The sequence below is a fragment of the Phyllostomus hastatus genome, unplaced genomic scaffold, assembly GCF_019186645.2.
Source record: "Phyllostomus hastatus isolate PE091 unplaced genomic scaffold, TTU_PhHast_1.1 phas_contig_150, whole genome shotgun sequence".
Taxonomy (NCBI): domain Eukaryota; kingdom Metazoa; phylum Chordata; class Mammalia; order Chiroptera; family Phyllostomidae; genus Phyllostomus; species Phyllostomus hastatus.
In genome coordinates, this window is record NW_025333611.1 from 23,458,443 (window position 1) to 23,602,621 (window position 144,179).

A 144,179-nucleotide genomic window follows, 5' to 3' on the forward strand; every position below is an offset into this window, starting at 1 on the left:
GGCAGGTACAAGAGGGTAAAGGGGGATAAATGGTGACAAAAGTGTTGACAGGAAAGACCTGGTTCTTCTTACTGATGCATGTAAAGAATTACAGATCAGCCAATCTATTAGCATGCAACCAGAGTTCATCAGTGACCCGTTCCCATGGATGAGAACAGGCCTAGCTAGGGTGGGGTCGGGGTGCGGTGAAAGGCATGGGTTCAGGGCAAAGCAGGGTGGCGAAAGTGAGGGCAGCTGCAGGCTGGGGTAGCAAGACCCCTGTGGTCTGAGGCTGGGTGGCCAGAGAGCCAGGAGAGCCAAGAGAGCAAGTCCTTTGTCCTGAGGACTTACATACTTGGTGGGATGGGAGGGAAAAAAGTTACATATTGATTAATGGGTAAAGGTGGTACCAGCTTTCCTAGGGGGATGTGACTACCCAAACTTAGGTATGTGTGGGGTCTGTTAGCCCGAATGCTTATCTTGCTCCAGACCCCATTTGTTCATCTTGTAAACAGATAGTGACAGGAGACAGTTAATTAAAGTTGAGGCAGTTACTCAAAGTTGTTTATGGGCTCTTTCTGTAAGCATTAGGGACTCCCTCACAAAACAGATAGTGATCAGAGGTAGACAATTAACCGAATTGTTTTATGGGCTCCTTCTTAGGACACAATGGACCCTCTCCTGCATTCAGGCCTCGGGATGAAAACACCGTTTCAAGGCTCTCTTTCCCAGATAGTGGAAACACTACACAGGATTTCAAGGACTTCCCGTCTTCCTCGCTGACACAGTGTTTCTTGTGACGTTGGACCCCCTGGCAGTGTTATCAGACCAGGCTCAGGACTGCTGAGTTAGCGGGCGAGACGGGTCTCCCTCCTCCTCCCTGCCTCAGTTTACCATTCATTCTACTTTAGTGATAAAAGGCGTTTCCTGGCAACCAGGACGCTGGACGCTGGCTGGTAACAGCAGTGCAGTCTCAGAGTTCTTCCTATGTTGTCTCCTGCCTCAGAAGGAGACTTGACTTTGGATGATGAACACATAATATGATATACAGATAGTGTACTATAGAATTGTACACTTGGAACCTATAGAATTGTATTAACCAATGTCACCCCAGTAAATTCAATAAAAAATTTAAAAAATAAATAGATAGCAATAAAACATGCTCAGAAAAATTTACCTACAAGGATTTTCATGATAGCAATAGTTGTAAAATTAAGAAAATACGAACATAATTTAAAATTATGATTCATTCATATCATGGCAATAATTAATATTAAAATAATATTTTGAACATAATGCTCTCGATTTGTTACAGAACATAATGAAGGGAGATAAAACCATATATACTGCATCTTCCAGTGCTAAAAAAAAAGGAAGAAAAGGCACTGTTTCTTCTGAGGCCGCCTGCCTCGGCTTGCAGATGGCTGTCCTCTCTGTCTTCACAGGGTCTTCCTTCTGTTCACTGGTGCCCCAATCTCCTCTTCTCCCAAGGACGCTGCCCAGCTGGATGAGAGCCCACCCGTATGACCTCACTTTACCTTAATTATCTCTTTAAAGGTCCTATCTCCAAAATATAGCACATTATGAGGTACTGGGGTTGGAACTTGAACGTGTGAATTTTGAGGGGGCATAATTCTGCCCATAAACAGACGAGATCACTTGGGTAGGTCTCACTCAATCCAGTATGGTCAGTGTCCTTATGAAAAGGGGAAGTTTGGACACGGACACAAGCCTGGGCACGTTTGCACCCTGAGTGCCCTGACGTCTTTGGAGTGAGTTGTGGCATTGGTTCTTACACAGGTCACTCAGCCCGCCAGGCCAAGCAGAGCCAACAGGTGCTAAGTCCTTTCATCTTTCAGGACACAACTTTGGCATTTTGTAGCCAGTTAATTAGGAGCTGGCGAGCAGCTACCCAGGGACACATTCTGGAGGAAGTCGGTGGTCACAGTGGAGCAGGGCACAGGGCCCAGCTTGGCAGGGGGCTTCTGTGTCACACTCAGTCTCCAGTAAGTAGTAGAGCCAGGTACAGGAGCCTTACACTCCAGCAACAAAAGTGTCTCTCCTGTACGAGCTGGGGCAGTCCCCAAGGAGAAAAAATGTTTTTTTCTTGTGAGGAGGTGTTGGTGATACAGTAGCATTGCTTTATATAACTGTTCAACATATAATGGCTCTGGATCCTAAACCTCCACCCCAGTCTTTGAAGAAATACTACCCATAGGTTTAATAAGGTGGCGATAAAGAACTAACTACAGCCACGTGCCCATTAACAACGTCCCTGTCAACAATGGGTTGCGTTTACAAGGTGGTCCCATAGATCGTAATGGAGTTCAAAATTCTTATTGCCTAGTGACACCTCAGCCATCAATAACATCCTAGTGCAACACATTACCCACGTGCTTGCGATGATGCTGGTGTAAATGTAACATTTGAAAAATGATAATCAACTATGTTACTGGTTCATGTATTGACTGTACTTTTTATTCTTCTTGTAGAGTGTAGTCTTTCTGGTTATATAAAATAAGTGTCCCATTAGACAGCGTAATCCTGGCAGCAGCCTCTTTCATCTCATGTTTACCACGTCTCTTGATTGCACCATTTTTGCTTGTGCCTGATTTTAATCTCATTTTGTTTTGCATAGTAACGCACTGTGCCAGTTGTGGCCTAGGAGCAATTAGGCTGTGCCATGCAGCCTAGGTGTGCAGTCGGGTATCCCGTCTAGGTTTGTGTATATGAACTCTAGGATGTTTGCACAACAACAAAATTGCTTCAGGACACATTCCTGAGAACATCTCTCTGTCATTAAGTGGCGTATGACGGTACTGGATTTAGCAATTTAGCAATTTAGCAATTTAGCAATTGTTGACCTTGACATCTGTAGTTTCAGTGGAGTGGCAGGGGCTCAGACTTCATAGGCTCAAGAGATTACATGCAACTTTCTTGAGGTGCAAAATGGAGCGGTGATCTGGCTTAGAGCTGGAGGAAGCTGGGAGTTAAGAGCAGATGTTTTTAAGGTGGAAGAAGTCACAGGGTGCTTGTGTGCTGTTTGGAATGATCCTGCAGAGACAAGGCTGATGATATAAGAATGAGGAGCAGATATTACTAGAGAGATGTCCGTGGGTAAGAAAGAGGACAAGGAACTTTGAGTGATGCCATGTTGTCGTGCACGGGAGAAAAACGTTTTCCTTGACCCTCTGAGGGTCCCTGGCTGGGTCTGAAAATTAAACTGATGAAGCCATCTAAAGAGGAGAAAAGCATGAATATTTGCTTGCCCTAAGTTCTATGTGATAGGGAGCCTTCGTAAAGAAAGAAGTCCTGTAGAAATGGTAAAACCTAAGTGTTTGCGGGCTGGGTTTGATGACACGTGGACAGTCGTGTGGCACTATGACAGAACAGAGTGTGAGGGACGTGTTGGGAACTGGGGGACACTTAGCAAGTCCTGTGTGTTCAGATTCTTCCTGGGAGCCCTCCACCCTGGAGTTAAGTGTGCTCCTTTTCTCAGGGTCCTGGGCAGGTGCTGCTCACAGACAGGGATTATGACAGGCTCTAGGGCAGAAGGGAAGGGGAGGTCAGAGAGCACTTCCAGTTTCTGCTGTTTTCTCAAACTCCTTCAGCTTAAAATGTCCCGTTTGCCAAGATGCCATATTTTGGGGTACTGTGTTCTGAACCCTGTCAGCTGGTTGTTAAGTATAGCTCTTATTAAATTTCTCAAATTTACAGTTAGGTAAAGTATACTTTACTTCTATTTTTTAAAAGATTTTATTTATTTATTTTTAGACGGAGGGGTAGGGAGAGAGAAAGAGGGAGAGAAACATCAATGTGTGGTTGCCTCTTGCACACTCCCCTCTGGGGATCTGATCTGCAACTCAGGCTTGTGCCTTGACTGTGAATTGAACCGTGACCCTTTGGTTCACAGGGTAGAGCTCAATCTGCTGAGCCACACCAGCCAGGGCATAGATAAACTATATTTTAAAAGGCAAAAGGTAGTTAAAACTCACCCCTTCCTAATTATGTTACTTGCCTTTACCATGGTCCACGTTCTTGTGGTTATGTCTGTTGCAGGTGGGTGATGGAAATGCCACACAGTGGTGCCCTCCTGCACTTGTCTTCCCAGTGCCACGGTTAGTGGCATCGTGTTGGTGGTTTGAAATTGGTCATAGGGGGAGTGTTTACACCACAGAAGTCGCAAGCATTAGAAATCAGGGCCCCAGAGCTGTTGGTTAACCATTTGCCAGCCCACTCTGGGAATGAATGGGCAAGTGGAGAGACTGGCTCTCAGTTACATGCTGACAGTTCATCCAGAAGCACAGGAGAGAAGGCAGGGCGTTTGGACAGGTGGGTAGATGAGGTGTGGTAGAGAGAGGTTTCCTGCTTACCAAGTGAAAAAGAAAGCTGGGAAGGGAGGTGGTGGTGGTGGGAGGTGGGAGGGTGGGGGGACAGTAAATGGATTAGAGAAATATGATGTTTTTGTCCAGCACTATTAAAAAGCCCGTTGAGGTTAGCGGTTGAGAATTCAAAGGGAGCCTGATCACAGTGGGTGTGTATTTTCCCGCAGTCTAATTCAGCGGCTTGGGCGAGCCGTGAGTGACTGGACAGTTGGATTTATCCAAGGCTAGGCCTTTGCCAGACCACAGTGACCCATGTGAGTCAGGGGCAAGTGAGATTATAAAATTATAAATGTAAAAGCCAGCACCTCACAGACCTTCCGTATTCACTCTAGCTAACAGCATGTCCTGCCCACCCCCTGTGACTTTACTCCATTATTCTGTTTATTTTCCTGTTCTGTTAGTTGGCTGTTAAGTCACGGGGCTTACCCATCCTACTGTTGTCTATTCCTCTGAATCCGGTGCCTTCCACAGTGCTTGGTGCATAATAGGTGTTCGGTAAGTAATGTGAATGAATGCATTCACTTGCTCCTTCTTGTACAGTCTGCTCTGTTCGGGTGAAGAATACTCAAAATGCTTCTTGTACCCCTTTGTTCCTTGCTTCGTGGTGTTGAATCTTTAAGACGCATAGGAATTTTGGGAGCCAGCTACGCTAAGCCCCAGTTCTTTACTTCCTGGACACTTCTAGGTGACACAGGCAATTTTTTACTGTGATTGAGACCCAGCTGCCCGGGTCCTGTGAGTAACGCAGTTGTTGTTGGCCTTTGTCCCACCGTACTTAACACGGAGGGGGTTATGTTACAACTCCTAAACTTGGAGGCGAGTAGATACCATATTTGTCACTTTATCAGGGTCGCCAATAGCAGTTTAAGGTTTACAACGTGGCTCCAGCCAAGTGATAATACAAAAGCACAAGTCCCAAAGTCCAAGGCTGCGCCCGGCGTGGCAGTGCCCGGGCCCAGAAACTTCGGTCCGCAGGCCCTCCTGGTTGCACCCGGCGCCTCCCGGCGGAGACAACTGAGGCCCCCGCACTCTGAGCGCGCCTCCCGCGCCCTGCAGCTCACCCCGGACTCTGGCGGAAGAGGGCGGGGACGTGACTGCCTGTCTGTTTCTCCGAGGGGACAATAAAGTTTCATAAGTTTGAAAAAGGAGGGAAAACCCCACGCCCCCTTGGCCGCTCCTCCGTGGACGCCCGCGGCCAGGGCGAAGCTCGGGTGTCCGGCGCTGGCGGAGGCGTGGCGGGCCGAAGCGTGCGGGAATGGGGGTCACTGTGGACGTGCACCAGGTGTACAAGTACCCCTTCGAGCAGGTGGTCGCCAGCTTCCTCCGAAAGGTACTCACTCCACTCGGGTCCGGCCGGGGCTCGTGTTCTCCCGCGCGCTGTCTGCGCCTGGCCAGCTGTCTGCGCTCTGGACCCCGGCTTCCCGCAGCTGCCCCGTGTCTCCTCCTCTCGTCTGCCCTGTCTGCACCTCTCCTACCCCTCTCGTCCCCCCTCCCCTCCTCTCTTCTCCCCTCTTCCTCTAGTAGTGCCCCCTTGGCCCCCTCCTCTCTCTCCACTCTGGTCCACTCTTGTCCCCCCTCCTTTCCGTCCTATTGTCGCCTCTTGTTCCCTTTCCGCTCTTCTCCCCTCCACCCGCGAAAGGCCGCATTCCCCATCTCCTCCTCCAGCTGCGGTTTCATCTTCTGGATGTGCTGGGCGAGGGTGGAAGTGCAGTTTCCTCGGAGGCTCCCCCCTCTGGCTGAAGGGAAGGCTCCGTGTGTGGCCTCGAGAGGCTTGTGGGGAGAGTCACAGGAAGCCCACGTTCTGGAGCCCTGTTGACTTGTCGATCTTTCTGTACATCTGTGACCCCTTGAAAGCTAGTGGAGGCCGTTGCAGCCACCCTCTTAGTTTACACTGCATTCTTTCTGTCGCCTCCCCACTTGCTCTTTTATTGAACAGCTGTGGGACTTTGGGCAGATGTCTTCGCTCCCTGAGCCTTAGTTCTGTAATCTGTGAAATGGGGAAAATCATAGTATAAATTCAAAGAGTTGGCTGTGAGGAATCGACTGAGGTAAGTCGTGCAAAATGATTATGGCAGTGACTGATGCTTAGTAAGGCCTCTAAATGTTATTGTTGTGTCGACTACTATAACTGAGCACCCTGGCCGGGGTCCTCCGTGGCCCTCTCTATTCCAAAGGCTCTTCCTGGGACTGTGGCCCCTGGGGATGGGAGAATGGGAAACTTCTTTGAAAAACCAAAGGCACCCAGGCTTGGGAGGTGGGGCCCCTGGACTCTAGTCTCGCTTTGCCTTTAATTAGTTCACTTGATGACCTTGGTCAAAGGTCATTTTTTCTGTAGGCCTCAGTATCTGCTTCTGAGCTGAGCGTTGTACCAGAGATCTTTTAGGTTTCCCTTCAGCTTTCACATTCTTAAGCAAGATTTCAAAAATTTGCGTTAAGCAGCAGCCACCAGGCAGTGTGCTCCATGTGCTACTCAGAAGCAAAACTAAGGGGGATGCTGGGGGAGGAAAGCAGGTTTTTTTTGTGATAAGACCTGACTTTTATTAGCAGAGATAACAAAGTTAGGGGCTGGGTCACAAAGGGCTGAGTGGGATGCTGGTGAACGGGATACCATCATGGAGGCCTGCTTGGAGGGAAGGCCAGCTTGTTATTGTTCTTTGACCTCCAGTATCTAGAAGAGTGCCTAGAACCTACTAGGTGCTCAATAAAAAAGTCTGGTGAATGAGGAATGAATAAATGAATGAAGCATGAAATACACATAAGGACTAGTGTAGTCCTTGCCTTAGGCGAGGCTTCTGGGCCCAAAGATAAGCAACCAACACCCATTTCTTGTTAGGACTGGCCCTTAGGGGGTGGACTCTCTAATGCCACTGCTCCTTGGAAAACTTCTGTGGATTGTGCCTGTCAAGAGGTGATCTCTGCCTTGTCAGAACTGGAGGGGCATTTTGGGCCTTACCAACCACCTTCCACAGTGTTGGGCAGTTACTTCTGTGTGTGTTTTTTACCCCCATTAGACACTAAGCTTCTTCAGGGCAGGACTTGTTCACGCAGAAGCATGTAGCACAATGAAAGGCTGTCATTTAAAGTGCTCGGCACATGTCAAGGTCCTGGGCTAAATGCTTTTCCCGCAGCATTCCATAGGAGTTTACAAATACTTTCCTCTGTGTGCTGGGCTCTCTTCTCTTGGAGCCGATGGTCTCTCATGGATGAGAGTGACATTAATAAATGATCAACAAATGCGCACAATTTTAATTCATGATGCGTATTTATGCAGGAAAAGCTCATGGTGCTGTGACTGAATGCAGAGGGAGGTCTCCTGAAGTCCTCGTATCCCTGGGGGATTGGTTTCAAGACCACCCCCCCCTTTCCGTACCAGAATTTACAGATGCTGAAATCCCTTATAAAAATACTGTTGTATTTGCATATAAACTATATTTGCATATAGGCCACAGAAGGGTGTGCGTACACATCACCTCATTTGCTTGGATTCAGCGTAGTGTGTGGCAAATTCAAGTTTTGCTTATTGGAACTTTCTGGGATTCTTTTTTTTTTTTTTTTTGCTATTTTTAATCCGTAGTAGATTGCATACAGAGAACCAATTGTATTGAGGGAGTAAAATGTTTCAGAATCAACTCGCTATCCTCTGTATCCAGTCTCAGTTTCTTTTTGGCCACAGTCTCCTCTCAGGGTTCATTCATCTGGGTGGGCTTTTTGTGCCTGATAGAAGGGCATAGCTTTGCTCTGGGATAGGGCCAGAAGCTACAGTGTTTCGGTTCTCTGTAGCAGTGTAACAAATTACCTTGTAATTTAGTGGCCTAAACCAATGATAAATTTTAATTCTCCTGATTCTGTGGTTGCCTGGGCTCAGCTGGGAGGTTATTGTGTGCCATATGTCGTGTGCTGAGGTCACCTATGTAGCTCCATTCAGTCAGGGTCTGGAAGAATTCTCACAGAATACTTAGCCGCGTCTTTGGCTCATGGTACAGAAAGGCCGAGGAGGACATTTTGGGAGGTGGGGGTGGGGAAGGGGAAGGAGAACATTTGCAGAAAAGGCCTAGTGATGGCACAGTGTTAACGCTGTGGACCACACTACACTTCTATTTTTTTTACTCAGAAGCAGACTTCACAGATCCACAGGAGGGGCTATGAGTGCATTTCTGAAACATCAGTAAATCCAGTGGCAGTGAGAATTTTCACTTTACATTATGGAAAGGCACGCACCGGAAGTCAGTCGACCTGGATTCCAGTCACTGTGCTGTCCCCATCAAAAGCAGTTTTCGGGTGGCCTCAGGAAACTGTGTTCACCAGCCTCTGCAGCGCCCTTGTGTGAATTAGAAAGAGGCATCATCTAGGGCTTCTGTTCCACGAGCTCACAGTAGACAGGGCTGGAGGAGAGCCAATGGGCCTGTTTCTGCAAATTAGAACAAACACTCCTTCCTCTGGGTGGCTGCAGCCCTGGGCCCCAGGGAGCCCTTGTGCACTGAGCAAAATACACAGCTGTGTGAGGGAACAACCTGCCGTCTTAACTTCTCTCCTGTGGATGCCACGGGCCCCACCCATCTCCCAGGAGTGCTGGGAAGATCAAATGTGGAACAGTTTGATGAGCATAAGCTTTTTATAAGCCTGAAGTAGTAAGAATGATCTTTTTGGCAAAATATACTTTTTTTTTAGTCTTTATGTAGTGTTTTCAAAGGAAAGCACTCGGCAGAAGGGCCAGCCATATGAGGATCTCGGGGAAGCATTTAGCCTGGTTTTGCACAGTGGTGTGTTTGAAGCCTCTTCAGCACTGAGGAGGTTCTGTTTTAAATGGAGTCTACTGCTCTGTGGCTTTTGGTGTGTTAGGACTTGCCTTCCAAGTTATAATATACTGCTATTTCTAAAACCTGAGAAATATGTGCTCTTCCTACACCTGCCTGGTGGGTACCACAGGCAAAATATTAGCTGCACGTTTTCAAAGCAAAGTGGCCCCTCTGCAACAAACACCACGGCACTCTTTGTTCATGAAATGTGTGTCGTGTTTCCTGCTGACCTCTTCACGGTAGATGCTGCACAACCTAAAAATGGTTTGTTCCTCAAATGCTCAACTGTGCTTTCCATGAACTGCATGTAGTGTCAATGCACTTGACACTGTATATACTGTTTTCTTTCTTTGTATGGCAGAGTGAGCACAAAGTTGCAGAGATGAATGTAGCGGTTTAGAAGCTCACTGGGCTCTGGAAGCCCGTGTGGGTCTGTTTAATGGGCTTGTCTTTTTTGACCGGGATTCAAAGACTTCATACCTGAAATGTCAAGTCATTAGAAAGGACCCAGAGCCATTGTGCTGACTGGATATTCTTGTTTATTCTCAAATGAGGCCAGAGAAGTTATGGTTTTTCTTACTGTATATTTGTGTGTTTTTTTTTATTTATGTACTTATTTAGTGCTGTAGGCAAAAGGGTCATTGTGAATAGAGTGTAAGCTTCATGGGCTGAGATTTTGTCATTAGTTCCTGATGTATCCCACGTTCCCAAAGAGATCCTGGAACGTAGTAGATACTCAGCAAATCCTTATTGAATGAATGAATGAATGAATGAGTGAATGAAATACACTCTTCTGGGATTTAGCCTTATGTAATTTCAGACCAAGTCAGTGTGGCATTCAGTAACATGTCCTTCCTTTGTGGACTGCAATAAAATGGACAGATTAAAATAATTTCTTTGCTTCAACACCATGGCCTCGGGTTTTATTTATTCTAGCCAAGAGTCTGATGTGCTGAACAAAATGGTTTTAGTGTTTACCCTTAAAATCATAAAGGGGATTTATGAATGGCTATTTCCATTTAGAGTGGAAAGTTGATTGGGTAATTAATAATGTTTCCGTTTCTGATCCTATCTCTCCCACCTTGCAGATCTGACACTGAACTGTCTCTCCCTGCAGAGTTCCTGAAATATTTGGGCTGAACCCACATTTCCAAAATAAATGATTTGACACATGATAAGCCCAGTTTAACCTAATGATTGTTTATCTTTTGGCGTACACTGTAATAGTGTTTCTTCCCTTTTACCTTTCTGTCCTCAGTTCTTCTAGAAGAAGGTTAGGCATGACAGGGAGGACAGCGGTGTGGAGAGGAGAGCTGTGCAGACACCAGAGTGTGGGCTCTCACATCCAGTGGGGTGTGCAGTCCTTCCAGTTCTGTGAGCTCAGGCACGTCGGTTCCTTCTTCTGTGCCTCAGTTTGCAAAATAAGAAGCAGAATAACTGTCTTATGCAGTCAGGGAAAATAAGTTGGATAATGCATGTAGCTGCATATATGTAGCTTAATGTCGGCACACAGTAGGTGCTTTAAAAGTTCTTGTTGAAAATTGTGTTAGTACTACCACTACTACTAATTTGTTACATCTATTTCATGAACCTAAAAATAAAATGCCAAGAAGTAGTCTGCAGAAATGTTTACGAACTTGGAGTAATAAAGGATGGAGTGAGCATGAATAAAGTTGCATATTTGAATTATGACTTATTTTTAAAATGTCATTTAAATAACATAAAAGTATAGTTGCTAACTTATGGAAGTTGTAGCTTAATCAGTGCATAAAAGACAGGAGATTTTTAACTATTCAAGTGCTGGTACACCTTCATTATATGTCTACTAACAGACATTCCTCAGTGTGGCCCCAGCAGGTGAGAGAAGCTACATAGCACAAGGCCCTGGGCTCAAGGAGCTCTCTCTCAAGGGGGACAGAGGGCAGTGCAGTCCTTTGTTGTGGTAAGTGCTTTCTCAGGGACATAACACTGATGTATAGTGTGAGGCAAGGTTTGTATTTTACCCACAAATCTATGAGAACTTTTAGAATACTTACAATCCGATGCCTTTTTTAAAAAGTAAGTCTTCTAGCTAGTACTCTGAGTGGAGCTTTCTCCAGTGCTAGTGGGGAGGGGTGTGTCGGGGGACCTTGTTGTGTCTTATACAAAATCTGAATTGCTAAAGCGTGAGCGTGTGAGGTTTGTCTCGTCTAGGACAATAAGAAATATCTCCCAATAATTTTTAAGTCATCATCTCAATGTATTTGGATTGCAGACGGATGCCAGTAGTATGTTTAATGGCACACAGTGGTAAATTGCAAGATAAAGACAGAGCTTTGAAACCAAGTTTTCAAAAATGTTGATTCATTCTTTAGTAGCAAAACCAGCTACTGCTTAATGAGCACCTGCACGGTGCCAGGTGGTGTACTCTACATAAAACTCTGGCCTTTGGTTCCTATGCCAACTCGTTGAGGCCGGTATCTTTGTCTAATTTTACAGATGAGGAAACTAAGGCAGAGTGGGATTAAATTAATTTGCCCAAGACTCCCACAGCTGGGCTGCAGAAGGAGGTCTCTTGGATTCTAAAATCCATTCTGTTTCAACACTTAGAGCCTTTTATTTCTTAACTTTTAATTCGGAAGTAATTTGACTTGTAAAACGTTATAAAAACAACAAAGATTTCCAGTGTACTCTTTACCCAGCTTCCTCAAACCACTGTACAATTTTTAAATCCATGGAAATAACATTGCTACAATGTTAGCCAGTCTATAGAGCTTATTCAGAATCTGGCAATTGTCCACCGACATTGTTTCTCCAGGGAGGACCCAATCCAAGATCCTGTGTCACGTGTATTGAATAGTTGCCGTGTCTTAGTCTCCTCCAACGAGGGAGAGTTCCTTAGTCCTTCTTTGTCTTTCTGGACTGTGGTTCTTTGGGAGAGTACTGGTCAGTTATTTTGGAGACTTTGATTGTATCTTTAATGTATTGGGTTTATGTATGCATTTAACATTGAGATAAGAGGATTTTCCTCCTTGCCACAATTCTAAGCTATTCCTTTCAAAGAACGTCATTATGTCATTTCCAATTATTAGAACATTTTTAAATTTTATTTTTTTAAGAATTAAAAAAGATTTTATTTATTTTTATTTTTAGAGAGGGGAAGGGAGGGAGAAAGAGAGGAAGAGAAACATCAACGTGTTTGCCTCTTGCACACCCCCTACTGGGGGCCTGGCCTGCAACCCAGGCATGTGCCCTGCCTGGGAATTGAACTGGTGGCCCTTTGATTCTCAGGCTGGCATCCAATACAATGAACCACACCAGTCAGGGTATTAGGACATTTTTGAATGAATGAGGGTGACGTGCTGGCGGTTGGCCTTTGTTCTGCATGATAAGTGCCCAGACAGAGGGCCTTGGAGGCCCATCTGGTGGGCCACCACCCGGCTTAACAGTTGGCAGCATCTTGGTCTGCATGTCTTGGCTCCGAGTCCTTTGTTCTTTCTACTTCATCATCGCACTGGCCCAGAAGGCCAATGCACAGCCATTTAAAATATCTATTGACTTAAACACAGTCCTTTATCATTGAAATTTTGATTAGTCAATGACCCCTTTGACATTGCTATAAAATAAACTTTGCTTTTCCTCTGAGATAGATGCCTGTAGCTGGCTCCTAAAGGGAATTTGGTATCGTCCATGGTGATTTCTTTCTGCAGCGAAACACCGATTCTGTCGTCAGCAGCTGCACGCCTTTGCTCGTACATGTTTGGAAGCAGCCTGGGTAGCAAAGATTCCCTTAGCGCTTATGAAACAGATGTGTTAATATACCAGGCATACTTCAGCCGTCTTTGCAGGACTGATCGTACAGATCTGTCAGCGCAACTGCTTCCTTGTGCTCTCGTGGATCCTGCCCTTTGGAAGCTGGTAAACAATGACTCCCTTTCAGGTCACTGGTTCTCTCTCTCTTTTTTCGAGGGGAGGGTGGGAGTGGGGGGTTTATTGTAAAAGGCAGGCAATGACTTCTGAGCTTTTAGGAAAGTTGATGTTTTACTAACTCCTTACTGTCTTAAGAGACTCATATATACGTTTTCTCCTGTCAATAAGAAAGGTAAATACTGTGTCTTCATGAAGCTCCTCCCACAAATATATGCAGTGTTATTCCTGGAATTAGATGGACTCAGTTTCTTGGCCCCTTGTGTTTCATAGTGATGTGTTTGTTTTTATGTTTATTTTGTTTTTTTTATCAAGTATTTTGCAAGTTTTTGGCCTCTTACCTTTTCATATGTAAAAATAAATAAAAGTAAGGTATACAACAATGTTGGTGAGTCTACATTTTACTCTTGTTAGATTATTACATACATATAATGTACAGTGATGATTTGCAATAGATCGATATCTTGGGGAAAGGAGTTAGTTTATGCATTTTGTGAAGAAAGTAAAAATTATAAGTTCAAAACGTAGGCACATATACCTTAAAAAATCCCGAGTCACCCAGAAAATATGGCTGCATGAAGACTGTGCACAGTGCCCCGCAGTAATTCTTATGCCACTGCAGTTCGTGGTCCATTGAGCCAAGTCCAAGGGTGGCAAGGGTTTTGGAAGGTATCTGGGTCATCAGACCACTTTCACAAGAGTTTCTAGTGCAGAGTGGGGACTGGAAAGTCCCAGCCGGACCTTGCTTGCATGCAGGCTTTACGCCATCATGTTTTTAACACAGGGACCCCTTATCTCGACCCTTGTTAATAGGCTTGCTCATTTGGAGAGGGCTCAGTGGGAGAATACACACGGCAGCCTGTAATGCAGCACCCTGCACGGGCACAGTAGGTGCTCAAGTCCTCAGTGGGCTGCTCCTGACCCAGCTGGATCCATCCCACGGTCACACTTTGGAAAGGTGTCCAGGAAAACCCCGTCACCTGCTTCCTGCTTCTGCAAATCGTCGTTACTGGTGGCGACTGTCTCTGAGCAGCTTTCCCGCACTCCTGATTCTCTGACTTCAGTTTTTGCGAATTAAATCATGAATATTCAGGTTAGCACAAGATGATGTCACATCGTTTCCAGTAATGCCAGGTAGGGGGAGCCTCAGCACAATAAATCCTTACATTTTAAAAACTTCAAACACACTCCTTTTATGTCATGGTATTTAGCTTTTGGAAACAAACCTCTAATTCCTTTTCCCATTCTCCTGTGGAAACTTTCGGCTCATATCCGTCCAACTCCAAAAGTACTTGCATAGGAAAATGACTTGAATCTTGCAGATGACTTTTTTAGAGTGAATTGTTCAGGGTTTTTTGTGTTTGGCTAATACAACTTTCATTTTATTTTATTTTTTATTTCCAAGCATTGTCCAATGGGTGGCCCCTGAGTATTTATTTTACAGTGGTCTCACAATTTTTCATCCCCCTATTATCCCTTAGTGTGATTTATTTTCTCCTGATTATATTAGTTTGGGGAACATACATATAAGACATTTCCCAAACCAACACGTATGCTCTTTAAGTGGCTCCAACTTTGTTTTCTCACTATGTTCTTGGTGCCTGGAACAGTGCCTAGCATGGGAGTTACTGAAAAAAAAAATTGAATGAAAAATAGAGAGTTTTTACTGTTATTTAAACTGACACTGTTTGACTTAATAATAAGTAAATACAACAATTATGTAAAAGTGTGAGTTTCCGAGTTAACTGTACTCTCTAGGAATTTAACAGATAACAAAGTGATAACTGAAAACTTTGATCACTGTCCTTCTCTGGTGATTCTGGGCCCAGCCTCTTTCGGAGGTTAGCTGGGTCATCTTTCTACCACTGACATCGTGTTTACGATATTCAGTCAGGATGTGTTGATGAGTGTGAACTGAGTGAACGAGGACTGTAGTCAAGGAAGTACTCTTATTTTACCTTAGTGTGAAAGTTCTGGTTTATACACAACACACACACAATTCAGGGCATCTGTGTGAGTTTTAAATATTTTTAAAGTTTTTTTAAAAATTGAATTTATTGGGGTGACATTGATTAATAAAATCATATAGGTTTGGGGGGTAGGATTCTGTGATGCATCATTTGTATGTTGTATTGTGTGTTCACCATCTCAAGTCAAGTCTCCTTCCGTCACCCTGTATCCCCCACACCCTCCTCTCCCTCCCCTCACCCCACCTTTCCGTCTGGTAGTCACCCTGCTGCCATCTTTTCTATGAGGACGTACCACCTTTGTTTCATGGGGGATGCAGTTTTTCATCCCTCATGTTTGTGAGGGAGGCCCCTTGCCCAGGAACAGAATAGCCAAACCTGGCTGTCCAGGATGGATATTAACTTCAAGAGATACTGAAGGCTAAACTTGATAAAAGCACTCATCATAGTTTGGAGCATTTCCTTTCTGGGGTAAAAATGAACAAATGAATGCATATTTCAAGAGCCATGTTTTTGGCTGGTCATCAAGACTGCAGTTGCCAGGATGGAAGTGTGAGTGGCAGTTTGTGGCAGGGGGCATGATGAGCTGCGAGGCTGCTGAGGACTAAGGCTGGTCTTTACAGATTGGTCCCAAATAAGAGTAAGGTTTATTTTCCAAACTGTTCCCTGAGTTCAGCGAGGTTTATCTTCCAACTCATTCCTTCACTCAGCGAGTATTTATTGAGGGCCTGCTATGTGCCAGACACTGTGCTCGGTAGTGGAGCTACAGGAGTGACTTAAATAGATGATATTCCTGCTCTCATAGAGCCTCTGGTCTAATCCAGTGTCCTTGGGGGCCTCAGATGTCTTTAGGAATATGTGAAAGTGAAGGACTCCTTTCTCTGACAATCAAACAGTCAGTCAGTCAACCTCAACAGTCAGTCAGTCAGTCAACCTCTTGTGTGTGCACACACACAGGCACGCATGCAGCTGTGCAGGGTTGGGGAGACTCACCGAGTTTTGCATACTGTTTCCTGGGGTTCAGAAAATTTACAGTTCAAGGTGGCTGCTCTCACCTCCCCTTAGCACCTTGGACATGACTTCCTGTAATTTCCAGATTTGATCTCGCGGTCAAGCAGTAAACCTCTGGGGAAAAGATCCCAAGGGGAACTCAGTAGGCCTGAGTCAGCGGCCGCTCTGTCTGGTGGCTTTGGGGAAGTCCCTTCTGTTCTCTCAGTCTCCGTTTTGCATCTGGGCAGTGGAAAGCGTTGGGTCTGAGTAACCTGGTGGTTGGAGTGTGGGCTGGGTGGGCAGGCTTTGACGGCAACAGAGAGTGTCTGTGAGTAAATTACAGTCCCGGCGCTCATTAGCTGGCTGGTTTTGAGCAAATTATTTACTTTATCTGAGCCTTACTTCTCACATGTGAAAGGGAAAAAAACAGCATATAGCTCATGGGATACTTTTGAGAATTAAACTGAAATGATGTATATAAACTGCCTGGGACAAAAATGGAAACTTTCAGCAGCCTTATATCCAAGCTGTCTCTCAGGGGAATTTGGTCAATAAATGGGCTCTTTATTGAGGACCTGGCATAGACTACGAGGGCACTGCCATCATACTCCTGTGATGCTAACCCAGCTGCTGGCAGTGGTTCAGGATAGTAGTGAAGGAACTCCCTCTGCATCAGGCCTGGTTTAATGTCCCGGCTCTCCCACCCCCTAGCTGGGTGAGCCTGAGCTCTCTGAGCTTCGTTCAGGTTCCATTTCTGAAAGGTGGGACAGTGACATCACACAACCCCGTCACAAGGAGGGGCTGTTAAGAGATTTAAACAAGATTGTGCAAGTAAAGCACTGAGCGCAGTGCCTGGCACAAAAGAACACTCTTGGTTGAATTAGGCTGGTTCAATATTAACAATATTATTTATTGACTCGTTTAACTTAACCTCCCCCTCTGTATCATGGGCTAGGTTGGACCTGAGGAAGGTTCTTCCCAGATTTTCTTAAGGCCCAGCTGATGAGAGCACCTCACTTACTGAGGTCGAAACAGTGAACTCAAGACCCTTGGTAAGAAAGTGGACTTAGACATCACTGGGAAAATGTTTCCTGTTCCTCACATCACTGAGGTTACTGTGAAATAACTCGCTGTGGTAAAAGGTGGGTGGTGATTCTTCTTTATGTGCTCCCTTTCAGTACCCCAACCCCATGGATAAAAACGTCATCTCTGTCAGAACTGTGGAGGAAAGACGAGGTAAGTTCTCTGCATCGACCTCCCTTCAGTGGCGATCATTCAGTGACGCTGATTTTTGTAAAGATGTGTGTTTGTGTGTGTGCGGGCTGCTATGTGTTAAGCAGGTGTGTCTCTGTGTTTGAGGTCACTGGTGGAAAAGAGCGCCAGCAGTAACAGCAAGAGAAGACTTGCCTACTATGCTCTTGTCCCTGTCTCAGTTAACCATTGATGACAGTTTTAACAGCTAACATTTTTGAGCACTTACTAAATGGCAGGCACATTTTCTTTTATTAACTCACGTAATCTTCAGAAGAGTGTATGGGGTAGGTATTATTATTACTCCTATTTAATGAACAAAGAAACCAGGACAGAGGCAGAAAGAACTCGCCCAAGGTTGCATGGTTAGATCCTGCTATCATATATCATTTTATAGATGGCAAATGGATATGATTAATAAATAGCATGTATGTGAGATATGATTGTAAAGTGATTAGAGTGTGGAGTCACATCTGTGCTTAATATGGTTCATTATTGACTAGAGCAGGGGTTGATAGATTGGGTTGACAGATTATGCTTGTGTGGCCTGCTACTGTAAATAAAGTTTTATTGGCACTCAGCTATGCCTGTTTGTTTAGATTGTATCGATGGCTGCTTCCTTGTGGCAACAGCAGAGTTGAGTTGTTGCAACAGAGACTACATGGCTCACAAACCCTAAACCATTTACCCTCTGGCCCTTTGCAGAAAATGTTTAGTGACCCCTGGACTAGAGTAAGGGAATCTTAACTGTTCCCTGTCACTCACATTTCCTGCAGAAGCGGTTTCACGTTCTGTATTTGAACTTGAGAACTGGGCCGTGCAGGGCCCTGTAATGACGAACATAATCAATGTCTGAACCTTTGGAGACCCCCAGACTGTGGTCGAACGTGTTCCTGAGTCTCCTGAGGAGACATGTGAGAAGCTACTGTTCATTGTGTGACTCTGAGGCCTTGTCTGTGCTTGGTGAACAGGACACTGTCTTTTGCTTGTGAGGTTATTTACTGCACGTCTATAACTCTTACAAATATATTAAAAAAAACATTTTCTCAGGTACCTGCACTCAGTGTGGGAGGAACTTGTTATTTGGCATCAGAGAAATCTGATTTTGAGTCCTGATTTTGTTACTATTTATATAATCTAACTTCTTGCAGCCTCAATTTCTTCATCAGTTAAATGGGCAGGTAATAAACCTGCTTTTCGATGGTTGTGAAGATCAAATGAGAGAACAGTGGACACATGCCAGAGTGGTATAGGAACGCTAATTAGGATTGCTACCAGTACAAGGGCATCTTGGCTGCCAGGAGCAGCTCGTCCACTTTCAGGACGTGTGCCGCAAACGCTGGATGAGACGGCCAAAGGGGTGCCGGGTGGCAGAGAAGACGAACCAGTTTCTCACCCTGTCAGCAGCTCGGAACAGTCAGAAGCTCGGAACAGTCAGAAGCTCGTTTGCACCGAGACCCAGGGATCCTAGAGCCAGAGCTGCGGGAAACCTCGCAGGGTGTGGCCGAGTCACAGTCACTCCCAGAGCAAACGGAAGCACTTCGAAGTTTGTCTTTTTCTCTTACATGGTCTCCCTTTCTCATAACTCACATTTACTGATTTTTTTACATCCCTGGTGCTATTCTGGAAACTTCCTTCCAAAACAGAGTAATTCCAGTCACAGGGAGCCTGTGAGAAAAATGTATGCTTAATATAATTAATTGTAAGTTTAAATTTTGTATCCAGAAGTCTGGGCTTGAAAACATGTTTGGTTCAGACGGTGGCAGAACCTGGCGCTCGCTCGCTCTCTCTCTCTCTCTCTCTCTCTCTCTCCCTCCCTCTCTCGTTAAAACATTCTCTGTGTGTGAGTTGAGCAGGGGGCTCATTGGCCATTGTCATTGGCATGCATAGCAGTGACCAATTTGTGATTCTTTCATCGTTGACTTGAGAATGTGCACTTGTGAGTGGCTGTCATGCATGTATTCCTTGATCACAGATGAGTGTGTTTGGAGTGAGCTGGCCCAGAAAAGTGGTCAGAGACACTAAGTGTTGAGTTAAACATTTTCTTTAGGATTTCTACCTCTAGAAAATTGAGGTTGACATTAAAAGTTTTATTGGTCTTGAGACTAAGAGTACATTTCCTTAAACGTTTCTTTGAGTGTAAAATTTTTCTGTTTCTAGATGTATCAACAGGAGTCATCTATAGAAAGAGGATAGCAATCTGTCGAAATGTGGTTCCAGAAATTTTAAGGAAGGTAAATTCATTTCAAAATTTTACCAGCTTTGGTGTAACATTGGGTAGTTTTCCAGTAGTCATGGAAAGAGCATTCTCTGATGGAAAGGGGTGCTCCAACTTTCCCGGTTCGCCTACCTCACGGCCCTTCAGAGGAAGAAGGCCCTTCATTTCCACCCTCGGTTCTGGCTGCTGCCCCCAGAGAGAGCTTTTCCCTCAGTTCCCAGGTCTCTCTCTTTTCTGGAAGGCCCTTAGAGGACGTAGAGCTGGTCTGCAATTATTTTAAAGATGCCTTGGACATTTTATGCGAAGTGACCATCTTTCCCTATCTGTCCGTGGTTAGATATGACCCTTAGGTAAGAAGGATCAGATGGTAAATATTTAGTGAGATCTTTAGTAAGGGAGATTAAAGCTCCCTTTTTATTTCCCTGTCAGAGAACCATTATTTCGGAGAGTATAATGTCCTCAGTGCTCTCTGTAAGCCCTTTTGTGTATGTTTTTGCAAAGTGATGGCATTGCTCACTAAATCTTCACAATGGCAAATTGTTTTCTCTCTTTGGAATCCTTCAGCACACCTGGTGATTGTTGAGGAAAAGGTAAGTGGAAATTTTTAATCATGTTGCTCAGAATCATTAGGAAGTAAGAGGAGACCATCCTGATTTACACTTTTAAAAATGTCTCAGATGAGCGTTTCAATCCGGAAGTGATTCTACCTGTGCTGTGGGACCCAGTGGGGCTCCTGCCTATTACCTTGCAAATTACATCGCTGAGCTGTATGTAGAATAAGTGTCAGCTTCTTCTGTCACTTCCTTATCACGAACTAAGATGCTGCCACATGGTTGTGTGGAAAGAAAGGTGATAGGACAGTGGAAAGGAACTTTCTTTTATTGTTCAGATGGTAAAATGTGTTGCAATATGGGCAGCAAATTATTCTGGGCGTTTTCCACGGAGTGTGTACCCTGCCTGCTTTGCTCTATATATATGCCTTGAATCTATTATTTAGAAAGGCATTCCACTTTGTGTTGTATCTCAATTCTTAAATAATTTAAGGACACCTCTGACTTCTACAGTTCTGCCTTTGTTGTTTTCCATGTCTCTTCCACCTAGGAGAGCATACATTTCGAGGTATTGAACAGGGTTTAAAATGAAGAAAATATTTTACCTGCTATCAGCCTGCACGTGAGCCCGTAAGTGGGCCCAATTAGAATCCATCAATTTAAGAAGGCCATAACCGGCCCTAGAGGAGACCTGGAGGAGGCTGTAATTTGCTTAGTGTTTAGCAGCTAGGGAGCTCAGGCTAGGGACTGTGCAGCCTGCATAAATCCTGGGCTGTCTGCACGTCCTCACCAGCATTTAGTAAGGTCGCAGCATGCTTGATTTTGAAGGACTTAGAGCCATTGGTGAACCTTCATCCATGTATCAGGATCACTTGTCCTCTTAATTATCCAAGACCGGAAGTGCTTCTGGGCACAACCCTCACGTAGCCTGCTCTTCCTAAACTGAGAAAGCCCTCCTTCCTCTGTTGGACAGGTGAGCATTTTAAAGGTGCCCGACATCCAGTTAGAAGAGGAGTCGTGGCTCAATCCTCAGGAGAGAAACATGGCTATACAGAGTCACTGCCTTACGTGGGCCCAGTATGCATCCATGAAGGAAGAGTCTGTCTTTCGGGAAAGTGTGGAGAATCCAAATTGGTAAGGTCACCTCTGTGTGTGTGTGTGTGTGTGTGTGTGTGTGTGTGTGTGTGAAGATGTGTGTGTACACGTAGGGGGGGTGCAGGGATGCACAAATGCACACATGTATTAAAAAGCTGTGATTTCATCCTTTTAACCTCTGTTTACAACTCACATAAATTGCACATTATGAATGTTTAATCACACGAGTAACTAATGAATAGATTTCCCTTTGGAGGGAAAATGATAGCACTCAATGCCTTTCTGGCCACCCTATTACATCCTGATGTCTTTTGCCTTCTCCAGAGGCAACGAGGGATATTACCGTGCTCAGTATTGTTCTAGACTTTTAAAAGATACTTTTAGGTACTTACATGTGTACCCACAGAGCCTGTATACTGTGGTTTTGTATATGATTTTATACATACATACTTTCATTCTTTGTGAATCATTGTGCCTTTACCTTTTTTGTTTAATAGAACATTTCTAAACTTTATCCATTATATGTATAAAATATAGCATATTCCTTTGAACTGCTGCATCAACTTCAACCTTTTAATCATACATATTCTATTTAGCTTTTTTCTTTTTGACAAATGTTCTGGTGGTTTTCAGTTTCTTTTTATTACAAACAACTCTGCAGTATTGGTCAGGCATGTGATCCTTGTAAGTGCTGTATGAATGTTTCTCTGAAGTAGAATTTTGAACTCTCAGTTTTATTGAGGTATTATTTACATATAATAAAATTTATTCTTCTTAGTGTATAGTTCTATGAGTTTTGACAAAGATCTATACAGATGTGTAATCACTGCCATAATCAAGCTCATTGGAGGTATATTTTTAAAAGTTATATGTCAAGACAATTCAATGGGGAAAGAATATTTTTTCAACAAATGGTGCTGGCACAATTAAATATTCACAAATGAAAGAATGAAGTTGGACGTCTGCCTCACACCAGATACAAAGTTAAGTCAAAATAGGTCAAAGACCTACATGTAAGAGTTAAGACTGTACAACTCTTAGGAGAAAACATAGGTGTGAATCTTTGTAATCTTAGATTAGACAGTGGTTTCTTAGATATGACACCAAAAAGCCCAAACAACAAAACAAACATAGGTAAAACTGATTGCATCAAATTGAACACTTTTGTGCTTCAAACGATACTGTCAAGAAGATGAAAACAGCAGTCCAGAGAATGGGAGAAAATATTTGCAAAGTTTATATCAGATTAGGGTCTAGTATCTGTCATATCACTGTCACAACTTAATAATAAAAAAGACAACCCAGTGAAAAGATGGGCAAAATTTTGAGTAGGTATTTTCCAAAAACCTATACAGATGGCCAATAAGCGTCTGAAAATATGCTCAACGTCACTAGTCATAGGAAGATGCAAACGAAAACCACAATGAGATACCACTTCAAACGTGCTAGGGTGGCTGTACTGAAAGACACACAGTAACAAGTGATGGAGAGGATGTGGACAAACGAACCCACATATACTGCCAGGAAAGTGCAGCTTCTGTAAGAGAACAGTTTGTCAGTGCCTCAAAAGTTAAACAGAGAGTTATCATTGGCCCAGCCTTTCTACACTGTGTTGAAAACGTGTCCACGGAAAAACTTGGCATAGCACCGTTACTCATCATAGGAAGAATAGGGAAACAAGCCAGATGTCCATCAATTGGTGAAATATGAACAAATGTGGTACGCCCATACAATGGAATGTTATTCAGCCATAAAAGGAAATGGAGCAATGATTCATGTTACAACATGGATGAAACTTGAAAACATCATGCCAAGTAAAAGAAGCCAGTTACAAATGTCCAGATATTTTATGAGTCATTTTGTCTGAAATGTCCAGAACAGGCATAGGGGTAGAAAGTAGATTCCTACTCTGGGCAAGGGGGCAAGGAGAGTAGGGGATGACTTTGAATGGGTATGGAGTTTCTTTTTGGGTGATGAAATGTTCTGGAACTAATGGTGGTGGTTGTACAATTCTGTGAATAAACTAGAACCACTGGGTGAGTTTTATGGTATGTGAGTTACAGCTCAGTAAAAGAAGGCTGTATGGTGTGTCCTCAGGGCACACACATTTTTAGTTGACACAAATTCTGTCAAATTTCCTCCAATGTGTTAATACATTAATTTATACTCTCATCAGTGGTACCTGAGCATTTATCTCCCTACAATATTGCCAGCACTTAATATTAACATATTTTTCAATTTTGCCAATATAATGAATGAGAAGTGATTAGTTATTTTGAGATAGGCTTAAAAATAGAAACAAAATATAACAAGCCCCAAATGTGAATGGTGATTGTTACTGTGAACTGTGACTTCAGAGGGTCATTTACTGCATTTTTTGGTATTGTCCTGTATGGTTTGAAATTTTTTAAAATTGTGTTCCTATCATTTTAATGGAAACATTAAGACCCTCAAATCCAAATAACTAAAACCCAAAAATCTTAAATCCATTCTAAAGCTCTGTCCCTTGTCCAAATCACTACTGCTCCCCACAATTCCAGATATGCCATGATAGTTCCAGAATGCCGTGCACTGAATGGGTGTGAATGGCACGTCTTAATCGCATCTGTTGGGTTTGCTTTGAACAGTGCATTAGTTGTTTTTTTTTTTCTCAGTCTCCCTGCTGACAAGAACCTCACATAGAGCTTAGATATTTGGGAGTAAGCATAGCCAGCGAATAGAGCCTTTTTTTTTTTTGTATATAGAAGTAAAAGGACAGAATTGTCTCATTTTATGAGACACAAAAACACAAAAGTCTTTCATTTCATGTACTTTGTTTCAGCCTCAATTTTGTCAGTTATCCTGGCCATTGGCTAGCCTGAAAAGCTGAACCAAACCTTCATCAGTGAGATATAAAATAATTGGCTCTCAAAGGCTAGGTAGGGAAGACATCCTTCAGGATTCTTTTCCTTCGTATATTTTTTAAAATCTTATTTTTTAAATTGTCACTCTTATTCTGGAAAAAATGATACATGCATCTTGTACAATATATTAAACAGCTCTGGAAAACGAAGAAATAATTGTCATCACCTAGCAATAGTGCGCGTGATTTTCTTGGCTCATTTCTAATAGGCATTTAGGTTTTTGGCTATTACAAGCAATGCTGTGATGAAATCCCCATGATTACACATTTCCCCATGTACTCAATGACCTTTTAAAGTAGATGGAGCAAAATGGGATTTCTGGGTCAAAGGTTATGTGCATTTTATCTTTTCATACATATTTCTAGATTCCTCTATAGAAAGATGTGACCGATTATACTTTCCTTTTTTATTTGGTTTGTTATATTCTTGTCCTCTCCAACACACTCTCTTTCAGATTCCTGACACAGTAGGCCAATATTTATTGACACTTGCTCTGTCAAGGTCAAAGCCAGATTCTTCACCGGCAGTGTTTTGAAGCTTAGGTTGAATAACTTGCTCAAGGTGATAGAGTCAATGAGTTGCCAAGATGTGAATCCGGTTGTCATGGACTTGATACCTGAGCAAAGAGGCTGGTAGCAATAGGGACTTTTCTAAGGAATGGGTTTATAGGAAACTGCAGGGTGCTTTGGATCCCAGGTTACGTATGAATGGTGGGTTTTGTCTTTTTAGCACCATGTAGCTACACGAAGGTTTCTGAGCAAGGGATGATGTGATGCAAGCTGTGAGCCGGACTCTAGGAAACATATTTTCTTAGCTCTTGACATGGATTTAGAAAGGCACTTCAGGCAGGTGTCTGAGTGAGGTAATCTTGGGGGGATGGCAAAGAAAGGACACATGATTATTTTCATTCCCTCCTTTGCCAGGGAACGTGAGAGTAATGGCTAGCCACGGCACCCAGAGATGAAATATGGACAATTTGTTTAAAAGAAAAAAAACAGCTGTCACGGCTGCTGAGTCTAAAATTAGACCTGGACGCTATGTGTTGGTTAGCAGGTGCGGGTGTGATGGGAAACCAGATGTCATCCTGTCCTTGAGCGTGGCCTGTCCCCACTGCCGAGATGAGCTCGCAGTGGTCTTCCCGTGGACTCTGACTGCGCCTCGCCCTGTGTCTCTGTGTGCAGGCCCAGCGTGGGCTTCCTGCTGACGCCATCGAGGTGCCTCCTTACTCAAGAGCCCCTCCGCCTCCCCCCATCTCTGTCACCATGCAACGGTTTTCTAACGTGCTTTCTTCCTGTAATTGACTTCACTGGACATGTTCTTCCTGCGGTTTTTAGGAAGTGGAGTTTATCTCCTTTTTGGGAGACACAGTTGATGTGATGTGTTCCACTTTCATCCCACTTTTCCGGAGCCCAGCTTGGCACTCTGTGCCCCAGAGAAGCCCTCCCGCACTTACTCTGTCCTTTCTGCCCTATCAGTCAGGCTGCCTTTCAGCGCCAGTCACAGAAGTCCTGGCTCAGGCAGTGCCAGCTGGCACTTACATATGTTTACTGTGTGCTAGGCACTGTTTTAAGTGCTTGATATATGTATGTGTGTGTGTTTATACACACAGACACCTGCATGTGTATGGGTATAGATGTATTTAATCTTCACAAGAACCCTATGCTGTTGGAACTGTTACCATCCCCAGGTTACACACTGAAGTAACTTGCACAAGGCCAGATGACCACTCAGTGTCAGAGCCAGATTCAGACCTAGGCAGTTTGGCTCCAGAACCCCTGCTGTTGACAATGACCCTGCCCCTCCTGTCAGAGAGGAACTGTATTATCTCGTAACGAGGTGCCCTGTGGTGCCCGAGCCCCTGTGTATCCGCTGTTTTTCAAGTTGGGTCTCCTCATGACTGCCAGTGGCAACTGGGGTTATCGTACTTCTTTGTCCACCGTTAGTGAGGAAAAGGGACCTGTGAGAGGGAGAGAGCCTGTCTCCCAACCAAGGTCCTGCCTCTAAATCTGTTCAGCTGTGGCCTCTGGACCATTAAAGGGGATCAGAGGACTGCTGGGGGCTGATTGGCCCTGACCAGTCTGGATTGGCCCCCAGAGCTGGGGGTCGTCGGGTCAGTCCCCCTTGAAACCGAAGGCCTGCATGGGGGAGGGATGGGCACTTGTACAAAAGTAATTGGAGGACACTAGCAAGGAGGAAACGCTGCACACCCTTGTCGCCATGGTGCCTCTTGTCTTTGTTATGCTTTGGTACAAGTAACACAAATTTACTCCAGACTGCAAATGAATATGGGGATATCTGTACCTGTAAGCGGGCCTCCCGGGGGAGAGGGAACGGAGCTGGGAAGCCAGTGGGAGCTACAGCAGCCTCGCAGTGTCTTGTCTTCCCACACCTGGCTCGTTTGTCCATCGGTTCCCAGATCTGCTGTACTCCCGCGGCCCACCTGGCTGCTCTCGACTGACCGTACAGGCTCTCCTGTCCTGGGCTCTGGGAACTGACTAGGCCTTGGCTAGGAAGCCCACAATTGATGTTACCTCTCTAAACCTCAGTTTCCTCGTCAGTGTGAAGGGGATAAAATCCCTGCCTCAGAGGGCCGCTGTGACAATCAAGTAGATAGTGCACGTGGGGAGCTTAGAACAGTGCCTGCTCATAGTGGTCAGTAAATGTTCATGCTTAGTATTATTGCCTTTATTATTGTTATCGTCAGAGCCTTGAAAGTCCACACGACTCTAACCTTCAGACTATATTAGCTTAATACAGAAACAGTGTTTATAGCTGTTTGCTTGTAGGTTGCAGGAAGATATCCCGTGCCGTGATTTTGAGTTCATTCAGCACACCATCCCTGGAGATAAGAACTCTTCAGTTCTCGAGCCATGGGAGGAGGATCCCTTCTGTGTTAATTCCCGAGTGAGATTTGGGCACTGGAGAGAAGGCACCTGGGGTCCATACACACATTTGGCAGGGACTGGATTCGCCTGTGTTTGCGTTTTCTCCTTGGTCCGTGCGGGCGGCAGTGGCTGCCGCATACCCAGGTGTCGTGTTCGGCGCTCTGAGGAGCTGCCTGAGTTCCCAGAGTCAGGAGCGCAAGGCTGACGCGTGATGTTCCCTTGGACGCTTGTGCTCTATCAGAACATAGAAATAAAAAAAAATAAAAACGGAAAAGTCAGCTCTTGTGGGAATGGGCCTTATTTAATGTGTCCAGCAGGACACAGGCCTTTTCTTTTGGAGGTTTAGAATGGAGTATATTGTTTTAGAGTTCTCAGAAGGAAAAGTCATGATTTCTGTTCTCCAGAACCTTCCATTCTGAGATAAGTGTATTCATTTCTTATGATCTGGGATTTGCTTCTGTTCTTTAAAATACATTTATTTGTTAGCCTCTGGTTCTCTTCCTTATTTTTCATTGCACTATGTGGGAATATAACTGATATGCATTTGATTTGTTTTTCATAATGGACATTTACCTTATTCAAATAAAGTAAAAGATAAATCATCTTGTAAAAGTATTTTCTTGGGCTTTGCTTTTTCACTATAGTGGTTGGTGTCTCTGTGATAGCTATTAGTGTCTCTGTTATCTTGAAGCAAGGTTTAGGTTATCACCATCAGTGGGCACTCACTCTTTATGATGTTGCAGAGCTGGGTGTTTTTGCTTTTGAGTAACAAGGGCATTCTTCCATTCTTGCATCGAGCACCCTCATGGCCCATGTCTTCACCTTCCTATGTCTGAGACTTTCTACTTAGCCATTGATGCTTACAGGTCAGACTTCTGAGATTTAAAAGTACCCAGGCTAGTAGAGTGTGCATTAATCACATCTGAATATGGCGATTCAACTTCTATAAAATATCGAAAAATTTTCTCCTGGAATGTAGTGAAAGAAACAAGCCAAAGTCAATCTTTACACACAGATTAAATTAATGGGATGAGCAGCTGTTGTTAGTTCTTATAAATGTTCCTTATAATTGAAGCTACTCATCTGAATAGTCTTCATTCTGTGAATAAGGTATACAGTGTTTTAAATTTTTTATTTTTCAACTCCTGGATTAAAACATTTCAAGTCTCAAATTTTCATCTGGTGAATCACAAGTAGGATAATTGCATGTTTCAAGGGACTAATTGTTGGGCATTTTTTCTTCGTGTGTCCGTTTCTTTCCTTACTCTGAAATCTTTTCTTTGTTTCCAGCAGCAAATCTGACGTTTCATTGACTTGCGTGTGTTCAGTACTGGCCTTTGCAGTTGACCTCCAAACTTGCTTCCCCTGCAATATTACAATATTCTGGCTCTGTGAACTTTACTTAGGTATTATTTCTAATCTCCAATCCTGGTGATAAAAAGCTAGAAGGTACAGTGACCTAATAGCCTGAATAAATAATCACTGCATTTGTCCTAAAACATGACTCCCTGTACTGACATTGACCTGGATCTCCCACGTACCAGTGGGTGATCAAACAATTAGACTGCACTGTCAGTGACGGAAAGCCAGGCACCAAGGCCTTCTCCATGTAAATATAACGTCTGGGCAGGAGCCTTCTTTATGGCTCAACAAGACTGCTCTCCCAAAGGTACTCGCTTGCTCTTTATGTTGGTGTTCCCGTCATAGGTCTTCTCTGTTTTCCATTCTGCTGCACCTGTGCCTCTGGCGACTGGCCCTGTGCTTGGCTCGCAGAGGAGGCCTCGTGGCCATTCGTGGAATGGGTGATGAAGGACCATCTCCTCAAGGGGTTGCAGATAGTGCTTTTCATGGGCTGAAATGGGGATGAAGGGAGGGAAGTGCACAGGGGTGGAACTGGCAGGAGGGGCAAGTGAGAATTGGGGAAGTCTGACAGTATTGAGTAAGAAATTCCGTGCAGTGGTCCCCATCTGGGGAAAGCGGAAAGGCTGGCCCAAGCTTCCTCACAGTGTGATGTGAAGGGTTAATAAGAAATGGGGATGCTGTGTACTTGGAGTGTATAAGGCACTAGATAAATGAAAGTTGCTCTTGGAGCTGATGGTGAATATAAATGCTGTGTTCAAAGAGGGGAGAGCCCTTAAAGTACTAACTTTGAAAAATGGAGTAAGCTGTTTTGTTGAAAATGATGGTGATGATTGAACTGGAAACGATGGTGTTTAGCCCAGAGAACATTCTGTGCCGTTTACAAGTAAGGGCTTTTCCAACTAGTTCAGTGAATGCCTGTGGATTTATTTTCCATCCTCGTGTACCCTTGGTTTTGAGTTGTGTGTTAGGGCAGGGGTCAGGGGGGAGGTTAAGCCTGTAGAAGATTCTAGGTTTGTGGGCTTGGGCTATTTTTGGAAATGGATGTTTTAGAAAACTCCTCCAGGTAAATCTGTTGAGCAGCTTGATTTGAATGCCCCTGCTATGCAGCCAGTGTCCCGCAGTCCCAGCGGTGCACACGCATCCAGCTGGCAGCCCTCCGGAGCTCTCCTTTGTGCGGCGTCCCTGCTGCTCTCATGAAGCACGACCGGTCGATCATCTGGCTCCCCAGGAAACAGGGAGCACTTTTCAGCAGCAACACGCTGTTGAAAAGTTTAGCCAAATTCAGATGAGGGCCCTCCAATGTTGAATTTATGCAAGAGAGGAGTTATCCGTGGAAGTAGGATGAGGAAGGGCGATTTGAGTTTGATTAGTGTCAACATTGTGTTGTGTTCCTTCGGTGTGGCAGATGCTAGTTTTTTTTCTTTAGTTTCCAGCATCTGTAGTAAGTAAAATGTTTGGGTGTTAAAAATTGTCATATTTCATCAACCTGGCGTGGATATCATGCAGAACAGCATAAAGGCCATGAGACAACAAGCAGGAGCCCGGTGACAGTCTGCCTTCACTAAGGCTCTGCCTCTTCTATCAGCTGGAGCATCAGCACCTGGGAGCTGGGTGGCCCTCTTTCTAAGCCAGGCTGATGTTAGCAGCTAAGCAAAGAGATGGAAAATAAAACTGACAAGCTGAGTTCGGTTTCCTGGTTTTCATTTACAGCTACATTTGGAGACATTTTCTGTGCTGGAAGGGGAGGCTGCTGTATTTCCCATGCGTCTGACCTCTAGAGGCTTGTAGCGCTGAGAGGAATGGAGGTGTTCATTCCTCGCCGGCTCCGCTCAGTTCTCCCCCCTGGTCTGGCAGCCTCCTGTCTGAAGTTAGGAAAACCTTCCAGCCCTCACATAGGTCGAGTTTGGAGGACTCTTGCTCCAAGTTTTCTTTATGATATTTAAAACTAATGCTTTCTTTTTTTCACACGTATTCCATGTTTGTGGTAGAAGAGTTACAAAATACATGCAAGAAAAAACCCAAAATATGTTCATGCCCTCTGTAGGTATGTCCTCTTTCTAGTTAGGGACCCCAGAGGAAACCAATATTCTGACCTCCATCCTTATCGATTAGTTATGCCTGGGGGTTGATCTTCACATAGGGGGTTGATGGAATCACATAGCCTGTCCTCTGTTATTTCAGTTTTCTTTTGCTCTGCATCATGCCTGTGAGCATCCTCTTATTTATGTGTGTCAATAGTTTGTTCTTTAATTGCTCTGTAGCATTCCACTGTAGAAGCACGCTGCAGTTGCAAGAATTTATTTACTCATTTTTACAAACACGAAATCAGACTGTATGTGGCATTCTGACTTTTACATTATTTGTCATTACACCTGGGACTATCCTTATTAAATGTGTGATGTTTGCAAATGATTTTCATGGCTAATTATATGTATTTATTGTATAAAATTATTTTAGTGTACTTTGTTAATGTCTTAATTTTGGAGCATTTGCATTATTTTCCACGATTTGCTCTTATAAATAAGGATGTGGTGAATATCTTTATAGGCTTGTCTAAGCTCTCATCTAAGATTATTTGCTTAAGCAGTATTATTAGAGGCTGGTGTTGTTTCCAAGGATTCCCATGTGTTTGAGGCTTTTATTGGGCATCGTTAAACCGAAACTTGCATTCTTAAGCATCTCAGAAAACTCCCTAGGGGCGTGGCGGTTGGCAGTGGTATACAGGCCTGTATTTGAAATGGGATCAGGAGCAGCTACACAATTTTAGGGGCAAAATGAAAATGCAGAGTCCCTTGTCCAAAAACGGTTAAGAATTTCAAAACAGTGATAGCAGGGCGTGCAGCTTAGAGTGCAGCCCTTCTGATAGCAGCGCCCGTGGGACCGCCCCCGTCACGCGTCCGTGGAGCCAGCCCTGATTGCGATGTGTGCACGGGGGACCCGTCCCGACACCGCCTGTCAGACCCGTCCACACTCCGTGGGGTATGGTGACGCTTTATGCCAGCAGCCTGCGCTGCAGAGGTACTTCTCTAGGTGCAGGGCTGTGGGAAGGGACAGGGCGTCTGAGGGATCTGAGGGTAACAGGGTGGGTTCAGATAGTGGCCCTGCCACTTATTTTTGTGTGATCTTAGCAAAATCACCTCTTTGAACCTCAGTTTTTCTTTCATCTGTAAGATATTTTTCTCAACCTCACAAGGTGGTTATGAGAATTAACTGATGTGCATATACATATAAAAGAATTGATATAATGCTTTACCAGAACAGGCTATTCAAAGTGTAATCTGTTATCATTGATGATCAATTCTTAAATGCTGTTTTAAGAGACAGCCACTCTGCCCTATAATATATATTCGCAGTGGGCTGCTTCGTTCCTCTGCCATTTGCTGAGTCCTTAGTGTTACAGCACTTCCTGCTGCCACCCATTGTCAGCAGTGTGGGCATCAGCCCACCAGTTCCTGGGATGGGAGAGAGAGAACAGCCCGGAGGGAGAGGGCTCTCTCCAGGAGCGCAGGTTAGAGAGGCTGGCAGGTGATCGGTTTTGCCAGGCCGCTGTGCAGAAGGTGAGTGCGTGATGTGTGACAGCAGGAAGGCAGAGAGGGCTGGAGAGATGGGAGGCTTCCGGAGCTCCTAGGCTCTGATCACCCACAGGGAGAGGGAGGGACCCCTGCTAAGTGGTGTAGGTGATTGAGTCCCGCCTAGGAGTTAATGAAGTACAAAGGTTTTAGAGCTGACTGGAGCTGGATCTGTTCTGTGGGCATTTAACTTCTCAGGCTCTGTGCTTCTCTTTCCGTAAGTGGGAAAAATGATGATGGTGGTAGTAGATGGAATTATTATTGTTACTGATGTTAGTATTATTAACTAATGCTTATTGAGTTCTTGCCCATATTCCCTTGAGTGCATTACACATACTACGTTATTCACTCTTGGAACAATCTATAAAACAGGTTATTAACCCTGTTTGACAGAGGAAACTGAGCTTCACAGCGTTGTATGAACTTGGCTCCATAGGCAGGCCCTCAGTCGGTGACAGAGATGAGGTGGGGAATCTCAGTTGTTGCCCTTCTGTAGTACACAAATGGGCTTGGTAAGGCAGGGTGGGAGAAACCCCGTATTCTGACACGGTGGCGTATACATGCGAGCTAGACAGTCTCTGCAGGAGTGTTCAATGCAGCAGTGAGACAGTGAGCCAGCAGCTGGCCCGCAGGCCCTGCCTTTCCTCTGGGGCACCCGCTGGGTGGCTGTAGGTGACATCAAAACCATCAGGGTTAGAACTGAGATGTCATCACAACAGGAATGTCTGTGGAACCTTTGGTTCCCATCACAGAGACTTTGATTAAATTCTCATCATGAAAACAATTAGACAAGATCTCCCATTCCTAACCAGTCGATACTTCAAGGGCAAGGTCTCATTAAGAGCTTTGCTTTCCTGGAAACTGCTGTCTTTAGGATTCAGAGCTGATGGCCACGTGCTCTGGGGATTAATTCCTGACCCCTATTTCCTCTGAAGTTTTAGTTTCCCCAGTCCAGAAGGAACCAAAATTTTAAATGACCCAAAGAGTAGGAGACTGATGATACAAACTGCCATTCAGTTTCACAGGGGTGCTGTGAAATTTGAGGTGTCGTGATTCCATTATGTTCTTTGCTGAATTATGTCCGCCTGTGGGCAGAGTGATAGGTGTGACTTAGATACAGGCACTGCGTGAGTGAAGGAGCCTCATTTTACATCGTCTTGCAGATACTGTGGTGGCCTCTCTCTCAGCCAGGAGAAGGCTGCCCCCTACTGACTTCAGCAGGTGGAACTCCAGAGACGGTCCAGTTTCAGACAGAAGAGTTGGGATGTATTACCATTTTCTCCCCTTTTTACCTCCTTTCTTCCTCATCCCTACCTTCCTTTTTTCTCTCTGACCTTTCACTCCTAATGCATTATTTATTTCCTACCACGTGCTAGTCACTGCAATTGGGACTGAAACAATGAAGAAAAAAATATAGGTACAATCATTCAGAAAAAAAAACATTTGGCACAATCTATTAAAATTGAAACTGTGCCGGTCCTGTGGCCCAGATATTTAATTGCTAGGTACTCTAGAGACTCTTGTGCACATGTGTACCTGGATATGTTATAAATATTTTCACTATAGCTCTGTTGATAACAGCCCCGAGCAGGGTCCATTTTAAATATCTATCTTCAGTAGGATGAATAAATAATTTGGAGTATTTTCAAACAATAGAATAAACACTATGCAGCAATGAAAATGAATGAACAGTAGCTACATGCAACAATAAGGGTGAATCTTCCCTGAGCATGTGGGCTTTATTCTCTGTGCCTTAGTAAACAGCCAGTGACGAGATCGGTGTGTGACTTTGGGCAGTGTGTAGGGCGGAGTCTATGCTGGAGGCAGGGACCCTGGTGAGAGGCACTTGGGGTGGTCCTGGAGAGGGGTGGTCCTGGAGAGAGGGGTGGTCCTGGAGAGAGGGGTGGTCCTGGAGACCAGTGGTCCTGGAGAGTGGAAATGCTGTGCTCAACCCAGGCTGTAGCGGGAGCAGGGGGGAGAATGGCATCGACTGGTGAGAGGTGTGAGGAACAAAATAAACATAGCCTGGTGACCGATTGACTGGATTGATTGGAGAGGGAACCGTGTGACATGTTGCTGAGAGTTCTCATCTCGGACTGGGAGGATGGTTATATTATTAAGGGAGGCAGGAACAGGACTGGAGTTCTGAGATGGTAGAAAATGAATCTACATAACATGAAGTTATATGATCTTGGGCAAGTTATTTAACTTGTATTTACCATAGTTTTCTCAGTAAAACATAGAAAAAATGTAAGAGTACCAATCTCAGAAGATAATACCATGTCTGATATGAGAATATACACTGTTACTCTGCAGTGTTTTGAAGAATAGGTGTGACCCAGGTATATAACATCGTAAATGAGATGCAGTCTTTCCTTTAGGCGGAACGGTAAAAGACAGGTGTAGGAAAACTTGAATCGTCTCTTGTCTCTCCAGTGAAACCTAGGACACATCAGAGTTGGGCGTGGGAGAAAGGCTAGGACAAAAGGCACAAAGAACCGAGGTTGCATGGTGTGGGAAAGGAACGCCAACAGGTGATTATTAAACAAGACTTTCAGTGAAGGGTCAGTCAGCAGTTACTGTGTTGCTTTGCTGAAAACAGTTCTTGGTAAGAATAATTATTTATATAAAATGATCATCAGGGCCTTACATTAATATTTTTGGTGATTGCCAAGTAATACATATTTGTTATAAAAATTAGTAAAAAGAACACGTAAATAAAGAACACCTATAATTCTAATGTCCAGAGATACTCTTGTTAATATTTCAGCTCTACCCATTTGTCTGTCTGTCCATCTGTCCGTCCATCCATCCATCCATCTTTTCTTTCTTTTTCTTTAAAAAGAGTTGAAATTTAACTGTATATTGGTGTGTGGCCTGCTCAGTTTTGCCCAGGAACTTACACGGTGGCTTGCCGAGCATGAGGGATTTAGGTTAGCCATGTGAAGTAAGAAGAAAAGGTCCAGTGTGCTTTGTCAGTGAGTTGTTTAGGAAAAGTGCAACAATTTCTTCTCTGGCAGTCTTAAAATATAATAGAATAAATTCTGACCTCGTTGATGGCAAGGGCACGACCCTGCTTTCCTGCCCTGTGATTCTCCTGTATGTGGGAGAACCCCGAGTATGCTTCTCTGAGCACTTACTCCTCTCAGAATTGACAGAAAGAAATATTGCTGTGGGTATGATGTAGGAGAGGATTTTATTAGTCCCTCACCTACACTTGCCTGGAGGACTGACGAGTGCCCCTCTCCCAAGAGGATAAGTCTGCTCGACTACTCATTTTTAAATATTAAAATCACTGTTAAATTCTAGTCTGACTAATCAGAAATAAAGACAGGGAAGATTAGTGTCACATGAGCAGATCATTTTAAATAGGCTTAAATCTAAGAGGTGGAAGCTGCTTTGCCCAGGCTATTTGCCTAGACTATTTATGTTGGATTGGCTAGGACAACTCTGTGTGTGTGTGTGTGTGTGTGTGAGAGAGAGAGAGACAGAGAGAGAGAGAGAGAGCACACGGGTGAGATGACAGAAATGTTCTGAAGGCTTTGTTTTTCTGTGTGTATGGTCTAAATGTAGAGGCTACTGATATTAGAGGATTAGACAGAAGATCTAATTAAGTTAGGTAGGCATTTTACCAAAATCACAGCTCTTTGGATCCGTAATTTCCTCAAAATATTTCTCTTTGTGTCAGTGAACGTGCTCATGTACATAGGCGCACGCGCGTGCGCGCGCACACACACACACACACACACACACACACACACAAGAGGAGACATGGTTCCCATCTCTTTTCCATAGAGGTCTAAGAAGGCAGGAAAATATTTCCTCTCTTGAGTCTTTTTGGTTGTAAAGAAATTTAAATTCATCCCTTTAACAAATGCTCATTGAGTTCATGGAGCTCTGGCACTGCGCTGAAAGTTGGGGATGGGAGAGTGTCTAAAAGCAGGAAGTAGTGACGACGAGCCTCTCGTCAGTGATGCACGTGCAGTAACAGGTTCACGTGCACCGGTTACTGGGTGGCCTCCAAAGAGAAGTCCTGTTGTCTCCAGCAGAAAGGCTAAGCTCCTCCCCCTGAGAAGCCCATCCGTGGCGTGGTCTCCATTGGTCTATCCAGCCTTACCTCCTGCCATCTCCCATGCCCACTTTATCCTCCAGTCATTCCTACGGGAAGGATTAAACTTGTTTTCTTTTTTAAATCCTTACTTGAGCATATTTTTTTTTATTGATTTCAGAGAGGGAGGAAGCGGGGTGGGGGGAGGGAGAGAGAGACAGAGAGACAGAGAGACAGAGACCTCAATATGAGAGAAACATCGATTGGCCGCCTCCCTTGCATGCATGTGCCGCCTGACCAGGGAGTGACCTGCAACCTAGGCATGTGCACTGACTGGGGATTGAACCCACAACCCTTTTGGTGTATGGGATGCCGCTGCAACCAATGGAGCCACCCAGCCAGGGCAAGAATTAAATTTCTTTTCAATCAAAAAGGGTGCTCAGCCCTCATGCCTCTGCCCGGGGCCTGTGGTTCCCTGTGGGGGCGTGCTCTGCCTGCACTGGCTGGTGTGACAGTACTCACCCCTGGGGTCTGCTGGCAGGCCCCGCTGCAGTGATGAGTGAGCGGTCGTGCTCTTCTCTGTCCCCAGCAGCCCCCCATCCCATCTTCCGGCATCCGAAGTCTGCTGCCTTTCCCTTCAGCGTTCAGAGTCAAGTGCGACAGAAACTAGCTCCTTGGGCAGCCCCATCTTAAACCAGAATGTCGGTGTGCATTTCACCCTTCTTTCTTTCACCCTCCGAGTGGAGAAGCCAGGTGTCAGGAGTTTTCTCCTGAAGGCGACGGTGCTGCACTGTGCTGGGTGGACGGGGGCTGCTCGAGGGAAACACACAAACGTTCTCATTCACTTGGACGTGGCTCCGCTTGGCCTGGCACTTGCCTGGGCAGCTGCAGCCTCTTAACGTGTCTGTGCAGTCTCTCAAAGGCAATGGAGTTAAAAGTCAGTGTCGCCAAGGGGGAGTGAGGGCCTGGGCTTCCGGGTTTGACATCTATCTGACATCACTCTCGTGTCATCCACACCTCTCTGTTATGAATTGGACATAATATCAGTAGAACTTTAAATAGGGTAGTGGCCCATCTAATCTGTTTTACCTCCCTTTCCAATCAAGGATTAAGGAAGCTGTTCTGGAGCCCTGATCTGGTAGCTCAGTTGGTTAAAGCGTTGTCCCGATATGTCCAGGTTGTGGGTTTGATCCCTGGTTAGGGCACATACAAGAATCAAATGCATAAGTAATGGAACAACAAATTGATGTTTCTCTCTCTCTTCCTCCCTCCCTTTCTCCCTGTCTCCCTCTGGCTCCCTTTCTCTCTCTAAAATCAGTCAATTAAAAAATGTAAAAAAGAGTCATTCTAAGCTTCTGGCTGTCCTGTCTCTGTCTCTCTCTAGTAATGGGGCTAACATTTAATGAATGCTGACTGCAAGTTAGGTAGTTGGGAGATACGATTATTCTCGATTTACTTGTGAGGAAACTGAGTTAAGAGAATCTTAAGTAATTTACTCAAGGATATAGAGCTGATAATCATCTCAGACTCAATTTTAAAAAGGCGTTTGACAGCATGAAATGGATATCCAATGGATAAATACACACACACACACACACACACACACACACTTAGAATTAGTTAAGTTTGTTTGTTGTGAGTCTAGTAGAGCAACTTTTTAAGATCATTAACTATCCTATCATGGAATTATTTTTAGGTATGACTAGACATTCTGTATTCTTGCAGTTGTTAGAATAATGTGCCCATGTTTTCCCATCTTCTAGCTTCATTGAGATGAAGTTGACTGTCATACAGTATTGTCTAAGTTGAAAATGTACAATGTAATGATTTGACGCATGTGTAAAATGCAAAATGATTACAACAGTAATGTTAGTTAACACATCCATCACCTTTTTTGTGTGTGGTGAGGACTTTTAAAATCTCTCTTAGGAACTTGAAACAAATATTCTTTAGTTCAAATAAGACTGTGGCTTATATTATATAAACTGTAAGTATCTCTTGAACAAAATCTTTTGTTGTAACAGGCAATTATTGAGTTACTATGGATGTAATTTTGTGGTGATTATAAGTGGTTATTAGGCTGTTGGAAATCTCTGTGGTTTAAATATCCATCAGAAATGTATATTTTTGTTTTTTTGCAGGACAGAGTTCATTCAAAGAGGCAAGATTTCAATCACGGGGGCTGGCTTTCTCAACTGCATTTTGGAAACGTTTGCAGGCACATTCTTGAGACAGGGAGCCCAGAAGGTAAGCCTGTATCCATTTGGAACCAACACTAATTCTGAGAAACCATGGATGTTCCTGTTGGGTTCTTGAATAAGGCTCATAAACAGAAGAAGAAAAATACAGTTAATAAACAAATATTTGCAAAAATAATTACCCTCATTAATTATTATATAAATCCAAATAAAAGTAAAAGTGCCATTTGTGGCCTATTAAATTAAAAATATACCAATGAAGCATATGTGATAATATGGAGAATACTTATAGTCTAATTAAGAGAAATAATCAGAATGAATAATTATATTTACAGTTTGTACAATATGATGACAGCTATTTAATTAAAAAGATAATAGCTAATATTTATTGAGTGCTGACTGTGCGCTACTCACTGTGAAAAGAATTTTTATCTATCTCAGTTAAGCCTCACAAACCTTTGGGAAAGCTGTTATTGTCATCCTGGTGTTATGGATGAAGACGGCACAGGAATCCGGAGCTCCTGCTCATCTGTTTCTGTGGTTCTCACACTCTGTCATCGTGGGGCTTAGGCGTCTGGGAAGGGGATTCAGAGGCCACCTCGGTGTTCCAAGGTCCTACATACCCTGTTTTAAGTGGAGCTATTCAGTTTTTAGTCTATGGAATATGACAGTTCACATGAGATTCAGGTATCCTATTTTCTTGCCTAGGGCCAAGTCCATTCCTTATGCATCTTTACATGCCTGTTGCAGGTGTTCTGAAGTGGTTTAAGATTGCATTTATTTTACGATATTGTTGCTGTTATTAATTGTGATTATGAACCTAATCACTTATTCCCAGGATCTACTCAGGACTTATACATATGTTACCTAGTAGGTAGGTTTAATGGATGGGTGAAAGAATTGTTAGGACCCTGGAGATTTTCTGGGCAGTGGACCTTTGTTCTCATCTTGCGATGAACCTGGGCTGAGATGTGTTGGTCTGCAAGGCTGAGGGTGGTGAATGAGTGTTTGGTACTGTGCGTTGCCATAGATGTACTGTGGAGATTGATGATGTCTTCCTGGCCTGGATGAGCATGTGTCCAGACTGGCCGAGCCTGGATAGGACTGGGCATGAAGAGGGTGGTTGAGCTTCTGGAAAGTTTGACCATGACTCACTCAGAAATTATTGCAGGTTTTTCTGCTGTATTGCAAAGTATGTGTTTGTAAAAATCCTTGTTTAGATCAGGAGTGGCAAACTTTTTCTACAAAGAGTCAGTTTAATGTTGAACTTTGTGAGCCAAGAGGCAAAACTGAGATATTCTGTAGGTACTTTATAGCAAGGGAAACAAATTTGTACAAGTTTTATTAAAAATATAATAATAATAATGTTTAGCTGAACTGGGGTAAAAATTAGTTTTCCCTACCATCTGATTGGTTGTAAATGTTTATTTGTAAAAACCATTTGTATCTCCTGGACTCTACAAACACAGGTACTGGGCTGGATTTACCCTCTGGGCTGTAGTTTGCCAACCTTTGCTTTGTATAAATAAATATTATTGGATAAATCCAAGTGGGTTTGATTTTGACCTGTCCATCAATCCAAACCTGTTAACGATTTAAGCATACAGTGGTTTGTACATTCTGATCCTGTGGGATATATAAAGTAGACATTGTCATTCCCATTTTATTGATGAGCAATATCTTGAGGAGACAAGTGCACCCAGTGTGTGTGTGGCTGCTCGCCCACCTTCCTTCCTGGTACAGATATATGTTGAATACCTGTTCTGGGCTAGGCACTGTGTTTAGTGTGGGCTAACTGGGTCTCTTCAGTGCCACAGGACTAGCAGAGGGTGGAGTCTGGACTCAAACCCCACCTTTTATCAACAAGTTTTAGCCCTTGGCACTTTATCTGAAGTGGCATGGTGCAGGCTTTGAGGAGTGGGTAACACCTGTACTCCCAAAGGGTTCTGGCCTCACAGTTGGTTCTGTGCTGGTTTTCCCCAGTATATATTTTTTTTATTGTTGACATTATTACCGATGTCCGCAGTCCTCTTCCCCCTTTGCCTGCCTCCACCCCTCTCCCCCGTTCTCTCTGGCCATCACCACACTGTTGTCTGTGTCCATGGGTCCTGCATGCATGTTTGTTGACTAATCCCTTCACCTTCTTCCATCTAGCTGCCCCCACCCCCCACCCAGGTTTTATGCTCTTGATAGCAGAGAGGGGGTTCTACTAACCCTAGTCCTGGTTTCCTCCACCCCATAGTGCCTTGGACAGTGCTCTGTGTATTCACGTGGGAAGGAGCAGAGGCCCACTGTTGGTTTCCGATGAATACTCTCTGGAAATAATCAAGTGACTAAATTTTTAAAGGGAAGAAACCCAGTGATTTCTCTGTATTCTCACTTATTACGCTCAGAAGTAAGAGTGTATATATATTTTTTTCTGCTGGCTTTTGCCTTTTCCAATTTTTTTAGGAGACTTAGTTTAATTAGTTAGCTTTGCAATTTTAGGAGCTTTCATTCATAAGTGCCTTTGCCTTTTATCTGGGTGTGGTATGTTCCGGCGTCAACCTGATTTCCTGAGAAAACCTGCACAGCTGAGCCTGTGTGAGGTGTTCCTTGTGAGGATGTCACCAAGAGAGTGTTTCAGGTGACTTTATTTTCACTTTAGAACGTTCTCCCTGAGGCTGTTTAGTGCTGGTAAAGGTGGGATATGATGTCTGGTTTTCCCAGAAACAGCAAAGCTAGACACTCAGGGATTTTATATCTCTGCGTTTGTAAATTAAAAGCTGGCCCTCAGTATGGACCCCTACGCCAAGGTCACTTGTGTTTCCATGCCTCAGGGGCTTGTTCACTGACTTTCTCTTCTGCCTTCACCGCTCAGAGGTGACTTGCAATTCAGGGACCTTTCTGACACAAATGCTGACTTTCATACATTACGTGGTCCCCACTTTCCTCTTGGAAAGTAAATAGGTGGGTAGGAGAATGAGGGTTTCCCTTTCATACTCAAGTCAGCAGATAGGTCCTTGAAACAGAAGCGCTTATCGCCCAGAAAAGCCCATTGTCTCGCAAGGAAGCACAAGTCTCTTCACCCCTCTGATCCTCAGTTTCCTTGTCCACAAGTGGGAATTTTAATGCATTGCCACTGACAGGTGAGAAAGCAACATTTGAAAGCTTTCAGTATATTAAGAAGACAGGTCACATATGAGGAGGGAACCCCCCAAAATCTGAAATTTATTTATATAAAGTTGTGTATTTATTCTTATGTGTTTAAACTTCAGTCACCTTCCAGGTATTCTCCATTTGAAGCAGTATACCAATCAAGTTTTTTTTCCCACTGCTTGAAACAGTTTTCGGACTTGTCAATTTTGATGCCTTTTAGTGCTTCTGCCGTTTTTTGTTTCACCTCTTCCACACTGGCAGAACATTTCCCTTTGAGTATTTTTCATCAGGGAAACAAAAAAAAAGTTGCTCAGAGCGAGATCGGGTGAATAGGGAGGGTGGGGCATGGGGATCATGCTATTTTGGTCAGAAACTGCTGACCACTCAGTGCAGTGTGGGCAGGTGCACTTGTACATCACCCACCATGAAATGGGCAAACACACTGAAAGTCTTCAAAGAAAATTCACTGAAGCTGAATGCAGCCTCTCACAGCAGTGCCAGCTGGCACACTGATACAGGTGCGTTCCTAGAACTCACCTAGTGGAGGAAGCCTGTACTGAAGGGGCCTGCCCTCCAGAAGATCATTCTGGGTCTTTTTGGTTCTCACCTATGTGTAAGGTGTTCTCTTTGTCGTTAAGAATTGAAAAAAAATTCTACTTGCATGCTTCTTTTTTACCCTTTCTTTTTATGATTGCATTTTTGTCTTGTTTTGTTTTTGCTCCTCAAAGTCACATGAACATGTACTAGATCTGCAACTGAGAAGTTCAGTTCTACAAACACTCCGGATGTCAGCTGTGAGCCATGCATTGGGTGGCATGCTGGAGACACGAGTAGGAGTAAGACAGCTTAACTCCCTAGACGTCCAGCTCAGGGTAGAAAGCATGACAGGTGATGAATAAACATCTGTTGACGCAAAAATGTATTGAGCCCACTTGGTGTTTAGTGTTCAGCATTGTGCTTGGTACTGACAAGGATATTGAAAAACAGCCAGTGCTTAACAAGAGCTTACTCAACACCAAGCACTGTGCTTGGCATGTATTACCATGTTTATTTATCTAAACGATTCTATGGAATAGGTGCTGTCCCCAGTTTATGCCTAGGGAAACTGAGGTCTCTAACAGCAAAGCAGTTTCCTCGAGGTCACGGAAGTACAGAGTAATGAACTTGGAAGTTGAACCCAAGCCTGTCTGACTCCAGAGTGTGCTGTGGATGACCGCACCACACTGCCACATCCATGGGGTCTGTGCTCAGACTACTGTGTGGGCAGGATGTGAGTGCTTGACCGCGCTGGAGCGAGGAGACATGCTGTGCGCGTGAGGATGGGGCACGCAGAAGCAAGGAGCTCAGTCACCCGTGGAGAACTTGGAACGGACTAAAGGAGTGAGGAGCCCTGATGTTGGTACGTGGAAGGGCCTTTGAGTGGCTACAGAGTGTCCTCCTCCTGTTCAGAGCCCCTAGCCTCTGTTCTTGGCCTAAATGCCATAATGCCACGCAGGTTGAGCGTGTGTTTAGCTGGCGTTTCTGCCATTTTTGCTATAGTCATATGTCCTTTTTCTGCTTTCCCATGGACTGTGGATTTGTTGTGCTTCTTGTTCTGAAAATATTTTTATATTAATATTAAAATATGTATTAAGATTCTTATTGTGGCAAAATATACATGGCATAAAATTTACTACCTTAATCACTTCCAAGGGTACAGTTCAGTGTCACCGCGTCTATTCAGCGGTGTGCAGCCCTCCCCACCATCCGTCTCCGGAACGTTTGCATTTTCCTAAGCAGAACTCTGTAGCCATTAAGTAATAGCTCCCCATTTCTCCCTCCGAGCTCTGGGCAAACACCATTCTGTTTTTTGTCTCCGTGAATTTGACTACCCCAGGTACTTCACTTAAGTGGAATCCTACAATCTTTGTCCTTCTGTATCTGGCTTCCTTCACTTAGATTATGTTTTTAAGGTTTATCTACATTGTAGCATGTGTCAGAATTTCCTTTCTTTCTAAGTCTGAATAATATTCTAATGTGTATATGTATAACTATGTTTTGTTTATCTGTTCATCTCTCGACGGGCACTTCTGGCTGTTGTGAGTAATGCTGCTGTGAACATGGGTGTATAGATATCTGTTCACGTCTCTGCTTTCAGTTCTTTGGATGGATTATATGAGAATTCTATGCTTCATTTTTTGAGAAACTGCTTAAACGTTTGTTTTCGAGGTAGCTACCTCTCTCTGCCCATGCCAGCAGTGGAGGGGGCCCTGACTGTGTATTTTTCTCAGGTCTGCACGGAAGAGGGAGTGCTGTACATACATACGTTCTGCACTCTGGCCACTGCCGCTGCTCAGTGTGCCCTGAGGGGCTTTCCCTCAACCTTGGAGGCATTCCCCTGTCTCTTGACTTGTCATATTCTCTGTCTCTCTGTCCTGATTCACGTTCTGGTGGACAGTTTTGACCCAAGATGGCCAACAGAAGGTGGGTGGAAAGTGTTGAAAAAGGGCCACCGTGTACAGGTAGCACGCTGGATGCCAAGTGTGCATTTTAACATGCCTGGAGATAAGGAAGCGCATTCAAACCAGACCAAGGAAACAGGGAGGAAGACGGGAAGGAAAATAGGGTTCAGTGGCAGTCTGGGACACGTGAAAGGCTTCACACACATTTCTGCAGCTCGGGGAGTAGCCAGCAACTGTGAATCAGGAAGAGGAGGAACGCAGACCAGAGACAAGTCTGACCTCGGGACATTCCCAGGGGCAGGCGTGTCTCCCGTGCTTCCACTTTGGGGAAGGCATTTATTTCTTAGGCCAGTGTTGCTCAACCTTTTCCCCATTATTACCCAATCCCCCTACTAGGAACCTTTTAAGACAGTTTTTTTCCTAACTGCACCCCCTCATGAAATTTTAATACCATAGGTATGTGGATTATCTGTTTATATACTGTATTATGTCTTTGCATTATACACAAAAAGTGTTAGATATTTTTCACTCCCAAGAACAAATTGTCACCTCGTTTTGATAGTGTACTCATTGAGAAAACATGCTTTATGGTGTGCTGGGTATAACTGTCTTTTGGAGTTTTTGCCTTCATCTCTTCAAATCAAAACAGAATATTTATTAGTTCTCCCTCTCCACCCCAAAAAAATTCCAGACCAAAATTAAAAGAACTTTTGGGTGAGCTCTGTGTCATTCTTGGCAAGCCCCACATTTTACTTTTCTGGGAGAGGCTGAAATGAGTTAAACACAGAGAAGAGACTGGTGGTTGCCAGAGGGGAGGGAGGTTTGGGGACCGGGTGAGAAAGGTGAAGGACTTGAGAAGTGCAGATTGGCCACTACAAAATGTCACGGGGACGTGAACCGTAGCGTGGGGGAGATGGTCAGTAATGTGGTAATGCCTGTCTGTGGTGCCGGTTGGATGACAGAAATATCGAGATGTACAATTGGTAGGGTGTATGATTGTCTAGCCACTGTGCTGTACATCTGACACTAATATATCATAATATCGAATATAAATTATAATTGAAAATTTTTAAAAAATTTCAAACAAGATACATCCTGAGTGATGCCAACCCTGTCATGCGAGCATTCCCTTTTGCCCGTTGTCTGAGCACTCAGAGACGACTACAAACTCTGCGACCGTGCGGGGCTCTCATTTGGCCAGTGCACGGAGGTTCCTTTTCCTTCCTTTTCTTTTTTTTTAAGTTTGCAGAATACATTTTCAGTGCATGATAAAACAATTCGTTATTTCAGCCACTCTCCTGGCAAAGCCCCATCATTAGTTCCATCATTATTCTTATTGTGTTGTTTGGGAGACTGAAGCAGGGGAAGACGGAATGCAAACACGTGTGAAATATCTGTCACTGAAACAATGTGGGCAAGCCAAACAGCCTGAACTTCGCCTTTGAAGAAGGTCTGGTTTAGACATGCTGTAGCTGAAGAGATCTGAACACGCCGCTCCCTTAGGGTGTGTGCTTGTTTGAGCCTTAACAAAAATCTGTTTTAATAGTGGGAGAAAACTCCCTGAGACAGAAGATACTATACTTGCATGTGTGTGTGTGTGTATTTATATATATATTCACAAGGACATAAATACCAGGAGACAGGGATCCCTGGGAACCACGTCAGAACCGCCTGCTCTCCTGACCTAAGCCAAGTTGTGTGCTAAGTTGTATAGACCAATGTTCCGTTCTTTTTGGTGCGTATTGGGAATTGATGATAATCTGAGATCAAGGAGGGTCAGCTGCAACACATATAGACATTTCATTAATCATTTATTTGCAAATGGGCATGAAATAGTTGATCTGTTGTGTAGACTGTGTTAAGTCTCTGTCCTTCTGGGTGCTCTGACCATGAATCGCATGAACCGTTCTCTGAAGTCTCGCATGAGCCAACAGTATTCCAAAGGCAAGGTTCAGAAGCTATTTCACACATGGTGTCAGGCAGCCAGACTCTTCAGGATCCTGAGGCTGGCCCCAGTACCCTTTTGTTTAGACTTACGGCAGCGTGGGCGGTATGCATAAAGTTGGCTGGTAAAGGGCTTGCTGGGTAGAGTGTTGCAGCCTGATTTTGCAAGGATGGGTGTGTCTCTAGAATTTAGAGCTTATCTCTATTATCTTAAGTCACACTAATTAAGTTAATGAGAGTCGATTTCTAACATTCATTATGCTGGTTAGCAAGCCACTGATTTCACCAGTGAAAATTCCAGTTTTAACATTCCTTATGCTAATTATCCAAACTTCTGCTGTTGGAGAGTGTGGTTGTTAATTAGAATGATCGTAGCCAATCCCGGAAGTGCAAAGCTGCCTGCACGAGGGCGCCTGACTCCCCGGGGTATCAGGGGAACTGACACATGGACCGTAACATGAGACTGCGTGTGCCGACATATTTTGAAGCTGATTATAGATATCCTAATAATCATATATACCAAATATCAACTCATGAACTAAAAGCCTAGTGTGTTCTGCCTTTAGAAAGATTATTTTGTGTGAAACAAGGTTTTGACTGTGTGTTTAACACAGAGATTGACTGTGAAATTCCAGAGCAGTGCCTCTTGGTCTGTGTCTGGTTTTCGCACGTCCCAGGTGTCACGCCTGACATCCAGAACCATGGATTGACTTATCTGTGAAATTCAGTGATAATAGTCTTCCTTCATGGGGTTTTTTGAAGGATTCAGTGAGGACACATACATGAAACATGCCTGGCACACAGAAAAACTCCAATGATTATTGGTGTTTAGAGTTCTGATGAAAAGAATATTTTTATAAGTAAATAGCCTTATTAATGCTGACATGAACAAACATTTTAGGTAATAGCAGTATAGGTGAATTTTATGTTATTTTTTTTGAAAATACATTTAACATTTTGGTAGAGATCCTTCCGTGTGCCTTTGTGTATATTTGCATATATATGTATATGTACTTTTTTTTGAGAAACAAGTTGGATCATTCTGTTCATTAGCCCAACTTTGTCATTTATGAACATTTTGTAAACATTTTTCTGTGCCATTACATGTTCCTTGAAAACATGCTTTTTGATGACTTCATAATACTCCATTAGCATACCATCTCTTATTGTTGATTTCTATTTTTTTTTGCTATTACAAATATTATTGTGGTAAATCTGGGAATATAAATACTTCTGTATATTTCTGATCACTTTCTAGGTGAAAGCGTATTTTTAAGACCTTTGATACATGTCACCAAACTTCCTCCCCAATAATTCTGCCAGGTTATAGCTTCTACCACGAGCAGACTCTGGTATCACAGTTTTCCTGCTGTGTGACTCCATGAATGATTTAACCTCCTAGAACTTCCATTTGTTGTCAGGAAAGCAGGGCTCATTATTCTACCCTTGGAGGATTCTCGTGAACAAGAAATGAAATAGCTCCAGTCTTCTGATTTCTGCTCCCGAGACATTAACAGTTAGTGCTTCTGTCCTCAGCTAGTTGTTTGATCTCAGCCCTTCTCCAGGTTTTTAATTGTGTTACAGTGGACCAGTTGCCCTGAGCTCCTCAGTTCCCTACTGTCAGTGAAATGTCTAGTATGTGCACCTTGCCTGGTTGTCACAGCTCTAAGAAAGAGAGGCCGTTTCAGGATCCTAAGAGTCCAAGGAGCCAATAAAACTCATTCAGAAGAAAAAATAAAAGTCACAAGTCTGACCTAAGAACACCAGTGGGAGATTCTGCTGACTACATATTGGAAACTTGTGTCCTGCTTGGTTACGTGAATTATTTCAAGATTCTTCCCATTACTTGGACTACTAGAAAGAACCGATGAAATAAGTTCTGTCCCTCTAGGTCCAGAGGGTGTATGTATTTCCTAGCTCTCAATTTACGTCTGTTGATAATACTTTTTAATCCCACTCTTGAGTGCTCAAATAGATTGATTTACTTGATATTTATTCATTAGATGCTGAGGATATTACCAAGAATTCTGATGTCTAACAATTTATTTATGGATCAGTTACATAAGAGCATCTGTCCTCTTTCTACAAATTCCCCTCCCCGTCAGCTCAGCTCACCCTGCTGTTTCCTCTGGAGTTTCAGCCCTGAGCAATGTAGCCCTTGCAGTGAAAACATCTTGGTGAAACTGAGCATTCTGTGAGTGATACAGTTTTTGTTCCTTCCGCTGAGTTTAAATCAATACCTTAACTTGACTATGAGACTTAGGAATCCAGAACCCCTCAGTGGCTCATTTGAATTCATTGGGGTTGTAACGGGCTGCTCAGTGGTAAAGCTTTCGGGAATCCCTTCAATCAGCCAGCTACCATGCGGGGACTTTGCCTGCTACGAAACTAGATGAAACCTGGGAAGTTAAGCTCTTACTTGAAATGACAGAAAGTGGCTTCCTGAGCTCTATGTCATTATTTGAGTAGAGGCTGGACATCATGTCTCTGCAAAGTGCATTGAGGGGCGAGCTGCTCTGAACTTCTCTATCATTTTTTTTTTTTGTCAAGTCAGGGATTAAACTAGGAGATCATTTTCAATTCTGATGTATGATTTTTTTTCAGCCCACCCTCTCTTCCCCCAATGTGTAAATACCAAGATTTAAAAAATTTGCTTGAGAAGTAATCTTCAATCGTGCACAAAAAATTCAGGAGTTTAAGATAAGTGTGCATCCAAGAATGCCAGAGATAATTCATGTAACAAGTAAATTGCTTGAGCTGGCAATAAAATATTTAAAAGAAGAAATATACTTTCATAAAATACTTGTTAGGAAGAGGGGGTGGTAAGCATATGGTAAGACTGTGACAATTTCATTGAGAATCCTATTCATGTAAGCTAAATAAATTGCACATTGCAAAGATTTGTAGATATTGTCGGGTGCCTTTGAAGTTTTAGTGCCCAGTAATAGATACGTTGGCTTATTTTTAATCCATGCCTTCTGTAGGCACAGACTGTTCTGGAAACTTTGGAGAAAGCCAGATATAATAATAATAGTAGCTACAATGTATTGAGTGTTTACTGTGAGCCCAGCAGCTCACTGTTTCGTGAGCACTGAGTTCTCCCAGTAGCCCTCTGAGTGAGAGACTGTTGTTATTCCCACGTTGCCTTTTCACAGATGGGGAAATGAAGGGACACAGAGGTTAGATTACTTGCACCGGGACATCAGCCAGTATGTGGCAGAGCTGGAGTTCCTGGTGGTCTGACCTCAGAGCTAACCCTCTGAACTAGCCTGTACTTTGACCTCTTGACCTAGAGGACAAACAAAATCCTTTGCCCAAAAAGCTTGGGTGGGGAGACAAGACAAATGCATGACTCGTTTCCGTAATACTTAACTGTGACTGTTACTTCCCTATTGCTCTTGTAACCAACTGGGTGTCTTTGGAGACTTGGGAGCCGTGTTCTCTCCACCATTCTGGGTAGAATTTCCAACCAGTCTGTTACTTTTCTGAGCCTGTTCTTGCCCTCTGTTATGCTAAATTCAAACACAGAGACAATGGAAAATAGGAGTTTGTGGCCACTATAAATCTACACACACCTTGTATAAACGTAAGGCAGGCACGGAATTGAAAACTGAAATAGCTCTGCACAGGCTGCACTGAAATACCAGAAAAAATAGAGACTGCGCCTGCAGATTGCATGGGCTAAGTACTTAGTACATCGGAGGCACAGATCTTTTGTGGCTCAGATCTATTGTGGGATTGCGCTGGGATACAGCTAGGCTCTTTGTGCTAAATTGAGGCTCTTAGTTTGACAAACTAAGGCCAGGAAAAGGTCATTCAGGCATCTCTGATCAGGGATTAATAGAGAATTCTGGGGAGAACAACTTGAATTGCAAAGGGAGTTTCATTTCTTAAAGGTACACCCACCACCAGTTCAAGTTCAGTTGTGTGTGAAGCCCTGCGGCATGCGAATTAAATGCTCCTCCGGCTCTCTGAGGGGCCAGACGTTCCCCTTGATCGTTCCACCCTGTCTGTGGTTCCATGTTCTGTCTCCCACTCTCCTGTAGAATTCCATCTCTTGCTGAAGGCCCGCTTTGGTTGTGTGCACTTTCTGTGGGACTCGGGACTCCAGGCAGTGCCGGTGCCAGGTGACTGGGAGGAGGTGGGAATGCCTGCCGGTTAAGCGGCAGGAAGCCTTATGTCTCATGCACCCAGGTTGGCTAAGAAAACACTTTCAGGTTTTTCGAATTCCTTTTACTGCCTGGGGTGTGACCCCTTATTCTTTGCTTAGCTTTCTTCCTTAGATTCTAACTAAACTCTTTTTTTATTTTTCTCTGAATTTCTTTAGGAAAAGAAAATGATGGCTTTTGGGGAGTTAATTAACTCCTTTCATACTGACACCCAGTTTAATAAGAATTTAAAGGCTCTAATTAAAAATTTTCCTCATCAGTGGCCTTTGGTGGGGATGTAGCTTTTGTTACTTTTCAAAAAGACACTAACTCTTGTTTAAGACCACCGTTTTTTCTAGTCTCTGTACTTCTTGATGTGTTTGAAGTATTTCATAATTAAAAACCCTGCTGCATTCCTCCCCCAAACATATTTTTTAAATTTTATTATAATTGTGTTTGACTAGGTCCTGCTCACACGTAAATGTAAATTGTATTTCCAGGAGAGCCAGGCGTGTTCTTTTGCACAAGTTCTCTTTGAAACCAGCTGAACACTCCACACTGGTCGGCTCTGTGACCTCGGGCAAGCCGTGCGATGCTTTGAACCTCCCTGTCCTCCTCTGTAAAGTAAGGACAGTGTTCCAGCCGACTGCAGAGAGGACTCGTGAGGAACAAATGGGTCTCCTGCCTGAAGCATGGAGGGCAGGACTTGGCACGCAGTGAATGACCAGTTGTTTAAGAAGAAAAATGCAATGGAGTTATAAGCAAAAGCTTGTTTTTCCCTTTGTGATGCTGACAGATCCTTCGTGGTTATCACGAGCCTGTGTTTGGAGCCAGCACAGTCTGAGTGTAAACCTCAGCGCTGTCCTGCAGACAGTGTGTGTGAATTTGACCTCATTGTAGGTGAAATGCGGGCCACAGTACCTACCTTATGAATACGAAAATTAGAGAAAATTGTGTAAAGAAGTGCTTAAAATACTTCGGCACACAATAAACACTCCATAAATGATAATTATCTTTCCATTATGACTCAAATTGGCATATTTCCCTCTGGGCTTTCAAATGCAAATTTTAAACCCTCAGAATTACAGCATAAGTACAATTTCATGTCTTGCTTTTCTGCAAGTAATACTTTATTACAAATGTCTTTCGCAGTAACTGCACAAACTTCAAAGCCATCATGTTAATGAGTGCATAATATTTCATTAAGTAGTTATATAATAGTTGATTTGACCGTTCCTTTTGTGTTACATGTTGAAGTTATTTCCAAGTTTTACCAATATAAGTGAGACCACATGAAACATCTTCATACACAGAGCCTTTCGTATTTTGTATCTTTCCCTTAGAAAAGGTTCCATGAAGTACTCTTCTCAGTGTCTGTTTTCATGATTCTTTGAAGGTATTCTTCATCTCCCGCATCGAACCCCAGGCTTCTTTGTGGGCTTGCCACTTTCTCCTCCATACCTAGCACTTTTTTAATGAGTGCTCAGTAAATATTTATTGACTTAGTGCACAAATGCCCATGTTGTATTAGTTTCCAAAAATGGTGAGACTTCATGTTTTCATTTTATGATCTTAATAATAGTCTTAAAAGCAGAGAACTGTTCTGTCCATTGGGGAACTAGAAAAGGGAACAATTGTTGCGCGTGGGTCACCGGCTAGCAGTGACCACGGCACACTGTGGATGGCTCGACGATAAACACGCGAGAAAAAACACACATTCACAGAGACAAACCAGTTTCTGTGGGGAAGTAGGGACAGAATGGCCACCCCCCCTAGTGGGGAGCGCGCTGATTTACCGTCCATACCTGCTTTTATTAGGCTCATTTTGCATAATAACTCAGGTAACGTACAATACTCATTAGGGGAAGTAAGGAATATATAAAACAAAGAACTCTGCCGGTCTATTGAGTTGGGGGGTCAAAGAGCTGTAAGGCTGAGGAACAAACTAGCTTCCTCCCTAAGACCCTCCTCATTCAACTAAGAGCATTCTTGGACAAAGAAGGTTTCACAGTAATTTACATGTTCTTTCTTAGGCCTGATCACCCCCGGGAAATCCGCACTTCCCAGTACCGAACTGTACTTCCCCGTCATTGTTTCAGGCTTAGGTGGAGCGCGGGAACTAAGGCCACCGAGAGATAAGGAGATTTTCTTCCGGACACTGAGAACTCAGACTTTGTCAAAGCCGAGGAGTGAGGGTCCATCACCCCCTTTTGCTGCAGCCCCCCCAAGTCCTTCTTTTGGGGGGCCTCCCAAAGTGATCGTGCCTGGCTTGGGTTGTTCCCCCCGTGGGGAATCTTACCCGTCTTTGGCTAACCGACCAAGCTTTTTGGGGGGTTCAGTTATGAACAAAGCAGCAGAAGCAGCATTACTGCCAGGGAGATAAGCCTTTGTCTCCTTGCCGGCTCACGGTTCCAAGGGCGTTCCCTTAGCCTAGCCTAGGCGGGGGTTTCAGTTTTCTGATACCAGTCAGGGTGGTTCCCAACAAACAATAACAGGTACGGTTTCCTGAGCACTGTCTGTGTGTGCCCCAGGGACATCTTCAGTACATGGCATGCATGCTCTCCTCCGATGTGCTCAGCAGTCTCCTGGGTAAGTGCTGCTTCGTAGACCAGGAGGCGCAGAGGGGGGAGCTGTCTTGTCCGACATCAGACAGGTGGGGAGCGGTAGAACCCAGATTCAAACCCGGCAGTCGGGCCCTTAGTCTGAGTGCCTGATGACAAGGCTGCTTCCCCCGCCACCCCGACCCCGATTTTACTTTTCCAGCAGCAAATCCCTTTACACTTCAGCCTGACACGGTATTTCCCAGGGAGCCTGAACTTGTTGTCCAGATTCCAACAAGGTGTGCCCCAGGGCTGCCCCTCAGCCTGAAGGATGGAGCATCGGTCCCAGAGCAACAGCCAGAACTACTTAGCGCTCTGCTTGTTGAACAGGAATCTCACCCTTGCAGTCCAACAAGGGAAGGATGTGTGGATGTATTTTTATAAGCCTTGGAGTTTTTACTGAAGGGAAGACTTTTATTAGATTGTTTAACATCCAAGACAGCCGGTGGATTTAGAACATTGTCTGCGTGGGCCTCGTTAACCCACGTAGGAGTATCTGGGACCAAGCATACAAAGGATGTGATCCCAGGGATTACCCGGTGATGCTTCCCATTGAGTTAGTAATTGAAACGGCAGAGCACCTTTTAAAAAGTATCAGCTACGTTGTTATAGCCATTTCTTCAGTTTCTCTGTGAGACCATAGAAAAGATATACATTGGTCTCTGCCCCCAGCCCCTGGCACAGAGCTTGTAACACTGTCGTACTATCCTAAGTTATCGAGCACTGGGAACATCTCTTGTTTTAGTATTTGTCTTTGACCCTGTCCCTGACACAGGGCTCTTGCCACCCTTGTGGGTCACTAGGTCATACAGCGCCAGGAGCGTCTTTTGTCTGAATGAGGCGACTCTCATCCTGGACGGGGGCTGGTCAGCGGAAAGACCAAGTCACGATCAGAAGCTTGGAATTTTCCGCCCCACCCCTCATCCTCTCAGGAGAGGAGAGGGGCTGGAGATGGAGTTAGTAACTGGTCGTGCCTCTGTGAGGAAGCCCCCCTAAAATCCCATCAGCATGAGGTCCGGGGAGCTTCCAGGTCGGTAAACACACCCATACTGGGAGGGTGACTCGCCCCGACTCCATAGGGGCAGCAGTTTCTGTGCTCGGGATCCTCCCAGACCCCACTCTGTGCACCTCTTCTTCTGGCTGTTCATCTGTGTCCTTCATTGTATCTTTTAATGAACTGGTACATGTAAGTAAGCATATCCCTGAGTGCTGTGAGCTGTTCTGGCAAATTAATTGAACCCAAGGAGCGGGCTGTTGGAACCTTCAGTCTCCACCCAGTTGGTCGGAAGCACAGGTGATAACCTGGGCTTGTGGCTAGTGTCTGAAGTCCGTGTGGGGGTCCTGTGGGACTGAGCCCGTGACCAGTGGGGTCTAATGTTAACTCCGGGTACATAGTGGCAGAATCGGGTTAGACTGCAGCACACCAGCTGGTGTCAGAGACTTCCTGTTGTTGTGGGGGGTATCCCCCACCTTTGGTGACCAGAAGTGTCAGCAGTGTAGTGTTTGGTGTGAGAAGTAAAGAGGCTCACAAGGAGAAACAAGCACACAGTAGGGGAAGAGCTGCGTTTTCCCTGCACAGGGAAGAAACTGAGTTTCTCTGTTTTACTCTGCTTTCCCCTTATCCGTTTACTGTTGGGCTGGGAATGAAAAAAAATTTGTGTCTATAGAACTGCCATGTTTTCCCCCCCTTTTAAAATGACTAAACCTTAATAACAACAGTTGTTTTATCCTTACACTGCTATTAGCATATAGATATTTGATTGTCTTAGTCATTTGTATGTAGCTTTTGTTCTGGATACTCTGGTTAATTTGTGATGTTACATGCTTGGAATTTTTTTTATAAACTTGCCGTGGACGGAGTGGTTCCACCTGTGCACAGGGAGTGGCAGCAGGAAGGGCGTGGTGTGCACCATCGTGTTCTTGCTGCTGACGTTTACGACAGCACCCAGCTCCCAGTTGTGACCTGACGCCTTGCTCACCCTCCTCCGGTTTTGTCCCCAAGAAATGATGGTCATGTTTAGCATTGAAATCTTTTCCTCGGGAGGTAAAGGGGTCTCCAGGTTGGTGTTTGACAATCAACCAAGGAATTCTAACAGGCAGACACGGTGTCGGAACAGAAGCGCTTCCTGTGCACACGTTTCGTCCTCCAGCCCCTGCAGGATGTGCGAGGGCGCTTCGCTGGGTTCCCTCAGAAAGCGAAATGCATCTGGAGATGAGGGAGGTACTTCTATTCAAGAGACACAGCAGTTCCATCTCACCCTGCCTCGCCTAAACTTATCAAAGTAAAACCACCTCAACATAGAGGAAAATACCTTTGGGATAGCAGGAAGGACCATGCCTGAGGCCATATGTCATTTTTTGGTGATTTGAGATGAGAATCCTGTAAACATAGCTCTTTAAGGAGGTGGCATGCTGGGTGTGAATCCAGATTCTGCACTTACTAGCTGGGTGTCTTTGATCAAGTTTCTTTACCTACCTGAGTCTCATCTTCCATCTCCTCATCCTCATGTCACTGACTCACAGGTTGCATGTGACGATTAACTAAGACAGGGCACATCATGTGCCCAGCACAGCCTAGTAGGAGCCTAGTTTCTCAAGAATGAGTTCTTTCCTGGGCCTGCAACTCTAATTCCGTCTCTGTTGCTGATGACACCCGCGACCAAGGGGAAGCTGGTTCACCCTGCAGGGCTCAGTGTTGTCACGGAGATGTATTAGTGACCCCTGGAGGTGATGTAAAGAACAGGTCAGATAGGCTTTGTGAAATACAAACCAGCACAAGGCAAGCCCCTGTTGATGTTTCCTCTTAGTCACAGGTTGCCAACTGAATGGGGTGCCTTACTGTGAGGGTCCCACTGCGAGGGGCCCCTGGTCAGGTCTAGGTCCATGAGGAAATTGGTAGCCTCTTTGCGGGCCACAGGGAGAGTAGGAAGTAATGGTTAACCAACGTCTGCCTTGGGCCACTAGGTTTACTTTGCCTCATTGAATCCTCAGAGCCATCCCGCTGAGTACTCATTGTGGAAAGAGCTGAAGAAACCCAGGTTTAAATTCCAGCTGGGCCACTTACTAGCTATGTGAGCTTGAGCAAGTTATATCCGAGGCCCAGTTTCCTTGTTTGGAAATGATGAGAGTAAAAGTCTCTTGCCTCATAGGACTGTTGAGAAAATTAAATGAGATAGTGTTGGTAAAGCCCCTGGCATGTAGTAAGCCCTTGGTTAAAGTATCATTAACCTCGATGTTGTTGAGATTTGGTGGGGTGGAAACAGAGCTTTGGAAAATGATACTTTGTTCAAAGGAAACACCCGCTCTGAAGACATAGTGGACTGGCCTACATGTAAAGAAGATTGTACAAATTACATAAAAATGAATGAATCTGGGGGAAGGAGAAGGTAGAGGTAAAAACAACAGAAGGAGAGTTACCAGGGCATCTGTTTATTTATTCTCTGGATGTTCATTGGATTTACTTATGCCGTTAGAGATAATTCATTGACGAAATGTAAAGCAAGCTGCTAACCATTTCACCTCTCAGAATAGGGACGAAACAAGAGGAAATTACGACTGAGCTTAAATCTGATGAACAGTGAAGAAATGGCTGATAGAGGGAACTCGTGGGAACCTGTTCTGGTGTTTGTCAGTCAAGAGCATAAGAGTTGGTCCCGGGCCTTTTCGGTGCCAGGCACTGACGTGGTCCTGCTTCAGCGTGAGGACGAGTGTGTCATAATTCGGGGTGGCGCAGGTGGCATGCGGCGTGGAAAGCTTCCCATTGGGGGAGGTTGCTAAGCAGGTGAGAGATGACCAGTGAAATGTCATGGGTGGGATGTGGCACCAGGTGAGAGTCTGGGCTGGATTCTTGGTGAAAAAGCCACATTTTGCATGACGTCCAAGTTAGCAACAGTAAAACTATACAGAGGTCACATTTTAAATATTAAAAATGAAAAGTTGGCTAATGGAGTCAGTCACATTGGGGGTAGGGGAATAACCACGTAAAATAGAAAAACACCAATAACTAAGTGCCTTTTAGCCACTAAAATGTTCATGTCAGGTCAGGGTTTATTTGAAATTGACAACACAGAAATGGCTCTGTGATCTTTCATTCTGATCTCGGTCCGGAGACACATCTCTAACTCAGATGGGCCACTTTATCCTCTGCTGGGAGTTGTCTGTCGGGACTGAATATGTAAATGCCCTCTCCAGTTTTTATATTTTATTATTTTGGGATATATTCTTTTCCATTACAAATTGAGATTAAATATTCTTTAGGAGTGAGGAAACTGTATAATGTCAAGCAAAGACATCTGAATTATTCTATCAGTTTAAAGTTCTACAGTTATACCTAAAGATTCTGGGTAACTTATCAAAACAAAAATGAATCTTACTTCAAGGGTTTACTAGCCACTATGGGAACATTATATTGAAGTCATACATTATATCAGGATATTCCTACTTGAAAAGTGTTGTGTTTAAAATAATTTGTAGGTGTGATTAAATATTGATTCACATATTCAGCATCATGCCATTTACTTTGTCAGGAGGACTAAAATCTGATTTTTATTGTCAGGTTTTTTAAACATAGTCAATAGGGAAGGGAAGAAAAGCTCTTGCTGTGTACTCAACATCATAATAGGTGTTTTCACATACCCCGGCTCCTTGAAAACTCCCGCCCCCCTGCGCTGGCTATCTGGGTCCAGTACCCTCACGATCCCGGGGCCAAATCAAAGCTGTGGTTCTGAGTGATCGTGTGATTTTGATCTGGATGCTTAATTTCTCTGAGCCTCTGTTCTCACCCCAGAAAGATAATACACCACGAAGGCAGATAGGAGGTTAAAATGAGCCGGTGCAGGTAAAGTGCCCGGGATGGAGCTTGTTACACACGGTCTGTGCCAGTGAGTTTTAACTGTTGTCGGTGTTACCCCACTTCCACAGCTGAGGAAGTCATGAAAAGATCTGGACAGTGTCAGATGAAAAGGTGCTTGATGGTGGCAAAAGATCTCTTCCTGGAGAAGCTTTGAGTAGCGTTTCTCTTACCCTTTCATGTAAAAACTGGAACCACATTCTCCCCACCCTCCACCCCCAGCCAGGTCTCTCCATCTCTGAGAGCTTGCATTCTGTGGGGGTGGGGGTGGCAGGCAGTACAAAATATTTTAAAAGTAGGATAATTATTTACAGTGATGAATACTATGTGATCCAGGCTATGGCCCCACTTGGGTAATCAGGGGTGTCTCCGAGGAGGTGAGTAGAGGCTTGAACCCTGCCAGGAGCTGCTGGCCACCAGAAGATCTGGGTATGTTCCTACAGGGAATGCAGTGAACAGCGAAAGAAAAAGAAAAGGAACAGAGTCCTAGACACTGACAACAGTATGGTGATTACCAGAGGGAAAGGGGGATGGGGGAGGGGGATGGGTAAGGGCGGGGGAAGAAGAGGGGAGAAAAGGACCGAGCAAGTCCTGTGAAGAGAAAGCAGGCCGGTGAACCTGTAGACGGTTGGGGCAGCAGGGAGGGGCCGCAGCCTGGGTCACGTCGCCCGGTCTGGAAGCGGCTCTCGCAGAGCCCCGAGGCCACGAGGAAGAGTGGGTTTGTTACAAGAGCAGTGGTACTATGAAGGGTTGCAGCAGGGCATTGACATGTCCTCATTCTACTTTTTATTCATCTGTAAGGGAAAAGATTTGAAGAAAGTTTTATGTAAACCAACTTAATAAAAAATTAGCATCAAAAGGGAAGTGCAGGAGTTTTTTTTAAAGTAAACTTATGCAAATTCTTTTATCAAAAGGAGACTCGTTTTATCATGCAAACTTCAGCATCTGACAGTGTCCCACTTCCTGAACTCTTCCCGCCCAACCCCACTCTTCAGGACCCAGTAGAGGTCCCACCTCCCTGTCAGTTTCTCCACATCATTCTCTCCCTTTTATCTTCCACCCTTTCATCCTTTCTTCTTCCTGTGTTTTGTTCTTTCATTCCCTGCGGTAGCCCCTGGTATCCTGACCTTTTCAACCACACTTTCAAGGATTCTAACTACTGGGCAGATTGCACTATAATTCCCAAATTCAAATTTAGCAGCCTGGCCTTCAAAAGCAGCCAGTTGATTAGTTTTATAATCCATCCACGTTGAACACCCATTGTGTGCCGGAGTTTGCACTAGACAGCAAGGATTGAAATATAAGTAACTTCTGTCCCCTGCCTCAGCATTTTATCGTCTAATGTGGTACATCTGTAAGCTGATGATTGATCAGTTGATTGATTGATAGATAGAGTCATTAATTCAGGTGACATTTACTGCATGCCTTCCCTGTCCCAGGCATTGTTCTTCCAGAGCATACAGGACCCCTTTCTAGTGGGATTAGATGTTCATTAAGGAGAGTTGGATGAAGAACAACCCTTTATTTACTGAGTGTTTACCAGACCTAGGTTCTGTGATGACCAGATCACATGTGATTTTAACTAATTGTTAGGGCAAGTCCATATTATTATTTCCATTTAAAGGTGAGGCAGTTGAAGATTAGAGAATTTAAGCCAAATGCCCAGGGTTGCCCAACCTTGGACTCAACCCTAAATCTCTCTAATAGGGCCATTGCGTAATCACAGTGCCGTTGGTGGCAATACTGGGACGTTTCTGTGCTGTTGCCTCTTCCAGAAAAGAGCAGAGCTGAGGTGGGAGCACAGGGCGTGTGTAGCGTGGACAAAGGGTGGGGTGGAGGGGCTGGAAATGCCTCATCTCCAGTCCACTCTCTCCCCCTTCGGGTAGGCAATTGCTTAACCACACAGACACTGTTCTTCCCACCCCGGTACCTTTTCTTAAGCTTCCCTGTGCTCCGTCTTTCCCTTCATCTCTGTCCGTCACACCCATAACCAGACTTTGGGTCCGACTCAAGTCCCTCCTCCTCCAGTGGCTTCTGCAAGTCCTCCCTTCCCACAAGATGAGTCTCTACTTTCCTTCTCGCAGTGAAGTATTTTCTTTTAAACATGGCAGCCCTGCTCAGGGCTGTCTTGCACGTCAGCTCTTCTGCATTCCTCTGTTTCCTCCCAAGAGACTAATGACTCCTTGAGCACAGGCATCCCTGCTGCTCGCGGCATGGGTGCAGCCCCTCACACACAAGGACCCTGGTCCTCTGCATGGTGCTTCCTCCAAAGCCATGGCCCCCACAAAAGCATTATTCCCACTGTGCGTCTTTAACACCCATCTTTTACCATTGTGAGAGTCCAGGGAGGAATTCTCTTTTGTTAAGAGAGCCTCCATAGGTATGTCTTTGGAGAACTGCTTTAGGACTTGGTAATTTCCATAAGGTCCAATATTACTCTCTTCACGGCCTCTTAGGTAAGTCAGAGCTTCTTAAGAAAGCATCAAGTTGATAAAATAAATAGACTCTCTGGATCTGTCCACCTTGAGTTCTAACGTAGTCCCCTTCCTCTTGGGACAAGCTTTTCATTTTCCATAATACTCAGCTGTCAGAGCCTCCCAGGGTGCGGAATCTGGGAAGCGTTTGGAATCTGGAAGGTGCTGGGTTCCTCTGCATTCGGCCTGCACCGCTCTGGTATTAGGAAAATGAGACTGACAGGGTCTACGTACGTGTCTGCCGGCACGTGCAGAACAGAAAGATAGCCTTGTAATAGGGAAGAAGAGTCTCAGAGGGGAAAAAAATAATAAAATCAAGCTGGTTTATGGTTTGTCAGTCCAAAAAGCTTTTAAGCCATATCTATAAAGGTGTATCCATTTAATGTTTGTTCTGCATTTCAGGCCTCATTGTGTGATAAGTGGTGTCAATTTTGTCCCTTTAAGCCTGATCTCCTGGGGGCTGAGTTGTGAGCAGTTAAACTTTATTTGAAAGAACTGTATCGATTGGGCTTTGATTTGGTCTTTCTTTACCAAACAGAGGCACTAAATAATGGTTTGGCCTCCCTAATAGAGCTTTTTTTTCCTGTTTTTTTTTTATTTCACTTTATAGGTCTCTCTCTCTCTGCCCCCATTTTCTGCTTTCCATTTCCAACTGTTCTGCTTAAAAAGACTAAAGTGGTATGAGAGAGGGAAAAAAGGAAAGAAAAATCAGCTATCACATTGAGAGCATAATTGATTCAATAAATAACGTCTTTCAATTCCCAAGGCAAACCTGAACATCTTCGCGTGCGTCAGTTAGTGTTCGGCTCAGTAAGTGGTGCGCTCCTCAGGTGGACGAGGGGGAAGTTCACAGAGCTTTCCTAAGGGAAGGGTGTGCTTCTCTGGCTTTAAAGACGTACCATCTTGATTTAGGTGCCCACTCTGCAAAAAGAAGCTTAAAACAGAATAACATGGCAGTTTCTAGTCTTCCTGAAAATCGAAGAAAGACGTTTAATTATTGTCCAGGGGTTTGTTGAAACAACAAAAAATTGAAACCGGGGAAGGAAATCCACTAAGACAATAAGCTAGATGAGGGCAGGAACTCTGTTTTTTTCACCATTTATCGCCAGCGCACATAGTAGGTGCACCATAAATATTTGTTAGCTGGATCTGTTGAATGAATGAGAGAAGATGTGAGAACAGTTTTGGTCTTAGGTTAAATTTCATTCCCCTGGATGTTTTACCTCTTCCTTCTCTCCTTTCCCCCTAACTCTTTAAGAGGAAAGGAGCTCTGGCGTACAAGATTGCAGTAGATACCCTATCTTCAGACATGTTTCAGGAGAACTATTTCATCATTTCTCAGACTGGCAGAGTGGGAAGGGATCTTGGAAGTGATGTCAGGGTGCCATTGACACATTCTAGTGAATGGACTTGTTGTGCTTCAGAACCACGTGAGACGTGCTATCAGTCTACAGATTCCAGGGCCCACCACTGGAAGTTGTGATTGAGTCAGTCTGCATAGGGCTTGGGCGTCGGTATTTGCTTTTGTGGGTTCCTAGGAATGTCCATGAGCAGCTGAGTGTGGAAAGCACTGCCCAGTGAGCCCCGAAATCCCCTGCACTCTCTGGTCTAATTTATTTCCTAAGAAAAGCGACTAGTGCATGGTACCCAGGAGAATCACTGGTGGAGCTGTGACCCAGTGCTCCTGACAGTGCATGTGGTCCCACAGTTTGGCGGTTTGGTTCACCCAATGCTCCATGTTCCTTGGCCTTCTGTCGAGGTCTCTTTATTTTTTAAAAATTTTTAAATCATCACCTGAGGATATGTTTATTGATTTTTCAGAGAGAGAAGAAGGGTGGAGAGAGAGAAAGAGTGAGAGACAGAGACATTGATGTAAGAGAGAAACATCAATCAGTTGCCTTCCATAAGTGCCCCAACTAGGGATTGAACTTGAAACCTAGGTGTGTGCCCTGACCGGTGATTAAACCTGCAGACTTCTGATGTATGGGATGATGCTCCAACCAACTCAGCCACCCACCAAGGATCTGTCAAGGCCTTTTAATGAATACTTCTTCCTTCCAAAACATGGCAATATTTGTGGTAATGGCCAGCCAGAATCTAAAGGACCTTCTGAAACCTTTAAGGAAATACTACCTTTTGTTGAGTATACCTTGGTACTAATTACAGGGGTGGGCAAAAGTAGGTTTATAGTTGTAATACAAATAAATAATACAATAATTAATACATAATAATAGAAGAGTAAACTCTGTGTTTCACATACTCCTAACTGTAAACCTACTGTTGTGTACCCCTGTATATTTTGTTGTCTTCTCTTTGGCATGCACCCCCCTCTTGTGGCTCAGAGTAAACCTCGAAGAGAGAGTCTCTTCCTTGTCCTTGTAGGCCCACCCAACCCCACTTGAGCACGAAAAGCATCTGGGTGCTTGTTGCTTGAGCCCCATGAAATCAAAGTCTTCCTGAGAGGGTCCTGGGGACCTGCATGGTAAGTTAGCTTTTTTTTTTTTTAAGGATTTTATTTATTTATTTTTGGAGAGAGGGAAAGGGAGAGAGAAAGAGAAGGAAAGAAATATCAATGCGTGGTTGCCTCTTGCATGCCCCACACCGGGGACTTGGCCTACAACCCAGGCATGTGCCCTGACTGGGAATCAAACCAGCGACCCTTTGGTTGCAGGCCAGCGCTCAATCCACTGAGCCACACCAGTCAGGGCTGGTAAGTTAGCTTTGATCATTAGAGCAGTTTAGAGAGAACTGCTCTCTCCCGGTCTCTGAGAACTGTGTGTCCCATGCCCCCAGATCCAGCCTTGACTTCCTTAAGTCCCTTGTTCATAATTACATCACATCCTTGCTTTTCATCTGATGGGTTATCCTCCAGTCTTCAGAACTCATCCTCGAAGGAAGGCAGAGGGAATATCGGCTCTCATCTTTCTTCCAGGGTAGAATTGACTGGCCACAGTGGGTGGGTGGACGATTTGAAAGGTACACAGTGGAGCGAGCATTGTGAGAAAGTTAAGGGGTGGCCCCTGAAACAGAATAGAATGTGTTTTTTCTCTGCTTTGTTACTTAATAGCTGTATAACTTTGGGCGCATTATTTAAACCTCTTTGAGCTTCTCTTGCCTTATCAGTAAGATGAGGGGTAAGAATAGTACTTATTTAAGGTTTTGTGCATATTAAACAAGGTGTCCTTGGTCAGCTGTCAGGACACACTGAGAGATGGAGGTCTGGGTGCAGAGGGTTACTGAAGTGATTGCTCAGGGACAACCCTTGTGAGGGAGTAAGGACAGCAGGATTAGGCTGCTGGTGATGTTGTTCTGTGATGCAGTGGTGATGAAGGTCTCAGCTGATCCCTTGGGCAGCTGGAGATGGGATGCTTCCGGAGTTGTTCCAAATTGAGGGAAGGGGGCCAGGCCTTTGGACCCCTGTATGCACCGGTCACTGGATGTGGGCTGCCCCTGGAGAGGCGCCGTGATCCCAGGTAAGGCAGCTGCCTTTGGCTGAGAGGGTGGCTGTGTGCTATTGGCCGCCGACAGGGCTGGCAGGTGCCAGAAGGGGTGCCCGAGTCCCAGAGCGGGTCTCATCGGTACACCCAGCACGCACTACCCAGGCTAATGTACATAAAACCTTGGCAGTGAGCATAGCACGTTTGCACATGTCCAATTAATTTTAACTATTACCATTATTATTCTAGCTCTGGCGGTGCCACTTAGTGACGGGGCCACTGTCACGAAGTTACCTAACTTGTCTGGGACTGTCTTCTTCTGGTTAAAACAGAGAGCCTAAATTCCCTACTTCCCCGAGTAATTCTGAGCACATGTGGAGATAATGTGAAATTGATGGGCAGAAGATTAGAAAAATGTACGGCGTGATTATGAGCCTACTCTTCTGAAGTGAATATATGGCCATGACTTGGATTCCTTGAAGAGGAAGGGTTGTGATAAACGTAAAAGCACTTGTCCGTGAATATGGCATTTTGATTTTCCTTTCTTTTCTCCATAGGGAATTAGAATAATGGAGACGCTGCTGAAGGAGCAGTGTGGTGCCCCATCAGCCGAGTAAAGAGCCATCAGTGAGTACCAGAGGCCAAACCGGAATTGTTTTCTCGGACCATGTGTTCATGCTCACCCACCTGGTGCTGTGCATCTGCCTCCCCGGGCTAACCATGCTGTACATTTCCCTGTGATACGCACAGGTGTTTCATTATCTGTTCTGTACCTTTATTTACTTGGTTCTTTGGTTTTCAGAGCAGTTTTGTGCTACGTTGCTGGGTTACAACTGCATTCAAATTGTTTAAACCGCTCAGCACAATCCAACATGATTACAACCCTGAAGGTAGCACAGATTTGTAGAAACTGCAGCTCAGGATAAACGGAAGCTTTAATTTTATTGTTCTGAGAACAATGGAAGGAGGGGTTTAGAGCTGCAGAAAGGGGCATGTTGACTGGCCAGGGCAATAAATATATTTTATCAGTTATATATATCCCATCAGTTGGGGATGGCTGCCTGAAATGCTATGGAGAAGGACTCTGAGGCCTTGAAAATAATTCTCAAGCTCTGGTAAGAGTGCCTTGATTGATTAGCGATGTCTGCCATGGCACAGGATGGAAGAAGGAACACTTTTGCAGAAGCACATGCCACTTCTAGTTTAGGATAAATAATGTAGGCTTAATAGATTGCAGGGGCATTCCAGAATTACTTAAATTCTTTTCCTTGAGTTGTTATTGTCCACATCAAGGGGAGTCATCTTCATAGTGGAAAGGGTGGAACAGTTATTTAAGAGAGAATCAAAGCCTAAAATAAATGAGAATAGGGGATTTGCCTCTTACGAAATTTATTGGAGTTTGATTTTTAACATCTGAGAGAAGGTAAGACATTTAAGTAGAGCAAACATTGTCTTGAATAATTCAGAATTACTTCAAGTTTCCTTATGATGGCTTAAAACTATAGTACATATGGTTTTTGTATAAACGACATGGTACTCTAATTGTAATATATGATACAGTTTGAGGAGAATTAACCAGAGAAGCAAAAGGAGCAATTATGTGCAAGCACCTCAGCATTCAAAGCATGTGAGTCATGCCTATGGATGAGAATTTGAGAATTATAAAGTGTTTCTGCTTGTTTGAGGCTTGACTCCATTCTCACTAACGTTAAGCCTCTGTGCACCTAACACGTGCTAATAGATTTATTTCCTACTGGAAAGGGGAGGCAAGATAGTTTCATCTAGTGCAGGCATGGCGTGCGGCAGGGGCTCAGCAAATGTTGAGTGGAGTCTACTGTCGTGTGCTCCTGGATCCACTCTGAAGAGCAGGTCTCAGCCCCGCGACCCTGTTTCTCCAGGCTGGCGTCTGGGGGAGGCTCACTAATCACCGGCAGGGGGCAGTGTTCGTGTCCTCGGGCACAGATTCCATCTCACCCGGGGGCGTGGGAACTGAAGTCAGCTCCGCGTTAAATAAGAAAGGGGGGAGGGTGCCACTTACATGAGAAGAGTATATCTTGGTTTTTAAACTTTAAATTGGGGATTTGGAAACTTTAGTGAGCATCAGAATCGGTGGAAGGATCTGTTACACATGGATTGATCGTCCCTCTCCCCAGGCCCCCGACCAGAGTTTCTGATTCGGTGGGTGTGGGTGGAGGGAGAGAATTTGTTTCTAACAAGGTCCCGGGCAGTGCTGCCGTGGCCGCCGGTCCTTTAAAGGAGTTTTCATCTCTGAATGGAGACAGATTGAAAGCTGTAGTCTGAAACTGTTATGTATTCTGTCATCGGTTTCAGATTAATCAGAGAAGTGATTTTGTGTGACTTTCCCCTGATATTAGTATCTCAGCCTCTTCTTGCCCACCGCCCCCCCCTCCACCCCCACCCCGCCTTGCACCGTGCTGGAATGTTGACAGGCTCCCTACTGGAGTGTACACAACATAAAAGAAAGGAGGTGAGACTCACACCAATTTGTGTTTTAAATCACCAACTTATGGTTTCGATTTCAAGTGTTGCAGTGAGAAGGAGGAAATTAAGCAAGCATTACCTACCATCTTAAATTACCCCGTTCTTGCTTTTTTTTTTTGTTTTTTTTTCTTTTGTTTGTTTTGAGAGCTAAGCCATGAACTCAGGGCTTTGTATTGTTCCTAAAAAGTAACGTCTTCTTCCTTAAGTGGGTGGTTGAGGTCTGGATACTACAAGGAGTTCGGTGCAGGGCATGTGCATTTAATGCACGTAATGCAGTGGAATTCCTGAAGGATTCCCATAATTCAAACTCTCATTATTTATGACAAGTTTTCTCAGAGGAGCAGATGGAAAGTAATAGGTATATACCATTACCACATAAATCCACGATTATGACAAGTTAGAGGCTATTGCTGAGGCTTTAAGCTTTTTCCCAAAATCCGCTTCACTGAGGTATTATCTCTCTGTGCACAATTAAATTGACCCATTTTAAGTGCACAGTTTGGCGAGTTTTGACAGATCTGTACAGCCATACAGGCGGCACCGGTCACGTGATGTGGGACCTTTTGAGGCTCCCACACGACTGCAGTGTTGTTGCCTTCTTATCACTTCCCATTTTAACCCCCTTTTCTTGACTATTTTTCCAAAGTTTTAAGCTTGACAGGTGCCTGTTTCAATGGAACTTTTTATTTTCTCAAAGGTAGCTCTGTAGAAAATGGGAGAATGGTTTCAGTGGGAGAACTGATTTTATGAGCAGTGAAATGCCACAGTGAAGAAAAGGTGGTAGGACTGAGCTGCAGAGCAGGGGTCAGCCAACTGGAGCCCGCAGACCAAATCCAGTCTGCTGTCCACTTTTGCAAGTAAAGTTTTACTGTAATGCAGCTTTGCTCCCAGCTGTGTTGTAGCTCCAACAGCAGAGCGAATTGCTATGATAGACGTCTTACAGATGCAAAGCCTAAAATATTTACTGTCTGGCCCTTTAAGAAAACGTTTTCTGTCCCCTGGGTCACAGCATGCCCTCTCCTAAATGAACATTGGGGCACCTTGTGGTGGTGGCCTGGCCTTTTTTTTATGTAGCATTTGATCACATCTTACCTCTGTTCCAATAGCGTGACAGTTTATGTTCTCTGCCTGAGCTCCAGCATCACCGCTCAGATGATGTTATTTTAAGGCATCACAAAGCATTAAAATAAACACAACAATGCAGTTAACGTAGCAGCAGCAGTGATCATTAAAATTGCGTGTGCATGAAGTTGCAGTGCGCGTGCATAGCGGCGTGGAAACACAGGAGTTCATGGGGCAGATGCAGCAGCTGTGTGACGGGGTAGCTGTGTAGGTGCTGTGGACGACGCACCCAGTCCACTGGCTTTGGACTTCTGCAGTTTTTACTTTTTCATAAAAATATTCTGTACGGTTTGCACAAATGTGCATAAGGAGACACTATTTAATATTTCTATGTAATACCACATTTCAAATTTGCATAATTTATGAGCCTGTTTCTGTTTTGTTTGTTCATTTATTTTGTTCTTATAGCCCCCAGATAGGTGCAATCATATGGCATTTGTCTTTCTCTGTCCAGAAATTTTGCATGATTGCCAGTCACACAGAATGTGACTGCATTGTATATGGTGCCTCGCCCTAAAGTGACTCCCTGGAACCCACTGGCCTGTGTGTCCGAGTGAGTGGGTGCTTGACAATTAGTAGCTTAGCAGGTGACTTTTGTCACAAGCCAAACTGGAGGTTCATAAATCTCACTCACCAATTTGCCTGTGGTGCTGCTGCTGACACATCCATTGGATAGATTTTTGATTTCCTGTCATTTTTGAATAAAACAAATAGCCCTGACACGCGTTTGTTCTTGCCGCCAGCAGTTGGGAGACCAGGCGTGGTACGGTTTGATAAACTAGCACAGTTCTTTCACACCGGAGTGATTAAGACCTCAGTTTCAGCTGTATGTCCACTCCCCTTTGAGCCAGCTTTTTTAGGTAGCTGGACTTAATGAAATGAGGTGCTTGCTTTGTTCCAAGATCATTAGGAGGCAGAAATGCAATTTCTTTGAGAATTATCCATAGTAATAGAGCTCAAGTTACCCTTAAGAGTTGCTGCAGAAAGGAAGGCAGACAAGTATTGATCAGTGAGACATGTTTATGAGATGATCAAGTCTGCTTGCTTTCTCTTGCAGGGGAGCTGTGTCATGTCTACTTCTGCTAGAGAATCTCTTCTTGGACACACCACACCGACGATATGATTTTCTGAATACTGGCTTAAGGATACAGTGTCTGTCGGCAGCTTTAAGAAGAGGAGACTAGGACGTGAAATGACACTCTCCCCTGGGAGCCAGCCTCAAATAGCCACACTCATGGAGATGCATCCTAGTTGGAATTTTATGGCACAGACCCTACAATTTACGAATAAAGGGGAAACCCACAGAAGGTGATGTTGCCCTTCTTCACGAAGTCCTGCTGATTGCCTGGTGATGGTGTCCGAGCAGCCAAGGACAGGCCTAGAGACTGGTGCTTGTGCCTTTATGTTATTTGCATCATTGCTCATAGGACTCACGAGAGGATTCTGGGATAAATAAAGGAACTGAACCTGACACCTGGTTCCCAGGTAGCCTGGAATAGACAGGACTGTGCCAGGCCTGACTTCAAGAGAAGCCACTTTTGTAGTAATGGTGAAGATTCTCAGAAATCAGGAGCATTTGATTGAGACCCACAAGTTCTGCACAACTGCCGTCAGTGTAATGTTCGTAATGTAACATGTGAGCTGTGTTTGTCTGCTGGAGAAACGTCGGATGGAGAGTGGGAACATATGCATAATCCTGGCTCCTCCTAACTCACTCTGTGATGTGACCATAACCTCCCTCTTTTCACCGGGAAAGTGGGCTGATTGGGCACAGATCTTACTACCTGTGGGTTGTGATGGTTAAACAAGATGTTTAGTGTGAAAAGCACAAGTTTGGAGTCAGACAGACAGACCTGAGTTTGAATCCAAGCGTTTCAACTCACTAGCTCACTGGAACATAATTTTAAATCTTTATGAAGCTCACTTTTTAAAAAAAATTGTAAAATGAGGTGAAATAATTAACTTTGTGAGGTTGTTGGACCAATTTTGGATCTCATATATATATATGTATATATATATGTGTGTGTATATATATATATATCTCTCAAACACAATCTCTCTCTCTCCCTCTCTCTCTCTCCATCTATATATATATAGATGAAGAGAGAGAGAGAGAGAGAGAGTGTGTGTCTAGCATTCCTGGTACCTAGTAGAAGTCCAGTAAATAGAAGCCATTCTTATTCTGATTATGTGAAACCATTTTGAAAATGTACTTTTCAAATGTAATATAAGGTAGCATTACTGTTTGAAAATTAGATGACAGTAGTGTGCATTTGCCACGATTGGAAGCCAAACGATAAATGCACATTACCTAACAGAAAGCTGGAAGAGAGGCAAAAATTTGGAATCCATCTTAAGGTAAAAATTGAGCCATTAATGGAAAGTCTTGGAGAAATTTTTTTTTATTATTTGAAAAATTTTCCACTTAGTACATCGATGAATTTCAAAGCAGTTGTGTTTTTTTTTTTAATACAAGCCTGCCACTGTGAGCCTCTTCTTATTGTGTTTGAATGCTTCGTGCTGCCTGAGTTTTATCTCTTGGGATAATTTCTCCTCATTTCCTTAGTGTTTTATTGTTCAATTGTGTTGGAGGGAAAATGAATGGTAGAAACCAGGAGACACTTTGACCCCCTTTACCCATTTGTAAATGGCATTTTGTAGGCTTTTGGAATAATTGCCCACTTCCAAAAATAAGAAGCAATGCGAATTATTATAGAGGTTAGAAGCAAGAAATTTGTATCTGGAGATTGGATTGGAATAAACTTAACCCTTCCTGTGCAACCACTTGCGTCCTCTGCAGGCGGGAGTTCTCAACCTGGGCTGCCCATCAGGACCACCTGGGGAGCTGTGTGCAATCCCGAAGCCCCGGTTACACCCCAGGCCAGAAAGTCAGAATCTCTGGGTATAACCCAAGCACCAATGCTTTTTAAAGCCCCCTAGGTGATTCCAATGAGCAGCTGAGGATGAGAACGCTACAATGAATTCTAGGTGATTTGCAGACATTATCTGATTTCTTTTTAACACCCCTGAGGTAGGAAAGGATTTGTAGTCAGAATTTTTGTTGGAAATAGAAATAATGAAGCACAGAGAGGCTGGTATTTGTCTGAGTTCCTTGAAGCTGGGGTGGCTGGCGCAAATGCCTGCGGGGGTCTGGCAAGGGATCCGGTGGGGGAAGCAGACTGGTAGCCGCTGGGGTCACCCCGGAGCCCAAAGGTGGGCAGCAGCTGCCTGGCTCCAGCGTGGTATTGCCATGCGGCTGGTTTTCCGAGTTCGGCCAATTTCCACTTTTCCGGAAAGAGGGTGAGTTAAACAAAATCTAATTTTTACATGTTGGGGAAAAATTCAGGATTGTTTAAAAACATTGTGCTCGCCAAACAAAACATGTTTGCTAGTTGTTTCCAGCCTCTCCTCAAGAGTGTTAAGGATCAGAGTAAACACCCCAGCCAACATTTAATGGATTTGCGTTGTCCTATCCCAGATGCGAGCTGCCTCCTGCCGCCCCTCCACGCCTGCTTTTTAGGTGTGTTTCCCTCCCATTTCCCTGCAGCCCTCTGGACTTGTATCAGACACTTCCCCTCGCTCCCTTTTGTTCCTGGAGGAATCTGCTGCCTCAGGCTTCTCGTCTATGGCTTAGAGATCTTACGCTTTTTAAAAAATTAACTAGGACTGGTTCGAATTCATTTTTATTACATGTCAGAATCCTTTTTCTGTGATGAAACATTTAGGAGCCCGCATTTAACTTTTTTTTTCTTAGCTCGGTAGTCTAGTGTAAGAAATGCCAAAAGCAGCAGGAGCCTTACTGGGTACCTGGGTACGTTAGGAACGTGGGTGGGAAAGGGAGAAAGGGGAGACCTGGTGAGTCTCCCCTGCGCTGGGTTGCTGAGTCCACCACCCTGCAAGGGGATGATTCACTCCAGTGAGCTCTAGGATTGCACTTGTACCAGAAATCCTTGGGGAGGGGTGCAGAAACGCTGGTGTCCGGGCAAGGTTCTGATCGATGCCTTGCACTTGGGACCCAGGGATCTGCATTTTCAAACCTGTTCCCCAGGAGGTTGGGTGGTGCTGCTCCACAGACCGTAGTTTGAGAAACTGATCTACCACGGGTGTTTTGGCCTCCATGTCTTCTGTCACTTAAGACAGATTTGCAGACCGTTGGGCCCACTGATCAACACAGTTGGTCACTCGGGACCCGACAGAAAGATCTTACGTAGAGAGAAGCTGACTAAAGCTTATCCCTGCGTGACCGAGGTGCTTTGATCATGAAGGGGCTTTTATGTTTTCATATAAATGTGGATAAAACAAAAACGGTGCTATATTCGTTTTATATAAGTAGCATACATGTAGTAAGATCTCATTTATCAGGCCTTGTGGGCTGCACGGGATACACACTCAAGGTTATTCTTTATACTTGTGCATTTCCTGGACTTCATTTCAGCCATTTACATGGAACAGTTTCTAATTAGTACACAGTTCCCTGCTTTTTGCAAACCAGAATCTACTGAGGACAGTGAAACCTCTTCAGGGTCGTTTTTATGTTTGGAATGCTTTCAGGTCCTACTCAGGTTTGTTACAGCCCCTGCACTGGCTGGCCCCACGTGGCTCCGCTCTTTGAGTTCTGTGGTGGTTTGGATCCTTGTTCTTCCCCTCCCTGCTACTTGTTTCTCTCTGCCAGCACCCTGCCTGCCTCGAGGAACTTTCCACTCATGTGCTGTCTGGGAGCCGGAAAACCATGACACTGCATGCCATGTGTCAGGTAACAGTGACCAGGAGCCGAGCGAGGCTTCGAGAGGCTTTTCTAGCAGTTAAATAAGGAATGTTGCTGCATTGATGCGGTGACATTATTTTAGCGACTCCTCTGCCTTCTCTGAACCTGCTTCCTGATCCCCAGCTGCACTGCCAGATCTGTGACCTCAGGATCAGTGAGATGTTGCTACAAGGGGTTTCGGCTGATTTTTAATGTATTGTCTCCCCCAATCGTGTTCATATTTTATATGTGCAATTCCACAATGTGAAACTTCAGTGGATTAAAATCCAAATGGACATTTCTCAGGCCAAGTTTTGTGAAGGATAAGGTGTTTTTGGTTGAATACTGTTGTGATTTGGAGCTATAAATTAGTTGTGTACCTATGAAGTCTGATCCTGCATCATCCTGAAATAAAGGTTTTACAACTATTATTTATGCGTGAATTCTAATTTCTTGGGGTATCGCACCACTCAACGCAGCTTGTGTTTATCATTTGTTCTAATGACCCTGGGTCTTTTCAGTGTCCCCACATGCGTGTGCTATACCAACCTTATGTTTGCTACCCACTTTCCCTGAGGTGGGCCATTCAAGTTTCTCTCAGAAATAAGCAGCGGTCACTCTTCCTGGGTGACTCTGGCAGGCCACTTGCAGAGGAGGAGGGGAAGAAGCACGGCTCAGACACACTGCAGCGTGAAGTCAGGGGGTCCCAGAGAGCAGGGGAGACAGAGCCGCTGCGTGCTAACCTGTGAGGCTCAGCTACGCTTTCTGTGCTTTGTTTCCGTGAGATTCACCTCTATCCTGGCACCTGTCCCCTTTTTACTAGACTGTATTTGAGTCGCTGTGCCTTGTTGCTGGAATACCTTGTCCAAGCCATATTGATACCTTTCTTTTGTTAGAGCCTGCGTGCCTTTAGGGGTAGAGTCCTTAGTTTAACCAGCACCACTGAACACCTACTGTGTACAAGAGAAAGCAGGATGTGTTCTTTTACGTCTTGATCCAGTGAGTTTCTGGGTTCGCACCATCATTATACTGACAGATGGCAGTAGAAGGCACCAATTGATGGGAAGACTAGGCTCTGTTACAGCTTGGGTAAATCAGTGTTTGCTTATGTAATAGATGCAGAAAAAAGTCAGCACAGGATGCACCATGGAGAGAGATCAACACAAAAATGTATAGCTCGGTGGCCTACAGCAGGTTGCATAGTTTTAGATGATAGTGTCTGAATTAGTGAGGGGCACAGCATATCTTGGGGAAGATAGCCAATTCCCTTTAGGCCCCGCCTTCCATGCAGAAGGGTGGATCTGGCCTACGCGAGACCACCTCCCCTGAGTCATGGAGGACCTTTGCAGTGCACAGTGCCTGCAGGGTGCAGAGTGTCCAGGCATAAATGTCTTTTACTTTCAGACTGTCCTGGATGTTATAGCTTGGTCTCAGGACATCCCAGAATGCCCAGCTGCAGCATCAGCATTTGCTTCCCTGATGTCTGAGCGGGGCATGCTAACAATTTGGGCTAACCCTGCAAAACACAGAACCTTAACATGAGACTTGGAGAGACTGAATTGAAGCATGTGGAGAGGCCGAGTTGTGAGAATGGCAAACCCAGTGCAGAGGGGATTCTGAGTACAACTTAAATTAACTTATTAAAACAATTTAAAAATTTTAAATGAAGTATTTAAGATGTAAAATATATTTCTCACATACCTGACTGCCAATTGGAACCTGCTGGGGATTTCATGGGGGGCTTTAAAAGATAATGCTACCTGGGTGCCACCCCCAGAGATTCTAGGTTGCAGCCTTGGCATTGGGATTGTATAAAGCTCCCCAGGTGATCCTGAAGCCAGGAGCAGCGATTCTGCCCAACTTCGGAAGGAACGCCTGTTCTCCCGTAAGCGGTAACCCTTAGGAAGCAAGCTGGACTCTGGAGTTTGCAACATGAGGCCTCCCTGATGTTTTGCCTCTAGCCCTTCAGAAAAATATCATTCACTGTTTAAGAAAATAAATGCTCCAATGTCTCTTAGGTGCTCGTAGAAGAAAAGAGATGCTAGAAATGTCCCACCATGGGCAGCCTACTTTATGAGCAAAAGTTTGAGTTGTGTTTATTGGAACAGAATTTCATGCAGAAAAGGGACCCCATAGTAACTTGAGACCCTTGCTTTGCCTTGAAGGGTGAACCTGAGTCCCTGCATTGCTGCACTTGAAGCTGTAGGTCTTTGAGCTCTGGACAGGCCTGCTGTGCAGGAGGCGACAGAGAGAAAGTAGCAGCCACCATCCGGTTAACTTAAATTCTATGGAGCTGTTCTCCAGCCTTGTCAGAGAGGGTTAGGTCTCTTCTGTGCCTGCCATCTGTTAGGCGGCTGATGAAATCATTACTTCTTTGTGTCGGTGCCGGGGTGAACTTTGAGGTCAGATGACAAATGAGAAAATGCTAACTGCCCCTCTGTATATTTTTGTTTTCCCATTTTGGGTTTCGGTGTCTCCCTCAATTCAAAAGTTCATTTATTGCACAAACTTTGAAATGATCACATAGCCAGTTTGTTGAGACGTTGAAGGGAAATTATTTCCTGGAATGGAGCACCTCTGTGATTTGTGTTTGTTGCAGGATGTAGGTATCAGTCTCATCAGAACCCAAGTTATTCTTGTCAATCATTCAACAGCAACATAAAAAACTCCCCTGGTCTCCAGCACAAGAGATTACAGAAAGCAGCCAGAAAGAATTGAGTGAATGAATGAATGAACTACCCCAGAGTATAGTTATTCAAAATGGAAACGGCATATGGGGCAAGGATGGGGAGAAAGAAAGGGGAAAAAGCCTACCAAGGTCATACCTGTTACTGATTAAATGGTAAAGTGACTATGGAGAAAACTTTGTTGCCTGAAATGACATTTCAAAGAATTGGAGGATGTAGCATGGAGGTTTAGTGCTCCTCAGTTCTTGTCTTCTTTTTCTTTTTTTCTTATTTCTTTTTTGTGAACATATCCATAGACAGAGCAGGAAAAAAGTTCAATGCAACTTTTCTGCTGGTATCTTGGTGAATGGATCTAATGTAAGCCCTTGGAAAACCTGGAGTCACATTTGAGACAATAGGTTGCTGTGCTTTTTAAGTATAGCTTTAAATTGGATTGAACTATGCATCGGATTAAAAAGGGAACCCTTCCAGTGTGGAAAGCAGTTTTTTTGTAAGTGTGAAGTCAGCAGCTGGCCTTATGACTTGTTTCCCTGCGTGTTCATCGTTCTGTCCAGCGCTATGAGAACCGTCTCTTCCTGGGAAAAATCAACTTCCTGGGAAAAATGAGCTGACGATGTTTGGGGGCCTTCAGATAGCCACAAGGTCGATGGCCAAAGCTCCTCTTCGGCCATTTATTTTTCTCAAAGATTTGTGGGAAAAACTTCAGTTTTATATCAAAACCAACATAGAGCTTTGCAGAATGTAAAATTGGAATAGATTCTTAATTTTGGAAAAAAAGTGAGACTTAAGAGACACTTTGCCTGAGGCACTGCTTCGCGAACCAGGCCTTGTACAGAGCAGATGCTATATGAGGTTGAATAGAACGAGAATATCAGAGGACAGCAATTAGATACGTTCCAGACAGGCACTTGGCAATTAAGACATTCCCAAACGCTGTGGGCTGGAGCAGCCCTGACGTAGACCAGCTCCAGGCTCTGGAACTCCCAGAATTCCCATGTCCCTCAGAGTCAGCCTTACATCCCAGCAACATGGCCCTTGCCTGCCAGTATTCCGTGATGCAAAACGGGACAGATACCCAGTAAACTTGGACAAGCTTTGCCATCAGGGACATCGTGGCTTATTTTGAGAACTGAGCTAATATGGAGCTCTTAGTTGTTGAGAAGGAAGTATAGAAGCCTAAAGAGCATTTATTGAATATTAAATTTTAACGATCTTTCTCTGTTATTATTATTTTTTTTTGGCAGGGGGTAGTCATGCTTTCTCTTTTGTTCAGAGAAAACACAGGACAATTTTCTTTGTCAATATAATGTTTTTAACATACCGTTTTTCCTAAATGGAGGCAGTTCATATAGACTTGTAGACTGCTGCTCTCTCTGCAGTGTTTAATCCAGGGTGCTTGTTAAAATCAATGGGGAGGGGTATAATTAACCTTGGTGGAGTAAAATAACGAACAACAGGAAAAAAAATTAATGAAGCAGTGTTTTGCTTCTTGATTCTGACAATTATAGTGGTGTGGTTGGTTCTGCTGTAGTGAAGCTCTCACCTTTTCCAATAACAAACCTCTTTTCTTGTTTATTCCTCAGATATATCTTAACTGGCATGGAGAGAGAAATTGTATAGCAGTTGCCAGCAGGAACAACCTTTATTGTTATTCACAAAACACACTTCTGTTGAGGAGGCCAACTATGGTCGTACCCCAACTTCTTTGTAGAAATAGCATATCCTGATCAGGTCTGAATTTCCCTCCGCCAAAATGAAATTTGACGGTAAATTTGGCCTTCCATTGAGCTTAAAATAAGTGAAATCTGAGCATCTGATTTGATGCAATTATAGCCCAGAAATCTAAACTTGAATTCCGGCCATGCTATGCCCTAGCCGTGTACATGAGCTCTCTGGGCTCCATTTTCCTCAGATGGGAGGGAGTAAAAACAAGGACTATTTATAAGGTTAATGAAAGAATGAGAGTTTGACATGTGAAAACAGGTGGAATAGGGCCTGGCACTGTAGACACTTAGCTATCTCTGGAAGAAATTGTGCTGAATTGGTGTTAATTCTTTAAATATTTGATAGAATTTTCCAGTGAAATCATTTACACCTGGATTACTATTTGGGGGAGATTTTTAATTACACATGTGATTTCTTTAATAGTGGTAGGACTATCAAATATTTTGCTTAAGAGGAGGAGAGAGATAACATTAAGACAATACATTTCACAATTCACTGAGCATCTAATCTGCCTCCCTAGTTCATACATTGGAACAAACATGTTTTTCTAAAAAAAAAAACCAGGTCTGGGCAGCCCACTCATTTCTATAATGTTTATACTTTAAAGAACCTGAGGAAATTTTGTTTAAAAACAAAAAGGCCAAAGGGCTTGTGATTTTGGGCATTTTTATAATAAATGTGCATCCTCACTGGATAGTAATGGTTAAACACTGTACGTTGCAAGAAGGAATCGAACAGTTCGGTTTAATGAAATCATTTTACCAAGAACCAGCTGCAGTTTTAGGTTGTGATTGCAAAGGGACCTGCCTGGACTGTGATTTGTCATCTTGTTTTATTTTAAAATGATACTGGATTTGCATTTCCTAGATGTCAGAGACAATGATGAGAGGTCCCTGGTGACAAGCCTGTAACATCAGCAAAGTTTTAAACAAAAGCCAGCATTTTTCTGCTGAGCTAAAATTCTACTTCTTCGGGAGTCCCGACAAGACCATTTTCATCTTATGCTTGGTCATGCATGCCGCCTGTTTCACAGGTAACTGTAATCTCTCATAGCTGTAGAGGATGTTTTCGCTTATTTATTACTAAACACTCCCATACCCATTATTTCATTTAATCCCTGAAGCAGCCCTGTGAAGATGATAGGAGGTGACTTACAGGTAAAGAACCAAAGATTCACAGTGGGTAAGTGACTTGCCCAAGAGCACACAGCTAATATGTGGCTGAACCGGAATCATTGCGAGGCCACATATTTATCAGACCTCAAGTGGAATTTTACAACAGTGCCATGTCATGTAAACCATGTAGATATCCTGATGACAACTATTATGTACACCATGGCGTGTCATTGTCATGCGATCTTATTGACCCTTGCCCTGAGGTAGATGGAGGAAACTCCATTTTAACCTACTTGATGTGTTTCTGAGTGTGAGTAAAGATCCATCTTGTGAAGAGCCCTTGATTCAGGTCCTTTCAAATTACCCTGTTTTATTTCTTGCTGTGATCCTGCCTACTATGGTGAGAGCTAGAGTGGGTTCTACGAATTGTAGTGGTTTCATCTGTAAAATAAGGTGTTTCGGTGAGCATCTAAGAAACAGAGAAACAAGTTGAAAAGGGATCTTAGGAGCCTGAGCGTTTCAAATCAGATGGGTCACAGATCAAGGATTGGCAAGTCCACCGTTTACTAGCTACATGGTTTGGATCAAGTTATTTCAGTTTCTCTGAATTCAACTTACCTCATGGGTGAATTATAATTGAAAACAGTACATATTTACAGAAGTATAATATGCTTAGCACAGTGCCTGGAGTACAGTAACCATTCAAGAAAAGTTCACCTAAAATAAATGCTCTTTTTTTACTGGAACATGAGCTTGGCTGGCTGGATTGATGAGTGCTCTCGTTTTCCAGTCAGACCTGCTGATGGGCGTCCGCAGCGTGCCACGTGATCAGTGTTGGCCTGCCCCACACGTTCTCAGGTGGGGTTCTAGTCTCCAACGTTGAGTCACATGTTTTGCAAGGATTCCTTACATTTATTCCCAAACCAGTGTATACCCATTGCATTGATATTTATTTATCTAATTATTATGACACTAGTGTGTTAGCTTCCTATTGCTGACTTAGCAAATAACCCCTGACCTACTGGCTTAAACCAATACAAATTTATCATCTTACTGAAGGCCAGCCTTAAATATATCTGGGTGTCCTGAAATGACGGGGCCCTCTTTTCCCTGAAGCTCTGAGGGAGAATCCGTTCCCTTGCCTGTCCCACCTTCTAGAAGTCACCTGCATTTCTTGACTTGTGGCTGGCTTCTTTCTCCATCTTCAGAGGCACCGGCATTGTGTTTTCAAGTTACTCTTGGACTCTCCACCTCTTTGTCTCCCAAGGAACCTTGTGATGACTTTGGGCCCACCGGACAACCCAGCATCATCTCTCCATCTCAGGACCCTTACCTTAATCACATCTGCATGGTCCCCTTTGCTATGGAAAGGAACGTGTGCAGGTTTTGAGGATCCGAGCATGGATCTCTTTGCGGGACCCTTACTCCGCCTACCACAGCTCCTGACATTTGAGGGAAGTGGTGAGCCTGGGTTAGCTTTTATGAAACATAGTTTCTTCAGAAAGACTCATTAAATTAAACTGAGAAAATACTGCTTTTGAATGACAACACTGTGAAAGTCAATAAGCATCCTCCATTCACAATGCTTCAGAAGTGTTTCTGCATTCGTGTTACATTGAAAGAAAACCCACTGGAAATCAGAAGACACATTATGGTTTTGATTTATGGAAGAACTGTAATGCAGAAGTCTAGTTAATGGGCTCATTCACAGAGAAAAGGCCTTTGGTCCACACCAGAAGACTGGCAAAGGCAAATACATGCATTTTTATATACAAGTTGAAATAAAATATTTTAAGTGAGTAGTATTTTTTAAATGTTTTCCCACTTTTAGATAAAATTTCTCACTTTCTTGGTTAACCCACGGATTGCCAATCCTAATTGTGTCAGATAAAAGGGAGAGGGGAGGGAATTTCAGGGGAGAATGGAAAGGGTTTACAGGAACAAATATAAAGGGCACATGGACAAAAACTAGGGGGGGTGGAAATGGGAGGGAGGTGGGGAGGGATGGGTGGGTGGGCTGGGATGGGAGTAAAGGACAGAAAACTGTACTCGAATAATGATTAAAATAAAATAAAAAAGGACTTAAAAATAAAATAAAATATTTATCTCCTTTTAAAAATATGGGGGGGAAAAGGTTGTCTACTATATATGTAAACAGCTAACATTTCACTTCTATCCCTTCTGTTCCGAGGTGATTCTCCCTGAGCTCAGAGACTTGACATTTTGGTGGGAGTCTTGGACCTCTGAGAATTTGATGGACGGCCTGGAAAGACACCCAGACAATGTTTTCTTTCTTTGTTGTGCCTTGGGTACAAAATGACCCCCCGGTTCTTGACTCACTGTCATCTTTAGTCTGTGCAGAGCCATCCTCTTATTTTTCCCTTATTTTATTATTTTTTTTGTTTTCATCTTTACCTCTCATCCCCATTTTTATTTCCACCCCTGTAATATCCTCCCCATATATACCTACCCTAATTTATTTAATGCTTATTCTTGGTATGTATTATATTAGAAGAAAAATCATATTATCTTGCATACTCAATATTTCATGCACAATTTTAAGTGAGTTTATGCATCTTCTGAAGGCTATTCATTTTTATTTTAAAAAATATTTTATTTATTTATTTTTAGAGGTGGGGGAGAAAGAGAGGGAGAGAAATATCAATGTACAAGAGAAGCATTAATTGGTTGCCTTTCTCATCCCCCCAACTGGGGACCTGGCCTGCAACCCAGGCATGTACCCAGACCAAGAATTGAACTGGCGACCTTTTCGTCTCCAGGCCAACACCCAATCCACTGAGCCATACAAGCCCAGGCTGAAGGCTATTCTTTCAAAAATTTAATTAAATTTATTGGAGTGATAATGCTGAATAAGATTATATAAGTTTCAAGTGTACAGTTCTATAAAACATCAGCTGTATATTGCATTGTGTATCCATAAAGGCTACTCTTGGATACCAGCAGGACTAGGGGTCCCAAGGTCAAGAAGCTTTCCCTTAATCAGCATTATATGGTACATTAGCCACTGGCCTTATGTGACTACTTTTTTAGTCCTCACCTGAGGATATGTTCATTGATTCGAGAGAGAGAGGATGCGGGGGGAGAGAGAGAGAGAGAGAGAGAGAGAGAGAGAGAGAGAGAGAGAGAGAGACAGCGATCAGTTGCCTCCTGTAGGTACTTCTGCCAGGGGAACCTGCAACCTAGCTGTACCTAGCTATGTGTCCTGACCGGGAATCAAACCTGCAACTTTTTGGTTTGCATGGAATGATGTTCTAACCAACTTAGCTACCTGGCCAGGCCCTCATGTGACTATTTAAATTCAAATTTAAATTAAGATTCTAGAAAGTTGAAAATTAGGTTTCTCAGTCACACTGGCCACATTTCTGGTGCTTAATGACCATATGTAGCTAGTGGCTGCTGCTGCACAACATAACACAGACTGAGAACCTATCTATGAACCCAGGAGGTCCTGTTGGACAACATGTCCCTCCGTGTTCTGTAGCAACTCTCTGAGCTCTAACTCTAAGGATTGTCCCGGTTGGAAACATTTTTTCTACCTGGGCTGGCTTTGTGTAGAGTGAGTCAACTCATTCTTCCAAACTGTGTTAGAGAGTCTCTGCTTAGAGCAAAGAAAGGTTCAGGACTTGAACTCATAAGTGAAGGTTCTAGATCACCAAGTTGAAGGACTGTGAATACGCCCCTGCCCTGTTGTCCCCTGGAGAAATTCCACACTGACACACTCTGGTCCTTGAGGTCATCACTCACACTTACATATAACATTTTATAATTTGGAAGCCTGTTGATTTGAAACTGTGTTAGGAGACAGAGTTGTTATTGTAACCAGTGGTTACGCATGGAAGATCCAGGCAGGCCTGCAGGTTAAGAAAATGCAGAAGGTGATGTGTGATAGGCTTGTGGTCCATGTGATTAAGCCATCTGGGTTTGCTAATTGTCACTCTTCTAAGTTAGCTCCTACCTTCTGGTTCCTTCCTGGAGTCAGGGACATGGCGTTCTCTCTCCTGGTCCCTGCTGAGAGGAGAAAGGTAGAACCTTATGGTCGTGGCCATTTTTTAATAGAAGGAGGCCCAGGTATGTAGACTCTTGAATGGAGGCAAACAAACTCTTCTCTTTGCTAAATTTGGCATTTCTCATAGCTTGACTTCAGTAGGAGTGAGGGGTAGGAGGGACACAGTGGGGTACGGAGGAGAGATACGACCTGCTCTAGTGTAGCCTCATTTCGTGGTCAAGACCCTGGGGCTAAGAACGGTTCAGTATTATACCGAAGACTTTTCAGCAGGCTTCTAAGTAATATGAATGTTCTTTTAGCACTCTGAATCCTGTCCTCATGCTCGTATGTGTTTGTTCTCTCTCGTCTTTTTTTTCTATCATCTGTCTGTCGTCTATTTATCATCATCTGTCTGTCTGTCTGTGTGTCAATCTATCATCAATGGACAGATCTTCAGGAGTGGAGTTACTGCCTTACATTCTCCTCAACGTGGCTAAAAGTCAGACGAGTTTCTTCCTGAGTGCAGGCCCTTGACGTCCCTTTTTCTTAGAGCAGACTTTAGTAAACTTGCAGTTGTATTGTGAATATCCTACACCCAGAAATCTTCCTTAGCGATCTGGAAGTCATCACTTTGGATGTAATCACAGAAGGAGTTCGAGCCCCTCTCTTGCAGTCTCTGTGGAAGGGTAGAAACCTGACTTGGAAAAGTGATGATTAGCCAACTCAGGTGGCCCTGTTGCATGAACCAACCTCCCCCCAGTATCTTCCAGGACTTCCCATGAGCTCACCTCTGTGTTTAAAAATTTGCTTGCCTTTTGTTTCAGCAGAGTTGAGTTCAATCTCTCTTTCCTGTTGCAGTAGTCAACAGTTGACATTTTTAACATGTATCTAGTGAAGTTTTCCTTTAAAAGCGTAGATATTTTTAACTTGATTAAGTGGTGCCAGATGGTTACATGGACTGGTTACACTGGTTTTTATTTCTACGTATGTGTCTGTTAGCAGTGTTCCTATGTCCTCACATTTCTACCAGCCATTAGAATTATTTAAAATTGTAATGTTTGTGAGTTAACGGGGTTACGTAATATCTCATTGTGTTTTAAATTGGCATTTCTCAAGCTACTAATAATTCTGAGCATTTAAAAAAACATATTGGATAGCTTTTGGATTTCCTCCTCTGTAAATTGTCTGTCTGTAGTCTTATTTTTTTTTTTTTTGCTATTGGCATTGCTGTTTTTTTTCTTGTTACTTTACAGGAATTCTTTTCACATTCAGTCAAGGCTTTGTAAATTTTAGACTTTTCAAATAACCTCTCCCCTGCTTTCAACCACCAGTGAACTGTGTTCATGTTGAAGATTGCCAAACAGAAGTCCACATTTGAAAAACTATTTTGAACTTCAAATGTGTACAAAAGTTGCATAAGTGATGCATAAGAGCTCCAATATATTGAGTAAATATACCGAGATTCACTATTTTTAACATTTTTCTCCATATATGTTTACATATATATTACACATATACATACACATATATATATATACACATATGTGAATTTTTTATGTTTTTAAGAACCATTTGCATCCCTGGATAGCATGGCTCAGTGGATTGAGCTCCAGCCTGCAAACCAAAGGGTCGCCAGTTCGATTCCCAGTCAGGGCACGTGACTGGGTAGTGGGCTAGGTCCCCGGTAGGGGATGAGTGAGAGGCAACCACATATTGATGCTTCTCTCCTTCTCTTTCTCTTTCCCTTCCCCTCTCTCTAAAAATAAATAAATAAAATCTTAAAAAAACTAAAAAAAGAGAACCATTTGCAAGTAGCTGTAGACTTATTCTTTCCTCCAGTAAAGAATTTGTTTGTCTTTACTCCTGGTTATTTTAGTGTGTGTTTTTTAAGAACAGGAACAAGTTATAATCCAAATACAAGCACTGAATCAGGCAATTTAACATTGATTTAATATTATTTCTAACTCATTCTCCAAGTTCAAATTTTGCCAGCTGTCTTGATATTGAATTTTAGAAGATTCTCTCCCTCCAGTCTAGGATTCTACCTGTCACATCTATTTTATTTCTTTTCTATTCTTTCTGTTCCTTAGGAGTCTTTGTATTTTATGCCCATAACAGTTTAATTTATAGACTCTTCCTCAGTTTGTGTGTGTGATATTTTTTCATGATTATGAAGTTTTTGCCGAAAAGCCACAAAGGTAATTTTGCATTCTAAGGGCCTCAGGTCAGGAGGCACTTATCAATTTATCATTTCTAAAGTTGTTAACTTTGGTCACTTAAGATGAGTCTGCCAATGACCTTCCCCCTGCCAACCCCCACCATTGTAATTAACTACTTTTACAGTGACACGTTGTAACTATGGAAATATAAATATATCTGCACTTTGTATTTGTGACCTACCAATATATGCTGAACTCAGTTCCAATGAACTCATAGAGTTATGTTTCTTTATTACAAAGCATTGTGTGTATATATCAATTTATTCTACCAGTATTCTATGTATAGACATTTAGGTCATTTCCAATACTTTGCATCTACGAATAATGCTGCAATAGATAACCCAATGCAACTGTATTTTCTTAATGGTAGAAGTATAACTTTGGGGTAAATTCCTAGAGTAGGGATTGCTGAGTTACAAGAAAATGCACATATAATTTTGTTAGAGATTGTCAGATTTCCCAGCAGAAGGTTGTATCACCAGTATTCCCACCAGCCATGAAGGAAAGAGTCTCACAGCCTTGCCATCTGACAGTGTTGCCAAGCTTTTTAATTTTTTCCCAGTCTGATAGAAGGAGAATGGAACCTGAGTTTAATTTTATTTGCTTTTCTCTTATTACCAGTAAAATTGAAATAGGCTTATATCACTAAGGACCACTGTATGTCTTTTCAACAAATTGTTTGCTTGTGCCTTGAACTCATTGTTCTACTGAGGTTTTGGTCCTTTTTTTCCTCTTTATTGTGAGTTTTTTTTAAAGTATATTAAGGATAATATCTTTTTATCTGTGATACATTCTGCAAATATTTCTTTCCCAGTTTGTCACTTGACTTTGGCTGTGGCATTTTTCCCTGTAAAAAATTTTAATTTTTATATAGTAAAATTTATCTTTAATTTTTCTTCACCTGGTGTTTAAGTCTTAGAGACTTTTCTTATAACCGGAATATAGATGAATTCAGCCGTGTTTTTTTCTAGTGGTTATGTTTTTTACATTTAGATACCTGGATCCATTTGGACTTTATTTTTACATGTGAAGTGAGGAATGCATTTAAATGTGTCTTTTTCCCAGAAGGTTACCCATTATCTCAGTAACATTTTTTGAAAAGTTCATCTTTGCCCAGGGGTTTGAAAGCTGCCTTGGTCCTATTAGTGCTCCACAGGTGCTGGGTCTCCTTCCAGGATTCTCTTCTCTCCTTGCACCAGTCCGTCTGCCTATTCATGTGGCCACTACATGGTTCTAGTTATGGGTGCTTTGTGGAATGTTTTACTATCTGACAGGTCCCTTTTCATGGCTTTGTTTCTCCAGTGTTTTCCTAGCTATCCATGCATGTTTATTTTTCCATATGAACTTTTGTTGCAATTTATCTAGCCTCATTAAAAAACATATTGGTATTTTTGTTGGTATTGCCTTAATTTTATAAATCATAGTAGAGGCAGAAAGGATCTCTGTATGATGTTGAATGGTCCTGCCCTAAACAAGGGCTACTTCTCCATGTGTTCAGATCGGATTTTGTGTCTGTCAGTAGTGTTTTTAAGGTTTTCTCGTACAGGTTGTGCTGCTTAGCTAGGGTGGCATAACCAATTACCTCTAAACTTAGTGGCTTAAACCAATAAACATTTATTATCTCACCCATTCTCTATAGGTCAGGAATTCGGGAGGGGCCTAGCTGAGTTGTGCGGGGGGGGGGGGGGGTTGTCTCTCAGGAGACAGTGGCCAAGATGGCGGCCGGGCTGCAGGTCCCTGAGGCCGACGAGCTGGCGCCTCTAAGGTGGCTCACTCCCACCGCTCGCAAGTCGGTGCTGGGAGGAGGCCGCGGTTTTCACCACTCAGTCGTCTCTGCAGGCGGCTCGGGTGTCCCTATACATGGCAGCTGGCTTGCAACGGGCAAGTGATCAGAGAGAGAGAACAAGGTGGAAACTGCAAATGCCTTTTGTAACTTGGCACTGGATGCCCCACAGCCCCCTTTCTGTGATTGGTGCGGTGGGGTGCAGAGAGCAGCCCCATTCGGTGTGGGAGGGGTCTACACGCAGAAGTGACCACGTGGAGTTGGGGATCACTGGGACCATCTTGGAGGTACAAGTCTTGCACATACCTGGGGTGTTTTTACATGAAGATTGTGGCTTTAGAGTGATGGCGTGTGCGCGCATGTATTTATTTATGCGTTTATTTATTTAATTATTGGTGTTGAATTTTTAGAAAGAAGTTTATAGCCTTTTGAAGATAATGTGATTTTTCTCCTTAGATTTATGGTATTTATGCAAAAATATTCCTTATGTTGAGTGTACTTTGCATTCCTGGGACAAATCCTTGGCTGTTGTGTATTAATTTAACAGGATGGTGTTCAACTGTTTGCTAATAAATATTTAATATTTTTTGTTTATATTATTAGTTTGTAATTTTATTTTCAAGAAATTTGGAGTATCACATTTAGGTGTCAATATTATGTTTGCTTCATATAGATGATTTGGAAAGTTTTCCTTCATTTTCTATACTTGGGAACAATTTTTGTAACATTGAATTATTGGGTTGGCCTAAAAGTTCATTTTTTTTTTTCCATAAGGTGGCTGTGGTAGTGCTTAGTGGTCTTTAACTTTATTCGAAACAATTTTGTTAGATTGTATTGTGACAGCTGTTATATCAGCATGCATTAAAAATCTTATCAAAATTGGTGAATTTTTGTGTAGCCATTTTAATATTAAAGATGGAAGAAAATACGCAACATTTTTGGCATGTTATGCTTTATTATTTCAAGAGAGGTAAAAATGCAGCTGAAACGTAAAAAAAGATTTGTGCAGTGTGTGGAGAAGGTGCTGTGACTGATCAAACATGTCAAAAGTGGTTTGCGAAGTTCTGTGCTGGAGATTTCTCCTCAATGAACGGTGCGCCACTGTGGGGCAGATCAGCTGAAGCTGATAGCAGTCAAATCGAGACATGCTAAATTGAGGACAATCGACGTTACGCAGTGCAGGTGATAGACAAGATACACAGAATATCCACATAACATATGTAAAGGACACGTGGACAAAGCCAAAGGGGGTGGGAGGTGGGGTTGGGTGGGGCAGGGGCAGTGGTAGGGGAAAATGGAGACAACTGTACTTGAACAGTAATTAAAAAAAACCCCAAATACAAAATATCCAAATCAATAAAGTTATTGGTGAAAATAAAAAATGTGTCTTTTATTTTCCAGGAAATACACAATGGACTTTTTGGCCAAACCACTAGATAGTTATTGACAGTGTGGTAAAGTTTCCTTGTGAAACCTTCTGGGCTGGCAGCTGGGGTAGATCCTTGATGACGCTGTTTCCATTGGTTCCATCGCCTGTTCCGTCTGCACCTGTCCCTGTGCAGTTAGCTGTCTGCATCACCTTTTTCCAAGTATGACTTTTGTATACATCATAGATTTGATACTTCTCTCTGTGAGTAATTTTTGAAATATTTTTCTTTTAAAAGATGAATTAAGCCAATTCACATTTATTAATATGCCTTTTATGGTTGGTCTCTACTCTGTCATTTAATTTCAGTTATAATTACTTTAGGATTTTACTCTATTTTCTGTGTTTCTCTACATGATATGTTTGCTTTGCTCTTTAATTTTTTAAATTCCTTTGGTATTAAAATGAGGTATTTAGTGTTAACCTTTGTGCTTACCTTTTAAAATGAACCTCTCCCCTGTTTTCTCAGTTAACCTTTGTCACCTGATTTGTCAGTTTTTCACGCATCCTTTGACCCCTCCCCTTTGTCTGTGCAGCTGATGTTCTCAAACGACATTCACCGGAGGCCCCTGAAACCCTTTCAGATGGGGGCGCGTCTGCGAGGTCAAAACTGTTTTCATAATATTACTAGGACATTATTTTACTTTTCTGTTTTCATTTTCTCATAAATGCACATGAAGTTTTCCAGAGGCTACGCGATACGTGACGATGTTATCACTGTGCTGTGTAATAAAATGTGTGAAACGCTTCTGAAAATCCAGCTGTCTTCTATTAAGCCAGACCCTCGAGGGATTTGCAAAAATGGAAAATGTCACTCTTTTCACTATATTTTGGGAAAAAATATTTTTTACAAAAATATTTGTTGCCATGTAATAGGTTTATTATTGTTATGTTTATGTAAGTAAATAAATAACTTTTCAGTTTTAATTTCCTTTTATTTTTTATTACATTTTTTTGGGTGACATTGTTTAATAAAATTATATAGGTTTCAGGTGTACCATTTGTAATACATCATTTGTATATTGTATTATGAGTTCACCACCCCAAGTCAAATCTCCTTCTATCACCATCCATCCCACCCTTACCCTCTTCTGCTTTCCCCCACCCCCTTTCCCTCTGGTAATCACTGTACTTGTGTCTGTGTCTATGAAAAATTTTTTCTTGTTTAATTCCTTTACATTTTTCACCCAGTCTCCCAACCCTTCTCCCCCTGACAGCTGTCAGTCTGTTCTCTATCTATGAGTCTGTTTGTATTTTGTTAGTTTATTTTGTTCATTAGATTCCACATATGAGTGAAATCATATGGCCATATATTTCCCTCTGTTCACTGTGGCATTATTTACAATAGCCAAGATTTGGAAGCAGCCCAACTGTCCAATGGTAGATGAGTGGGTAAAAAAGCTGTGGTACATTTACACATGGAATACTACTCAGCCATAAAAAAGAAGGAAATCTTACTCTGAGTGACAGCATGGATGGGCCTGGAGAGCATTAGTTAAGTTAGAGAAAAACTGGCTTATTTTACTTAATTAAAGCCAGTCTTTTCTAACTGGCTTATTTTACTTAACTTGGCTATTGTAAATAATGCCGTAATGAACATAGGGATACATATGTTGTTTCAAATTAGTGTTTTGGGTTTCTTTGGATATATTCCCAGAAGTGGAATTGCTGGGTCGTAAGGGAGTTCCATTTTTAAATTTTTGAGGTAACTCCACACTGCTTTCCAACAACAGTGCAAGAGTGTTTCCTTTTCTACTCATTCTAGCCAGCACTTGTTTGTTGATTTATTGATGACAGCCATTCTGACAGGTGTGAGGTGATATCTCATGGTGGTTTTAATTTGCGTGTCTTGATGATTAGTGATGTTGAGCATCTTTTCATATGTCTGTTGGCCATCTGTATGTCCTCTTTGGAGAAGTGTATATTCAGGACCTTTGCCCATTTTTTAATTGGATTGTTTGGGGGGTTTTTTTGTGTTGCATTGTATGAGTTCTTTATAAATTTTGGATATTAATCCCTTATCAGATGTATCATTGACAAATATGTTCTTGCATTCAGTGGGTTGTCTTTTCATTTTGTTGTTGGTTTCATTTGCTGTGCAAAAACTTTTTAGTTTGATGTAGTCCCATTTGTTTATTTTTTCTTTTGTTACTCTTGCCCACAAAGATATATCAGAAAAAATATTGCTACAAGAAATGTCTGAGATTTTACTGCTTATATTTTCTTCTAGGATTTTTATGATTTGAGTCTACATTTAAGTCTTAAATCCATTTTGAGCTTATTCTTGTATATTGTGTAAGAAGGTGTTCTAGTTTAATTTTTTTGCACAAGCCTGTCCAATTTTCTCACCATCATTTATTGAATAGGCTATCCTTACCCCACTGTACATTCTTATCTCTTTTGTCAAATATTAATTGATCATAAAGGCATGGGTTTATTTCCGGGCTCTCTATTCTATTCCTCAGTTTTAGTTTCTAATATGGAAGTTGTTGATGCATGCAACTCAATAAACAAAAATGTTTTGAAGTTCTCATAAATTTTAGAAGTGCAAAGGATTTCCAAGGCCAAAAATTTTGAGAACTACTTCTGTGTAACATCAATGAATTTACTCTTCTTTCCACATTCCCTCTCCCTTCTTTCCCACTCTTTCTTCCCATTGTATTTACTTTGTCAGAACATATGGCATTTTATATTCTTCTATTCTTGTCTTCAGTTTTGTTTTAGTCTTAACTCTAACATTAAATATATTAATTTGCTTAAATTCCCTCAGTCGTAACTTGGTGGGATGAAGTTCATCCTTTAGCAGGTTCTTCAAGGACTCATGAATACAGCATTCTCCAAGTTTTTGCATGTGTAAATGGCTTTTCATGTTACTTTTTATTTATTGCCATGATACATATTGAAAAACAGCTTAGCTGGATATGAAATCTTTTGTTCACATTTTCCCCTCATGTGTTTCTTGCAAACACTACTTTTTGCCTGGATTTGTTTGTTGCTCTTGGGAAACTTGACATCAGTTGAATTTTCTTGCTATTTAAAAATTTTTAGTTTTTTTGCTTGCCTGGAAACCTAAGATTTTTTTTTAAACTTTAAAGTCTATTTTACATTAGGATATTCTGTGCATTGATCATTCTGGGTAAATTTTCCCAACAACCTGCTAGGCCCATTTTCCCAACCTGCTAGGTCTGTGGATTTAGATTTTCTATGAATACACCCTGGCCGGTGTGGCTCAGTTGCTTGGGCGTCATCCCACAGAGCACGGGGTCATGGGTTTGATACCTGGTTGGGGCACATTCTTGGGCTGCAGGTTCAGTCTCTGGTTGGGGTGTGGGTTCGATCTCTCTCACATCGATGATTCTCTCCCTCACTTTCCCCTCTCTCTAAAAATAAATAAATAAAAATCTTTAGATTTTCTTTGATTTCCTGAGCCTTTTAATGGATTATACTTTGAAGGAATAGTTCTATTTTGTTTGGTTTTTCTTTTGTTCTAGTTCTGTTTTGTTTTTGTTTTGAAAGTACAATTACATGTACTTGGGTCTCCTTTTCTTTCATTTAAACTACTTTTTTTCTGACCCTTTTTCATATTTTACTTATTTTTACTATTTTGGTTGTTTTGCTACTTTTATTTATTTCTGTTTGTTAAATGTTCATTCAACTATTATCTTCCTAGGGCAACTTGTAATTTAATTTTTAATTCTGACATAATTTTTTCCCTTTCTTTCTGTTTTATGTCCATTTCTGTTCCTTAGATTTTGACCATCTGGTTCAAAGTGTTTCATATTCCCACATGCTTGCTTGAAAATACTGAATTCAGTTTGGAGTATTGTGCTGTATTTTTTTCTGCTTTGTTGTTGTTTTGGGGGTGGTATAGAAGAATTTTCACCCTTTTAAATATTTCAAATTTAAATTTCAGTTTTATTTTTCCACATTTGTGTATAAATAGACTGTTGTGGATTCTATACTTTGTAAATCAAGTTGACAATTTGGGAAGGCTGTAAACATTTACTCCAGAAGTTTCCTCTTCCGTCTGTGAAGTGCAGTTTCTTTCATGTGGTATCACAGTGGGAAGGTTGCTGTGCATCCCACCGTTTTAAAATTTCTTTTTGTCTTGTAGGATACCAAGTTTGTTTCACACGCTCCTTTGTCCTCCCCACCCCGGAGTCTGACATGTGTTTATGCTCTTCAGATGTTGTGCTGCTGCTTTGGGTCCTGCGCACCTTTAAATCTCCTCCCTGTAGTCGTTTCTATGCCACAATTGGTATGGACTTGCTCTTTCTGGGGTGGGTTCTAATTCAGTTGTAGGCAACCACACCTGTGTTGGTGGAGGGTGGGAGAGGGCCGCATGTGGACTCCTGTCTGGACGCGGCAATGAAACAGGAGGTTCCTCACATGTTCCCTGGACCTTGGAGTGTAAGTTCCGCCCTTGGGCAGTTCCCCTTCCGTGCCCCTGGCCGGAGCCGTTTTCCAGATGCAGCCTCGAGAGAGCCAGGTGTCCAGACCAGCGGGGCAGTGCATGTGACTGAGCCCCTTTTAGGCCGCCATGTAAACTTTTAAGATCTTGGTGATCTGGACGGTGGAAATCTCGGCTTGAGGGCACCCAAGACAAGCCTGGTTAAGTTCCTTTGCTTATTCAGCCTGCTCGCAGCCCACGTGGAGCGGTTTGCCTCTCTGGCCCTCGGGTGCAGAGGGCCCATGTCAAAGGGACAACCCCTTCTGGCCCCTGCCACAGTTTTCCTGGACTTGTCTCACCATCCACTAACATTTGCAGTGGGAGCCAGTCCTTTGCCTTGTACTTACGCCAAGTTTTCTCTGGTTTTATTTGTTCTTCCGGTTAATCTGTACAGATTGTTTGGAAAAATTGTCAAGTGATCCTGATTTAGGCGCCGCCTTTATCCTTGGCCCACCCAGACATACACGTCCTTAACTGAGCTGTAACCTAATCCAACATCTGCCCCGCCCAACACCACATGCTTTAATTTAAATGTAGTTTGTTTTTTTTTAAATGAAGTCTAAGATATTTTCTTCAGTTCATTTTCTAGTTCTCTTGTCTTTTTATAAATCTATAGTCTTCCTTTTTATATAGTTTAATGAAGAGATTTAGTTTTATTTTCCTCCATGTAGTGATAAAGTTTTCCTAATATCCTCTCTTAAACACTTTTTTTTGCTATTTATTTGCATTTATATCCACAACTGTGTTTCTAAGATATATATTCTGTTCTGTTGGCTTATTTTTCTATTATTAACACTGTATAGTGTGTCTTAATATCTGATGGCCAGCTATTTAGTGTTCTGTTTTAAAGCTGACTTAGCTATGCATTGACTTTTATTTTTCCAAGTAGAGTAAATAATTTGAATTTTTCAAAGGTGTTCAAGTTGAAATTAAATTGGGGATTTATAGATTAGTGATAAAAATTTACATTAAAATTATAGTATCTACTTATTCTGATCTTTGATGTCCTTTATTAGATTTAATAATTGTTTTTAGAGAGGCTTTGAATTTTATTGCTTAGCTTAATTCCTAAATATTTTATATTTTTGTTGCATATCTTATTATTCATTATATTTTCTAATTGGTTATTGCTGATGTTGAGAAATACTGCTGATTTTTGTAGGTCAGTCCTATATCAGCAACACTGCTAAGCTCCCTTACTTTCTCTAATAGTTTGTCTCTAGAGTGTATTGGTTTTTCTAAGCGATGATCATATATAATCTGTAAAGAATGCCTCTTCTTTCTCACTGTTGCATTTTGAGCATTTTATTTTGTACCTTCTGGTGAAATAAAAGTAAAAAAATATAGCAGTGTTAGATTTTTTCTTTGCTTTCTGTGAACTTCAATTATGCTTACTCTTATTGTGTGATTACTTGGGAGCTGGCAGTATAGATTTAATATAGTATAATGTTGAAACCCCTTATGAATCCAAATAAGTCTTTGTACTGCAGAGAATAAATTCAGTCTCTGAAGACCAAATGAACTAAGAGACACATTACCCTGAAGTTTTCTCATTTCTATATCTGTTGATCTTAATACCTTAGTGAACTAACAAAAATCAAACAGAAATGTTTCTTTTAGTTACTTAATTCGAATTTTAAAAATGTTGTCATTTTTATTACACAATTTATTACTTTAAAATAAGTGACAAATTAAAACATTCTAATTGTAAACTAGTCAAATTATATAATTCAAATGATGTAGAACTAGATAGAAAAAACCCCTCTCCTTTTACTTTATTTTATATGTTCATCTCCACTTCTTTGTACCACTTTTAACAGTTTTCTGGACATCCTTTTATCATATACACACACACATATGTATCAATTTTTTCTTCAGTTACTTTGAAAATGTATTCTTCATTGGAATACAATTCACATATCATGCAATTCACCCTTGTGAAGGGCATAATTGAGTGGTTTCTGTATATTCACAGGTATGCATTCATCACCACTGTTCACTTCCACAACATTTTTATTATCCCCAAGAGAAACCCCATACCTGTGAGTTGTCCCTCTGCCCAACTCTGGCCACTACTAATATATTTTCTGTCACTATGGATTTGTGTGGTTTGTATATTTCATGTAAATGAAATCAAACAGTATGTAGTCTTTTTTTAAATTTAGCTGCACGTGAATTTTTAAAATAAGTATTTGTAGGATCATAGTAAACATCATTCTGATTCCTTTTACTCTTAACATTTCCTTCATATAATCTTATATATTTCTGTGTAATTTTTTAATGGCAGTACAGTATGCACAGATCAGATTAATCACAGTTTATGCAGGCATTCCATTATTGATTGATATATGAGTTGCAGTTAGTTAATATCGTCAACAATCTCATGCTGGCAGTTGTTGATATATATGGTGTGCACATGCAAGTGCCTCGCCTAACAGGAGAATCTACAAAGTGGAAACTAATAGTATCCATCTTAAAAAGTTGTTTCTCAGATAAAACAACACCAGTGCTTTGAACAATGTTTGACAAGGAGCAAACTCTCCATAAATGCTAGCTATCATTAATATTATAAAAATATTCAGATCTATAGTAGCATAGAAAATGTTTATGATTTAATAATAAGTATAAAAAGCAAGCTAGTAAAATAGTATATATATATTTTTTGGTTGCAATTTTGTGAAAACTCTATCTGCTTATAAATAAAACTCAAAGGAAATATGTATGTGTGGAAAGAATTGCTTTGCTATGATGATGGTATTGTGGGTTGCCGTTCATGTTTTCAAAATGTCTTTAATGTTATATCAATATGAAATTAAAAGAAATGTGAAAAGAGAAGAAGAAATCTGGACTTGCCCTTTCAGATGAGAAAGGATCCTGAGGACTCTCAGACTGGGTCCGGCACCCAGTGCGGCTCTGACAAGGATGAGTCAACACCAAGGTAGCTCACCACGATACAAAAGCTTCCTCATGGTTTTCTCTTCCTTCACTGTAAACATCACTGTTTTATGTCCTTGGTTATTCATACATCCACTCAAGAGATATTTATTGAGAGACCGCTGTGTATTAGGCACTGTTCAAAGCACTGGATAGACAACGGTAAACGATGGTGAACAATGGGGAAGCTCTTGGATTTTGCATTATAACTGAAGCCTTGGACTTAAACCTACAAATGATCAAATGAAAATATCAATGATAAGTGCCATGCAAATCATTAAAATATGGTGATGTGATGATATTCTCACCTGGTGGTGACTACTTTAGGCTGGTGGTCAAGAAAGCTGTGCATATAACAGCTTACCTGTTGAGACCTAAATGACAAGAAGAAGCTATCCATGGGAAGATCCTGGGGAGGTACATTGCAGGAGAGTAAACAGCACATGTGAAGGCTCTAAAGCAGAGACCAAGTGGGTATGAAGTGTGGAAACGACCAGTGTATGGCTAGATAGTGGTGGGTAAAGTGAGGTCAGAGAAGAAGGCAGGCATCAGATCATGTGGGGCTTGGTAAGCTAGGGCAAACAGTTTATTTAGATTTTATTCTAAGCGGGATGGGAAGCATTGGTTGATTTTAAATAGGAGAGTGACTTGATTGCATTTGTGTTTCAGAAAACATCAAACTGGCTGCTCTATGAGAAATGAATTTTAGGGAGACTGGAATCAGGGAAATCACATGGGGGTATAGCAATGGTCTAGGCAAGGGACAATAATGGCTCATGTTAGAGTAGGAGCAGTGGAGAAGGAAAGAAACGGTTGTTGGGGTTCTTTTGAGTATAAAGTTACCTGCACTTGCCATAGATTTATTGTGGGGCATAAATAAAATAAAAGAGCCAAATGAAACTCCTAGATTTGCTGTGAGTAATCAGATGAGTAGTGATGCTGTGTACTCTGAAGAAGACTGAAGACTTTGTTAGGAATAAATAAGTTGTTTTGATCACATGGAAGTGAAGATTTCTATTACATATCCAAACGGAAATGACAATAGAGCCTTGATTATCCAAGTGGATTTCCAGGAGAGAGATAGATGTCCTAAACACAGATGTGGTATTTAAAGCCATACTTTCGGGTGGGCTCACCTAGAGCGTGTGTGTAGATACAGAAGAGAAAGAGGCCCAGTCTTGTAATTTCCGAATGTGGCAGTCCTGATGCCTGATTTCAGGTGGGCTCAGAAGATTTCCTGGCCCCTGACACCTGTTATACCAATCTCACCAAAATCAGAGATTCCACCAGTAGTAAATTATTCTTTGGTTTCCATTAAAGTATATTCCTCTGGGAGAGATATTATAGGAAATCACATCATTCTTTGCATTTTGGAATGATTGTAGCTGGGGTCCCTTCCTGAGTAAGGGGGAAGGGAGAGGATTAACCATAGGCCCATGAAGAAGCAGAACCCGACACTAACTACTCAGATGCACCGTGGGTAGGATGGCGGGGAGGGCATTTGTGGACCACAGAAAGACACAAAGAAGTGACTGGAGGTCTAAACACAGACTTCTCTTACACTAGATTTGCTCAGGATATCCTTACAGTCAAAAGAACTGTCCACCATGTTTGCTCTGCGGGACCAGCGATAGCTTCTTCTCACTCTGGCATTTGCCCCAGCGGAGCTCATGGTGTCTCACAACCTTTGTGCAGTGTTCTGGCCACACGTGGAGGCAGCTGTGGACAGTGTCCTTGAAGCCAGTTTGCTGGGGGAATTTTCCACAAAAGCACACAAGGATTTGTCCCACCCGACTGAGGAGGCTGTTTTTTTTTCTGGATGGATCTCTATTTATGCATGAGGAAACTTGGCACGGGCAAAGCGGTGGCTTATTTTCTTTTTTATTTGGTTTTATTCTGTGCTTCAGAAATAGAACAGATTAAACATTACTTGCTTTTGAAGGCTCCAGCTCTCCCTAAAGCATGACTTTAAATTCTGTTCTCCCCAGGCGAGAACGTGGAAAACATCTCTTCTAGCTTTTGTTAAAAGCAATGCAAATGCAGGGAATACTTGGTAGGGATGTTTTAAAGTTTAACTTAATTTATCTGTCTTTGAAAATAGACCTTTTCTTTCTACAAAGAAATACATGCTCATTGTAAAGAAATGAGAACAAATCAGAAAAAAATACAAAGAAGAAAGAAAAAATCAAATCAGTTGGCAATTAAACGATGAAATAAAATTACATTTGAGCTGGAAGGGGCCTTAGAAATAATGTAACCAAACTTACAGGCTTTTTTATAAATTACGAAACTAGGGCTCAGAGAAGTTAAGCAACTTGCTCATGGTCACATGGCTAATAATAGGGAAACCTAGAATCTTTTTCTTTCTTAATCTTTTTCAGTTGTACCAGGGATTTTCAAAATTTTATGTTTTTCTTTTTAGTGATGATATTTTTTCTTTGAATCAGATTTTACTTAGAAGAGAGAGCTGTAGGTCTGTTCTCCTTACCTCCCATGTGCCCTTGTAGAAGGCTTCAGATTTTCTAGATCAATATTTGTTATGTTTAATAATCATTGCCTGATATTGTGCATTCATTTATTTATTCACCAACTATTTATGAGTGTATACTTGTAGCAGACCATTCTGCGTGGCGTGGGCCCAGCTCCCACTCGGAGATGCACAGGACCCACGCCCATGGATAGGTTCTCCTGTGGGGAATCAGGCCTGCTATATGCCTAGGCTGCTATGAATCTTGCTCTTGCTAAAAAACTCCCTCACCCTGAATTGAGGACATTTACTGCAAAGCAACTTCCTAAAATCCATGCTAAACCTTCCAAGGATGAGTGTAACCTGTTTAACCACTTCTGCCTTTTCATTTGCAAATACCCCTCTTCTGTGATGTGATTAGCAGCATTGGCTCCTTTGTTTTCTGTAAAAGGTAACCCCCCAAAGCGAGCCTGTGCATAGTAAATGAAGTGCTGAGAAACCCAATAAAGGCAAGGGCCAAGGCTTTTGCTTCCCTTGAGAGAAAAGCCATGCTGTCCCTTTTCCTCCAATGGACTTGGTAGTTTGAGTGAATGTCTCATTTCATCCATACTGACGAGTACACTGTGGGCCAGTATCTGCATCATTTACTATGGCCAGATGACTTTTGAAGCGAAAGGAATACAGCCTTGAACAAAACAGGCAAAAGGAAAGGCAGGATGTGTGTGGGGGGGTTAGGGTGCATAGCAGCCTCTCGGGCTCCGTCTCTTGCTTGCCTGCAGCAGCCTCTTCTTCTCTTTCCTGATGGTTTTGGATGTCCCTTATCATTCGATGCAGGGACAATGTTTGATCTAAATCATCCTGTAAGTCTTACTTTTTTTTTTGACTTGATTTGAATAATTGTTTGGTCTTTCTTTGCTCTGAAAAGATCCAACATTTCTCAGTGTTATTCAGAGCCTTGCATTTCTCTTTAACAGACACAGTGGGCTCAGTAGTGGCCTGGAGACTGCGCTCTGTTCCCATTTTGATTAGAGATGAGGAACTTGTCAATTCCAAAGGCTGCCATTTCAGCACCTTTTGGATAAACCTTGTAAGGAAATTACACATTCTAATTTAGTAGAGGTAAAAAAATAAAATCTCATCTCTGGCGGATACAATGAAGGATTCTATACCTATTGTCCCCGAATGCAGTTTATAAACTTAAGGCTTATAATAGGGAAATTATTCTCTTCCCAACATAAGTGGTGAATTCAAATCCGAAGGTTAACTGAGTCCTATTCCAAGTTGGCTATGTGGTCCTCCAACTAACTCTCTTCATTCCAGGATAGAAAAGTAAGAAAGGGTCATTGGGGTCAAATCCTGGCCCTGCCCCTGCCCCTTCCTGGCTGTCATTCTTGGGCAAGTTATTTAACTTCCTCAAACCTCAGGTTCCTCACCTATATGTTAATATAGTGGATGTGAAGTCAGAGGTAATGTGTGAGTAAAAGAAAAATAATTATTATTAAAGGGGCATGGTTTCTGGCCCACAAGCACTTAACTGCATCTTATTTCCTTCCTCTCATTCCTTTGAATTGAAGAATTAGTTTCTTAGGACGGTGACTTTACTGGGCACAGAACTCCCTGGGAATTTGTCAAAAGTGCAAATTCAGAATCAGCAGGCCTGGGAGTGGGGCCGAAGCTCTGCACCTCTGACGGGCTCCCGAGTGTTCACATGTACGGTAAGGATGCTCAGTCCCTTTGGGTCAGACCTGTGACCGACTCCCAGGGCTTTGCCTGGGGGTCTTGGGCAAGTCACTCTGCCTTTCTGATCCTCATTTTCTCAACTGTGGTTATTATGCATCACAGGTAAAGTGAAGACTTAAAATGAGACTATGGGTGCCAGGAGCACAGCACCATTTTTATTGCTATCTTTATTTTAGATGTGTTAAACTGAACACTAACAGTACTGGCACTGAGAATAGGACCTGCAGCTGTTGATGGAGAGAACACAGCTGTTGATGGAGGGAGCGCATCTTTTCAGTAGCACCTAGCACAGTGCCTGGCAGGTGGGAGGTCAACCACATATGTTGAGTTGCATTGCACACAGTGTTCACAGGGGCAGAGGCAGGCTGTGGACTGGAAGGGTTGCTGCGTGGAGGCATTGGAACCCTGCTGAGGGTTTGGGTGGATGGTCTCTTGAGCTCCCTTCTAAAAAGGAAAACCGACTCCTCATTGATCATCTGGGTCCAAAAAGAAGGAGTTATACTTACTAACTTCTTTTCTTTTCTTTTGGAAAACACTGTGATTTCAGGCTGTGGAATTCTTTCTATGACCTCTGGAACTGGAGGGCGGGCTAATGAACTTGGTAAGGGGGCTCTGTGTTGACCTAGGCAGGTCGTTTCAGACAGGTTCACTGCTCTATCCTAGGGGTGTAGGTACAGTTTGCAGCGAGACTCTCATCCAGCTCAGCTCCCAGGAAGAACACTGACACTCCAGGGACCTCAGGGGCGCTCACACATTCCGACTCTGCCATTTTCCTGCCTCCTCTGTCTTGGAACTACACTTCACGACTCCCTTTGACTTTTAAAAAAATTAATGAAAAAATAATTTCATTGGTAATATAGGCCATGCTAGAAAAATAGAAAATATAGGTGATCAAAAAAGAAGAAAATAAATTTCCTGGAAATCCACCACCTTAAGATCAATTCTATTAATATTTTGAAGTAATAATTTCAAAGTTGTATATATCTGTATGTATGTATAACCTCAGCAAAGAATGCACTTTACACTGAATATGTTTAATGGTAGAAAAAATAAAAGGAGGACGATTATTTTGTGACATGTAAAGTTTATATGAAATTGCAAAGTGTCCATAAATAAAGTCTTATTGGAACACAACCACACCCATGCGTTTCTATATTACATGCAGCTGCACGTAATACAAGACAGAGCAGTTGTGGCAGAGATTGTATGGCTCTCGAAGCTAAAGTTAAAAATATTTACTATCTGGCCCTTTACAGAAGAGGTTTGCTGACCCCTTGGTATAAATAATTTCTGCTTCGGTAACCTGAATATCTGCTTAATGAGCTATCTTAAACATCTCTCCATGTCGAGAAAATACTTTTCTCCAAAATAATTTTAGTTTTTAATTAAAAAAACAGTACATGTGTTTTGTCCAGCTCTGTTGTCTTTGTCAGTCATTAGACTTATTGCCCTTATCAGTTTTAATAGCCTTTTCATTTACAAAGCATTATTATCTCATTTAATCTTTGTAGTCTCTTCGGGAGTTAGACATTAGGGGTTCATGGAAATTCTTTGCTTGCAAGTAACAGAAACCAACTTACATGCCTGAAACAAGAAAGGGGGACTGAGGAGGATTGATGGAAGATTATGGGACTTGTGTGTGTGCTTTTTAATCTCTTCACATAGGTTGTCTTTCTGTGCTGGCAAGCGCAATGGTGGGTTTGGGTGCTGACAGCAGGAGGTCCCACGTCACTGGGCCTGCCACTCTGATGGGGCCCAACTGCGTGATTGTTCCCTTTCAGGCCGATTTCTCGGTTCTGCTTTGGCCAAAAAGCTTGTATAGTTATTTTCATAAAATAAAAGACACATTTTTCATTTTCACTTATTGATTTGGATATTTTTGTCCACTAGCTCCTATGTGGTATAATGGTGATTGTTCTCAATTAATTGTTTTCCTTTGATCACTATCAATTTCAGCTGGTCTACCCGACTGTGGAACATCTTCTAGCAAGAAGAAATCTTCAGCGTAAAACTTTGCAAACCACTTTTCACACATTTGATCAGTCACAAAACCTTCTCCATATGCTGCATAAATCTTTTTTTGCATTTTAGTTGTGTTTTTACCTTTAGAAATAATAAAGCATAATATGACAACAAGTGTTGCATGTTTTCTTCCATGTTCAGTATTAAAATGGCAACACAAAAATTCACCAATTTTAATTTCTTTAAATGCATGCTGATATGATAGCTGTCACAATACAATCTAACAAAATTTTTTGGAATGAATTCAAGACAACCAAGGACTACTAGACCCACCTTATGGAAAAAAAACAAACGAACTTTTTGGCCAACCCAGTATCGGGGAGAGCAATGTACTTGGCTTGGAAGTGGCCAGATTTTACTACCATGACCATGGTAGAAAATGGCTTGTAGGGAGTCATTAACAAAATGGGTCCTCTATACATTGGGTGACAGTTAAAAGGGATAATTGTGAACTATGCAGATACTTCAAAAGTTGTTTACTTCGTTTTATTACTCCCATTCTACAGAGGAAGAAATGGAGTCTTAGAGACACCAAGTGAATTACCCAAGTGGCAAGGTAATTGGTCAAATATCAGTCTATAGACTCCAGCCCAGGCGTGTTTTGAGTGTACCGGACTGCTTCTTGTTGCCTGCTGCAGACTTGGGGTGTTACAACAGTAACGTCCTATTTGGGCTGCAGATCATAGTTTGTGCATTTTTCATCTTGTTGCTTGATAATCTCTTTGAAAGCTGGGAATTCCCTCTCTGTCCTTTACTCTGTCTCCAGGCTGTGGCTGTGAGCTGGATGGACAGATGCAGGTTTTGGAATTTTCTCCTGGTTGACTGCTGTGCTCAGAGTACTTTGATCCATCAACAGAAGGAAATTGAGTGAAAATGATCCACGTGCCAATCTGGGCCGGCATCTCATCGCTTAGCCGGCTTTTGTCTCATATCTTTGTGTCTGATGCCAGCAACTAATCTCCAAGCTCGATTAGCAATGGTTACAGCCCAGTGAGCATGAATCCTGAAACCGCTTTGACACGATGTCTTATCAGTGAGAGCTGTGGCCACAAAAACTCGCAACTGAGCCAACGGTGCAGGATGCCACAGGTGCCGTGATTATGATTCTGGGGTACTGGTTGAATAAAATGTGCCATCATTTTATAGATCTTTTTCTTTTACATTGAATGAGTGAAACAAGCCATGTGGTTTTGTTAAATGTAGCTCTGAAATAGCCCTGGAAGCTGGAGGCTCGCTGGATTCATTCCTTTATGCGGAGAGGAGCTCAGGTGTGGAGGACAGGTGCAGTGGAAATATGTTGTTTGTCACTCCAGTAACCATTGTTTTCCCTCCCTTTCTCCCTGTAACTATACCCTGAAATACCCCTTTCCATGTGGTGTGGGGGTGGGACTGATCCCACACACAGTTCAAAAGATAGATTATGACTGACCCACACCAACCTGTGTATTCTTTCCCCTGGTTGCACTTATTAATTTGGGTTTAGTTGAATGACTTATTTCAGGACAATGAAAGATCCCAGGACCTGCTTGTGTGCTATTGGAACTGCCATTTTCTTTCCCTGTAGATCTTTTAGGATAAGGATGTGGGGCCTGAAACGGAGGCAGCCATTTAGTCCTGAGAGCACAGCTTGAGCTGTCGAGTCTGTGTGGGGCACGGAGTCTGGTGGTGAAGCCAACCCCATGATAGGCAGAGCTCAGAGACAGAAAAAGATGAGACACCAGGTGTCCTTGGTGAAACTGTCTGAGCTGCTGAATGAAGAAGCTTCTTTGAAAGCCCACCCTAACTCTGAGCAGACTACTTAAGCCACGTGACCATTTATAAATACCCCTCAGATACAAGTAGCAACACTAATTGTGTGCTCTGAATAGATGGTGTTTGCGTGGTGATTTGACCAGCTTCTTCTAGACATTTAACACACTTGTATCTTGGTAGCCATGGATGTTGCACAGGCCAGTAAATAAACAGCAAATCGAGCTCCCCGTTTGGATCCAGCCTCCTGCTTCCATGGCTAGTGTACATATTTGTCAGGGCTGAAAATGAGTGATTGCTTTATTTGACAATATTTGCTGTCTTTTGATAGAAAGGGAAATAATGATATATCAATCTGTTAAATGACTCCTTTTCCTCCATATGGTCCACCTTTATGATGTTTTCTAGTGAGTGTGGAACTCAAGCCCAAGTGGTATCTTCTCTGGAATGCAGGGACTGTTGGGATGAATCTGCATCAGGGAGGCAGTTCCTCTCCCCATGTGAGTGCTTGGCTTGGAGGGGTATATGTGACTGAATATCCAGCCAATGAGACTCGAACAAAAGTCTGCCGGGGGTGGGACTGCTTCCAGGAAAGGTTGCTTAGATCTTTGAAGAACAGGGGACCTGATGTCCTTGAATTGCTTTCCATTTCAGCTTCTCCTTATGTGACATTGTCTCACAGTGTGAGACTGGTTGTCAGGTTTACGATGTGAGGCTGGCTGTCAGTTTTTTTGTTTTTTCTTAATTTCTGCCGCAGAAAGCATCCTGAGGCATCCTGCCAGAACCACGGAAAGGGAGAGTGGATTTCCCCAAGGAGGGGTGGCACCCCTCCTTCATTTAAAAGAAGAGAAAGAAAAAAGTGAGCTACATCTATTGTAGTTTTTAACATTATCTGGATGTCCTTATTCTGTGGGCACAGCTCTACCCCTCGCCATGGATGAGGCTTTGCGTGGTCACCAGGTTAGGAGGGCTGCTTTGTGCCAGGTAGGAGTGCTTCAATGCCACGCTCGGATTCTCATAAACTTGCTCGCTCGCTCTTATATACACTTATGAAATACCTTTTTTTTTTTGTAAATGAAAGCAGCGGTTGTATTTAAAAAATACTAAAGAAGCATTATATACTGTTATATGAGTTAGTGTGTATGTCAAGCTATACATAAAAATTTATCATGGATTCCTTTTTATTCTCTGAACCGAACTTACAAAACTGCATACCAAGTGATAGAAGCCGTAGTGCACGTAGTTCATTAAAATGACGATGGTTTGCAGGTCATTTGTTGATGTTTAGACATTGTTGGTGTGGTCTTCTGATGGCGTGCTGTTGTGTGCTAAATGACACCCTGTGGTGTGACCCAGGGACTCACATTCAGTTCTGTTCACCTCTCTGTTTAGGTGATAGTCATTAGGTGACTCACCATCTTCAAAAGTAGAGACTTTCTTTTAAAATCAATAATATTGTTTATGGTTCTAAGATCTCTTTCAGTTTCTGCTGAACTAAGAAATTACATTAACATTTTCTTTTCGATTTTATAATTTTGCCCACGATGTTTATATGGACAAATTCTCTCCAGTCAACTAAGCCTTGAAAATCATTGACTGGAATGGCATTTTTAATGAAGTTCAATGTATACTTCAGGTCGAATGAGAGATGATGCAGGGTGAAGGGTAAGCACACACCCTCTGTCACTGAGGTGTCTGGGTTTAGATTTGGATGCTTACATTTTAAAGAGTCTCTTTGTTCCCCAGTTTCTATTTATCTATGAAATGGGGAAAATTGTAGTAATATAGGACTCCAAAAAGTATTCTCCTCTCTCAGGAGTGCCAGCCATAGAGTTGGAGTCTCTAGCCGTTGGCCTGGCCTGGCCTGGCCATCTGCTGTCCCCTTCTTTCTCTGCTTCTCTCAGAGCCCGGCTCGTGGTGGCTGCAGTGTCCAGGAGGGGCTGCACGGAGATGATTATAGGGAACGCTGGCCTGAGGTGGGCAGTCGTAGCTCATGGCTCTGTGGTCCAGATGGGCTGAGAGCGGTGCTGCCAAAGGCGTCCCCCACCCCACTTCTGCCAGATCAGGACACGCTCTGGCAGGTGGAGCAAATATTGGCATATGGCAGCATAGTGGACGGGCTGCCGTATATGGGTGTCAGCATAGCACGGGATCCCCAGCACTTGGAAGAGCACATGGAGGAAGCGTGACTAACTGTTGGGAGTCCCTGGGAGAACCTATGGTGGGGAGCAAGTGTATAGATGCTGTTGGGTACCTTGACTGTCTTCAGCATCAACCAATCAGAGTGGATACCAGCTGTGAGGTCCTGGAGGTCCCAGATGTGTCCATTATTAACTGGTTTGTACCTGGATTTTAGACAGATTCTGGGATTCAGTTTCCTTGTAGAGCTCATGGCTGCAGCTATTTATTAAAACTACAGGTATAGAATATTTTATAAACCAGTATTGCCTCACTGGTGAAAACCAGCAGAATATCAATCAAAGGGGCTATAGGAAAGTAAATGAATTTTTGATCACATGGTATCAGTAAACTGAGGTTCTGATACATCAGTTAAGCTCCCACGGTCACATTGCCGTTGCGAGAGGGATTTGAGATTTGATCCAAGTCTTGGCTCTAGAACATTCCAGGCTAAGAAAGGGAGAACTGGGGGCTCTGCTGATGACCAGACAAACCTCTGGGTTCCAATGACTCTTTAGAAATGCTATATAAGTGGCTGTTAGGCTTGTGACGTTTCCATCATTGCACTCCAGTTATTTTTCATCCCCTGTCCGGTGGGAACTGAATGACCACAAGCAGATGTGGGACTGTGTCTCTCCGTACCTGTGTTTGCCCTGAAAGGAACATGGCTCTCTGTTTGGGCGGGCTGGGGGGGTTTCCGGAGGTTCGAAGGACTTACACTCGGCTTCCTGTGCATCTTCAGGAAGTGCGCAACCCCATCAGACTGGGAAACCAGGTGACGTGGAGACTGCATGTCACAAAACACCAAGGGCTTTTTCTGGAATCTCCAAAAATCCAAACAATTGGTGGTGATGTTTTCTTTCCAAAGAAGTTTGTGAAGCAACGGTGTTATGGAGGGCAGGGTGAGTGAGTTGCCAGAATGCCGGAGAGTATGGAATTGAGCTTAGTTTAAATTACAGCTTTTGGCATTTCTTTTCCCTGAATATGGATATTTTAAAGCAAAATCACATGACTCTGAAATCAGTGTCTTCTGAGAATAGCCCTGTGTTACATGGCCTGAAGTGGGAGCTGGGAAGTGGGGCTTCTTGGCTGTATTAGCTTTGAGCAGCCAGTAGGAGGTGCACACGACGGGACGGGAAAGACCGGTGGGAAAGGCCCCTGAGCCAGCCTGACTTTGATCCCAGACCTGCCATTTACTTGGCAAATGGATGAATTGGCAGTTCTCCTACCCTCAGTTGACCCTTTGTAAGTCGGGGTGTGTGTGTGTGTGTAGAGGGTAATAATACTACTCTTATTTCACTAGCATTTCAGTGTGTGAGTGTTGTGTCAAGGGGTAGAGGTACCCTTTCTGCACAGTTCGCCTGGCCTCGCCTTGCTTCTCCTTTGGGTCTCCACTCAGATGCCCCTTCCCTCCAGGAGCTTTCCCAGTGTTCCGATGGGAACAAGATGCCCCACTATCCTCTTTCCCAGGACCCCGTTCTTCACACTTTCTGCACGATTGCGATGATGAGCTTTGTCATTGTGTTTATTTGGGTTCTTTCTTTTCCAGTAGACTATACACTCCAAGATAATAGGGATATATTTGTTTTTATCTCATTTAAAAGTGAAAATATCTGTAATTCTATTTCTGTTCTGCTTGTTGGTTTATTTTTCTTTTTAGATTCCATTGTGGATAGATATTGTATTTGTTGCCATTTTCTGGTTCATATTTTTGATCTTCTTCTTCTTAAAGAAGACCCTTTAACATTTCATATAATGCTGGTTTGGTGATGATGAAGTCCTTTAGCTTTTTCTTGTCTGGGAAGCTCTTCATCTGCCCTCTGATTCTAAATGATAGCTTTGCTGGGTTGCCAGATGGGAGGGGGACTAGTGGGTGGACGAAAAAGGTGAAGGGATTAAGAAGTACAAATTGAGGGGAGGGAATCTCAGGGGAGAAGGGAAGAGTTTACAGGAACAAATATAAAGGACACATGGACAAAAACTAGGGGGTGTGGAAATGGGAGAGAGGTGGGGAGGGCTGCATGGGCAGGCTGAAATGGGGGTAAAGGACGGAAAACTGTACTTGAACAATGATTAAAATAAAATTTAAAAAATGGAAAAAAAGAAGTACAAATTGGAAGCTACATGGTAGTCATGGGGATGTAAAGCACTGCACAGGAAATGGAGTAGCCAGAGAACACATATACATGACCATGGACATGGTCAGCAGTGTGGGGGATAGCCTGAGGGAGTGGGGGGTGGGTGGAGGGGCCGAAAAGGGAAAAATTGGGACAACTGTAGTAGAATAATCAATACAATATAATAAAAAAATAAAATAAAATTAGAACTAAAAAAAGTGAAAATATCATGGGTGAGGGGTATGTAATACTGGACAGGCTATTGACACCTGACAGATAACTGTTCTGTAATTACTAGCAATGCCTGGCATATAGTAGGTCCTCAATAAAAACTCATTGAATGAATGAATACATGAGATTTCGTGGATTGAAATTGAAGTCTAAACTTTCTATAGACTTATGGTAGAGATTTGTATAATGGAGCTTGCAAAGAAGCATGGATGCTATTTTTAGTTAGTAATACTCAAGTTTTGAATTTATGTTTTTCATGGCCTTGCAAACCACATCTCTAAAATTGTTTTTTTTTTTCTGTTTTTTGTTTTTGTATTTGAGGGGCATCGGGAAAATCACAGGTCTCATATGTAAACTTCAAAGTAAGTAGGCTGCAAATTTTTAGCGTTTTTAGTTTGGAGTGTCAGATAACAGGCAGCTGAAATTGAAACAGCTTCAAATGTCACCACATGCCTTCTTGTAATTCTTCTTGAGCATTAGCTGCATTAAACCTTAAAGGTACAGTCTGCTCTTCCCAACTCACTATAGATTTAAACTAAGTAGGCATGACTATACCCAAGAGGCTCTTCTTATCTAAATGGACTGCAATTATGATTTTCCCCAAATCCTCAAATTAGTTTTTCCAATATGATAATGGTTAAGAGCAGGGGGTCAGGAAATGATTCCTGTAAAGGGACAGATAGCATTGTGACCATAAGATTTTATACTTTGCAAAGTATGGCAGGAACTTCGACTGCTTGGCCACTGCTGCATACTTGGCATTCAGTGCAGTGCCTAGCACACGCTCTGCACTCATTAACTCTTTGTGGAATAATGGAATGGATATTTGTCTGTACTTTTCAAAGGACTTTTATTCACTTCTGACACACAGTCCTTGCTCTGTGAGGCTTAGGGTGAATAACCTTTTTTTTAAGATTTTATTTATTTATTTTTAGAGAAGGAAGGGAGGGAGAAAGAGAGAGAGAGAAACATCAATGTGCGGTTGCTGGGGGTCATGGCCTGCAACCCAGGGATGCACCTGACTGGGAATCGAACCTGCGACACTTTGGTTTGCAGCCTGCGCTCAATCCACTGAGCTGTGCCAGCCAGGGCAGGATGAATAACCTTTTAAAAACTGTAGCCCATTCTCCTTCCTTCTCCTCTGCTCAATTTCTGCCATTTTCCTTCAGTTTTTTAGATACAAATATCATCTTGTAGCATGCTACATAATTTATTTGTATATTTTGTTTGCTGTTTGTTTCCCCCACTAAAATATAAACTATGGGAAGGCAAAGATTTTTGTGCATTCTGTTCACGTAGTAGGCACTTCAAATATTTGTTTATTTGTTGAGTTAATAAATGAATGACATTTCTGAATTCCATACAGGGAGAGTTGATCCCAAGAAATAAAACATTTAAAAAACAAACAAAGTAAAACTACAGTCCTACCTTAGTTTACACCATAGACTTCCAAGCTTTCAAAGACAATGGATTTTTACTTAATTTCAAGTAAAATCTGCAGCTGTACATTGTATTGCATTGTAATGTGCTATACTTGTTTTTAAAAATGGTGTTTTGTTTGTAGAATATTTTAAGAGCAAAAGCATGTAAGAAAAGACAATTTCATTAAAAATGATCAAACTTTAAAATTACAAAAATGCTGCATCTTTATTCTAGAATAGAAAAAAAAATAAGCACAAGAAGAAAACCCGAAATTACCCTCACTTGCACTGACTTAACCATTGCTAATATTCTGGGCCATTTTCTTCCAAGTTTTATCTCGTGCATGTAATATTTTCATATATTGTGTTTAAAAACAGGAGCATGCTGTAAATGTTAATAAGAGCCAATTTTATGTTTCACTTACTATGTTTCAGGCTCTGTTCTAAGTGTTTTTTTCATATTTACTTAATTTTGCAACAACCTTATGATGATTTAGGTCCTAGTCTTACCTCTCTTTTACAGATGAGGATACTGAGACAGCAGGCGCTTCAGTAACCTGCTTGGAGTCATAAGTCCAGTGAGTGGTAGACTGGGCTTTGAACCAAGGCAGCCTGGGTGCAGAATCCATGTTCTTCATCACTATTTTTGGTGCCTCCAAATACTGCTTATGACTTGCTTTCTTCTTCCCTTTTAAAATTTCCCCAACTGTTACATATTCTCCAACAGGATTTCTAAGGGCAATATGGTACTTCAATACTTGAATACTTTAATTTTTCTATTTTGAAGAATTTTTAGGAATTCTTTTTCTTTTTCTGTTATTATGAATAATTCTATAATAAAGCAAATTGAAAGCATACCTATACGGTATCTTTCTTAGGTGAAGTTTCTTGAACTGGGATATGAAATTCAACAAAATCATCTACTTTAAGGAGTTTATGAGGGAGAAATGTGAAAATGGCCAGTTTTTTTGGTTTTATACATCTGAGTATTAGGCAGCTGCTTCACGAATTGCTTTAAGTGAGGGCCAGCTGCATCACCTCTTCTCATTATTGAATGGTTGCTTGGTAGCCAGCCCTGCACTAGTGCAAATGTGTTCCCACGAGGAGACAGTGTAGCTGTGGGAATCTTAATGGAAGATTCATAATGAAAATGTAGGTGAAGATGGAACAAGTAAAGTAACTCAGATCTGTATACTTAACACCAAAGGCAAACTGGAGTGTGTTTCAAGCCAAACAAAAGATCTTGCTTTATGAAGACACAGAGCTAATTAATCTGTGTCAAATTGTGTTTTAAAGACTTGTCTTCCAGATAATTCAAACTCACTGTTGCAGGAATTAATCTATTTCTCCTTTGCCATTTGTAATTGTTGACCTGATAGGCACTTATTTTGTTTTTTTTTTTTCGTAATGTAAAGTGTTTATGGTGCAAAATTAACATCATTAGACAAAATGTCATCCTTTGGGTGAAAACACTGAATATGTTTATCTCTTGAAGTGTCAGCCCGAGCTCTTGTGATTGATGGGTGGTGCTATTCTGGGAGAAGTTCTTTAGTTGGTCAAGCAGATCCTTTGCTAACATTCTCAGACACACAGCATGGTTGCATCTGAGGCCTGGAGGGGTGTGTGTGTGTGTGTGTGTGTGTGTGTATGTGTGTGTGTCTGTGTGTCTGTGAGTATGTGTGTGTGTCTGTGAGTATGTATACATACAAGCTTGCAGAACCATCCGGGCCAAAATATGTGTAAACATTTTCTGCTCCTTCAGCTGGACTCTCACAGACATTTGGGTGGAATCAGTTTAGAATGCATTCACTAATCTATTCAGTAAGTGTTCATTGAGCATATGGTGTATCTGCGCTGCTCTTCATGCTGGAATACAAGGATGAATGAGAACCGCAAGGAATGCATGGTGTTGTGGAAACATTAGCTAGGGAAATAAGTAATTGGAGACTATGAGCTACTGTCGTGAAGGATAAATGCAGGGAACAACAGGAGCACGAGTCGGAGGAAGGGGTTAGAGCAAGCACCCCAGAGGAGGGTTCGCTTGTGTTGGGCCTTAAAGGAGGCATTCACCAGGTGGTCACAGTGGGGAAGGGTATTCCAGACAGAGAGAAGAAAACGTTCGAGGGCACAGAGTTATTAAAAAGTGTGTACTATTCAAGGCTCTTCCGTTACCAGAATTGCTGGAGTCTGAGGTGCTGAAGAGACTGCCCATATTCTGGTCATCCATGGACTGTAGAAAGGAACAGTTGAATCCATATAAGCATTGGCCATCTTTGTGTTAAGATTTTAAAGCAATGGGGAAAAACCTATGGGTGTCAGATAATTTCTGAAGCTGCCTGGAATTCTACTGTTAGTATTGACTTATTTGGGGTTGGCATTGGCTCTGTTTCCTATTCCTTTTTTTAAAAATTATATTTTTTAGTTTATTGATTTAAGAGAGAGAAGGAGGAGGAGAGAGAGACACACAGAGACAGAGAAACATCGATTCTGTTGTTACATCTATTCATGTATTTATTGGTTGAGTCTTATACGTGTCCTGACTGGGGACTGAACCCATAACCTTGTTGTATTGGAGCGGTGCTGCAACCAACTGAGCTACCCAGATAGGGTGTATTTCCTATTCCTTTAAGTGCCTATATCCCCAGTGAGACATTTATCATAGTCTCTTTATCCATCACTGACTGTGCATGGCCCTACACTAGCTACTGAGCACAGTTTCCACCCTATAGTGGGTGTGTACTACATGTTTGTTGGCTGAAATGTGGTTGGATGGTTGTAAAGATGAGAGCTAGTACTTTAAGAAACTTCCAGTTTTATTGGAGAGATGAGTAATAAACATTCAAAGGTCTCATTTGCCATACAGGATTTAAGTACCAGTTACATGTGAAAGATATTTGTCAAAATTATTATGAACTCTAAAATAAAAAGTTAACCCAAGCTTCATTAGTATACATAGAAATATTATTCAGGGTCCTTATTATCCTGAAAATAAGTAGGAACACTGTATTCTACTATATAGAAAGTATGGTATACACTTCTAGTAATTAGTCTTTAAATAGAACATTGATGAATTAGAGTCAGACCAGAAGGGTCAAATAAGATAGAGAATGATCTATGCAATTATTTTCTTAGGATAAATTTGTAAGTATGATTACTGGGTCAAAGGTTATGAACAGTTTTAGACCTTTAATATATATTGCAGTATAATTTCCTAAATAGCTACACCATTTTACACAGTTACGTGCAGTACATAAATGTTGTTTCCTCAAAGCTTTGTTAGAGTTGATTATTGTCATCTAAAAAGTTTTTTTAAAGGGGGCAATTTAATCAAGATGAGATCATCTTCATTGTAATTTTCCGTTTTTTGTTTACCAGTGAAGTTAAATGATTTTCATTTCATTTAATAGTGGTATTTGCTATTGTGCGAAGCCGTTTTCCTGCTGGCACTGTGCTCCAAAAGGAGGGCAGAAAAAGGTTACTTGGCAAATGGAGAGAAAGTGGGGAGACAGATAGATGCACATCAGTATCTTTTTGTGTTGGTGTTTTATGTGTCTGTGCAGAAGGGGAAAGAAACTGTTTCTCCACACAGCTTACCTAGAAAAAGGAAATTTAGTAATTCATCTAACTGAAAAGCCCACATAGTAGATTTGGCTTCAGGTACAGCTCAGGGCTCAAAGGGTGTTACCAGAACTCAAATCTGGGTTCTTGCATTTTGGTCTGATAGTCCCATATCCAAACAAGCACTCCACCTGTAGATGAGAGTTACCTGCAGCAGTTCCCACATTCTTTGATTCCAGATTAAGTTTCTTTCTCTTCTCTTCTCTCTCTCTCCCTCTCCCTCTCCCTCTCTCTCCCTTCCTCCCTCCCTCCCTCCCTCCCTCCCTTCCTTCCTTTCATTTTTTAAATTGTTATTCAAGTACAGTTTTCTGCCTTTTACTCCCATCCCAGCCCTCCCCACCTCCTTCTTGTTCCCACCCCCCCTTGTTATTGTCCATATGTCCTTTAAAACAGTTCCTGCAAACCCTTCACCCTTCTCTCCTATAATCCCCCCCCTATCTCCTCTGGTCACTGTCAGCCTGTTCTCTGTTTCAGTGTCTTTGGCTATATTTTGCTTGTTTGTTTGATTTGTTGATTAGGTTCCTGTTAAAGGTGAGATCGTATGGTATTTGTCTTTCACTGTCTGGCCTATTTCGCTTAGTATAATGCTTTTCAGTAGTATCCATGCTGTTGCAAAGGGTAGGAGATCCTTCTTTTTTTCTGCTGCATAGAATTCCATTGTGTAAATGTACCATAGTTTTTTGATCCATTCATTTACTGATGGGCATCTAGGTTGCTTCCAGTACTTGGCTATTGTAACTTGTGCTGCTATGAACATTGAGGTACATAGGTTCTTTTGGATTGGTGTTTCAGAGTTCTTAGGTTATAATCCTAGCAGTGGAATTGCTGGGTCAAAAGGCAGATCCATTTTTAGTTTTCTGAGAAAATTCCATACTGTTTTCCATAGTGGTTGTATTAGTCTGTAATCCTACAACAGTGCACTAGGGTTCCCTTTTCTCCACAACCTATCCAACATTTGTTGTTTGTTGCTTTGTTTATGATGGCCACTCTGACTGGTATGAAGTGGTATCTCATTGTGGTTTTAATTTGCATCTCTCTGATAGCTAGTGATATTGAGCATCTTTTCATGTGTTTCTGGATCCTCTGTGTGTCCTCCTTAGAGAAGTGTTTGTTCAAGTCCTTTTCCCATTTTTTAATTGGGTTGCTTGTCTTCTTAGAGTAGAGTTGCGTGAGTTCTTTATACATTTTGGAGATCAAACCCTTGTCTGAGGTATCATTGGCAAATATGTTTTCCCATACAGTTGGTTCTCTTTTTATTTTAATAGTGTTTTCTTTTGTTGTGCAGAAGCTTTTTATTTTGATGAGATCCCATTTGTTTATTCCTTCCTTTATATCCCTTGCTCTAGGGGACATATCAGTAAAAATGTTGCTGCGTGAAATATCTGAGATTTTCTTGTTTATGTTCTCCTCTAGGACTTTAATGGTGTCACGGTTTATATTTAAATCTTTTATCCACTTTAAATTTATTTTTGTGTATGGTGTAAGTTGGTGGTTGAGTCTCATTTTTTTGCATGTAGCTGTTGGGTTCTCCCAACACCATTTGTTGAAGTGGCTGTCTTTGCTGCATTTTATTGCTGCTTCCCCCTTTGTCAAATATTAATTGACCATAGAGACTTGGGTTTATTTCTGGGCTCTCTGTTCTGTTCCATTGGTCTATGTGCCTGTTTTTATGCCAGTACCAGGCTGTTTTGATTACAGTGGCCTTGTAATACAGTTTAGAATCAGGTATTGTGATCCCTTCTACTTTACTTTTCTTTCTCAAAATTGCAGCAGCTATTTGGGGTCATTTATGGTTCCATATAAATTTTTAAAGTGTTTGTTCTATGTCTGTGAAATATGCCATTTGTACTTTAATAGGTATTGCATTGAATCTGTACATTGCTTTGGGTAGTATGGCCATTTTGATGATGTTAATTCTTCCCATCCATGAACACAATATATGTTTCCATTTATTTGTGCCTTCCTTGATTTCTTTCTTCAGTGCTGTGTAGCTTTCTGAATATAGGTCTTTTACCTCTTTGGTTAGGTTTATTCCTAGGTATTTTATTTTTCTTTTTGCTATATTGAATGGGATTTTTTTTTCTTGATTTCTGCTTCTGTTGTTTCATTGTTGGTGTACAAAAATGCCTTTGATTTCTGGATATTGACTTTGTATTCCGCTGTTTTGCCAAATTCATTTATTAGGTCTAGCAGTTTTTTGGTTGAGTCTATAGGATTTTCTATGCATACTATCATGTCACCTGCAAACAGTGACAGTTTTGTTTCCTCCTTTCTGATTTGGATGCCTTTTATTTCCTTTTCTTGTCTGATCACTGTGGCTAAAACTTCCAATACTATATCGAATAGAAGTGGTGAAAGTGGACAACTTGTCTTGTTCCTGATCTTAGTAGAAAAGATTTTAGTTTTTGCCCATTGAGAATGATGTTGGCTGTAGGTCTCTCATATATGGCCTTTATTATGCTGAGGAATTCTCCCTCTATTCCCACTTTGCTGAGTGTTTTTATCATAAATGGGTGCTCTACCTTATCAAATGCTTTTTCCACATCTATTGATGTGATCATGTGATTTTTGTCTTTGTTTTTGTTTATGTGATGTATTACATTTACTGATTTGCGAATATTGTACCATCCTTGCATCCCTGGGATGAATCCCACTTGGTCATGGTATATGATCTTTTTAATGTATTGTTGGATGCAGTTTGTCAATATTTTGTTGAGGATTTTAGCGTGTATGTTCATCATGTGATATTGGCCTGAAGTTTTCTTTCTTTGTTGTGTTTTTATCTGGTTTTGGGATTAGGATGATGATGGCTTCATAAAAAGAGTTTGGGGGTCTTCCATCATTTTGGATTTTTTGGAATAGTCTGTGAGGGATAGGGGTTAGCTCTTCCTTAAATGCTTTATAGAATTCTCCTGTGAAACCATCTGGTCCAGGGCTTTTGTGTGTTGGGAGTTTTTTGATTACTGCTTCAATTTCATCTGCAGTTATTGATCTGTTCAGGCTTTTTGCTGCTTCTTCATTGAATTTTGGAAGGTTATATTTTTCTAGAAATTTGTCCATTTTGCCTAAGTCTTCAAATTTCTTGGCATACAGTTCTTCATAGTAATTTCTTACAATCCTTTGTATTTCTGTGGTATCAGTTATAATCTCTCCTCTTTCATTTCTGATTGTGTTTATTTGGGTCTTCTCTCTTTTTTCTTGATGAGCCTGCTTAAAGGCTTGTTGATTTTGTTTATCTTTTCAAAGAACCAGCTCTTGAATTCATTGATCCTTACAATTGTGCTTTTAGTGCCTATGTCATTTAATTCTGCTCTGATCTTGGTTATTTCCTTTCTTTTACTTGCTCTGGGCTGTCTTTGTTGTTGTTCCTCAAGCTCTTGTAGATGTAGGTTTAGGTTGTTTATTTGAAATGTTTCTATCTTTTATCGGTAGGCCTGTTTTGCTATGAACTTCCTTCTCAGGACTGCCTTGGCTGTGTCCCATAAGTTTGGGATTGTTGTGAGTTCATTTTCATTTGTTTCTAGAAACTTTTTGATTTCTTCCCTAATTTCATTCTTGACCTTCATTGTTTAATAGTATGCTATTCAATCTCCATGATTTTGAGTGTTCTTGTTTTTGTTCCTTGGGGTTGGTTTCTAGTTTCAGTCCCTTGTGATCAGAGAAAATGCTTGGTATGATTTCAATTTTCTTGAATTTGTTGAGGCTTGTTTTGTATCCTATCATGTGGTCTATGTTTGAAAATGTTCCATATGCATTTGAAAAGAATGTGTATTTAGCTGCTTTGGGATGAAGGGCTCTATATATATCAGTTAAATCCATTTCATCTAGGGCATTGTTCAATGCCACAATATCTTTGTTGATATTTGTTTGGAAGATCTATCCATTCTTGACAGTGGGGTGTTAAAATCTCCTACTATAATTGTGTTGCTGTCAATATCTTTCCTGAAGTTCTCTAAGATTTTCTTTATGTATTTGGGTGCTCCTATGTTGGGTGCGTATATATTTACAATGTTTATGTCTTCTTGGTAGATTCTTCCCTTGTGTATTATGAAGTTATCTTCTGGGTCTCTCCTTATGGCCTTTGTTTTGAAGTCTGTTTCATCTGATATGAGTATTGCTACCCCAGCTTTTTTCCCCTGTCCGTTTGCTTGGAAAATTTGTTTCCAGCCCTTCACTTTCAGCCTGTGTAGGTCTTTTATCCTGAGGTGGGTCTCTTGTAGGAAGCATATGTGTGGGTCATGCTTTCTTATCCATTCAGCTATTCTATGTCTTTTGATTGGAGCATTTAATCCAATCAAAATTTAAGGTTAACTCTAATGTAACCAAAATGTAAAGTTAACCTTACATTTAAGGTTATTATTGATAGGTACTTATTCATTGCCATTTTCATACCTGTGTTCCCCTCTCTCTCTCTCTCTTCCTTCCTTTCCTTAAAGGAGGCCCTTTAGCATCTCTTGCAGAGCTGGTTCGGTGGAGGTGTATTCTTTTAGACTTCTGTTGTCTGGGAAGCTCCTTTTTTGGACTTCTATCTTGATTGAAAGCCTTGCTGGGTTAAAGTAGCCTTGGTTGCAGGCCTCTGGTCCTTGTTACTTGGAATATTTCTCGCCATTCTCTTCTGGCTTGGGGCGTTTCCATTGGGAAGTCAGCTGCTAGCCTTATTGGGGTTCCCTTGTATGTTACTTCCTGTTTCTCCCTTGCTGTCTTTAAGATTCTCTCTTTGTCTTGAAATTTTGCTATTTTAATTATGATGTGTCTGGAGGTGGGCCTCTTTGGGTTCCTCTTGATTGGGATTCTCTGTGTTTCCTGAATTTGTGTGACTTTTTCTCTCACCAAATTAGGGAAGTTTTCCATCATTACTTTTTCAAATAGGTTTTCTATCCCTTGCTCTTCTTTTTCTCCTTCTGGTATCTCTATTATATGGATATTATTACATTTCATATTGTCTTGCATTTCTCTTAATTCCTCTTCATTCTTTCTGAACCTCTTTTCCTTTTCTTGCTGTTTCTGGGTGTTGTTTTCTACTTTGTCCTCCAGCTCACTGATTCGATCTTCTACTTCATCGATCCTGCTTTTGATTCCTGTGTTCTTCAGTTCAGATATTGTGTTCTTCATTTCCTCTTGCCCCTTGTTGATAGTTTCTGTTTCCTTTTTCATGTTGATATAGTTTGCAGTAAGTTCATTGTAGTTTTCTTGTAGTTTCTGGTAACTCACTGTGAGCTCATTGAACTTCCTGATAACCATTGCTTTGAACTCAATATCTGATAGTTGAGTTGCCTTTATTTCATTTAGCATTTTTTTCTGAGGCTTCCTCCTTTCCTTTCATTTGGGGATTGTTTCTTTGTCTTCCTATTGTTTGTGAGACTCTTCTTGTTAGCCTCAGCTTCTTAAATTGATCTGTTCTGGTTCCCTGGGTTTATGGTGTGAACTTCTGTCATAGAATACCTGTGAGATTCAGTGGTACAGTCTTCTTTGGGTATCCTGGTGTTCAGAGCTTCCACCTACTCTTTTGTGATCAGTTGGAGGAATAAGACAAAATGGTTTAAGGCAGCAAGAGAGTATTCTATGATATTTACAGTAGCAGCCGGTAGAGAAGAGATAGGAGATCCTTTGGCTATGTATAGTGTTAACCATGATGTTCCACCCAACTAGACACTTTTTAGAAAGGATAGAAAGAAGGTAAGACTCTTGTTGGGGAGGGGAGGATTGTGAGTTGGATCTAGAAAGCGGTGAGGTTGTGGGAGGTCAGATTCTGAGGTAAGGTGAGAGTAAAGAATAGTAAATAGGTGTAGTGTGTGAGAGAATAGAGTTAATCACTACAGTAATAGATTTCAGGAAACTGTGAAGTGGGCTAAGATCTGGGAGGGGTGTTGTGTAGTATTTACAATTGTATGAAATAGCTATTATTTACAGTAATATTAGAGCAACAATCATAGACAGAATCTATGAGGTCTAGATAACAAGAATAGGGAGTATAGGACCTTGAGTAGTGTGCTAATGGAAGACAAATGAAGTGAAGGACAGTTAATTAGCAAAACACTATGAATGAGAGAACAGGGGAAACCTGTCAAATCATACAATATAACCAGCCAAGCAAAGAAGACCATACAGAAAGAAGAAGAATACAAAAATACTATTAAAATAAAAGAGGTAAGAATAATGAAAAAATAATAATACAAATATGCAATAACTTGCAGGTTCTCTGTAATGGCAAAGTGAAATTTTTCTCACTGTCTAAGCTGTTGAGATGCCCCCTCTTTGGGTCCAACTGTGGTCTTTTCACAGTTCCGGTTTTTTTTTTTTTCTGTCTCACTTGTGGGTATTTAAAAAAAAAAGAAAAAGGAAAAAGAAGAAGACAAAGGAAGAAAGGGAGGAGAGATAAAATTGGAAAGAAAGGAAGAAGGAATAAAACTACAAAGAAGGAAAGAGAAGCAAAAGGAATTGAGAGATATAAAAATAAGAATTAAAAAATAAAAAATTACTTAAAAAACAAACAAAAAATCAAACAAACAAACAAACACAACCTCTTGCTGGTTTCAAACTGGCCAAACCGGTTTTTCTGGTCTTTCTAGCTGCAGCAGGCTGAGGGGTGATTGGTTTCGCTTTTCTCCCTGTTCAGCACTCAGTCACACACTCTCCCCAGGGCTAGCCGCACATTCTCCCCAGGGCTAGTCTGGTGCCTCTCCGCAGGGCCTTGGATGTGGGATCTGGGCCTTCCTAAGTGCGCACTCTCCCTGGGTTTATGAGTGTGGGCTCTGGGTCTTCCACAAAGAACACTCTACCAGGTTGCGGGTGTGGGTGTGTGGCCAGGCCACCTTTGGTCGCACGGGTTGGGGCGCACACTCTTCCGAGGGCTATGTGTGGGTGCTCACAGCCCCTGTGTGTTTGCCACTTAGTCCTTACTCCCCTCTCTGCGACTTCAAGCAACCAGGCCCTCCCGGTGCTGTTCAAACCTTGTTTGGCTGGGGAAGGAGCAGTTGACCCAGCTCTCTCCCAAGAGCCCTGTGGCAGATCCAGTGAGCGCCAGGCCTGGGGCTGCAGCCTCCTTGGTCCCCATGCTGATCCCTGGGCCCTTATTGTCCTGAAGCAATCTCCTTACTGTCTGGTTTTTCAATGTCTGCTACAATTTTTGATCTTCTATTTTCATATATGCGGTGATACTGTTGGTTATTTTCTCTGTTCCCCCATAGATCGGCTAGGTTTTTCTCCCCTGTGTAGGGGGAGTGGAATCTGCTCCCTCCTACCACACTGCCGTCTTCCCTCAACCTGACATTTTGAACCAATCATGGTGCTCCTGGGGGACTGTGGTGTTCTGATTGGCTTAGGTTTGTTTCACGTGCTCCACTGCTAAGCTGGATTGGAACTTCACCCTGTGCACTACAGTGAATGAAGAGGGTTATCCACAGAGGGAAACTGGAAGTAAAATGGATGAAGCTTAATGTATTCCAGCTTTACCACTGAGCTCTTGTTTGGAAAGGGTGGAGTTTCACGAGGGGCGTCGCAATGGTGGCTACAAGTGAGATGGGAGGGCCCAGGGATAAACTAACTGCCTGTTGCACTCTGTGGCTGACCCTGATTAGGTGGAGCCCTTGCTCTGGGCAGAAGTAGGGCTGGCGTGATGTCCAATGGCCAGACTCCTTCCTCATTCTTCAGCCTGCCTCTCTTCCTTTTGCTCCTCTCTCCCTGGGCCTTAAACCCCTTGCTTCCCAGTGTGGCCTCAGCCCCAGGCCTGTCAAAGAGGTGTGCAAGGAGATAGAAGCCTGCAGACCTTTGATGTGGTGGTTGTTGAACTGTTTTCTCTTAGATGCGAGCCAGCCTTTCTTTCTCAGCTTCGTGATACTCTGCTAACCACATTTCTCACCTGGCTCCTGGGTGGGCCCTGCCATGGGTCAAGGGACACCAAGAAGCTGTGAAGCTGCAGGAACCCAGGTGTTCATTGAATCCCGTAGTGCCTTTTCACCTTGCCTGTGACAATTCTCTCTAGTAGCAGCAGTTGGTTCTGGTTTATTTTTCTAACACTCTCAGGACCTGCCTCGTGGTGCCCTCCTTGGGGCAGGTTCCAAGAGTGTTAGAAAAATAAACCAGAATGAACTAGCCAGCCTCTCCTTGGAAGTCTAAATCCCAGCTGTGCTGGAGCCTCTAACCTGAGGAATCAGCGCCAGCTAGGCAGCATCCTCTCCTCAGAGATCTGGGCTGAGCTCTGCAGTGCCCCCGCTCTAGCTGGTAAATTTTAATCATCCCAATCCTATCTCACCGCTCTTCCAGCCCTTGAAGTGACAGCTGCCTCCTGCAGTTACTGCATTGATGGTACCTCAGTGTCTCTTTTAGGTCTTTTCAGTTTTCTAACATCTGGATAATAATTCTTGTTTTTTTTGGTTGAAGTTTCTCATTTCATCTATTTATTTTTCAAGTACAGTTGACATTCAGTATTATTTTATATTAGTTTCAGGTGCACAGCATAGTGGTTAGACAATCATATACTTTATATAGCGATGTTCCTGATAATTCCAGTATCCACCTGGCACCATACATAGTTATTACGTATTTTTTACTGTTAGCCAACAATCCTTTACATGAAATTATCTTCATAAAATAACTGGTACAGTTTCTGTTTCCTGAGGAGACCCTGACTAAAGCAGTCACAGTCCCCGCCCACCAGCATTGTCTCGCCGTCATACGAACTAAGCCTGAAGATCATCCTGATAGAAAATTAATATTGGCTCCCCATTGCCCTTGAGATAAAGTCTAAACCCTTGGCTGCTGTTCGATTTTTATAGCTGTGTATCTTGCTGTCGAAGCAAGACATATAGCTGCATGCCTTGCTGTTGAAGCTTGTACTTTATGCATTTGGCACCTGGAATTACCTTAAGTTCTTGCATGTGCCCAGCTCTGCCCCCTGCAGGCCGTGGAATGCACGATTCCTTCTGCTAGGGGCACCGATACCTTCCACCTTCTATCTGGATAACTGTCACATCCTTCCGGTGTCAGCAGAGATGGCATTTCTCCTGGGAAGCCGTTACTGATTTTTCCCCTTTCCTTCTGATGGCATTAATTGAATTGTTTATTTCTCCCACTGCACTGAAAGCAGTACCTTGAACTTAATAGGTGGCTTAAATAAGTATTTGCCAAAAACTTCCTTAGAAAACTTCAATGCTTGCTTTTTACTTTTTTGGAGCAAGAACTACAATCCAGCCTCCATTACTGCTGATGCAAATCATGCCCTGAATGATTACTGAGAGTTTCATCTCCAACCCAAAGGACAAGCTAATGTGAAAAATTGCAAAACGGGGTCTCAAGGACAACAAACAAGAGGCCTTAAAGACCTGAGATGTCTCTGAGGCCAGCACATGTCACTTCAGTGATGGGGTGAACAGGGATCAGTGATGGATTCACCGGGTTAAAAGCCTTCCCATCACCACAGCAACTGAAGGCATCGTGTCAAAGCGAAGTAGCAGAAGAAAATGAAGCCTTGTCAAGTTCTTACCAGTATGATTTCAGGATGCTAATGAGAGGCCTTGGATCTGAGGGGAAGACTGTGAATATGCCTGCCTTCCTGAGACTGCACCATGCAGTGAAAGGACAAAGACCCTGGATTCAGAACTTGGGTCCAATCTTGGACTTGCCCCTACTTCCCAATGGAGTTAGGCACCTTGGTGAGATTCTTAGAGTATTAATCTATAAAACAGCACTGGTAATGTCTACTCTACTCTATTTATTTATTTGAAGAGAACTAAATGAGATAATTGATTCAAAGAAGCACAGAGTTTAGAAAAATATTCACGGTTTATGGAAAAAATACTGTATTTTGCCATGTATTAATGAGCACCCATGTTTTTGTGCAAATGATACACAGGATTATTATACCTACTATTATATCCATGGTTTGTAATCATTATGCCTGTGAATAGTGTGCATCCTTATTTTTCCCTCAAAAATTTGGGCAAAAAAGTGTGCATTATACACAGGAAAATACAGTAATTGGATTGGCAGATCTGATTCTACTCATTCATCCATCCATTCAAAAGACATAACTGAGGTGTTCTTCTGGGAGGAGAAAATCTGAAAAGGTAACACATCAATGAACAAAGGAATGACCATTTTGTCCATTGATTAATATTGTCCTTTATGACATCATTATTTCTGATTCAGTATCCAGTCCAGGATCATGCACTGCATTTAGCTGTTGTGTTTATTTAGTCTTCTTTACTTTAGAATAGCTCCCTGGCCTTATCTTGACTTCCATGCTGTTGACATTTTTGAAGGGTCCAGGCCAGTTGTTTTGTGGAACGTTTCTCCATTTGGCTTTGATTGTTTTCTGACAATATGCTTTTTAAGGCCATGTAGCCAGCAAATGGTAGAGCTAAGCCTGACCCATGCCTTGTACACTTTCCTCTTAAAAGCCGCCAGGGGACTTGAAGGTCAGGACACCCTGTGGCTCTGCCCCCAGAAGAACAGTTAACAAGGCCAGGTTGTTAAGTAACAGCAGCACTGGGATGGTAACCACCAGAGACAGCCCCTCCTCCCAGGTAAACCCAGCCATTTTCTTGGCTGTCATTTAGCATCTCCAGGTTTGAGTGGCAATTTGTAAAAAAAATCTGTAGTTATTTTATTACTTTTTTGTTTTTATCTCTCAAGGTGACAATTCATCCTGCTTTAATAGAGTAGGTGGGGAAAACAGGAAAATTAGACCAAATGCGGGCAAAATGCCACAAGACCATTTCAGTTCTATTATGATGTATTTTTCAGCAATGTAGGACATTTGAACAAAATGCACTAAAATAAAAAAGTCTCTTTTTTTTAATTTGGAAAATTCTTTTAGAAAGCTGAACAATTGCTGCAGCTAATCTATAATTTAGCCAAATGTTGGGTACTTTATTATATTGGCATGCTAGGAGTTAGCTCACTAAATTTCCACCAAGAAATGAGAGCGACAGAGGGGCAAGTAATTGGTGCTCTGAGCTGATGTTCTCGTCCTCATTTCATGAACTGGACCTCAAGTACATGTTTTAATCTGTCCAGATGTTACTAAAAAATTCTCCGTACTTGTCCTATACAAATACTGCCTTTTCACCACCTTCTCAGTTTAGTCAAGCGTTTCTTCTTCTTTTCTAAAAGTAGAATGAGGAGGATGTTATTGGGCGGGGCTGGGGGGAGCCCCTCTCCCCACTTAGCTCGGCTTGCCGCAGCACATGTTGGGGTGGGTAGTGACGGGGAATATTCCGTATATTTTGTGACTTCTTGGTGGGAAGTTATATAGATGGGTGGTTTGTTCATTCAGTGTTACTTAGTGAACATGCCATTAAGGCCAGGTACTGTGTATGTAGTGGATTTCACAAGGGAACAGTTCAGTCAGGGGGTTTATGATCTTTTGTATGTGGGCGTTGGTGAGGCCATTACATAGGCTAAGCACAGGATGCTGCAGGGAGGCGCAAACTCAGACTTGGGAAGGAGGTAGAGTGGGTGGTTCAAATGTGGAATTTGCTCTGTAACAGATAATTTTATCCGATAGTAAAGAACAAAGGCAGGAAAGGGGAGTGTGGCTTGTTCGTTACAAAGTTATGTATCTCTATGCTGTCCACTTTCATTTAGCATGGAAAACTAAGGACAAAGGACTTTTCCAAGAGTGGAGATGTCAGGGACCAGAGTGACCAGAGAAGTACAGCAGCTCTTTTGGATTTTTCTTCAGAAAAGCCCAGAGGAGATTCCTCAGAGTTTTGAGGCAGCAGCAGTCTGGGACAGGGGTGCTGACAAGCGTGAAGAGTACCGTGTCTCACAGTGCTCCTGAACCAGACATGAGATCATCACGAAGGGTTAGAGTCGCCTTTGTAGTCAGTGTCGACGATAGAAAGAAATGGTGGTTGGGTGGGGGGTGGAACTTGAATGTGATGGGGTTTATCCTCTAAATACCTGCCTGTCTCGGAGAAGGCTTCAAGGCTCCGAGCTGAGACTTGAAGGCATTGGGACAGAGAGCATGCTTAGACCGCAGGTAGAAGACTTGCAAAGACCTGGACACTAGAGAGAACACGGTGTCTTACAGGAGAGGCGCTGACGGAAGAGTGGAAACAGGGCAGAGTGAGAGATCAGGTTGGGAAGGGTTAAACCATGGAAAGCTGTGGAAGCCTTTTCCAAGCTACCAACTGCATCCTGAAGGCTCTGGGGAAGCTACTGAAGCCATTTAAGTCGAGAAGTGTAGGATTAGGTTTATGTTTCAGAAGGAGCACTCTGGCTGCAGTAGGACAAAAGGACTGGGGTGGCCAAACTGGAAGCAGAGAGATCAGCTGGGGACCTGGGCTAGAAGACTGGTGACTAGGATGAGGAGAGGCAAAAGAATGACAGAACCATTTTGGAGGGGGAACCAGTAAGGTTTCATGATGAATTGGATGTAGAGAGTAAGGGAGGAAGAGGAATCAAAGATGAACAGTTCAGCTTTCTTCATACTTGTGTTATACTCCAACCTTGGTCTGGGACTTTGAAATCCCCCTGCACCCATAGTTCTTTTTAATACCATGACCTTAAAGCTTGGCATCAACCTCAGACCCCATGGTACCTGTCTGTGCCCTTGCCGACAGTACCACAGCTACACTCTGCACTCTAAATGCTGGCACTAGTCACTACCTGCCCCGGGCTTTGACCTTCCAGACATGCTCTGTCCTGGGTATACAGTCACAGACTATCTCGGGGATTAAGACTAAGGACTTTAAAGTGTGATAGCTGGGTTCATGTCCCAGCTCTATGCTTACTCTTTAGTATGACCTTCGGCAAGTCACTAAATCTTATCTGTAAAAGTTGTTGAGGTTAAGACCTGCCTGGCGTAGCTCAGTGGATTGAGTGTAGGCTGCGAACCAAAGGGTCGCAGGTTCAATTCCCAGTCAGGGTACATACCTGGGTTGCAGGCCATGACCCCCAGCAACCGCACATTGATGTTTTTCTCTCTCTCTCTATCTCCCTCCCTTCCCTCTCTAAAAATAAATAAATAAAATAAAAAAAAGTTGTTGAGGTTAGAGGATTAAATGACGTCATAAACGAGAAACATAATATGCACATGGCAAGCATAGAATAAGGGCTGGCCAAGGAGAAGAAGAGGAAGAAGGAGATGATATAGAGGGAGATGATAGGGTTTTTAATATGGTTATTTTTTACCCCTTTTCCTCCTACAACCTTCAGTGTGACACAACACAGTGAGACAGCAAAAGCAGCCATTTGGGTTAAGAGGAGAAGGAGAACTCTTTAGCAGGTGACATGAGGGAGGCATGCCAAAGAGGCCATCTTGATCACGTGTCAGTTCTAATGGGTCAACCCCGGCACTAGAACCAAAGCCAGAGACAGGTCTGCAAGGCCTCCTCCCCGGGGGCGGCCTCGGCTCTTCTCACAGGGATTCCCCTTCCCATTGACTCGCTCTTTTTCATCATGTTTGCTCGAACCAAGGGCTCTCCCTCATCCTCCCCCCACCCCCATTGTTCCTTTCTGCTGCTTCTCACACGGTAGCTTCTAGAGGCTCTAGTTATTTCTCTAATTCCAGGGACAGGTCCACATTGGCTGAAGACTGCCTTGCCTCCCAGAATCTTACCTCTAAGAAACATTGACTCACTCTGCCTAAAAACTTGGCATTTTTCTGAGGACCTGAAGTAAAGACAGTGTTAATAAAACTCAATAAATAATCATCACAATAGTAACAATAACCCCTTGCATCAGTTCACCCTGCTGGTTCTATACAACCAGCATCTGTTCTGGTCAGTGGTTAAGCTGCCTCTTTTCTGACTGGCCAGCTTCCTTGCTGTCCTGCTTGTTGTGGGCTGGATTGTGTGCCCTCCAAATTGATATGCAGGGATGGGCAAAAATGGGTTTGCTGTTGTGAGTATGTGAAGCACATAGTTTATTTCTTGTATTATTATTTATTAATTATTGTATTATTTATTATTATTAACCTACTTTTTCCCACCCCTGTACTGAAGCATTAATCCCTGCTACCTCGAAGTGTGACTCTGTTTAGAGACAAGACCTTTAAAGAGGTGACTAAGTGCGCTAGGGTGGGCTCTGATTCAATCCCAAAGGTGTCCCGAGAAGAGGACATTGGGACACAGAGAGACACTGGGGCTGAGGCACACACAGAGGGGAGACCACATGAAGACACAGAGAAGGTGGTCACCTGTAAGCCAAGGAGAGGGGCCTCAGGGGAAACCAACCCTGCCAACACCTTGATCTTGGACTTCTAGCCTCCAGAGCTGTGAGAAAATAAATGGCTATTGTTTAAGCCACTCAGTCTGTAGTATCTGTACGAAGGCCCTAGTAAACTAATACCCCAGTGTAATATAGTTTGGACTATCATGTCTGATAATGCAGTAATTATAAGTGGTCCCTGATTCCAGAGGTAACTAGTTACATCATTACATCTTCAGACTACTATGGGTGTTCTTGGTCCCATTTTGCAAACGAGGGAACTGAGCTTTGAAGAGGGAAATGGCTTCCCTAGAGTCTAGCCACAGAGCTAGAAAGGGATGGGACTGGACTCAGATCCAAATCTTTCAGACACCAGTGCCTGGGCTCTTAACCACTATGCTGTAGAGATGCAGGTCTTCTCTGCTGGTTGCCCTTCTCCCACTGCAAATAATGCCCCTTAGTTTTCTCTGTGGCCTTTCTTTCCTGTGGAGTACAACCTACAGTTTGTAATGACACATCCTGGGATCGCCTTTTCAGTTTCCACCTCCTGCACAAGTCTTATAATGTAGCACTATGGTTATAATCATGGAAGATGGGGCTGGTTTTGGAACAGGCCCCTTGATTTTCTGCCAGGAGAAAGGCAGCCAGCCCTTTGCAGCCCTTTGTAGCCCTTTGTGAAGTGACCAGCCTCTGTGGGCACTGGCAAGTAACAGGAACCACTGCTGGACTCGTTAATGTATTCCTTAATAGTGTGCACGTGCAGCCTCAGGAGTGGTTCCTGTCTCTTAGCCTTCCCACTGGGCGAGCGCAGTGTCTGTGCTCCTGCCCACTTCCATCGTGAAGGGCCCCGCAGGGCCGTGTTCCAGGACAAGGCTTCCATTTCGTCCTGCGCTTCAAGGCAGGAAGCTGTGAGCCTCCTCACGCTCCATTGGTGGCTGTTCTTTGCTTTCCCTGACTCTCCAGCCTGTGAACACATCTGGGCGAAGTGGCAGCTGCTTATTTGGAGACTAATGGAGATTTAAAAAAGTGGAGCTTGGTCTGTTACACCAGATTGTGGGTCCTCAGTGAACAAGATCCCAGCAGGTGCTTGTTTTAGTGGTCACACTGTGTTAATCACCTACTTCAGCCAGTGTAACGTTATGGGGAGAGTGGTTATTATTTTCCCACTCACATTCCCAATCAGAGGTGGAAACACTGTGTACATTTCGCTCCCCCAACCCAAACTGACAGAAAATTCTATATACTTCCAAAGGGCTGAATTTTATAGCGGCAGATTATATTTCTCTGCCTTTTTATTTTTTAGTTTTCCTTTTCCCTACCCCATTTTACCATTTAATGCTTTCAGAAAGAATGACTAATATTCTACATTTTAATATTCTAAATTCCACTCCTGCATAATTCTATCAAATTCTTTGTTAGTCTTTTGTTTTCAAGTTATGGTTTTAAAAATAATCTAGAACAAATTTGCCTAATGAATATGCAATTATTGCAAGAGCCTTGAAGTTTTTGAAAACCTTCAGTCAGCATCTTTCTGAGACTTGGTGATGAATGAAGCATCAGGCAGTTGGAAGCTGTTACTAATTTGGCACAAGCAGGTATAATTTTTGCACATTTAACAACTGGGTAGTCATTTACGGGAATCTATAGTTAGCTAGTGTAGTGGCTCTTTATCTAGTCTAGCTCCCTCTACTGGTGGAGTGGATGCATGGTGGCCAGTGGTGCCCTTCTGCAGTTGAGATAGAAACTGTGTATGACAATGATGACAGAATGTGTAGGAGAAAAGGGGGCACAGTTGTATTCCGTCACTGCTCAGGCCAGCACCTACTAATAACAGCCACCATTTGTAGTATGCTTCTCTCATGCAAGGCACTTTACATGTCTTAAGTGTCTTAATCTTCACTTAACTATAAGCCAGAGAACAAGGGGATATTCTTATTCTTTTATAAGTGAGGCGAATAAGGCTTGGAGACGTTAAGAAAAATTTCCAAGATCACACAGGTAGTAAGTGGCAGCAGCTGTGTTCTTAAACACTTACCATCAACATGCTTCCGTGCTGTGCACTTTGGTGAGTCTAGAAGCTAACTTCCCTGGATCCTGCCTTCAGAGTGTTTAACTTCTGGTAGGAGAGAGAAGACAAACAACCATGGTAGACAGCCAGAAAGGTTTGGAGGAGAGACAAGACAGAGGACCGTGTCATGGAAGCTGAAGCAAATGAAAAGGAGGGAAGTTTGATCTCAGCGGAGATAAAATTTATCCTCAGAGGAAGCCTCCTGCTCAGAGGTTTTTGCTCACAGCTCCGTTTCCTGCCTACTGTGCACATTGTATTTTTGAAAGTGGCCCCTGGGACAGAATTTTTCAGTAACTGATTCTGACCTGGAAAACCAACCTCCTCCTGTGTACTTGCTCCAGTACCTGAGTGAAGAAGCCCGCTGGGCTTTCTCCATTGCTGAAGCAGGCAAAAGCATCCCGACCCCAACTGTGGGATTCATTAGCTTCTGCTGTCAAATTGCTGTGGTCATGAGGGTGTGAAAGGCACAGTGCCTTCACGGCTCTAGCTGGGGCACAGGCTGTCACAGTCCCCCACAAAAGCACACCGGGCTTGTTGCCCAGTGCTGGAACATGGCAGCTCGTGAATGGCTGCCTTCCTGTGGGATTGCTTTGGTTTGCTTCGCCCAGTGGAACTATGTGATTTTTCCCATACTTAGTCTGTGCTAACATTTTTTTTTCCTTTCCAGCTCCAGGTGAGTATCAGTGCTCTTCTGCTTGCAGGTAGCAGAAGCACTCTGACTAGCTTAAGCAAATACAGGAGAGTTTTTTATATGAATATCAGCGACTAGAGCAAGGGACCAGAATAATCACCAGGAACCAAGGCAGTTACCCTCTTGGTAACTGGTAGTTCTCTCTCTCGGGTTACATGGATTTGTGCTTCTGTTGTTTCTTTTCATAAGTTTATGCCAGAATAAGGCATCCCTAGCTCCCAAATGTCCATCTTCTCAGTTTGAGCTACAAAAAGCTCAAACTGTGCCCCAATTCGGTTGTTGCAAGAGATAAGCCTAAATATTCAAGACTGGGTCCAGCCACCTGCTGTGACGGGGGTCATGTAATCGGGACGTGACTTTAAGCCCCCATCCTGTCCCAGCACCAATGGGTGGGGTGCATTTTGCAGAAAAAGGAGAAGTCGAGGGATAGGCAGTCATGTAGGTTGATAGGCAATTGCATATTTATACATAGAAATCTGACATAATTTATGTTTTCTTGAGGGTTAGTGCAGCATGCTGACTACCCATACAAGCCCAAAGTCTGTGGAAGTTCAGTACTCCTATCTTTTCCGAACAAGTGAAGCTCATTTGGGCTGTGTAAAGACTAGAATTAATGCAGCTATCCATATAATTCAGGCAAAAACCTGCTGCTGAGAGAAAAGAAGGTTCAGTTGTTTGGAATTGATTAGGCCAGTTATTGGTATTCAAATGCACAAGATAATTGTTTACATGTCCTCATCAAAGCATAAATAAGATTTGTGTGGCCCTGGCTGGCGTAGCTCAGTGGATTGAGCATGGACTGCGAACCAAACTGTCGCAGGTTCGATTCCCAGTCAGGGTACATGCCTGGGTTGCAGGCCATGACCCCCAGCAACCGCACATTGATGTTTCTCTCCCTCCCTCTCTCTCCGCCCCTCCCTTCCCTCTCTAAAAATAAATAAATAAAAATCTAAAAAAAAAAGATTTGGGTGGTTCGCACTGGCATTGGAATCCTAAAACTAAGTCCTTGTCACGTGCCTCTTCTGCAGGAGGCGGGGGTTCCCTTTGGTGTCCCAAGGCAGAAGGGATATTTTCCTCCTCAAAATTTCCAAAGAGGTGCTTTGCAACTCTAGTCTATTTTACTTCCTTGTACTTGCTTGTTTTTTTTCTCTTCCAACAGGCTGTTGCTCGGTGAGGACAGTATCTGTCTTATTTTACTGTCCTTGACTAAGACTGACTATAGTGTCTTGAACATGGTAGATTCCTAAATCATATATGCTAAATATGTGAGTCACTTAAGTGACCCATAGTAAACCAGACCAACTAATAATCAGTTCAAATCTCTGTGAGTCAGAGATTCTTCAATACTCCATTTAATTGAATAAATATGCTAGTGCTGACAAGGTGCCTAGCACTGTACTTAGTGCTTCTAGTTAAGCGGCTTTATAGTTTATTAGCTAAGATACTAGGAAAGCTTAACCTGAGTCTCAATGTCCCCAGCTGCACACTGGGGGTGTGGGGGGAGGAGGAATGATAATGTTTTCCCCATGGGATGATTGTAAGGATTAGAACTTACACATGGAAAGCACCAAGCACAGAGTAATCTTTTTGTTTGTTTGTTTGTTTAATTGTAGTTATTCATTATTGAGGTCGGTATAGATTTTCATGCATAATTCTCAAGTGCAAGAAAAGTCATATTCCTTTATTTCTCTGCTTTGTATCACCCTTTCTGATCTCCACCCTTTCCCTAGGAGAGAATTCAATTTCGGTTGTATTCTAGAGGCCTCTAACCCTGCTAGAGGTGTGAAAAGTCCCAGTAGATCAGCAGCCCCCTGTGTTTGAGAAAGGCTCTCTGGACCTCAGTCTACTGAGTCTAGTTCATCAAACTTTCCCCTGATCGATTCTGGATTTTGAGTTATAGGAAAATGTTTCCTATTTCCAAGTTTAGAGGAATGCATTAATGTTTTATTTTATGTCTTTACAGTATTATTCTTATATTAAATGTCGGACCCATTGCCAATTTATTTTGATGTACGGAGTGAGGAATGGATCCAATTTCTCTTCTCCGTTTGACTCACCAGTTACTCCCATACCTCTTACTGAGACATCCATCCTTTCCCATTTGAGATGCTGACTTTGAATTAATGAAAAATTTCAATTATATAAATTAAATCATTAAATGCTAAATTTCCATATGTGATTAGGCCTAGCTCTGGCTTATTTGTTCCATTTGTCTTTCTGTCTACTCTTGCACCAATAAGACTTTTACAATTTTTTATGGATTCAGAAAATGTTTTCATATCAAATTCACTTCTCTGATTTCTCCTATTTTTTCATAGTTTTCCCAAGTGAGTTTTATAATCAGTTTTATCCCTAAAAAATAAGAAGCTGAAGGCATTTAATTTGAGCTCATTAAGTATAAAAATTAACTCAGGGGAAGATTGAAAACTTTATGCCCTTGGTCCTTTCTAGCCAAAAATATGAAAAATATTTTTATTTGTTTCAGTCTACTTGTGTGTCATTCAAAACTGTTTTACAGTTTTTCTCATGTGGATTTTGAGGCAGTGTTATTACTGTGAAAACAACAATGTGAAATTATTATTACTCTTTTAAGTGAGCTTTTCCCTTCTGTTGTGTCTCCAAACAGGATTTTGCTTATATGTGCTTTATTTCACTTTTAACCTTTCCTAATCTCTCTGATTTGGGTGTGTCTCTCGGTTGTCTTGGATTGTGCTTTGTTGGCCAATCTGAAAATACTAGAAGTGTATTAAGCCCATTTACAGTTATTGATGTGCTTGGGAGACGACCTCAGTTTTGTCACATTGTTTTTATGTGATGTGATGTGTGTGTGTGTGTGCGCGCAGAAATAGTATTTCACGATGGGCTTGCTTGCCTTACCTGCTTTTTTTTGATTTATCTTTTTGGCACTTAGGAAGGTCTGGAATTTTGGTCTAATGGCCATGCTTAAATTAACACCTTCATATAATACACTTAAGGTCTTCTCTCTTGGGCGTTGTCTAATGTCCCCTTACTAGGGGCAGTGCTGACATTAGCTACCAGTCTTCCCCTCCTCCTCCTCCTCCCGTAGCAGCTGATATAATTTGATGCTGGAGTAATGCCATTTTCCCTCAATTAATACTCAATGCAATCTTGGAGCTTAATCTCCTTTCTTGATGCTCTTTCCATATCTGTTTCCACTTTGGTTGGCTCTTCAAATGGCAGTATCTTTCCTCATTCCTCTTCCTCCCACAGAGCCTGGAGAGGTGAGCAGGGTGGGGAGTGAGACCAGATTTTCACAGGTGAAGGGAATCATTTTAGTGATTTGGGTTTTTTAAAAAGAATTTTGAATAATCTTCTTTATTTTAAAATAATTTCAAAACCAGAGAAAAGTTACAGGAACAGGGCAAAGAACTTATCCATAATCCCTCACCCAACTATTAATATTTTGATTCATTTGCTTTAACATTGTCTTTATACATACATGTTTTTAGTAACATTTTTTCCTTTTTAACAAGGTATTTTTGATACTCTTGAGCACTTTGTAAATGGATAAATAATTACCATTGTGGGGAACAGTGGCTACTGTCTTCTATTACTCTGGGGGAAACTGAGTGGGGGGCAGTCTTTGGGTCATCCATGAGTCTGGACCCCAGGAGCCTGGGGGACATCTCAGCAGACTTCCTGTGCCTACGTCTCCGGGAAAGCTGCAGTGCTATCTGCACTTTTAAGGGATACTTCCAGTGTGTCTAATGGACTGTCAGTGGGAACTCAAGGGTACTGAAGAGTCCTTTCCCAAATATTCTGAAATTCCCATGCCAACATAGGCGAAAGGGAAGGGGCTTCCTTCAGCTTGACTGAAATTGAATTTCCCGTTACCAACATAGCCATCTAATAAAGAGATGTAAAAGATGTGACTTAAAAAATAGTCAGTGTTGTGGAGTAAAATTCTGACCTGATCTCATGGAACAAACTCATGGGTATGAGATAATAGGATGGAAGCTTAAGGTATCAAAACAGCAAGCTGGTTCTGGACAGAAGATAAAGGCGAGCCTGGAGTTATCCCTCGAAGTGCTGGAGTGTGGCCGTCAGAGTCTTCTGTCGGGTGCCTACAACCCGGGGTGGGGAGAGATCTGCTGAGCACGCTGCTGATTCAAATACACACCTCCTTCCAAGTAGGTCTGGTGGACTTCGGAATCTCTGCACGTCGTCTTCCTGTCTCAAGTGTCTCTCTCTCCTGTGAAGACTCTCACAGGAGAGACCTTGTGTGAGCTTTCCTGGTGCCCTGTTTACCCAGACTTCTGCCTTACCCATCCATCATAGAATCAGAATCTGGGTGCTTGGTGTCCAGAACTAGAGAATGGACCCCAGTGAGGATGTGTTATCTCAGGGTTCAAAGCTGTGTTGGGTACGTATTCTGGAAAAGCTTTAGAATTCAAGTAAAGTTGGATGTCAGTATGAAATTTTTTTTAACTTTTTTAAAAGATTTTATTTATTTATTTCTAGAGAGGGAAGGGAGGGAGATAGAGAGAGAGAAACATCAATGTGCGGTTGCTGGGGGCCATGGCCTGGAACCCATGTATGTGGCCTGACTGGGAATCGAACCTGCGACAGTTTGGTTCGCAGCCCGTGCTCAATCCACTGAGCTACACCAGCCAGGGATCAGTATGAAATTTTTTATGGCACAAAGCTAGAAGGAAAACCCTGCACAACAGAGGAAGGATCAAGACTCCTTTGAAGGTAGGAACACAATGGCTGTGGGTTGTATTTTCTCTCAGCCTCTTTTTAGCTCTTGTTTTTATTGGCTCTTTGTTTCCCAGAGCCCTTCTGTTTTGAGATGAAGTAAACGCTGTAATTTTTACTGGTTTCCAATTTTTGGTGCCTTTAATGAATAAAATCAAGGCAGACTCTCTCCAGCAGTCCCTGTCCTCTTCTCCTTCCACATTTTTTATTACATGGAGAAGACATGAGAGGGAGAAAGAAGTAGCTATAAAAGGTGGAAATAGGGTCTCATCATTTGAAGTGGTTGTTTTTTTCACAGGCTCTGTGGGGACTTCTGAGCATTAGTTTCAAAATGCCATTGCTATGCCAAAGCTGCTTTTAGATTTGGCTTGTTGGAACCCTTTCTGTGAACTCCAGCATTGGTAATGGGAAATGTTGATTCTCAAAATAGAGGAAGGGTGATGTAATGGCCTAAAATCTTAGGCTGGATCTGTCCAGAAGTTTCTAAAGTGGAAGAATTCCCAATTCTTTCTCCCCCTTGCTGTTAGAGATGATAATGGTTTTTCCCTTCTCGGTACTTACCCCTTACGTGTCCTTCTGTTACAGAACAAACCAGGGGAGGGGCCTGGGATGATATACTATTACTGAAAGAAGCCCCCAGGTCCGTTATGTCCACCGCCAGAGGAAAGACGTCTCTCAATGCCAGAGATTCGTGAAAAGGAAAGGAAATGTTTATTTAATGCTGTACAGACTTAAAGTAGTGACCTAATGTCTTTATCAAAAATCCTAAAGTCCCTTTAAAACACCCACAAACAGACACAGTCCTTCCTTCCCCCTTTGCCCAGTCCAGAGTACTATATCTCAGGAAAGAAAATTGAAGTCCATGGCTCAGGCAGTCCTCTGGTTATTCCCAGTTAGTCCTCCATCTCGACTGGGAGACCTCCCTGGGTTCCCGGCACCCTCAGCTGAGTCTCCAGGATCTCTGCTAAAACCAGGCGGTGGTTCCCCCTTCTAAAGCTACGGGGGTTCCCACTCTGGCAAAGGCACGTGGTCCTCTCTCCCAGGGCCACGGGAGTCCCCACTCAGCCAAAACCGCGTGCATCTCCCCCTGCACAATGGCTGCAAGTGGCGGGGGCGGGGCGGGGGTCGCCACTCTGCTGAAGCCGAGTGGCGGTTCTCTGCTAAAGCCGCATGGTGATTCTCTCTTGCAGGGCTGCGGGAGTCCGCACTCTGCTAACGCTGCGTGGTTCTCTCTCCCCAATAGCTGTGACCCTCTCTGCACTGCCACAGCTGCATGGTTCTCCCTCGCAGGGCTGCAAGAGTCTCCATTCTGTCAAAGCCACATGGTTCTCCCTCTCAATGGCTGCCGTGTCCGGGTTTAAATCCCTGCGCCAATCTTCCTCTGCAGCCCCATTTCTGATTCCTCCTACTCTCAGCCACACTTTCTCTCAATCTCCCATCCTTTCCAGCTTTTCTGGCCACCATCGTGGGTCTGGGCAGGTGTGACCCCATGTCATGGAGCCAATCTTCTCCGAGCTCCCATGCAGGTGCTGTAACTCGGGGGACCTGCCCCCCAGTCACATCTTGGGGGGAGGTCCCTTTCCATCCCTCTGGCCTAGAGCATGGCCATAGCTATTTAGCATATCTAAGTGACCAGCCAAAGGCTATAGGTATGCTAAATGACCATGCCATGGATTAGCTGCAAAGCTGCCCTGCATGTTCTTGCTCTGTGTGCCCCTTCCCCCAACTCACACCTGTGGGGGAAGGGGTGGAGACATCTTAAAATCCCCTGGACACCTTGAGTTCTGGATCCCATTTTAAATGCCCATTTGGGGTCCCCCCTCTTGGCTGCACCCTGTAACAATTCTAGACTGGATTTTTGCATTTTGGTGATGCAAAAGTGGAGGAAATTGGGAGGACAAGAAGGGTGAGATGGGCCTTTTCTAGGGCTGGATGACAAATATTTGTAAGAGTTTGACATGTGAGCCATGGAAGAAGTTGTCTATGAAAGAAGGGGAGGGGAAAGGAAAGTGAAAATTTATAATAAATTATCCCTGAGCTCAATATCCTCGACTCATGGATTTGAGAATACTAGTAAAGAACTGGCGTTATTGAATATTTTAAAAATATTATTAGTTTCTGGACTGTAGTTCTTCAATTGCAATAACATTCTAAGTCTAGTCCTCATGGGTGGTGCCACCATAAAGTTTACATTTGAGTTTCTCTTTATGATACATTTATTTCTGGTCTCTTATAGAACATTTCCTTAGGTCCAGTGTGGAGGATAGGTTACATTTCACATACTAACTGTGACTGAGTGGTGTAACTTCTGGAGCTTGGTGTCGAGGATTATGAAACCCTGCCTGGTTCTTAGTGAGAAAGAACACCCTGATTAATCAGTAATGTCTGCGTAGGTATGAGATGCTCGTGGATGTTCATATGTCACAGACCCTCCACAGACATTGGAAAACATTTTGTGCTTTGCTCATGTTATAAAGCTTATATAAAAGAGAAGACATGCAGAATTCTGCAGTTTATAACTGCCTTTTGTTGTCAAAACTAAGTGGCAGAGTAATATCAAGTTGTACTAGAATAGAAGGGAGTGAGTTAATTAACAGGAAAGGTTTTCTTCCCTCCAGCTTTAGTGAGATACAGTTGACCTATTGGATCATGTACGGTTAAGGTGTACAATGTGTTGATTCAGTATACTTATACATTGCAAAATGATTGCTACCATAGTGTTAGCTAACACCTGCATCACGTCGCATGATTACGATTTCTTTTGTGTGGTGGGAACATTTAGCACCTATTCTCTTAGCATCTTCCAAATTTATAATACAGTATTATTAACTGTTATCACCATGCTGTGCATTGAATCCCTAGAATTTATTCATATTTTCACTGGAAGTTTGTATCGTGATTAACATCTCCCTGTTTTCACCCCAAACCCCCTGCTAGGCCTCCTCGGAACCTGGTAACCGCCATTCCACCGTGTTAATATGAGTGCAGCTTTTTTAGATTCTACTTATAAATGAGATCATACAGTATTTGTCTTGTTCTGTTTCACTTGTTTCATTAACACAGCGAAGAGGTTATGTAAGGAGTGTAATGTTCAACTGGGCTTTGTGAAACAGAATAATCGACCTTGATTTCACTGCTCTGTTGGATCTAAACGTTCCACTGGTGCTCTGAGCACAACATAGACTAACTGGGTTCACAGAGTCAAGTGCTTTCTTGTATGAATTATTCACAGTAACTACGCCCACTGCCTGGAATCCCCACAGCAGTAGCTCTTAACCTTTTTTGCCTTAAATCACCCCACATTTTTTAAAGCATTTTCCTCTTTATAAAGGCAACTTTTCTAGGAAGAACATCTCTGTAGTTATAGGAATTTTTGGTTTGTTAATGACAGCTTCCATTTCTGGGCTAAATGTTTTATATATATAAACTTATTAAATTCCTGCAAAAATCTTGTGATATCAATATCATTGTCCACATTTTATGCTGAAATAACTGATGCTTCAGAAGTTACATAATCAACAGACACCGTTTCCTATATGAAGATATCCCTGTTTGTATATTGCTGAACTTGAGCTCTTAATCATACACTGTACTGCTAATTTGTTTACTTATTTGGTTATTCATTATTTACAGCACATTTTAAGGACTTGAGAAGACTGTGGTTGTTTTCTAGACCCAGCTCACGAGATCAGAGCACACCATGCGTGGGTTACAAAGATCTGGAGCTGGGTCCGACTCCATGGAGCTGGTGCAGCTGAAGCAGGCCGACAGAGAGGCCCGGAGCCAGGAGATAAAGGGTCAAGTATGACTCTGCTTAGGGGGATTAGTAGTGAAGAGGTTAAGAGAACGGAGAGTGGACCTCTTGCTTTCTCTAATTTGTTTCTTAATTCCACCAGTATTTTCTGAGTACCTGCCATGTGCCACAGAGTGTGCTAGAAACCAGGGCTATAAAACCAGTACACACAAAATCAATCCCTACCTTCCTGGAGCTTATAGGCAGCTAGAGAATGAATGTTTATGTCCTCCCCAAAGACATATGTTGAAACCTAGTCCCCAGTGCAATGGTATTAGCAGGAGTGGCCTTCGGGAGGTAATGAGGTCACAAGGATGGGCCCTCATGAATAGTACTTGTGCCTCTATAAAACAGACCCCAGAGAGATCTCTTACCCCTTTTGCCATGTGAGGACAGTGGGAAGACAGCTGTGTTTGAACTAAAAAGCAGGCTCTCACCAGATGCTGACCCTGCCAGCACCTTGATCTCAGACTTCCCAGCCTCAGAACTGTGAGAATAGATGTTTGCTGTTTAAGCTACCTAATCTGTTGTTATAGCTGCCAGAGCTGAGTGTGACGCAGGCTAATGAGCAAGATGCCATTAATAAATTAGTGTCTCAGATAAATGTATAGTGAAACCATAGTAAGGGCTCTGAAGGTGAGGTCCATGGTGCTGAGAGGGTCTAAAAGAGGGATTTGACACGAACTGAGATGCAAAGCATGAGTTGAGTTGGTGAGGAGTAGAGGGAAGAGAATTCCAAAGAGAGGCACCAGCATGTGAACACCATATGGGACGAGGGCGTGAAAGAAGCTGATGGTGGTAGCTAGAGCAGGGAGGGGACGGGAGCTGGCCAGAGAGACAGGTGGGGGACAGACTGTGCATGGTCTTGGGCCATATTCAGGGTTTTGGTCTTTATCCTGGTAACTGCAGACAGCCACTGAAGGATGTTAAGCAGGAGAATGGCATGACTAGGCTTAGATATCAATGAGACCATCTGGCTGGGATGATGAACAGCCTGGAGGAGGACAAGGGCAGAAGCAAGTAGTTCTGTTTGGGCAATTGCAGCAGGATCTGTGTTCAAAAGGATTGTCTGCAAAGAGGACCAGTTCATAGGAGTTTTTCAGTCCTCCATGGTGTGGCAACATTGGGATCAAGACATCTAAACAGTGGCTTTGGAGACCCCTGTGGCTGCCTTATATTGACAGTCATTGGCTGCAGTGATCATCGCTGCCATTTGTAGCCAACATCCTGTCTGCCCCTTGCTGTTCTATCCAACATCCATAATCTGGCATTTTTCAGTGCCAGTGTTCCTCCATGTTCCCACTTAGTTTAAAGGCAATTCCATTCCTTCTTCTAAGTAACTGGTTCAGGAATAGGTATGTACGTATTTCCAGCCAATGAGAAGTGGAGGGTGGTTGGGAGCCCAAGGATGTGCCTCTGAGGAAAATTTCTGTCTGGTGAGAGAAATCCATAGGAAGTGACTCTGGATGTGACATCTGGAGCTGCTGTAGCCTGTGGACGGCAAAGCTGAGCGATGTGAAGGAACTTTAGACCTTAATGGCATCATTAAGCTATTAGTCTACCAAATCAATCATCCTCAGAGCTCACACTGCCTCTGACCTTCCCGTTATGTGGGATCATTAAGTCTTTAATTTAGACTTAGGTTTATTCTATTTGCAGATGAAAACATTGAAACCAATAAACCAGCTGTGTGGACCCGGGAAAGCTAATGACTGTCTTTGAGCCACTTTCCTTGTCTGTAATGTGGATAAGCAGTTATACTTGTGGCACTGAAATGTGTTTGTGAAGATTTTACTTAGTGTGTCCTGTATGCTTAGCCCCATGCCCAGCCAAGAGATGCTGAATAAGCCGTTGCTATGGGATGGATAATGGTCTTTTTTCATGTATGGGTCAGCGAGGATTGACTCCAGTTGTATTTATCACCCCGTGTCTACAGCTCACACACCAGCCAGTTTTTGGAAGTAACTAACTAGATAAATACTCTGCTTTCTTTTTTCCTACCCTGATTTATCTTGATTCTTGGCATTTTATAAGGATATGTAAATGTGCCCCAGATTGCCTGGATAACATTAATTTTTTTTTGCCCCCTTGATGTTCCATTTCAATGTAATCAATTAGATTGGTTGTGTAGATGATTCAAGTTGGTTATTAGATTATGAGAAAACATCAGCTGGAAGGTTACTGGAGCCAAAATCTTTCTTTTGGCCGTGACCTCCCTGTATTTTGCTGAAGGATTTCACACACATGTTCATCAACATGTGGGGATCATTGACTCTGTTGCTGGGGAACACTGAATTAATTTTGTCAAGTCTTGCATGTACAGGTCAGTAGCCTGGCTCTTCTCTCCTGAAACCCTGGCAAGACTTTTAGACACTGCGAACACTTCACAAGCTAGGTTGACACTCCCAAGATGAATTGAAAGATTCGAAGTCCAACCTTGCTTTTGAGCATTGAGCCTGAAATATTTGTCTCCCTGCCCAATGCCACCCCATTTTTTGTCTCTATCTGAATTCACTGGGTGATTTCTAAAATTGTGCCTTCCTTTGGATATGTTCCTAAAGGCCGTACACACTGGCTGGTGGTGGACGCTAAGCCTGTCTCAAAGTAGCATACTTTTGTCTACAGGAAGAAAGCTAATATTTGAGTGCAAGGCATGGTCTAGGGGATTTATGTGATATTATTATGTTCATGTAACACAGAAAGATCTGGGACCAGAGAGATGAAATAGCCTCCTGGTCATTAGTGAGCAGGTCACACAGGGGGTTTGAAGCCAGGCTTGCCTCACCCCACAGCCCCTCTCCTGGAGGAGCGGCACAGCAGAGAGAGGCGGTGACGACCCGGCCGAAAACACGGCTGCAGTGGCGGGTGCCGGTGTCCCACCATCCTGCCAGTGGCTCTGCCACTTTCTCACCGGAATCCTAGACAAGTTACTTACCTGCCTTGTGACTCATTGTCCTCACTGATGTAATGGACATAATATTAACACCTGTGTCAAAAGGGCTGCTGTGAGGATTAAATGAGCAAATCTATATACGAAGTGCCCAGCCTGTACAGGGAAGTGCTGGGTGTGTTTGTTAAGTAAAACACATATGACGTGCTCCTCGCCACTAGGTACATGTGTCTGAATTGCACTATTGCCACTTTGAAATCAATGTTACTGGTGCTTTGTAATAGAATTAGAAATAACTTTGAACAAGTTGCTGTCTTATGATGATGGAGCCAGGACATGGCAGGCTGGAATTTGAATTCAGGTCTTTAAAACTGGGAAGCCAGTTTTACTGGCTCAGGCATGGAATGGGACACGTTGGGGAGTTAACAGAGGGGGAAAAACAATAAAAGTGTTCATTCTAAGGCTAACATTCATGCAACCTTCTTAGACTTTTCAGAGATTACCTATGAATGATCAGGGATTTTATTTGCACAGAGACTTAGAAATCAAATAGGATTTCAAGTAAAAGTTCAGGAACAATGCTTGTATGTCTATATTCACTAGAGATTTCCTGTTTCCTTTTTTTGGTCTTTTGCTATTAACAAAAGCTTCTCTTTTCTTATTCATTTTAACTGCCTTATCTTTTGCTGTTACACTAAGAGGTTTTATGTATTTTGAATTGGTCACACATAAGCTGTTTTTTAATGACTGCATCAGTTCCGAATCAGTGCGCTATAAATAAACACAAAAACAGGAATAAATTTCATTAGCAAGTGAACATAATACATATCAAAGAACACTTCACGTAAATTCCCTTCTGTGCTTGTCAAGCAAGGACTCAAGAAATGCTTGTCTCTGCAAGCTGCACCAAGACTCATAAATTGCTTCACAGAATGGGGAAGTATTTTGTAAACACAGACAGTTAATAACCATGTTCCCAGGAGGCTGAAATGGAGCTCCTATGAACTTACGAAGAGTTCGGAAAAGTGTTTGTCCTTATATTACCCTTGGAGGCCCTGCAGCCGGGTCCCAGGAAGGGGTGAGGCAGGCTCAGGCTGGCAGGGAAAAGAGACATATACACTCAGAATTCATCATTTTGTGTGTGTACAGTTGTTACAGTTTTCCTTTCTGGCCTGCATTTCTCCCTTTTCTGGAAACAACACCCTATATCTCTTCAATGAACCCAGTCTCCTCCACTGGGTTCTTTGGTTTGGGTAGAGCTGATTATCCCACCTGCTTCAGGCATGAAATCTAACCCAGAAACTGGAAAAGTAGCAAATGTCATCTCATTCACCATGATGGTTGGTCCAGGAGTGGGCAGATGGTCTAAGACAGCCCAAGAAGATTGAGTTCCAGGACTTCTGTTGGAGCTATTAGGAACGAAAATGTCCTACAGGTAGCCTTTTAGCTGAAGCAGCTCCCCAGTGGGAACCGCTGTTTGGAATCAGGCCAACGGAAAGGAGAGAAGCAGGCGTGAAGTCGTCATTTGGGCACCTTGATGCAGTCATGTCTGAGGACTCTGTCTCCAAACTTCTCATTGACACGAGGGAACAGTGTACATTATGGATTTGGAATACTTCTTATTTCTTAAGCTAGTTTGATAGGTTTATATCATTTGCAGTGGAAGGATCCTCATTATGACTATGATAAAAAGTACCAGTATAGCCACATGAACAGAAGGTCTTGGGGTATCCTGGATGGGGAGACTAAGGAGTGACACTCGAATTGAGCTTGGAAGGGTATGTCCAGTTTCACAAGACGAATGTGGTAGGTGAAGCCATCTTGGAGAAAAGGGGCAAGATGTGAGAATAGGAGGGGCCTTTCAGGGAATGTGAGAAATTTGGAGTGACTGGGGCATAGTGTTGTGGTAAGGAGTGATGAGATGGCCTGGAGCTCAATACTTGAGGGCATTATCCACCCCACTAAGGACCCTGGGCCACGTGAGCCACGGGAGGAATGATGTGGTTAGACGTGCTTGTTCGATTACTTACTATGATGGCAGCATGGGGTATGCTTTGGAGACAGTGACCTATAAGCAGGTAAGCTGACTTGGATGCTATGACAAGAACTCAGGAAAGAAACAGAATATTCACAGAGTAAGGTCAGTAGATATATGATGTAACTGCTGTCTTTTCCCAATCCTGCATTTAAGGCAGACATTGCTAGTGGGCCAACCTTCTTCCCCATTTGGCATTTTCAGCACAGTGTTCTAGACAGCCGTTCCCCATTATCTGCTGCTGCTGCTGCTTGAGTTGAACTTCACCTGCTCTTCCAGCCCCTTCAGTGAGTAGTGGATGTGGGTGCTGTGAGGAGAAGGGAAGAGGAAAGAGGGGCAGAGAAACATCGATGTGGGAGATATACGTGGGTTGCCTCTCACTTGCCCCCAACTGGGGACCTGGCCTGCAACCCAGGCGTGTGCCCTGACTGAGAATTGAACCTGCCACTCTTTGATTTGCAGGCTGGCACTCAATCCACTGAGCCACACCAGTCAGGGCTCCTGGCTTGACTCTTGCTTTAGGTTCTTTGGGTTGTATTTCAGAGCTGAAGCTTTTCTTTTTTGATTCATTGAAGTAAATGGATGAGTGTTTGCTGAGCAGGACAAATACAGCGTTGGGCAAAAGTAGGTTAATTACAATAATAAATACAATAATTAATAAATAAATGCTACAGGGATAAATGGTGTTTTGCATACATACAACTGTAGGCCTGTATTTTGAGTGAAATCTTGGCCTCCGAGAGAGACTTACACTTTCCTTCTCTCAGAGCAAATGAGAGCCCTGGCCCAGCAACCAAACAAAGTTGATGGACTCCATGGGGGCCACTGTCTAGCTCAAGCCACTGTTAATGGGATGGGAAGCATGTGCATTTCTTTGAGGTCACAGCTTTAAATCTGACCTGTGGCCGTAAGAACCAGCACCTGACAGCTTTTTGGCAGCCGCTGTGAAATGAGTTATGGGTCTCAGGACCATTTGTAGTAGCATGAATCCACTTCAGCAAAGCCGTTCTGGAGTTATTGCCGGAGAGGGAGTGCTAACGTGAAAGACAAAGGAATGAATGGAGGCAGCGCCACTCCATCCACCCTCCAAGAGGCTCCCCCACCACCACTTGGAGGCCCGCTGGGTTAAAGGCTATGGTGAGAGCCTCCATTGCAGAAAGGACCCTGACAGGCAGGGCGGTGTGCATTCTTCTGCTGGCTCGAAGGCATGGATTCACAGGGCAGGAATCCGATGGCTTCGGAGTTAAGGAAAGTGGCCTGTCCCCTGGATCTCAGAGAGGAGCTGTTTCCCCAGATCCATCAGATAACGGATCTTTAGAGTCACATCTAATTTGCATTTTAATTCAAAGAGAGAAATCTCCAATTTGGACAAAACCAGAGGCCCTGTAGGAAGGAACCTGGGTCTTGGATGTGAAGGTTTGAAACTTTCTGAAGGCTTCCCTCATTCTGCTGCTTACTTTGTATAGTCTTGTGTTTGCTTGTTCATATGGGGAGGAGAAAGCATAATTATTTGGGGGAATCCAGTGTTCCACAATAAAGAAGATTGGGTCTACAGCAGAGGAACAATTATATATTTCAATAGCCTGTAAGTATCTGTGGTTTTAGAAATTCAAAGAAAACCTGCATACAGTGTTGTATATAAAAAGAATTACTATTTATCAGCAACAATATGCTGGCACTCCTTGTATATGATCTTATTTATATTCCTCAGCCATGAAAGGTACTCACTGTTATTTACTTAATTTTACAAATGAAGTAACTGAGAGTTTAAAGAAGTTATTTATCTAGGCTACACATTTGTAAATGAGGAGGCCTGGATTTAATCACGTTATCTGTGTGATTTCTAAGTGCATGCTGTTTTCACTCTACTCGGATATTCCCTGGTGCAGAGAATGATGAGCCGGAGCGGATATCCCCAACCAGGATAAACGGAAGTCCCTAAAAACACTGGGTACTGGGTACTGTGCTGAGCACAATACATGTATTTCCTCAGTTCATTCTCAGAATAACACTATGCCTTGAGGTCAGCTGTTTGTCCATTTTACAGATGAGGAAATTCATTCAGAGATTCCAATAACTTGCTCAAGGCCTCCCAGCCAATAATTTATGGACCTTGGGTTAGGATTCAGGTCCATTTTGCTTCAAAGCACATACTCTTAACCACCAGAGCTGGTGTGGGACAGAGACCTATTGATAGTGGCATATGTGATTATTTCCGGGGAGGCGTAAACAAATACTTTTAAAAGATGTTATTTAAAATTAATACAGATAAGCGAGATGGCTATTTCTAGTGGTGGTGATATGGTATTAGCTATTTTAAAATGAATTTATGTAAACTAAAAAGAGAGTTGATTTAAATAAAATATTACAGCAGCAGATAGAGATGGCAAATATGGTTCAGGTGGACTGAGGTTTGGGATCTGTGCGGTTGCTATGCTG

General features: G+C 42.8%; 1 protein-coding gene across 1 annotated transcript; it reads left to right on the plus strand.

Moving 5' to 3' along the window:
- Positions 1 to 5,381: 5,381 nt before the first annotated feature.
- PRELID2 (PRELI domain containing 2) lies at positions 5,382 to 71,933 on the plus strand. The gene is made up of 7 exons (XM_045828013.1): positions 5,382 to 5,694; positions 17,202 to 17,259; positions 19,435 to 19,508; positions 21,017 to 21,177; positions 38,047 to 38,152; positions 63,692 to 63,761; positions 67,816 to 71,933. The coding sequence occupies exons 1-6, from the start codon at positions 5,620 to 5,622 to the stop codon at positions 63,749 to 63,751; spliced, it is 534 nt and encodes a 177-aa protein (XP_045683969.1). The 5' UTR covers positions 5,382 to 5,619; the 3' UTR covers positions 63,752 to 63,761; positions 67,816 to 71,933.
- Positions 71,934 to 144,179: the final 72,246 nt, after the last annotated feature.

What these genes read in the sequence shown, in the direction of transcription:
- PRELID2 (XM_045828013.1), top strand. Translation starts at nt 5,620, where the DNA reads ATGGGGGTCACTGTGGACGTGCACCAGGTGTACAAGTACCCCTTCGAG. An exon ending in TCGCCAGCTTCCTCCGAAAG is followed by an intron (nt 5,695 to 17,201) that starts GTACTCACTCCA and finishes GCTCCCTTTCAG; the next exon opens with TACCCCAACCCCATGGATAA. An exon ending in AACTGTGGAGGAAAGACGAG is followed by an intron (nt 17,260 to 19,434) that starts GTAAGTTCTCTG and finishes TTCTGTTTCTAG; the next exon opens with ATGTATCAACAGGAGTCATC.